This window comes from Phoenix dactylifera, chromosome 8 (genome assembly GCF_009389715.1).
Source record: "Phoenix dactylifera cultivar Barhee BC4 chromosome 8, palm_55x_up_171113_PBpolish2nd_filt_p, whole genome shotgun sequence".
Taxonomy (NCBI): domain Eukaryota; kingdom Viridiplantae; phylum Streptophyta; class Magnoliopsida; order Arecales; family Arecaceae; genus Phoenix; species Phoenix dactylifera.
This window is the reverse complement of record NC_052399.1, coordinates 1,204,660-1,310,852: the sequence shown is the minus strand read 5'-3', so window position 1 is coordinate 1,310,852 and position 106,193 is coordinate 1,204,660. Positions and strand designations below refer to the sequence as shown.

The window sequence follows — 106,193 nt, the reverse complement described above, 5'->3', positions numbered from 1 at the left end:
TTCATCCGGTGGATCAATTAATAATTGTGGGCCATGCATCTTGTGCTCCTTGACTGCAACAACAAATAATGACAAGATAGCCACAGACCATACACTGAAAGGCCTAGATCAGCTTTGGATCGATCGATGAACATCTGATACATCCGTCATTTAGAAGCCGGCATGCATGACTCTAATGGGGCACTATTTTGCTGCAGGAGGAGCAGGTCCAGACCAATCATTCTCCCATCATTTTCACCTGTCGCTACCTCCTTAGGCCATTCTCCATGCAAAGATTCCCATCCTATGGGATGCTCTAATATTTACTCCCAAGCCAACATAGATTTATCTTGTAACAACTCAGGATCTCATCCAAAATAGCTAGCCGGAAGTTATTATTTGAGTTTCTTGATCCTGTATAAATATCCAAGATCTACCCAATGAATAACCGATGTAGGATTAAACACAAGCCCGCACGGATCTTCACATAGTCTCCCTATTCAAGCTCTGACGTTCTCGTCAGGCTAAAGGTCCAAATTTATTCAAATCTAATCACAAACACCACGATCGGCCTGTGGTCAGCTCCAATGAATCCGTGCTGCAATGTCCCCTAATCCACATAGATTATAGGCCGGGTCCACTCTGATACTATTTGTAACAACTCATGGTCTCACCCAAAATGGCTAGCCGGAAGTTATTATTTGGCTTTCTTAATCCTGCGTAAGTATCCAAGATCTATCCAATGAATAATCGATGTGAGACTAAACACATGCCCGCACGGGTCCTCACACATCTTCTACAAATTTTATCACCTGTTGCACTAGATGGATAGCCATGAGATTTCTACTAAATAAAGCGTCATAAGTGCTAGATGTTTCATGCACCGTACTTGGTGTAACTCTCTAGCTCTATCCAACGTAAAAAGAAACCAATTTTTGCGGTTCTGACTCTGACCTAACTGGGCCTCAACTTATAAAATATGCCATAAACACAAGTTGGAGGAAATTTTTACGGTTTGTATTCGAAAGGATCCAATGCCCCTGGTGGGCATCACATATGTTATCATGGCATCCCAATGAATAATTGCTTCCTTCTCTCTCTCTCTTTCTCTCTCTCTCTCTCCCTCTCTCTCTCTCTCTCTTATATTTTGTGGTAGAGCATAGCAGTTTCTCCTATTTTAGGCTATAGGGGGAAATTAGGTTTTGTAGGTGGGTGTTATGGTTGCAATTGGTAACAAGTATTGCAATAAATTGGATATCAAATTTGTCGCAAAAACGTTGTAGGTTGAACTTTGAATAACAATGAATAACCCTAGAGGGTCGACAGAGGAGATGAAGGTTTTAAGTTTGCATTAATGGACTCGAGAAATTTTCTACATGCACCTAATAAACACTAGAAGATCGATAATCTATAAAAGATTCAAAAAAATTCTAAAAATAAAAAAAAAACAGAAAAAAGAAAATACCAGAAGAGTAAATAAGACTTCGACTGCATTTTAATTTGGAGGCCTTTTGTTTTCAAAAAGTTCTCTTTCTTCCTTGTAACTTCTTTCTTTATAGATCAATTTCATATAAGGACTCTTTTATATATATATATATATATATATATATATATATATATATATATATATATATATATATATATATATATATATATATATATATATATATATATATATATATTTGCCAATTAATACCTTCATTATTTCAAAAAATTCTGAATAGGTCCCCGGTTAACTTTTTGTTAGGCATGATTGAGTATATTACAGTGTTCTCTCCCATATCACTCCTCACTTCATCCTTTAAGCTTTCTAATTATAGGTTTCTCTATGGTACAATTGTCATTACTAGTTGAAACCTTGATTGTGAGAGAAAATGCAATACATATAATATTCTAGTCAATAAAAAGTTAACTTGGTATTTCTATCAAAGAACTTATGGAGTCATTAATTACAATATCAATCAAAACACCATCATCATTACCTAGTTATATTCCTAATAATCCAAGATCCTGAAAGGGAGAATTGGAATAGATCTAAACTTTGACATACAATTTTAAGGCTTGAACATGTGCCATTACACTTGTTAGCCCAAGCCTTTACTAATTGAGGGTATGGTTTTTTATCTACAGCAGCGTTGTGTGATCTTCTATAAACCAGATAAGGTTGTTTGTGAAGTTTATCCTGTTTCGTCTTATTACCTTTGCTTCCGTATACTTTTGCCGACACCGGTACCTCCTATCATTGGCACTTTAACTAGATAGTTTGAATCAACTTTAGTAGGAGCGATAATGAGACTAGAAACTTTTGCTTTGATTCAAGCATTCGTTAGATCTTGTTCATTCATCAACCAATCATCTTTTTTTGTTCAATAATCATTGATAATGGCATTTCCACAGCTTGTTACACATGGTTATTAAGCTGTGAAGACCCTGATCATTATATTTTATACAAAAATTTAAAGATTTACAAACCTATCATCCTAGCTTCAGAAAATGCCAAATCTCTCATGGACCTATATCTAAGCCCTCTATCTATGGTAGTTTGGCCGAAGTCGAGAGCAACATTCTATCCCTGAAAGCATACAAAAAAGATGGAGTTGGCAAATCATCGGATAGTTTTCCATAAGGTTTCTTTTTTTCATAGGGTGATACCAATACGTATATCAGCCGGAATGCTTGGGTTCGAATCCCAAACATCGACATCGGTTGGTTTGCACCAAACAATAACCTCTTAATTATGCTATTAATCTACATGCATATAAATGAATTTTGCAATGGTCCTTGTAAAATTCATTATTTCAAAATATATTTTTGCATGTAATTTCTTCCTTTTGTAGATTGCATATAGGGTCTCAAAAATGTGAGACACTATATGCAATAATTAGAACACAAAAGGAAGCAGTTACATGGGAAAAAAAAAACATTTTCAAATAATGATTTTACAGGGACCTACATATAGCTATCAACAAGTTCTAAAGACTATTATGCACTTAAGAAATCCTAGATATTACAATATTGGGAGAGTAATCTGCTTTACCCTAACCCTAAATCATGCCAGTAGAAAGCAAACTTCAAAGCCTCTGTTTATGCAAGGAATCATGCTGATTCACAAGGCATTCTTCCCTAATAGAAGGAATTGATCCTGGTTTGAGTTGGATGCCTATTTGACCTTTCCTAAGGCATCATCTAACTGTCCATGCATCGATCACTTGGCCTCTACTTCTAACCACAACCAACTGTGCTCCCTCTAGTGTGCATGATATGTGCTACCTTATTAGACTAGCTTTGGTTACGCTTGTCTTGATTATATTACAACCCCTTGGCATGGAAATTAGGAATTGAATCATCCTCGGCCAACCCTATAGGCCTGGTTTGGGGCAGCTTTGATAAGTTCTTGTGCTAAGTTTGGCCATTGAAGAAATTTATATTTATATAAGGCCTTGACTTGATATTCGTTATGAGGAGGTTGTCCCGGACTAGGCCTAGGCCCAAATCTGGTAGTTTGATCTTGAACTGGGCCCTTCTCTATTGTGGATGCCCACCTTGACATGATACCAATCTTCGTGTGTGATTGTAGAATCAATAAGCTAAAAGGCTGATCAATATGATTTGGAGTCGTTATTGGATATGTTGCAGGTTCTTATGAATAATCCGACTGCGAAAGAATCTGCCTAATGTTCTGTTTCTCTCTTGCAAAACAACTATGGTAATACACTACTGCAACACCAATCCTAAAGGTAGTCTCTCACATTTGGACCATTCTATAGGTTTAATCCTACGGAAGATCTTCCAGCTCAATTTTTGGATATTTTGTTTTTTGATTTTTAAAGATGTATTTATTCTGGCTGTTTTGTTTGTGAGGACCCGTGCGGGCGTGTGTTTACTCTCACATCGATTATTCGCTCGGTAGATCTTGAATACGCATACAGGATCAAGGAACCAAATAATACCTTCCGGCTAGCCATTTTGGGTAAGGTCATAGGTTGTTACAAATGGTATCAGAGCGGACTCGATCCATAACCTATATACACTAGGAAACACTGCAGTACAATCCATTGGGCCTGACCACGGGCCGATCGTAGTGTTTGTGATTAGATTTAAATAGATTTGAATTCTTAGCCTGATAAGGACGTTAGGGCTTGAATGGGTGGAGTATGTGAGAACTCGTGCAGGCGTGTATTTAGTCCCATATCGGTTATTCGCTGGGTAGATATTGGGTATTTATATAGGATCAAAGAACCCAAATAATACCTTTTGGCTAGCTATTTTGGGTAAAGTCCTCGGTTATTACATGATCAAAAAAAAAAAAAAAAGAAGGGGAGGCCTCTGTGTTGCAAGATAAAGCCTTTTTTGACCTTGCAACTAAGACACCTCTGGCTGACATCCATAACATGTAGGGCTTGATTGGTTTTCGGGAAGCATTTTTTCTCATAGGAATATGATTTCTGAGAAGCAGATTTTTGGAAAGAGGATGCCTGAAAAAGTACTTTTGGCATGTTTGGTTGACTATGGGAAAGTGCTAGATTTCCAGAGTGCTTATATTTAGTTGGCCATTCACTTTCTTGGAAAAGTTATATGTAATTTCTATTATACCCTTAATAAAAATTAGGTCTTTAATGCTTTGGATCAAATAAGGATAGCTAAATAGCCTTTTTGGAAAAAAAATAAAAATGTTTCGATTTCCGGCTCATGGAAAAGTATTTTTTCTATGTTTCTCATGAGAAAGAATTTTTCATGAAACATGGAAATCATATTCCCCATAGGAATACAACTTTTTCGTCTTTCTCCTTTGAAAACCTCAACCAAGCAGGAGGTATCTCTTTACTTTCCCGTTGACCACACTTTCTCCCTTTCTTTTCCCGCGAACCAAACGAGCTTGCAAATTGTATTGATGTATCCTGCATTAAAGCAAATAAAACAATGGCAATGACAAAAATGGAACCAAAGTTGATGTTCTTTATGCGTGTATTTGTTTTCAACTATTAAAATGCCATTCCTCTCTGCCGAGAAAATTAAGAAACAAACTCATCTATCATTGATAGAAGCACATCAACCTTCATCTTTGCGGTTATCTGCTCACATAAACCTACCATACATTCATCTTATCTCTGTTGCTAAAAGATGTAGATCTATCATCTAAAACTAGCAGCTATTCCACAGATTGCAGTGATTGAATTAGCTGGACCTTTAGCTCGAACAAAAGTTGGTAAAGATCCAAATGCAAACATCACACCCATCTTCACTAAAAAATTTAGATCCACCATCTCTCATGAATGAAGAATAATCTTCTGTAAAGATACTGTGACCTTGAAGCTTGTTCTGCTTTGATCTCATGCATCATCGCAAATTCCAAATGTACAATTGATATAATGACGGTGTAATTCAATCTATATTTCTCTCGTGCACTTCTTTCTCATATCTTTTTACATCACATCGTTTCGCATTATATTACGCTATATTACATTACATCGTATCATATGATATTTTATTATATTATGCTGTATTGTATTGTATTATTTGTTATTAATTTTCTTGGTTTATATCATGTCCATCTCATTGTAGTTGCTACGTTAGTCTCTTGACAAAGAGAGGGAGGCATGCGCAACTTTGGACCACTCTATGATAATTGACACAAGATTATATGAATTGAAACCTTGTCTTAACTCGGAATGGATATCTGGAAGAAGATGAGCGATCGCTTAGACTTGATGTATCATCAATCATGGACCTACCAAGTACCATTTAATTGCGAGTAGGAATCTAAAAATAGGCTATACACCAAATGATGAAGTGGTGGCTTATTAAGCTTCCTGTTTCTTAGCTAAAATGTTATCCGGAGTGGTTATAACTTGATCAAATGTTGGAGACACAGGCACAAAATTTGGACAACTCGAGATTTAGAGCTATAAAACTAGAGTGTTTAACTTTTAACCTCGAACTGGAACTATTGAGACCATAGTTTGGAAGCTTTCTTTGCACGAGGTTTGCAAGATAAGACTTTGATACCTGAATCTTATTTCTCAACTACGATCTTATCAACTCTTTTGATATGAAGGTATTAACAATGAGCAAAAAAATATATTTTGAGTCATTATTGGATGTGCTGCAAGTTATTATGAATAAGCCAAGTGTGAGATGGCTTGCCTAACTTCTATCTTAAATTATCATATGGCATTAGAATGAGTGGAGAATAATGTTATGGAAATGTTCAAACCTTCTAGGCCATAAGCTTTTGGGAGGCCGGATTAATTGGTGCTCTTTAACAACTTCCATAGCTCCATTGCACCTTCATTAACCAACCACCAAACCAAACCCAAGGAAAGAGTTTATTGGCTTTTTGAATATTACAAATGTACTTCCAAATCATCTCCTGAATTTGCTTCACACCCTACATGATGGAATGGTTGATCAATATTTGCACCTATCGACTGAACAAGCTTTTTGGCATCCTCCTTGCTGATAATTGGAAACTTTTTTTTTTTTTTTGGAGGGTAGATAATTGGGCAAGTATATGAGAACAAGAACCGAGGCAATCCATGAACTGATTAACATAACCCATTATGTGGATACCATTCGGAATCTGGTATGTTAGGTGCAACAAGAATAGCATGTTGATGTAACCATCATTCTATTTTTTTTCAATCAAGAAAAATTAATTTGCATGTATTTATTTACCATGGTTTATTTCTGCAAGCCACTTGTTTACTTGATGTTGGATGGAAAATGTGATGCTTCCAAAGGTATAGAATGTCTTCGAGCACTTAAAATTTTTCTTCTCAACCTAAACTACTGTGGCATTCTGTCACCGCCACTTCATAGAGGACAGAAACATATGGTCATACTAATTAAATTTGATGGACTATGTCAACCCTCCTCCCCCTTTTTTTTGTACAATGATGACTCATACCAATCTAGTATGAATACAACCAAAAAGGTCAAAAAAAGAAAAAAAATTGTCGAAGAGGAGGAAGAGCAGCTCCATGGTTCTTCCAGAAGATCCTACCCAAATGCTGTACAACAAAGGAGGCAATACAGTCCACAGCCTAGTTCGCCTTCCGAAACCGTTCCATTTCATTGTCTATATTTCACCCATAGGCAAAAACCAAGATCAAAAATCAGTGTTAGAGCATGCCAGACTTCACCAAAAATACTTAAGCTGATCAAGCAGATGCTGGAAAAACCTTGCATTTGGGAGAACACGCACAGAGAGACACAAACACAACAAACCACACGGCAAAAAATAATATAATGACAGTGTTTTTGGTTCTCCCCACTTACATTGGTTGGACCTTTTCTTTGGCATTTTATTTTCTCTTGAAAACAGGGAAGATGATTGGGCTATTAAATTAGAATATGACCTTAGCAATCTTTAAACTGATCAACACAGCCCATTATTGGGCACCATTAGCTTATCTTTCAACATCACCGGAAGCATGTTGATGTCTCCCACCATTCATTCTGGTTTCTCCATGAAGAAAAATTAGTTTGCTTGGATTTGTTTATCAGGCCTAATTAATTTAATGCCTTATTTTTCCCCAAAGCTACATGTTGGTTTGATGATGGATGGAATTTAATACGCTTCCAAACGTATGGAGTCTGTTGGATGATTTAAAAAATGGTCTCCATTTTACTATCATCTCCTCTTACCAGCAAGTGGGGGTTCTTTGCAGGACCAAAAGAAACTGCTGTCAGCTTGATGTCACCACCTTCTCAGCAAGAACAAACAAATTACTATAGGCTCGTAAGGATTAAATTTCTTGAATTCTACAATCTTAGTTCGACCGAGTAGAGGAATTGGTCACAACAACAAAGAGTCCCATTTCGTGGTTTGTATTTCGGAGGCAACATGTTAGCTAAGTATATGTTTGTTTGCAAAGAAAATTGATTAGAAAACTTATTTCTTTTGAAAAAAATTTAGTTCTCCGTTTGCTTATTTTATTAGAAAAGTAAAAAATTTGGAAAGTTTACGAACAACATTCTAAAAAATTTAGAAAGTTTACTCGAAGGATCGGTTGTGCTCATCATGAGTCTTTGTTAGATAATAATTCAGAATTTCTGATTTAGATCTTAAAAGCTTGTTGTCACGAATGTGCAATAGTGGCAATCCAATAGCTACCATGCGACGGTTGTGCCACATTCATCAAAGGACAAAAAAAAAGGCAGTTGTGTTGACTTGAAGGTGCAGTGGAAAATGCATTACAAAGTCAATATGTGCATGTATCGATAGTTCACTCCTATCTTACTTATAAAATAGCTAAGTATATCTTCATCATTTGTGTTATTCTTAAATGATTCTTTGGTCTTGCAGACATGTCTGCATACTTTCTCAATACTAATAATTGTTTTATTTTTTATTTTATATTTGATAAACAATGATATCGATTATAGTTACTCAATATTCTACTTCAAACTCAAAACATATTCTTTTTTTTTTTATTTTGACTTCTAGAATTTTATATCTAAAAAAAAGAAGATAATATACTAGTATAAAGTTATAGCTCTCTACATAAAAAAATATTTTATATACTCTTTTAATTTATTTTTTTTTTTGGATCGGCCACTAGAGGTAACTCTCATAAACTTATTCTCAAGGAGCAGATGGATGCCAACCAAGTCCTCCCAGTTGAACACATGAGATATAAGACTAGAATGGTTCTTTCTAGTGCATTGCATGCCATATTACAGGCTGACTGGATCAGCAAACCAGGTTCGTCAGCGTTCGGTAGAAAAAATCGACCGAGGATCGACTTGATTAAACTTTATTCGCCCACAAAATAAACGATGGAGGAGGCCGGCTCATGTCGTACTAAGAACCATCAATCAATCAGTGTCTCAATGTCCACTTGTAATGGGAATCTGGAAAGATACAGCACACCAAATGCTGCTGTGGCGGCTAATTAAGCTTCCTCTTTCTTAACTAAAAGCTAAGATTCTACTAAATTTGGTGGCTTGTCATATCCAACTTAACACAATTAAAAGCAAGATTGATGTGATGGTTTTCTCTTTTCTTTTAATTTTTTTATTTGGACGGCACTATTAATTACGTCCTTTGAAATAAATGCAAATCATTAACATCTTTTTTTTCGATGAAGCATGCAAATCATTGACATGTAGAATATAAAGCCCGCGGCTGCACTACAACAAATGCAACTGTTGCTGGAAATTGGACCCGGGGCTGCCGCGAACCGAGAGGGAAGAAGCTCTGCTGCCGGGATGGTGGGTGGCGGCGCGTCGACTGGTGGCGTCCTCCTGGAGAATCCTGCAAGAAAGCCGGTGGCCGGGCTTCCCGGCGCCGGCCCTCCGAAGCTTAAGTCAGAGGGGGCTAATACGTGGGAGGAGTCCAGAAGGAGAATGTTTGCTTCTGTATTCGTTTTTTATAGAAAGATATTATGTTACCTGGGAGGTGACAGGAGAATTTGTCTCCTTTTGTGATAATCGGGCACGATCATGCTCATTAATGGCGTCGTGGAGAATAAGGCCGGATCAGACCGGAGTCAGGGAGCTGTCACGGTTGATCGGACCCGTTGGGGTGGTTGAACCGCCGGCCGTGGTGGGCCTGGGGTTCGTAGATGGTAAGTGCATTGATTGCTGAGTGAACCGGTGGTCAGGGAGAGTCATACGCTTTGATGGCTCAGTGATCCGGAGATCATCTTGAGCCGTGTTCATTTAATGATTGAGTGCATCGGAGGCCTGAGGGGGTCACACGCATTAATGATAGGGCGTGCCGAAGGCCTGCGGAGATCACGTGCCTTGATGACTTAGGAATGGCGACAGATTGCGGTGGAGTCATGTATTTAGTTGTCAGATCCTTTAGAGGATTAAGCGGAGATTCTGGAGCCGATTGCTTAGCGAAGTATCCTGTTGTGGGGTCGAGTGTTTCCCTGGTCGGCGCTTCTTGGTTGAGTGTCTCTGGTTGGCGCTCTCTGGTCGAGCGCCTCTCTGGTCGGCACTCTTTGATCAAGCGCCTCCCTGGTCGGCGCTCTTCGGTTGAGCGCCTCCGAGGTGGCATGACTTGGGTTTTTCCCCCAACACTACCCCCGACTTCCGAGTGCCTCCAAGTACACTCCGATCCGGCCTACCGGAGGATTGGTTACCTGATCCCCCCGCCTGGCGGGCTCCAAACGGAACCCTCGTCGAGGAAAAAACCATTCCTCGGCCATTTCGACCTCCAGTTCACCCATGGTGGACTCAACATCATTCGGACCAGGACCCATTAGAAAGAAAGAGAGAAGGTTTGAGAGGAAAAGGGACCTGTAAAGGATGCCGGAGATAAGAAACTTCGGACTGAAAAGTTGGAGGAAGGAGACAATAAGAAAGTAATGGGAGACCAGGTGAGGGTTTATATAAATCCCTCCAACGGCCCAGATCAGCGAGAAAAACGCTGCACCCCGTTCGGATCACGACGCGTGTCGGCCCAAAAGACGGAGCGACACATTTAATTCGAGCTGACGCTTCGAACACAGAAGCGCCCCGTCGGATCGTGCGGCCCCATCATGAGCCCACGACGCGAGGACGCTTCGGAGGAGGCGTCCCAATAATGAGACATTTCGGAAAAGAAGAGACGCCGCCTATTGAAGGCACCTCGAAGCGCCCAATAATTCGAAACGCGCGATAATTTAAAATTTCCATAATTCATAATGACCCAACTAAAACTACTTCCCGCACTCAAGCTGGTAGCCAGCTGGAACTCGGAAGTCGGGGGTAGTGTTGGGGGAAAAACCCAAGTTATGCTACCTCGGAGGCGCTCAACCGAAGAGCGCCGACTAGGGAGGCGCTCGATCAAAGAGTGCCGACCAGAGAGGCGCTCGACCAGAGAGCGCCAACCAGAGACACTCAACCAAGAAGCGCCGACCAGGGAAACACTCGACCCCACAACAGGATACTTCGCTAAGCAATCGGCTCGGCTCGGCACCCGTGCCGAGCCCGTGCCTTTGCCAAATTTCCAGAATCTCTGCTTAATCCTCTAAAGGATCTGACAACTAAATACATGACTCCACCGCAATCTGTCGCCATTCCTAAGTCATCAAGGCACGTGATCTCCGCAGGCCTTCGGCACGCCCTATCATTAATACGTGTGACCCCCTCAGGCCTCCGATGCACTCAATCATTAAATGAACACGGCTCAAGATGATCTCCGGATCACTGAGCCATCAAAGCGTATGACTCTTCCTGACCACCGGTTCACTCAGCAATCAATGCACTTACCATCTACGAACCCCAGGCTCACCACGGCCGGCGGTTCAACCACCCCAACGGGTCCGATCAACCGTGACAGCTCCCTGACTCCGGTCTGATCCGGCCTTATTCTCCACGACGCCATTAATGAGCATGATCGTGCCCGATTATCACAAAAGGAGATAAATTCCCCTGTCACCTCCCAGGTAACATAATATCTTTTTATAAAAAACGAATACAGAAGCAAACATTCTCCTCCTGGACTCCTCCCACGTATTAGCCCCCTCTGACTTAAGCTTCGGAGGGCCGGCGCCGGAAAGCCCGGCCACCGGCTTTCTTGCAGGATTCTCCAGGAGGACGCCACCAGTCGACGCGCCGCCACCCACCGTCCCGACAGCAGAGCTCCTTCCCTCTCGGTTCGCGGCAGCCCCCGGGTCCAATTTCCAGCAATAGCAACCATCGATGTAACATATAACCATGGAGAACGTCACCATGGTCATTTGGTCACCATGCCCTTCTCGGTATGTATATACATACGTACGTACGAATGCATGTCTGCATGTATATGTGCTCTAGATTTGGTCTATGCACCCAACTAAAGTCGGTGGAAGCCTACGCATGAAGGGCGACCTTCTCCATGGAATATTTCATTCATAAATAGGGGGAAGCTTCCTGCTTCCTCCATTCTCCTTCAAAAAGAAAGGGACTTTCTCCATAGAATATTTTTCTGGAATGCCCTTCCATCTTGTAGTCGGATCTTGGATCTCACAAATAGAAAAAGAATCGTTTAAGCAAGATTTATGAGATGATGTTTGTTTGATTCTTGCGAAGACAGAGTGCACATGGTCATGTTACATTCCATCAAACAATGCGTTGGATTGCCTCGCATCTTCATTCGCTTAATAATGGTAGCCTTGTTTGTGGAGAAGAAATCGCTGGCTGTCAGCCGATTACAGGGACGAAGGAAAAAACTGGAAATAAACCTCTATGCATCTTGAGGACTGATAGGTTGCTACTTTTCTCAGCGAGAAATAGTGTTCTTCATAAAATCAGAATCAGAATGTTTAATCATGCGTTCTAGCTCTAATAGGCGATATTACGTGGAGTCAAGCTTATGTAGTTTCAATTGTTGTCTCCAGTTGGCTCGCTAGACATGGCTATAAGGCTGCTTTTGATAAACCAGTTAGGTCTCTAGACATCAACCCTGGTATGAGAAAAGACCCACGGAAAAAAAAAATGAATTAAAGATCCTCATCACTTGATACCTTTCTGCAAAGTTTGAGTTCACTCCTCTCATTATTCCCAAATTAAAAGACTAAATATGCTTAATGCAATCTGAGTGAAGCTCAAGTTCAATCCTATGTTAGGATGTATTAACATGATTCTATTGCATAATTTTGCTGTTAAAATGATAATCTGTGAAGGCATTGAAGCTGTCTCAACTTAACTAACAATTTTTTAATCTTTTTGATGTGGGGTCATACTGGTTGCATGTGTAGAATATAAATTTTGGCTCCTTCCAATGTTTCTAACTTTTTAAAATTAAGATGACATTGTGAAATGGCTCTTAATTAAAGTGAAAAAGGCCCTTATAAGTTTATTCTCAATATAATAGTATTTCCAAAAGGTTTTTTAATAATGATGCTTGTCAAGCTCCGAACCTACATTCGAGTCGGCTACGTGACACGCCCGCATACTCTCTAGAGCAAAATCATAGAGAATATGCAATGCCTGAAAATTTATTACAACCTCAATATCATTAAACAATAATTCTCAATTCATAACAAATAACAAAATTGGTATAAGTGCAAAATTTAATCATCCAACTGGTTTTAGTGATAGTTTATCTATTCATCCTTTCACCCGTGACTCTAACCACAGCTAAGTACCAAGCATCCTGTAACTCTGAAAGAAAAAAAAAAGAGATGATGTAAGGTATACAACCTAGTAAGATTCCACACACATCCACACCAACAAAATAATATAAGTTTGAAAATAGCAAAAAATCGTTACACATATCATGAAATCACAAACTATCTATCAATAATGCTCGAATAAATAGTATACATAATAGAAATCTAACCACTCAAGAGTGATAAATCATACGGTATCTCATAAATCTTCAATAGTATTTTTATACAGCTTTTCATTTTATTTCTTTTTAACTCGATCTGAATCTAAGATTAATTATCTTTTCGACTTGGACTAAATTCCGATCACATTTTCCACTCGTGATGGGGCAATCAATAGGTGTCACATTTTTTTCCCATGACAGAGCAATCAATAGTACCATATTTTTCGCCTATGATGGGGTAATCAATGATGACGAGATTAGCCCAAGCCCTCGTTCATTCAATCAAGTTTCCATCCACACATCAATTATTTTTATTTCTAGCTTTAGACTAACCACGATTATGTTTTCTGTCCATGACGGGACAATTGATAAGTGTCATATTTTCAGCTTGTGATGGAGCAATCGATAAGTGCCACATTTTTCGCCCGTGATGGAAAAATCAATACAACATAGTTAGTCCATAACACCATATCCTTTAGTCCGATTATGCAAATGTAGTTACACTCATATATGCATCTATCATACTATCAATCACAAGCATACATAATCAAAATATGGTTTAATACATAAACCATCATAAATTTTTTTTTGCATCTTACTTATCTTAATCACTATCATATATATATACACATATACACACATACAAAATATCTATAAACAAACATGTGGGTATATAAGAATTCTTACTTCTACATTGACAACTCGAACAGACCAGTCACTTATCCACACTGCAGTCTATGAATCAGGGTGTGCAGAATTCTGCTCGATGTCAATTGTCCTCCTACATGATTAAACTAATATAAAGAAATCATCCAAGGTAATCGACAACTCAGAACCTTCTGTTGGTTTGCTAAAGGGTTCACCATCGCGTGGTAATCTACGACTACCCACTAGTCCCTTCCACCCAATCCTTTCCTAAATCAACTAGAGAGAAAACACCAAGATAGAGAGAGAAAAGAGGAAGAATGAAGAGAGAGAAATAAGGAAAGAAAGAAACTAGAGAGAGAATAAAGAGAACAAGAGAAGAAGAGAGAACTGTGAAGTTCTCTATCCCCCCTTCTTGAAGCAGAGGAAGGCTACCTAAGGCAGCAATGACGTTGGTGAATGGCGATCCACCAATGGCCAACAACCCCCACGGCGACAATGACGATGATCGACTGAACGGGAAGAAAAAGAAGAGAGAAAAAAAAAGGAGAGACTGTGTTCAAAAAAATCCGGCCATTACCCGGCTCGAAATTGACCGACAATGGGGGCCTTAGAACCATGGAGGAGAGGGAAGAGGGTTTAGGGGCCATACCTCATCTTCGGCATCGGATCGACGGTGTCTCACCAAGAATGCACGACGGAATCCAAGCGAAGACTCAACAGATTTCGCTGAGGTTGATCAGACATCTAGTGCAATGCTTAGAGGAAAGAGGAGAGGCCTTTTTATAGATCGAGTCCTAGGATTTCGTCGGAGTCCGGTGTGCCCTTGGACTCCTCTTCCTCGCCAGAATCGAGGAGGAAAGATGACTCCCATCAAGAGTCTTCCTCCCTCCATCGCACGTGCTATGCATGCGGTTAGCCTAAAGGCCGGCCTAACTCAATCCAGACCGGTCTAGGCCCAAATAAAAAAAATGGGGTCTCATGTTCTCCCTCCTAAAATATTTTCGTCCACAAAATTAGCGTACCTAAGGCTTCAAAGAGTTGAAGATACGCAATTCTTATCTTATCCTCGAGCTCTTAGGCATTTTTTTAACTGGAAAAAACCATATCAAGCCCTCTAAAACATTCCCCAATTTGTTAATATTTTGGCCAAATTCGAAATAACTTAACCCGCTACACTTTCGCTACGCAACTATGATAAAAACCTATTAAAATTATCTGAGTTTACAAAATAATTTCTAAATTAATAAGACTTTAAAATTGGTCAAACCCCACAATTTATAAACCAAACACAAATTGTCCATTGAAAGCTAAATTTTATAGATCACTTTTGGTGCAACCCGTAGCAAAATTTTGATGCCACTTATACCACGGTCCCTAGTAATCTTAAACTTTAAGCTCTAATGTCATTTATGTCACGCCCCAAACCCAACACTTGGGCCGGCTATGTGATATAGCCGCATACTTACTAGGACAAAGCCCTAAAAAATATGCAAGGCTTGAAAATCTACTACAGCCTCAATATCATTGAACAATAATGATCTCAATTCATAACAAAAACAAAACTGGTATAATTACAAAATTTAATCATCCAGCTAGTTTCAGTGATAGTCTATCTATTCATCCTTTCACCCATGATTCTAACCACAACCAAGTAGCAAGTATCCTGCAACTGTTAAAAAAAAGAAAGAGGTGGTGTGAGCTTTACACCCCAGTACGATCTCCGTATATCTACATCAATACAATAATATAAGTTGAAAAATAGCAAAAAATCAATAGACATATCATGAAATCATAAACCGACTATTAATAATGCTCGAATAAATAGTATACATATTACATCAAATATCAATAGAAATCCAAGCACTCAAGAGTGATAAATCATATGGTATCTCATAAATTTTCAATAAGATTTTATGCAGCTTTTCATTCCATTCCTTTTTAACTCGATTCGGATCCAGGATTAATTATCTTTTCGACTTTAGACCAAATTTCGGTCACATTTTTTGCCCGTGATGGGGCAATCAATAAGTGTCATATTTTTCGCCTGAGGCAGGGCAATCGATAGTGCCACATTTTCAGCCTATGATGGGGTAATCGATGATAACGAGATCAGCCTAGAGTCCTTATTTATCCAATCAAATTCATATCCACACATCAATTCTTTTTATTTTCGACTTTAGAGTAACCATGGTCACATTTTTTGTCCATGATGGGACAATTGATAACTATTACATTTCAAGCCTATGACGAAACAATCATAAGTATCACATATTCCGTCTATGATGAGGCAATCAATATAACATAGTTAGTCCAGAGCACCATATCCATTAGTCCAATTATGCAAATATAAGTTATACTCATATATGCATCCGTCATAATATCAATCACAAAGAATGCATGAACAAAATATGGTTTAATACAAAAACCATCATAAAAGAATTCTTGCACTTTACTTATCTTAATCATTAGCATATCACACACACACATATATATGTACAAAATATCTATAAACATGTAGGTGGGTATACAAGGATTCTTGTTTCTACATTGACAACTCGGACAGACCAGTCATTTGTCCACACCGCAATTTATGAACCAAAGTGTGCAGTATTCTGCTCGACATTGATTGTCCTCCTATAAAACCAAATTAATATAAAGAAATTATCCGAGGTAACCGAGTCTTAGGGCTTCATCAGAGTTCATCGTACTCTTGGACTCCTTTTTCTCGCCGAAATTAGAGAAGAAAGATGACTCCCATCAAGAGTCTTCCTCCCCCATCCCTCATGCCATGCATGCTGTTAGCCTAAAGGCCGTCCCAACTCAATCTAGGCCAGTTAAGAAAAAAAGATGTGGTCTCACACTGCTAGCACTCTGTTCCTAGCTATGTTACGAAAGTCTTCATGGCTTGAAAATTTGTTAGCCAATCTACTACTTTTTCTCCACGTTTCCTTCTTCTTTTCTTTAATTCTTTTCTATTCTCGCCCCTCTGGGCCTCGGTCTATACTTGATCTCATCTTAACGAAACTTCATGATGACTTTCCGCCATGTTACAAAGAAAAGGTCGATGATTTGATTTCCTGGGGAAAGAAAGATATTAAAAATAGATAAATTAATGAACACCCCTGAATGCAAGCAATTCTATATAGACAAAGAGAACGCGGTTTTGATAACCCCGCTTCTCTTTTAGTATTTTTTCACTCATGTGTAACGTACATACAGTGCAAAGGTGGAGGAAGATTAATTTGCTGGGTATAATGACGTTTCTTTCTTTCTTCTTCTTGTTTTGATCGAAAATATAATGATGCAATATTGTTCCCAAACAAAGGGTTGAAGGTAGCAAATCCCAACATTGGAAGAGTAAATCCCATGAAGAAACCTCCAAAGTACTGGAAGATGTACCAACCGCAACAGCAAGAGAAAGAAGGCTTACTTGCCCCGACCCCATCCTTGTCTACCTGACCCAAGGGTAAACCTAAAACAGAAGTAAACGACACAAGGACCACTCTTAGTGGCTTCCCCCTTCTAATTCTTTTCTTTCTTTCTACACCCCAACCACCACGAAGCCAAGACTTATGGTTCACACATAAACAAACGCACATGATAAGAAGGAAGAGATTTAAAAAAGACAGAAGGCTTGGGACTTGGCATGCTATATAGAGTGGCCAGGGCCGAAGCCCACTTCAGAGGATGGCCTTGGGAGGGGACATGATGAAGGCCGCCATGTCGAAAGCTATAGTCATCAAGATCAACCTTGCCTTCCTTGCCTTCTTCCTTGTTGCCTACATCGCTCTCCTCTTTCAACCATCGATTCTTCGCAATGACGAGAATGCCGCCTCTATCGTCCGGTGCTCCTTACGCGGTTGCCACATGAAGAAGGTAAGGTGAGTACTGGTCCTGTAGTTGTTTCACTTTGCAAAAGTTAAGAGAGCTATTGCTCGTACCAAAGTGAAACCATCCTTTAGAATTATAAACCTTTTAGAATTTAAAGTGCGTTGCATGATTGGATTCATGAGCATGCAATCTTCAGAAAAAGATTGCAAATTAATGTTATTGCTTTACCGATGGAGCTGAGCATTATCTGCTGATTTGAAGTTAAAGATAAGAAATATAGAAATTCTTAACTATTAGTTTTGCTAGCCAAAGTGTCAAGAAAGTATAATTAATATCCATCCACTGAAAAAGCTACCAACTAAAACTTGAGTTTCAAAATTTGCAGGTGGAAAGGGAAGTCAGTAAGAAGACAGCCGGGGAGAAGCGAGCAGCATTGGAGAAGCCTCCAAGTTTTCTCCAAGGATTGCATGGGAACCAGACCATCGGTTTGGTGAACATGGAAGATGACGAGGTGAAAAATTGGGGTGCCCTGGGGAGAAGCATAAAGGTAGACTTCGAGCAAGTGTCTGAATTGTTTGAATGGAAGGACTTGTTCCCGGAATGGATCGACGAGGAGGAGGAGAATGAGGGGCCAACATGTCCCGAGATCCCGATGCCGGACTTCTCGGTATACGACGAGATGGACATCGTGGTGGCGAAGTTGCCGTGCCGGCGACCGGAGGATGGTTGGGCGCGGGATGTCCTCAGGCTACAGATACAGTTGATCGTCGCGAACTTGGCGGCGAGGAGGGGGAGGAGGAATGGGCAAGGGGTGGTGAAGGTGGTGTTTCATGGCGCATGCCGGCCGATGATGGAGCTGTTCCGGTGCGACGATTTGGTGGGGAGGGAGGGAGGGTGGTGGATGTATGAAGCTCAGGCGGCGAGAATGGAGGAGAAGGTGGCGATGCCGGTAGGCTCATGCAAGTTGGCCTTGCCATTGTGGGAAGAAGGTAACCTCTCTTTTTCCTTCACTATTTTAGTTTCCTTTTCTTCCTGTAGTTTTGGGTCCATCGGCCGGTTGATGGCTTGTGGCCAGTTGCTAGAGTTGGTGAATACCATGTGCCCGGGGGTACACGTTGTCTCTAGGAATCTCCCTGCCCATCAGTTCAAATGAAAGGGGAAGTTAATATTAATTAGACGTCCATTTGTTAAAGCACTGCAACTTGCAGTGCGTGGAGCTCAACACAATGTGGACTCCATGTTCAATGGTAAGGGGGCAGGAGATTTTTTTTTTTTTTTTGATAAATTCGGCATTTCATATAGCTCTCAATGGGTACAAGCAGCCAAATTAAAAAAAAAAAATGGTACAAGGGAGGAGAAATTTTTGTTTAATTAATACACTATACACCAGTAATATTAATTTATAGCGCTCAGTAGGAGGTCGTCCATCAGCAAAGACTGCTCTTTTGACGAATGGTAAGTGGGTTATTAGAATTCCAATATTTGGTAAAAGGTCATGCATCAAGAGGAATTTTTTGATGGCATCAATTATGGTTTGGCAACATAGTTTCTTTTGTATGGAGAATAAAAATCTTAGCAGCATTATTAAGTGGAGACATCCTAGCTAGCATCATTTGTCGTGGCAAAATGGGCATATGAGACACATGCATGTGAAGATGGTCCAATAGGTAGGGATTGTGATGGAGACTAGAGATGTGGAATGCATCACTGAAGGCTAGGTTAGTGATCACATACTTATGAGAGAAAAAAAAGTTCATCTTAGTTTCACTCTTGGGAGCTACATTAATACTTGGGTAGAAACCTATATATCAGTACTTCATGCACTGCCTTAAGAACTGGGTCGAGACTAAATACAAAACAAAACTGATAATGAAACGAGTGAATACTTGGGTGCTGAAATTGGTGGGCGTCTCAATTCTGTGTCTCTCACTTGTATGATTCTTGACATAAAGGTGAAACACTGGCCTACTGGGGACCGAACCAATAAATCCATCTATATAGAACCACTTTTCAGTACAATTCCACTTTCTCACCAGAAGGATTCTCCTTTTAGGGCTGACACAACCTTTTGGAGAACACTGAGTCTCTAGAAACTCGGTGATGGAAGCTGTATAAAGGCCATATGTTAGCTGAGAACGTATTAGAATGTTTAATGGCCATCATGTCGACTTCTCTGGCATTGTCCAAAAATTGAAGGCCATAATGTCCCTAATGAAGGCATTAAAAATTTAATTTGCATTTCATGAAAAAATTTCTATAGATGATCTTATATATATATATATATATTCTAAATCTCAATTTTGAGCATGGACGCCTACGGTTCCTTAACTTTTGCACTGTTTCGTTTTAACAATAACTGATTCAACACCACACTTCTTTCAAAACATTAAAAAAAAGAAAACATGGATCACACTTTTCTTTATAATTTATTGGAAGCCACCGCTGTCGTCCAAAGGTTAGTTGAACAGAGTCGGGCTGCCACATGCTTCTGTGGCTTTAAAATTCTTTGGCTAAGCACATGTACCGTGACTCTATATAGCCGACAGCACTTACAGCTATGATATCACTATCCAATTAAATCTTTTGTGCTGAATAATTTTAAAAGATTATTTTTTTTAACTCAGCAAATGAGTTTTTCTTCCCCCTCCATAGAATCAGTTGGTAAAATGTTACCATACACAACAAGAGTAGATGCTGAGCTGCTCTTTTATTAGATTTAAAACCCCATGAAAGACTGAATTTCCGAGATGTATGCGCCCACTCTCTCGTGTTATGGAGTTGGTAAGATGAGCTTAAAAGCAAAGACATCACAAGCTGGTTAGGTGCAGAAAATTTGGCTACTCTTTGAAATCAAAAGATGTCTCCTCTATTCAAGTAAAAGTGTTGCTATGTAGCTTCCGATGACTACCATCAAAAGATGGTCGGTCACCAAATGGAACGGTTCATGAATATGCATCTTAGAGAATTCTGATTGTAGTTGAACAACTAGTACTAGATGCACTGCATGGCACCAAGTCTTCGTTGGATATTTTAAAAAACTGATACAGTATGTGCAATAACGTCACTCATTTTATTATGTGTGAAAGCTGGTCCATGAAAGATTGAATTTTCAAGAAGTAGGCACCCATTCTCTTTTGTTATGGAGTTGGTAAGACAAGATTAAAAGCACAAGACATCGCACGTTGGTTAGGTGTAGAAAATTTGGCCATTTCGTTCAAGTCAAAAGATTTCTCCTCTCCTCCATTAAAGTATTCATTATCTTAACCTACCCCCTTTAATAAATCAGAACTACCTTGTACAAGACCTCTTATTTTTCAACAACTAGTACTGTTATGGATATCCATTAGTAATCAACTGTTACATTTATTACATTTTATTTTGCTGATCAAAACAGCATAGCGGTAGAAATTTTTAACCTCATGGCGTTGCAAAATTTGTGCAGGAAGGAACGAAGAGTATGACGTGTCCAAGTTTGCGGTGCCGGTGAACCCCCGCCGGCGGGGGGCGTACGCGACGGTCCTCCACTCCTCCGACAACTACCTCTGCGGCGCGATCGCGCTCGCGCAGAGCATCCTGAAGACGGGCTCCACCCGCGACCTCGTCCTCCTCCACGACAAGTCCATCCCCCAGCCCAAGCTCCAGGCGCTGGTCGCCGCCGGGTGGACACTCCGGGAGATCGAGCGCATCCGCAACCCCCACGCCCAGAAGCATTCGTACAACGAGTACAACTACAGCAAGCTCAGGCTGTGGCAGCTCACCGACTACCACAAGGTCGTCTTCATCGACGCCGACATCATCGTCCTCCGCAACCTCGACCTCCTGTTCCACTTCCCCCAGATTTCGGCCACCGGCAACGACGGCGTCATGTTCAATTCCGGCATCATGGTCATCGAGCCGTCCAACTGCACCTTCAGAGCGCTCATGGGACGCCGGAAGGACGTCGTCTCGTACAACGGCGGTGACCAGGGGTTCCTCAACGAGGTGTTCGTCTGGTGGCACCGGCTGCCGAGGAGGGTGAACTTCCTGAAGAACTTCTGGTCCAACACCACGCTGGAGGCCAGCATGAAGAACCACCTCTTCGCCGCCGAGCCGCCGAAGCTGTACTCGATACATTACCTCGGGCTGAAGCCATGGCTGTGCTATCGGGACTACGACTGCAATTGGATCATCGACGACCAGCGAGTCTACGCCAGCGACGCGGCGCACAGCCGGTGGTGGAGGCTGCACGACGAGATGGACGAGGGGCTGCAGGCGTTCTGTGGCCTGTCACCGAAGAGAAGGATCGAGCTGGACTGGGACCGGAAGAAGGCGGCGGAGAGGGGGTTCCCGGACGGCCACTGGAAGCTCAACATTTCTGACTGGAGGCGGAATGTTTGAAGAGAGGGAGTGGGAGTGAGCCTCTGTTACTGTTAGCTGACCTCAGTTGGGAGTTCGTCTTGTTGGATTCCTAATTAGATACATACCTAGAACACTTTGTATTCTTTGATAGATTTATTTATGTCTGAGGGACTGGGGCTTGAGAGGATTTCCATTTGTATTGGGTTGCATGTATAGCATCAAACTGATAGAGGAAATCAAGAAATAACAGCTGAAAGTTCAGAATATATAGTTTCATCATTGGATTGGATTGCTAGATCAATCTGGCTTCTCATTGATCTTGGCTGAGAACTACACTAACCATTAAAAAAAAAAAAAAACTAATCCAAACTAACTGTGAACACCATGTTTGGTTTCGTATAATTTTAAACAGTTTAATTATTTGAATAGATATGCTTATTCCTCATTAATCTGCTAAACAGTATTGTTTCATCCCATTAATATTGACTAAGTACCAAAAACGTGTCTTAGGTTTTCTGAAATCCCACAAGTGTTCCTTTATGGGGATCTTATTCAAGAGTCGAAATAGACGTTTGCTTGAATAAACTTGGATAAAGCTGAAAAGTGAAGTTTACTCAGGTTCATTCCTGTTTCAAAGTTGAAATCGGCTGGATCAATTAATTTTTACTCCACCAGAACATTTTGTTCATGAATATTAATATTTTTTCAAATCATCTATATTTTAAAAACAAATCCTTCTTATGACTTGAGCTTAGTATTTTTCATCTTCTTGAGTTCTAAATATTTGAAAGTGTTCAATTGTATATTTCCCTTTCAAATCTAGCAAGCTATTCACACCTTAGTAGGAAGCGGAGACCTAAGGTCCTTTCTTATTAAAAGTTTTATATCCCAGATTTTAGATGATTGACATGATGATAGAAAGAAGCTAATCAATCAGCAGGCCGATTGAATAAAGTGATAGGTACTTAAAAGTATGCTTTCCAAAGACAAATAATTTGTGATTGGAAGTGACCTGCCGACCATTTTCACTTGTCTCGATTGCACCTCTTGATAGCTAGGTACTGAGCTTGGCACTTTACCAACAGTCATTTTACTGTGAGAAACAAAATAGTAGAAAGTTTGAGTACAGCATCAATCTCTCCCCAGATATAATACTTGTAGAGGCGTGCCAACCAAAAAACCTTTAGTCCTAACCTCTTCGCCATCATTACCACTGCATTATTATGCAATGGTTTGGTATCCAAATCCACCCACCAATTGATTCTGAAATTTTTTTTATCCCCTGGCCTATGCTTGTCTCAGCTTTCCTTGATGACCATGGAGTCGGAATATTAGGTGCACCAACTCTTGGGATCTTACGTACGTTGGATCATGTCCATGACCCAGCACGTTGATGTCCTCCTCTAATTTAAAGTAATCTTCTCGACCAAATAAATTAGATTTGGCTTGACACAGACGCGATAACGTGGCAAGCCGACATTGTGCTCTCTAAAACCAAATCATGTGATGCTTCTCCTTTCCATTTAGAAAACTAACAATGTGAGAGTTTAGTTGAACAGTCTCCCATCTGATGCTAAGCTTGTCGTAGCTACAATGTACTGCACTCGATGATATTTACTTTTTGATTTTGTTGCATGTATTCATATCAGAGATGTACAATTCTTCTACTTTGTGTTATATTATTTTTTTTGATTCCACCTTTTACATTATATTACATATGTACATATGGAAAAGTAATGCCGTCCTCTTAAGATCATTATTTTGCAAGACACAGCATTGGTTGTGTAAACATAATTAAAATATATGTGCAATAATTAAGAGAAAGTAGGAAGATCAGTACTAAAAAAATAACAAACATGAGTTTTCGTATACTTAGAAAAGGCTATTGTTTAAAAAAACTATGCTTGTAATGTGCTCCTTTCTCTTTTATGCACATCAGAGATGCAAGGGAACTTTTCACTAAACAGCGTGATTACTGCAGCCAATGGTGTGCTCCTTCCTTTTCATCAGTCGTCAACAGTTAGCTGTTTATCGAACACTCTCCTTATCGATGGGTTGTGAATTGGGCATACCAAGCAGCATTTCATGGTCCACGAGATCACACCCATCTATCAGTTATATACCTGTTCCTCTTAAGATCATGTGATCACAGCCATGCATTGCATACCTTCAATCACTCACGTGTGACATCCACGTGCCAAGCAAAAGATGGTGGCCATCCATTTTCTTCTTCTTTTTTTTTAAAAAAAATATATTCGACCGGTATGTTCCATCACTGCTTTATTTAGACACCAGCAGCACCAAAATCTCTCTTGTCAAAACCAAAGGCAGAACATGAAGAAATCCTGTTCCTTGGGCTCCTTCCAGAGCCCCTCTCCTTTTGGCCGATATGACGTTTGTTTGCCTCGTGGGGCCAACGGTTTTGGCCCCTCGTTCCAACTTTGTTCAATAAATTTAAAAAAAAAAAAAACATAATTCGAGAATTTAAAATGATGGGTACCAGCTTGATGGCTCAATTTTTGAGTATTGAGGTAGTACAAATAAAAGATGAAATTTTTATCTCTCAAAGAGGTTATGCAAAGAAGATTCTTAAGAGATTTAGAATGCAATCTTGCAATCCAGTTAATATTCCATTTGAATGTGGCTTCGAGTTGAGAAAAAGCATTGGAGGTGGCAATGTTGATTCTACTTATTTCAAAAACTTAGTTGGAAGCCTCTAATATCTCACTTGCACAAAATCAGATTTTTTTTATAGTGTTAAGTTGATTAGTAGATATATAGAAACACCAGATCATTCACATCTCAATGCTGCTAAGAGGATCCTATGCTATAAGAAAGGTACGCTCAATGATGGCTTATTCTACTCTCATTACATAATTTTAGACTTGTGGGTTATTCTGATAGTGATTGGGGTAGAGATTTGGATGAAAGAAAGAGCACCTCCAGCTATGTCTTCTTTATGGAAAATGATGCATTCACTTGGTCCTCCAAGAACAGCCAATTATGACTTTGTCAACTTGTAAGGCAGAGTATGTAGCGGCAAATTCTACCATTTGTCATGCTATTTAGTTGAGAAATTTGTTAAACTATTTGGGTTTTTCTCAAGAAAATGCCACGAAACTTTTTGTTGATAATCGATCGGCAATTGCTTTATCTAAAAATCCGGCATTTCATGAGAGAAGCAAGCATATTGACACTCGCTATTATTTTATTCAGAAGCATGTGAAGGAGAAAAGAGTGAAATCGGTGCATTGCAAGTCTCAAGACCAAGTAGAGGATATCTTCATTAAGCCATTAAAGCATGATGTGTTTAGAAGATTGAAGAACATATTGGGCATGAAAACTTTTAGAAATTGGGTTTAAGAAGAGATGTTGGAAATGTAGACCCAATTTAATGGGTTTCTTTTGTCTTTTTGCTTTATGACATCCTATGTAATTTTCTTAGTGTACTTAATAGTCTCTTAGTTTAAAACCCGTTTTATAATTTAAAAAAAAAAAAACAGTCCAAGGATTTTATGATATGAGGGTGTGTTTTTTATATTTTTCTTTAAAAAAGAAGAAGAGAATGGTGAGAGCTTGATAGGAGAAATTTCTTAAGCAGATTTTTATATTAAAAGAAAGAAGATTACAAGAAAAAAAAAGCAACTTCTTAGTTGCTGATTTTATGCATATTTGTAAGTTATATTTTCAGTTTTTCATGGTTGAAATGAAGAGTTTTTTAAAGTGGATTTAAGCCTATCTTGTATTCCATTGTTTGGCTCTATTTTTCATTATTATTTGATGTCATTTGCATGATATTAGCATCTATTTTGCTCCAACAATTTGAAGTGCCAGTGAATGGCAAGGACTTCTATAAAGGTCACAATGTTTCTCAATAATCTCTGGATTTTATTAAATGTACGCATGTATGTACGTATGTCACAATGTTTCTCAATAATCTCTGGATTTTATTAAATGTACGCATGTATGTACGTATGTTTAGTTGGCAGAGTGTCGACATTTCCAACGATGGATAAAACTAGAGTCCAAGCATTTTCTTAAGAACCCATATGATGCTCCAGAGTCCTCAATCTCTAACAATTATATGTCCAAGAGACATTAAAACAACTGTTCCATTTGCCGTAATCTCTTCATCTGTGACTCCTTCAGATCTTCTATAACATGAGTTTGAAAGTGAAAAAAGAGCAAATTTTACACTCAAGAAAGATTGCATTCAATAAAGACAGCTAGACAAAGACCTTAAGCAAACTCGCCCCCCACTATGATGTGCTCCAAGTCGCAATTCTTCTGACTAAAGCTATTATGAATCTCATCCCCTCCTTTTCTTCCATGAGCAAACGCGCTTGTACGGTTGTACTTTATATGATTCTATTGCTCCTCGATGACCAACGCCGGGCCCATATCAGTTCCTTTCAGACTGGGGCACCAGATTTGGAGGCCACCTGTCCAAAGATTACATAGATTCGGCACTTAAATGTTGCAAGTGTTAGGTCTTTCAATGATTTAAGCTTAAGACTCAGATTAAATGTATACTTCTGAATTGCAACCTAAGCAAGCATCCAGTATCTCAGTGAAAATAATAATAGATGCTCTCTTTTCTTAAAGGCCATCTACCAAAAGGAGCGGATGTAAGGAGTTAGGCATGAAAATCATTCCTCCATAGACTTGACTATAAAAACACAGGGCAGTGAAATGATGTCTCAATTTCCCCATGCTTTGCATGCTTTTGATTCCAATGTGTTACATGATCCAATCACTTTGCGACACTTACTGAACTGATATTTCGTGTAGTCGAGAAACTCGATCGAATCCACCGATTAGAAAAGTAAAATAATCTTATTAATTTAGGCAAAAAAAAGCACAGACCTATACTTTACAGATGACAAAAGAATGCTTTATAAGGATCATGCATGAGGAAGTACTTATAAATAATCCAGATTTGATGCTCGTCAGTTGTATAATCTCATTCCAGATTGCAGCTATTGTTGTGGAGGGGGAGGGGGCCTTGAATTTAGTCCTACATCGGCTAGTAGCGGAAAGGTTCTGTGCCTTAAATGGGAGGTAGAAATCCTTTCCTCTCGAGGGCTCTTTTGTGGGACAAAACCGTGAGGACACCAGTCTCCCCCCGTCTGCGCTGGACGCGCGGGCCGGAGCGCCCAAAGTGGACAATACTTCAGGAGGAACGCAATCCTCTTTCTCTGCTAGCTTAATATGGGCTATGCTGTTGCGCGAGGCTCCGGCCAAAGCGCCGTCCCCGCAACAGATGGCGCGCCAGGTGGGGGGCGCCTCCTCTCTCCATTCACTACCCCTCAGGTTGCCTGGGGGGCTGGTAACACCGGGTTAAACCGGCACAGGACCTTTCTGCTGGGGGGGCTATGTTGTGGAGGGGGAGGGGGCCTTGAATTTAGTCCCACATCGGCTAGTAGCGAAAAGGTTCTGTGCCTTAAATAGGGGGTAGAAATCCTTTCCTCTCGAGGGCTCTTTTGTGGGACAAAACCGTGAGAGCACCAGTCTCCCCCCGTCTGCGCTGGACGCGCGGCCCGGAGCGCCCAAAGTGGACAATACCTCAGGAGGAACGCAATCCTCTTTCTCTGCTAGCTTAATGTGGGCTATGCTGTTGCGCGAGGCTCCGACCAAAGCGCCGTCCCCGCAACAGCTATCAAGCATACACATTCCTCCGATGGGGAAATGACTGTGGAAGACTTCATGGAATGGCTAAAGAGTTTTGACAAAGATAAGGATGGACGCATTAGTCGAGCTGAGCTGAGATGAGTTTTGATAAAGATGTTTTAGCTGCTTGCTAGTTTTGTGATAATATGTTTTTCACTTCAAGTGTAATGTCGCATCTTTATATGAATTGTGTGATATGGTATGCAAAAGGTCGTGAATTATTGCATGATATCTGTAAATGATTGTTTTCTTTTTTAACCCATATATAAGGGTGCAGATAGTCTGTGGGAAGATATATTAACTGTGTTATGTAATTTGCTTTTATTTGTTTCCTTGGTTGTGTAATTGCAGTAATGTTGTGCTGAAGAATTGCTTGATGCTGCTCTTCAGTTTTTGATCCTAGAGTTGGTAGCTACAAGAGGGACAGAATTAACAGGTTAATTCAAGGGGAGAAAAGGCAATGCGCATAAAAGGGGCAGAAAAACAAGCCATCATGAACTATAGATCTTAACAAGGCAGAAAATAAGAAGATTGTTTTGTATTATCTTTCCTCTGATACCATCTTTTTCAGTTCTTTCTATCCAGTAGTACCTTGAATGATGCTTAGCTGCTAATAACGGCGGCATTATTGATTTAAAAAACTCACTGGAAGGGCCTAAAACTAATCTTAACTTAAACTAGTGGTGGGATCTCTCCCTGCCTATCAATTGCAAACCCCCCTCCCCAACCTTCCTCCATCCTCAGAAGTAGGAAGAAAAAGAAATTCCCTAAATTTTCTTTCAATTACATAAAGGAGGGTCCTCTAACTCCATTAATTATATGTGCCTTCACCTCATGAAACTTTGTGCACCAGCATGTGGGATATTATTATTATTATATGCTGGACCTACAGGCATATATGGCATGCAGACAACCTTAACAAGATTCAGAATCTTCCTTCTAAAACACAAACTTCAGATCAAAAGGAACATTTTCGAAGCTGGAGCATACACAACATCATCTACATGTTCAAGCTGCATTTTAATGTAATATTTTCTAGTTTTGTGTGAGGTCATTGAAGTGTATAGGTCCCCCTACGTAGCAGCAGTGTTTCAGCCCTTGAAGTTCACCAAGAGCATCTATAGAGCCAAGCGGTATGCTAAAGACCAAAATCTTGTCTAGGTTGGATCTTTTCCAACTCTCCAGGTAGCAACCTGTCAGTTATTAATCTCCTCCCTGGTGGGACATATAGAATCCCAATTCTAAACTTTGTAATAATTCTTTAAGTAACTTTAACCCTGATGTTGCACTGTTTATTTATAACTAAGGTCTAAAAATATTCTGAGAAAAATTCTTTAAGCCAGCAGTAATAGCACACCAGAGAAATCTCACACCAGAAAGTTACACAGCTGACGGGACTCGCAGCTTCATTCACTGACAGATGACATCAAGAAGAGCAACAGAGCCCCAATTGAACTTCAGTATTTAACTCTTTTGTGAGATTTCTACGTTGCAGCTCTCTTTGAAATATCATAGAAATAGTAGAGAGTATTTTACATTGCCTGCTGCTCTTTGGACCTTATTTTGAGTCTTGTAATCAAAGCTTACAACAGGAAAAGGAAGAAGGAAGAGGAACAGTCTCAATGAAGTTTTAGTCATCTCAATTTGCCAAACTTTGAACCCCGACTTTATTCATGTATTCATAAACTTGCTTTCTGATTCTTAGTAAGCCAAATAACAGCCACTAAGACAATATCATAAAACTTAAAGATGACATCATCGTGTATACTTCTTTACTAATTCTGAAGCACATTAATGTTTGACGTAGTAAAAAGTTACACCTAAATGATGGCTAATAAGAATGGAATTGATGTTACATATGTTTGCAGCTATTCTGTTTCTTTCCACTACAGTAGCAAATGAATGAAAAGGAATAATTACATTGCTTGTGGAATCTCACGGAGCAGGTGTACAAATTCATCGCACAATAGATCTGCCTCTGCAACTCATTGATGTGTATGTTCCATGTCCAGCTGACAATCAATCATGCTTTTGCCATTCCCAACCAGTGATTGGCCTGCAAAAGTCTTAACAGCATTTCAAGGAATCTTACATCATATATGCTACTCAACCAGGTAGAGGAATGAGGTTTAAAACCAACATTACATACAAAATCAGTGAAGGAATAAAAGTATAAAACAATGTTCAAGCATCACACTTATACATTGTTGAACAGCCTAGGTCCTGGCTCCAAGTGGAGCATTTAAACAGTATATGGGTTCATTAACTCCACAAAAGAATGTAAATGGGTTTGCTTATAAAGATCCAGTCCGTAAATTAGCTATTTATTTTTAACACTAAGGATGAGAGTTTCCATCTCATCAATCAAGATAGCACATATATTAACATACATAGACGCATCATGTATCTGTACTTTACAAACTCATGCATACATCCATAAACAGACGGATTGTTGATCTTTTGTTGCATTCTATAGGCAAGCTGCAAGCTGCAAGCTGCAAGCTTAGAGGATTGCTGAGCTAATAAATTACTATCATTACATCAGAATTACATAGTAGGCAAGGAAATAAATTTACCTGAAGGTTCTCGAGTGATGCTTGCAAGCATTCTCCAGCTTTGAACTCCACATGGTCAGTTCAATCCCTCATGCGAGGAAATAGTTAGGTTCAAACATCAACTTCAGGAAGAGGCAACTTCCAGTAATTCCAGGAATTATAGTCCTCCTAAAACCAAAAGTTCAAATAGAAGTTCCCAAAAATTAACTTAAACATACTAATGAAGAAATGAAAAGCCAACCACCCTTCACTAAATGCAAGATAGGATAGCTAGAAAGAAAAAACATTTTCCAATTCCAAGCACCAATGCACCCAAGATCAGGAATTCAAGTTCTTTCTAAATATGTTGATCTGGAAAGTGATTTTACCAAAACCGTGAGGTATAGGAACATAGCATTAACCTGCTCAGCTGAGGACATGGGAGGAAACATTCCATTGACCAATGCATGAAGGGATGTATATGACTTTGTATCAACTCGACGGTTCACTGTAACTTTACCCTACACATTTAGAAATTACAAAAACATAATGAATTTACATAATTGATGATTTTTGTAGTTTTTTTTAATACTATTATAATCTAAAAGATCTTACCTTGGGATTGATTATGAAGATCTTTCCTACAGGAATTCCAACTTTAAGGTAGCTAATTTCATCAGTGTCTCTGTTTCCAAAGCCAGCATAGAATGGGTTGCAATCAGGAGGAAATAATGCTCTGATTTCCTGAAAAATATCATAGAAGTAAGAGCATGGAATTGGTTGCAATCCGAAGGAAACATTATGCCTTGAAAACTGTCTTTTCCAAAGAAATTAAAACATTCCAAAATATACAGGTAAAATTTCCAAAGAGCAGTCTAGCATAACACAGAGAAGCAAAAGAAAAGAAGCTGGAGTATATTAAACATAACCAGGCTCATTTAGTAAATTGGTATGATAAAGTGAAGACATGCCTGAGCTGTAAAATAGCAAATGAAATTTTGACCATTTGGAGAACTACAACCAAATATTCACTATAAGCTCCATGGAAAGGTAAAATGCTTTATCCATGATTTTTTTGGCCTTCTTTTGTTACAAGCACTCCTTACCCCAATATTGTGAAGCAAGAAAACAAAAAAATTATCACAACGAAAAAAAGGTTGCAAGATCTATTCACCTTTCACTGTTGCATTTCTGCAGTGAAGGGACAAGATCCTGTAATTTTATATCCACGTCCAAAAATATAAAAGCTTAGCGCAATGTTCACGTGAAAAATGTGCACTCTTTATGACTTGGTAATGAATTGTACATCGACAGCCATAAGTGTGGTGCCTACTCATAATATGATCGATTCTTTTTGTTGCATATATTTAGATCAATAGCTTATAGGAGCATTGCCTTCACTTCGCACCTCAAGTCTCCGAATATTGAAGCTTGTATTGTTGTTCCAGAAGCTTCGGAGACCATAAGTGATTCACTCAGTGCCGATCACCACTGTAGGATTGATTCACACACCGGAACTGGATCACACCAAATAGTTTTATCTGATTACAAATGGAAATTGAAAAGACCATCCATGCTTATGGCCTGTTTGGTTTGTTTTTAAGTGGGCTAAGCAGGAATCCACGCTGTCAAAGTGACTTGGGCTACCTGCCAGCCTAAGTCACTTTCAAACACTCTTCAGCCCAATTTCTCTTAAAGTGAGAACTCACTTAGGGTCACCTTGGATCACTTTGGGGCAAGCAAATATCCGAAATGACTTCCGCTTACTTGAAGACTTCAAGTTCCCACATAGGGGTAACCAAACATGCCCTTACAAAACCATCCTTCACACACTGAGACCTGGAAAACAGAGACCTCCATGCAGAGGTCAGCAATTTTATTGTAGAGATGCTAATGTTATTTACCAACCTAAGGACTTTGAGGCTAGGATTGTGATAAGGTGCCATAGTGAAATTCATTCACTTGTTTATTTTCTACGATTGAATCTCCATATCAATATCTTGTAAGAAACATACCTCTAAATAAACTTAGACATGACTATACTATGTCTGATACTTAGGCTCTTTACCTACCTTACTTATCCTCACTTTGGCATATAAATTGATTCCTGCAGTTTTTGATCATGTAGCTAAGACCTCTTGGGAACAGTTTTGCTGCTAGATTTTATGGAAAAGGGTTACATAAAAATTAAACATAAATGAGTTTAACAAAGGTGCAGTCTGGCTGCCTCCCGCAAAACCTTTTATAAAAGTGATGGTGTATGAACTTGAAAAGTAACTTTTTTGACAAGTGACGGCATGTAAAATTTGAGAAGGTGAAACGATGGCCGCATGTTTTTCTGTAGAACTAAAATTTTATTTTTATCATTATATGTTTTTATAAACTTAGATGCAACCAAACAAAGTTTAGGTGTGCAAGGCTGTGATTTGGGTGTATGTGTTGGTGACATGAAAATAGGAAGCCAGAGCATCTAGAGGAGACAGCACAACATTTAACTTCTTTTTACATCTTTCAGTTGGAATTTTATATCCTTGGTTATTTGCATTCCACTGTAGAACTCTAAAGTGGATCAATAATACTATTTTTGGAACAAAGAGTTTGAGTGCCGGTGCCAGTTCTGGTGGGCTTGCAGGCCACAAGCTGGCATGGTATGTCCTGTGCTAGTACCAAGAATCGCCGAACCAGTACCCGTAGGTGTACCAGTCAGCCGCCGGGCCGGTTCGAACCGGTACCACTGATTTGGCCTCCAAAAGCCCAAAAAAATTTGGACTAGCCGATACGGGCTAGTACCAGCCCGTATGAACCAGACCGGTCAGAGATCGGACCAGTTCAGTACGGGTTGAACCGGCTGATACGGACCGGTTCAGCATTCCTTGGCTAGTACACATGCCAATCCATACCCATTTTTTTTAAAAAAAATCCTGATACTTTTTTTAATTAAAAATATTCTAAGAAAATAGTTAATAGAGTGTTGTGCTAGGTGTTGGTAGTGGCCTGATACAGGCAGACCCCCGATATGGGTTGATGGTTAAAACCTTGAGCAGAACCATGAACATTACAGCTTAATATAAAGTTTCAGATGCTTAGGTTGTTATTCTTATCCTTAGTAACATTAGCATGCTATGGCACAAATAACGGTCATGTGGATGTGAGTGACAGGTGCTGGGAATAAGTATCCTTTGGGAGTTGAGGGCTTGGATGAAGAAATCCAAATCAAAGGCCTAGGAGAATCAAAACTCTCTCAACAAACCCCCTTCTTTGAAGTGCATTCTTTTCATTGATTTCAGGGGGGTAAGCAGATCAACTAGGTGCCTAAGGGTTTGTCTGGATGCCTGGACAGACTATTCCATGATAACTACCCCACACAAGGAGAGTTTTAAAGAAAAGAGACAACATTGATATAGAAATAGAGATGCGATGACTCGTGATAGATCATAAAATGCTAAAAAATCAGGATAAGCAGTTCATTCTCAAAGGTGATTTATAGTATCCTAAACATTTTAGGATTGAGCCAAAGTTTCCTTATCAAAATGTTAATCTTTTTGGTCCCTGCTAACTTCTTCCCACCAGAAACCATATACGGTATATTCCTGGAACAACTTAAACATGCATCCTGAACAGGCCCTAAAGGTTGCCTCACGCCTAGTACCCATATTTCCATTTTCACTATGGTCCACTGCAAAATGGTTTTGGTAATTCCTTTTCTTTTAAAATGATGAAAAAGAGATCCTCGTCTGTCACTCTCTTGATTTAATTCAAATAGTGTTTAAGAGAAAAAGAGGATATAAACTAACAGTGGAGTATATTAACCCACAAATAATTAAGGGTTAAGACTATGACCATATATAAGATACTCCATCACCACCTTTTCCTCCTTTTGTGAAATCTATTCATGGAATGGTCAATCACAATTTGTTTTATACAAGTTTGGAATGCATTTTCCATTATTTCAACTTTAAGCACCTGCTCGGCTAGGCCTTTATTGCTGTCACTGTCTTGGAATGGTTGATTTTTTGCTTTAACTCATTCTAGAGCGTGGTCCTTCTCCGAAATTTTGTTTTATACGCATTAGTTCCACTTTTTTCTCATTGTAAAGCATAGTTCCAGGCTTCTAGTGTTAAATTTTGAGGAACACATTGGAAGGATTATGAATCTCACCAGGGATAAAGCCAGCTATGCATCATTTATGAAGGTTTCCACGCTACATGTAAAATGCCATTCTAATGGGAGCATATGCAGACCTCATCTACAACGTAAAATCTATACAATTCTATGCCAATCACTAGACTGAAATAGTATTAATCAGGGACACATTGACATAGACACTTCTTGTACTAGTCTATACACAAGACTATAATCAACAAATTTATCCTCGAAATAAAGGTGAATCTTCCAGCAAATGTGCCAGTTAAGAACAGGATTGACCATCATCTGGTATACTGCAGGCTAAAAAAAGGGCCTCAAGAGAGATATTATAACAGCATGAACAATTAAGGGTAGTCGAGTGGTTGAGGTGTTGAATCCAAAGGATGAGAAAGCATGATGCTTGAGGAGAGAGATGGTATAGGAAGGGAATATGTAGAAATTGGAGCGTGAAAGGTACCAAATAGTTGACACATAATGCAATTAAAGTAGATGAAATTTGATCTATGGGTGACACAAGTAAAAATTTTAAAAACGTGGTAACATAGAAACATAGGAAGTAAATAGTGAAGGACACTGAAAGTGGGAGCAAGATATCAGAAAGTTGAAGTAATGGTGCAGGCCCAGTAACAGATCAACAAAGTACTTTGCAGGCTATCATTCTTAGACAATGGCAGAAATATTTCTTCTGGAAAAAAAAACTTGTTTTGACTTCAAGGATGGGCTTAGCATCATTTGGAAGCTCATAAGAAAGCTATCCAATGCACCAAAGTCTTCCAAAATCAGAGTCCAAAGAAGAATATGAATAAATAGCTGGAAAATGTGCTGATTAAAAAAAAAAAAAAAAGCAAATGTTGCTGGCAAAATTCTCAGTTTGGTTATCAAGACTGACCTCAGGTCTAAAAAAAATATCTACTCCTAGGAGAATCAATGGGCTCCAAAATTGGTTTAAGGTGGCAATAGATAATTTTGCACGCCAGCAGAATCAGATGGTTTTCAGTCCAACTATCATGTAGTTCATCGTTCTTCATGTAATATCTACAAAAAGGATATGATGTTGTTGCAGAGGAAAATCAGTTTTAAGATAAGGGTCAAACCATGAGTCATCAATGAGTGACAAGACTAGGGGAAAACAAGAGATCCGCAGAATAGAACAAAAAGAAAAAGTTTGTAACATTAGAGGTCAACATCATTGACCAAGTTTACAACCTACAAGAGTACACTCACCAATAAGTAAATATAGGAAGAAAAGCGAGTGGTTAAGGAAAAAATGAATATATCTATTGTCCTCAGTGACATCAAAAGCTCTGGATACCATGTTTAATTAAACATTAATAGGAAAACTGCTTCATAGGAAGCTGGTCATTTTTACTGTCACGCAAAGAAGACACCAAAAACTACAATGTTTTGTATGAAATTCCCACAATAATGATAATATACAACCAACAAATTAGTAAAAGATGCATAATAGTCGTTTTTTCTTGTTAAGTGCATTTAGATATTCATGTTAATCACCCAAGAAGGCAGAAGTTTTCAGAAATATCCACTCTCATACATTAGATGACTAAATTAGGATAACAAGTAATAAGATTCAAGAAGCAAGCACATCTGAGAAAATCCAACATGCAAGAGCAGAACTCACCTCTAGGCATGAGATCTTGAATTCATGAGGAGCTCTTCTGATAACTACAATTAATAAGGTTAAGAAGTCAATTTCATATCAATTTAAACATAGAATAAATGCATGGCAGGTACAAAATATTTTCTTCAAAACAAAGGAATCAAGTTTTGTAGAACATATACAATAAAATGTTAAACCAGACAATAATGTAAATAAAAAAGAAAAATGAACACATATCTGGTTCAAAACGTCTCACAAGGAACTTTGAAGGTCTACAAACTGAACTTAAACTTCAAACAGCATGGTCTAAAATTTCATTCAAAACTCTCAAACTGAAACCCAAATGCCCATGTCTCAAATAGCATGGTCTTGAAGTTTTGGCTAAAACTAGTTTATGGGATCAAATCTGAAATCCATAGCTATGCTTGGCTGTTCTCTTCACAAGCTTTGAGAAAATTTTAAAGCATTACATATATTACAAAATTTTAAAACATAAATAATAAAAGAAATTGCATTCTTTGACAGATTTTTGTTAGGTCCCAAAACACAAAACTCATAATGCACCCTGAATAATCATATCTTAGATTTCCATCAAACAGTAAAAAGATGTATTACACTCTAAGCAGAATTTTTAACAATCTATATGTATATATATTTTTGAATATCTCATTGGAACAGCACCAAGGTGATACATCCAAGGGTCCCTCCACCACAATATCACATACTTTAAAAGATGTGTAACATATTTTCTTGACCTTTTTTTACAATTTACCTAATTTTATATGACATTTTTCTGTATAATTTTCAATCAGGATGTCAAGAACAAAGCCAAAACCACCAAAGCCATTGAAATTGTCAAAATCAAAATTCACTTGGTCCAGTCAGAACTATAAACTGAAACCTAAGCTGTATTGTTAAACCTTGTCTAATAGAATATAAAAATCCAAATAAGCAAGGGACAACTGCATCCAAAAAATTAGCAAAAAGCAAAGACTACAACCAACCATCTAAAAGATGATTTCAAGATCAACTAAATTTAAATGATTTTCAGTCTCATCTGAATTAGAACATTGAGAATTGCTTAGATCATCGACTGACATAGCACATAGCCACATAGGCTAATATGATTTCATAAGACAGAAAAGTTAGGTTTTTTTCATATAATTTCATATCCCCTATAGGAAAACAAATTGTTATATTTTCTTTCCTTCCTTGGCCCACATCGCTTTAGCCTTCTGTATCTCTCTTTCCCCTCCTTCCACTTATTTTGCCCTCTTTTTCTTTGATCTGGAATTTCAGACTTTCCTTGACTTGTGTAGTCCCGTTCTTTCTTTGGCAGCCACATAGCAACCTCTAATAATTTTCTTGGTGGCTTCAATAAAGCAATGAATAACATCGCATTATTAGCTTCTCTGATGGTACATGTTGTGAGCCAATATTTGCAGTTTTATTTTCGACACTCTTCTTATGGCAATCATAATGCCACTAGCATTCATTAAGTGCATGGATTCTCTAAGAATCTCATGGCATAAACCTCAATTGCAAACTTTTTATTTATCATTAACAATTCTATAAAATTTTACTTGTGTTTTCCTTCTGGGCTCTCATGAGTTCAATTACATCCTTTAAGATACATGATGAAGATAGCAGAAATCTGTTAACGCACATGTGTGCCTTCAACTAAACATATACATCATGTTTCAAGCATGCATGCAGGTAAAAATTTCCTCCCTATTGGTTACTGGCATGATATAAATAAAGCCCAGTAATTCATGAGAAAGAGCATGGATACACAACAAAGAGTCTAATTTAAAACAACTATAATCATGCCATGCAGCAAAAATAACCAGTCATAGCTTATGCAAGGGTCTGAAGTACAAGGGTACATCAGTAGTACCAATCAAAACAGTAAACACTGATGCCCCTAATTCAAAATATGGGTAATCTCTGGGAATGAAAATAACAAAATGAATTGTACATGCAACTCTTCCCATGCAGATAGAAAAATGAAAAGCGAAGAAGTTTCTATAACCACCTTCTCGGTAAAGTGAAGGGAAGAGTCCATCTGGAGATATAACAACTGGACCATCAGGGAGCACTTTCCCGTCCTGTAAAGCCAAACATATTTACATCCTTAGGAAATGTGATTACTTTTCTTCGCTTCCTTCATGATTATATTTATACATGAAGAGAACATAGAAAAAAACTTTATAATGCTGATAACACAGTTGAGAATCGGTTTTCGATATATGACCTGTTTAAGGTTGAAAAGGAACTGTCTTGTTAGATGGGCCTGTGAAATTGCACGTGCACTTAGAAAGAGCAGTTGATATCCATTCTCCTGCAGCAAACTGAAATTTGCTTACAAAGACGCCAGGTGTAATATACTAGATCTCATTGGGCATCAGCAAGACAAAAAAGGATGCAATTATAAAGAGAATGCACTATGATACAAGAGATTCAATGTTTGACTACATATCAAATGGAAACAAAATATCACCTAGCATCTTTCCTCAAATGCCTAGTTCAAAATTAGTTAAAGCTTGTAGATCAGGTGTCAGAGCAAGCAGGTATGAAGTCCAAGAGTTGAAGCAATGACAAGATACAAAAGAAACTAATTGTAAACCTGCTGAAAATGTCAGAAAATATGCAACTCTTTTCAATAATATATTCACCAAGACTCCAGGGTTATTCATAATTTTTGGCTTCATTCTCTTCAAACTTAGACCATGAAGGTAGTCATCACCTATTTCATTGACCTTGTTGAACAAATATGATTCAATAATTAATGATTCAACTTGACAAACATTAAGTCAAAGCAATTAGCATTGTCTGCTTTACTTCAAATTAATACCACATGATTAACCTACTGACAACCATGAACCACCTGTCTCGATCACTTTGTGGTTGGTTCCTCTGATCCCAACCTGTCCTTATCAAAGATCTTGAAATAACAAAAGACCCTCTCTTCCAACTGTACAATATAAATTACAATTAATCATATCATATTCGCTACTGAAAGAAGCATATACTAACACGATGGGTTTTCATATAAAGTAAAATGTATATTTTCTTGTTAATTATGTGGTTAATGCACACCTTTGCGACTTAAGGATAATTCTGTAAATGGCAACAGGGATCAGATTATTATATGGTTCAAAAGATGGGCAATTAAGAAGGTCTGAGCTTGTAAAATGACTAAGACAGACTAGAATGTTCAGGTGGACTTGCGGCAACGCTAGGAAGGATAAAGTAAAGAGTGAGCACATTAGATGAAGTGCAAAACTTTTAGAAATTGGATGGGTACATGCATATTCAACAAAGATCTTATGAAGCTCTGTTTAACGAGATGCTTTGGATTTCTTTAATGGGATAGAAAGACAACAACTAGATAAAAGTCATGTAGTGCAAAAGATTTTTACAAATATTTTAGGGCAATAAACCAAGGGTGGACTGTAGGAAATATATTGCAGTTCTAGTGTTACCAGGTTATTATAAATTGTTTAACAGAAAAGGTTATTTTAAATTTTGCCAAGGCAATTTTCACTGAGGAGATTAATAATCTCATTCAGTCCATGCTTTATGATTTTCTTATAAAGGTTAAACATCTCTAGTACAGGTTATATGAGTTTTAGTGGTTTGCATCAAACAGAGTCATGAAATTATTATCAGGTAAGCTCAACTGTATGAGGGTAGTGGTTTAGGTATGGGTTTCCATTTATATTATATAAGATATTTAATTGGGAAGCAAGATTTGAGAAAACAATCATACCATCGTACATAACGTCCTGTACTTCGATAAGCACCAGTACATCCTATGTTTCCTATCATCCTATATCAGCAAATCATGAGTAGATATGAGGGTATACCACAGTCTGCACCAAGGTTAGCAAAACCAGTACTGGAAACTGTATCGGTTTTCCGGCAGGACGAGTCGGTATGGGCTCACGCCGTGCCAGGTCGGGCCTGTACCGACATACTAGAAGAGGTAGGGGAGAGAGAGAACGAGAGAGAAAAAGAGAGAGAAGGGGAAGGCCGAGGAAGGCCGGTGGAGGGCTGGAGAGCCGCCGCACGGAAAAGGCGGAGGCCAGAAAGCCGCAGAAGAAGGGCTCCCTCCGGTCCCTATTTCGTTCGAAACAGGGGCCAGAGGGGGCTCTTTTATTTTTGACATTTTTAAGTGAAAGTGGCAAACCAATTGTCTGCTTCACTTAATTTTTTTTTTATTTAAAAAAATTAAGTGAAGCTGACAATGGGTTTGCCGACTTTTACTTAAAATCTCCAAAAATAAAAGGGCCCCTCCGACCCCTGTTTCGAACAAAAAAGAGGATCGGAAAATAAAAAAATTAAGTGAAGCCGACAATGGGTTTGTCGACTTTTACTTAAAATCTCCAAAAATAAAAGGGCCCCTTCAACCCCTGTTTCGAACAAAACAGAGGATCGGAGCGAGCCCCTCTTCCGTGGCTCCCTCCTCCACGCGGCGGCTCTCCAATTTCCGCCTGCTGGCCTCGACCTTCCTCTCTCTTCCTTCTTCTCCCTCCCTCCCCCGCTCTCTCTCTCTTTTCCTTTTTTTTCCTTCGTCTTCTCCTCCTCTGACGCCGGTCTCATTTTCATCGCCGGAACTATCCCGGTCCGTAGCTGTTACAGTTCGAGACGCCCCAAACCAAGCGGTTCGACATGGTCCACCGACCTTGGTCTGCACTGTGCCGGTATGTGATCAATATGCCCCCATACCTAAACCACTACAAGGAGAGAGAATATATGAAGCATCTAGGTCCCTTAGCCATTTTAAAGTATTTTGTGCTTCTTTATCCATCTCGACAGCTATAGAAAGGACTGAGAAAAGCAAATAGTGACACCAGATGTAAAACTTTATAGGATGATTAGCAAAGAAAACTCACACTGCCAAATAAAAATAAATGGGACAAGGCTTGACAAATAAAATATGGCTATGGTCTGCATTTTAATATATAAAGTTTTATTGACAATGCATTGTTGCACCTACCAAGTGCAATTGATAACATTATAATCTCCATTAAACCTAGTCCAAAGCTTAATACAGTACAGATAAAAGAAGTGGCTATTTGCTTAAGTTTTATTAATAAATGCTTAATGTTAAGCGGTCATTATCATGCGTGAGGAACTTGTAGATACCTTAATTGCAGAAAAGAGATGTGCAACACCAGTCTGGGACCAATCTACACCAACTAGAGGCATGAACTGTCCAAGAACATCTGATCTGTAAAATCAGTAAAAGGATATAGCAAAATCAGGAAAACCAATGTACTTACAACATAAACAAATTCCATCATAAGGAACTGCCACACAAACACAGAACCAAGAAAAATTCCATGCAAACGAAGTTCTCCTCTCCCTATTAATAGCATAAGATTCTTGGTCTATGATCTACAAAGTGACAAAATTAAGAGCTTACTGCACATCTACAACAGTAGAGCTCAGATCATCTGTCTGCAATCAAAAAAGTCCGAGTACAGGGTTTGCAGGTAAAGGCTAACGAAGTCAAGCTGTACAAGTGGCCTACTTAGAGAAAATCTAATAGATAGGCATTTGTCTCATATTGAAGTTTGCAAGCAACCAGATATAATGATGTTGAACAATTTGGAATTTGCAATTACATTTAAAAGTCCTAAGTAGCGAGCTTTTCACTAATTAAATCCAGAATCTCAAAAGTGCACAAGAGAGATTACTTGGAATGATCAGCAGGCTGAAGTGATATAATGAGACACCAAAAGGATATGCAGCAGACAAGGGGAACATCATTTTTGGTGTGCTTTGCTTGCTCGCAAAAAAGGAAATACAAGAAGAGGTATAATAGTATAAGAAATATAAAACAACAACCTCAACTCATATGCCCACAGGGACATGTCATGTTTTATGCTTTTCTGCTTCTATGAATTGCACATCTCGAGATTCCCAAATTCCATTTGGATTACATCCATATGGACTTATTACAAAATTATATTTAAACCTATGCCCTTACGAGACTTCCCTTAGTGATGCAGGAGCTTTTTTTTCAGTCCATATCCATGTCATAGGACTACTGGACATGATTTTGAGGTCTAATAGAAGTCCACTATTTTGAGTCCTTTGGTGTTTAAACAATTCATGATGTCTTAGTACATGTTTTTTTCCTTACAAAGGAGATCTACTATTCAACACTGTTTCCACTACGGTAACCAACAATGACAACCGTCCAGAAAATTTCCTCAGGAGTTTTAGCCGGATCCATTAAGTATCCTATTAGCATATCTTACATCAAGATTAGATCTTCCATTGTAGATATTTTAATTGGAGTTAAATAAGTAATAAAAAAGATGGATGGTTGTTGATTTGTTTAGGAGATCCAGTTTCCAATTTTAGAGGGGTTTTTTTTGCCAAACTAGATGGAAAGTGTCTTACAGTTATAATTTGTCAGTTAAGAGGCTTTTCTTGAGTAACAAGTAATATTTTCTAGTCATTCTAGTCCATATTAATAAGAGTCTGTGTGAAAAGATGAATTTAGATATTAATTAAAGTAAGTTTGCTTGAAGAATAAGTTTTGTCCAGGTTTGACTCTCTCTCTCTCACACACACACACAGTCTCTCCTCTCTTTTATGTACTCATTTGCAATCTCTTTTATTATTTCCGTTATAAAATCTCTACTTTTAATATTTTGCTACTAGAACTTATTGTGTGCCTATCTTACGTTCAGTTTAATATGAAAACTGATCTATCCTTTGCATCATAACAATTAGAACTTTTCTCCTCTTCCCTATTCCTGCAAATTGGACAGCAAGCTGGATACTATTTATAGAAGCTTCCATGCATACATAAGTGATACCTAATTGGACGGACCTACGTCAACATGTATCAAAGTTTGATGTCAAAACATTGCTTGACTCTGTGAGTCAAATGAGTAAAAGCCATCAAAGATTCAAAAGTTTATGAAACTCCATGATGTATAAAGCCCAAAAGTGAAAATCAAGGTTCTGATCATTGAACGCACAATAAAGCTGAGAGCAGCTGCTGAAACTTTTGATGATTAATTTAAAAGCTAAAATCCAAGACATGAGATTTCGCTGCCATTGAACTGCTATTAGTGCTAAGATATAGGTGATGTGATCTAAGAGGCTGTTAGGCTTTCTGCAAGCAGAGCCTCATGCAGCTTAAGTTGTAGGTGCAAGCCAACCCACTTGTTTGGATTCCTAAAACATAAATTGCACAGTAAATGACCACAGGACAAGTTGCAGTTGCTCAAGTAGGTACCTTGATTTCTCAAAAAACAACTCTCTACCCTTCCTCTCTCCACTCCGCCTCCTCCGCTGCCACCCACCCCCTCCACCTCTACGCCGGTATGCACCACCACTAGCCCTCCATCTCATCTCTCTCTTTCACATCTCTGCCCTCCTCAAGGTCTGCACTGCAGCCCACTCACTCCCTATGGTACCCAACTCCACGCCCAGGTCCTCTTCACTGGTGGCTTCAATGCCAACCACATTGTCTATAATACATTATCTCCATGCACGTCAAGTGCTCCGACCTGACATCCGCTCGCAGAATATTTGACAAAATATCTATTAAAAACGCCCTTCTTTTCCCCAAACTCTTCCAAACATAAGAAGTGAGCTTTCTTGTAAATCAACTACTGAAATTTAAGTTGCAGTGCGACTTGAGCTGCTCTGCAACTTCAACTATAGGGCTCCAAACAGCCCCTGAATTCACCACCATTCACAAGTTGGCAATTACGTCATTGAGGTTCCTTTTATTTTTTTTCTCCCTAGTTCTAGCTTGCTTTACACACTATTGGTGCCCAATTTGACCCTTCATCAGTAGAATCAGTTAGAAATCTTACAAAAAAAGTTATAGCTTTGACCAGCCTGCAACATTTTCTAGTGACCTGAGTTTCTACTGCATATGCAGGTGGGGTTGGCTAGCAAAGGGTCAAAAACCACTTTTTCTTAAGATTTTGTACAGAAGACCAATCCAACTGCCTATGGCTTTGAAATGCTTTGTGCTTTGTGCAGACTACCACATTAATACAAAATATTAAGGTTTTGCATATCATTGTTCGTGCCTGTATCAGCCAATTACAGTATGCATATCTTTTTTCATATAAATGACACTTAGGATGCATCAGGAATGAAGAAATAGGAAGACCTGTCTATACATCTGTAATGACACATGAAGATGCACTACAAAAACTCATATCTACCTAACATAGATTATTGTTAGATAGCTGTTTGGTGATATTATTACATGTTCCAGATCTTCAAAAATACATACTTGATTCTTAGAAACATAATTGGCCTAAAAACTTTTACTTTATGCAAGTCATTTTCATTAAACACAGCTGCAAACTCACATGCTACTAAGTATAGATAACAATATTAAATAAAAATCACATCATTCAAAAATAGAAAAACAAGCATTACATAAATAAATTCAATTAAACGAGTTTAACAAATGTCAGAAAAATGCCTATATTACATAAACTGAATCAGCACTTTTCAGAAAAAGCATGCAAAGGCATAGGTGAAATATGGGATAGCTGTAATGAAAAGAGCAGACAAAGCTTACTTTCTGGGGCAAAGATCCATAAAGTAAGAATACCATAAACTCAAGGAAGAGACAATATTTGCATTGTCATTTGGATATTATTGGAATAACAAGATAATATTAAGCTAAAAAACTTGAGAAAAGTTATTGGCAACAATGGATATGAAGGTCAATCAAATTGCCTGTCTCATCCCAGAAAGCAACCAGGCCTTTGTGCACGCTTATTAGGAAGTGTTTGGTAAAGAAGGCAGACCCCTCAAGTTTTGTCAGTGTGCCAGGACACACAAGGAATTGTAGTTGTATGACCAGGTCTGACAAACCATGGGCTTCCTGTTTCTTTCAATTATTACTTGCCGCATCAGAAAAGGCTGGCCAATGTTCTGAGATGAAACAGCTGCACCTATCGGCCAACCTAAAATAAACAAAGTCATCTTAAATATGTGTCTTGAAATAGCAAGTAGAGAACTCACCTGGTAATTGTCCCATCAACATCTGAGATAACTATGCGAGTATTCCATTTCCATAGATATATGCTAGCATCCACCTGTTAAATGTCGAAATGTATTAGGTAATAGACATACACCTTAAAATGTCTATCATGGGGTAAAACTATGAAAGGAATAACCTGCTGGCGCCCAAGCATCGCAGTGGAGAAACTAAATGTTATGACATTTCGACCCTCCTTAAGATTCAAGGAAGCAAGCTGTTCGGATGTTGGAGTAAGTGATTGCACCTTCTTCTTCATACTCCTGACTTTCAGCATGTCATTTTCTCCAGTCAGGCTTTTTGTCTTGACAGAAGCAGAATCTCTGCCCAATTCATTAAAACCTTCATGGGCTGCATGCACAGTGCTTATGGTTCTTGATCTTTTGAAATTGAATGGCCAAAGCCTCCAGCTAACCCCAGTTGGTACTATGGCTCTTGAGTTATCCCCTTTAATATTTTTGTCATCCCAGTCCACAGGTATCATACCTTGGGTTTTAAATATTTGTTCCTGACCAAAAGAAACCATTCCCAAAATGATTGGTGCAGCTGCATCCCATGGATAATAATGATCACCAATTCTGATGACTAGCTTATCATTCTTCACAAGTGATGGGCCCAATGCACAAAACTTCTCTAAATTCACCTTTTCAGAATTAAATACCTGACGAGCTGCATCAGCCCCCATCCCTTCAAACAACAAGTGTTTGCAGAGGGATAACTCTGCATAGAAGTACATAATATAAAAAAACCATTCCAAATTTAATTCAAACATATGCATGCATCCAATACAATTTTCATGTATAACCAAGATCTGCAGGGGCATAATAATTTGCAAAGCCTTTGCTGATATACAACTTAAGATGATTCTATTCAGCAGAAAATTTTGGTGCAATCTTTAAAAATATAATTTATCAGAAAACCCAACGGGCAAAGTAATATATACCTATACATACATATAGAAGCAGCAGGAAATAAGATTCACTCACCAACAGCAGGGTTGATTAGAGTGCCTCTCTGCTCCCCCTTATTGTCAACATCAATGTCTGTAGCAACAAGTTCAGGGGTAACCTGACCTTGCTCTCCACCGTGTTGAGAATCTGCCTTCGAAGAGTTAGGACATTTCTTCTCGAGTACATCTAGCACAGCATTTGTAGATTTTGAATTCAGTGAGCAACTTAGTGGGTGAGGTATATTGGACCCTTCAAGATCATGAATGCCAGAACGCATATTGGGTAAAGATCTTGCTAACTGTTCATTTCCTGACTCATTTGCCCGGCTTCCAGGAATAGTTATTGGACTGGTATGAGGCCTTGACACGTCAGAAAAGCCTTCAAAAGATTGCTCGTTTTCTATGTCCTTCAATTCATGCTCCTTGACACCAGCTTCTGCAGAGACCATTTGGTGATCTTCTGTTTCAACTGTTGTGTCATCGAGTGATAACTCAGGGCCAATTTCTTTAGCAGCAAAACTGTCAGTATCGCTGAATGGGAATTGATCATCCTCTGAGCCCTCAGCGGACAGGGCACTTGCTATTGTTACTTCCACGGACCTAGATGCAACACCATATTCCTGAGCATTATTAACACCATTTGAATTACAGGATTCATTCACACTAACTCCCTTCCCAACATTTTCTAACTTTTCGACTTGATCAGTAGAGTCAAGTCGCTGGATCTGAATGCAGTCTGTTGTCTCTCCTTCCTCCATCTGAGTTTCATTCCCAAAGTAATCAATTTGGTTATTACCTGCTTCTTCCACTTTGATTACTCCACCAGGTGAAGAATGAAGGCCATTCAAAGTTCGTACAGAAGCCACAACGGGAGGAGAGTCGGCATTATCTGGACAGTCAGACTGATTGTTTTGAGGGACAGAAGAAACCTCTACTCTGGAAATCTCCAAATTCTGGTCATGACATCCACTCAAATTTTGTTTACTTGTGCAAGCACCTGATTCTTGTTCTAACCTTACTGCAGGGATCAGTTCACTTGTGCCGCACTGGACTTCAGAAGTTTTCTCTCCTTGTCCAACCCCACCTGAAAAGAGGCCCACAGCATCAAGAGCTCGGCCGTTAGAAACATTGAACTTTAGGGTTGAGTTTTCTAGAGTTTCACAGTAGCTGAAAGAAGTAGTTTTCTTCTCTTCGTTGTCAAGAACAGAAGAAAAATCATTGGTTGAACCTTTGCATATTTCATTCAATGGCATTACTGTATCGTGAGAAAGAGCAACAGAGCCAGAACTTTGAACATCAGTTTGATTCGATTCTATTCTTACTAATTCAGATATTACCTTACTCTTGTCAGCTGTATTACCAGTCTCTAAAGTGTAAATTTCAACAACCTTCTCACAGGAATTTATCTCTTCAAAATGCTTCATATCATTTCCAAAACTATCACCCAGTATCTCACTACAAGAATCAGTTGAATCTTTGAAAGTACCATGACTTTGGCTATTAGCATCAGGATCTTTAGATTCTGGAGCAACTTCATCGAAGACCAACTCACTCCTCTCAGCTACGTTGCTATTCTCTGATGTGTAAATCTCTATAACCTCCTCATCAACTCTTATACATGGAGAATCATGCTTAATTATCTCATCCAAATGATTTTCACTCACAGTACTGCTCCAAAAATTATCATCAAGGTTCTTGCAATGAGAATTAATCATTTCATCATGATCTGAGACTTTGTTAGAAGGTATATGTGGACATTGTTCTTTGTCAATGGCATTTGCATCTTTATTGTCACCTTCAGATTGTTTTCCAGGAGAATTTTTTGGCCTCCGATCATTGGTTGGGAGATTGGTCGACCACTTCGCTTCCAAGAGGTCAGCTGCAATCTCTGCACGCTCCAGCGAATTTACCCTCTCCACAATACTCCCCTGGTCATTATCTTTCATTGGCTTCCGTCCAAACATAAGCCCAAAAATTGTTGAGCGCCTTGAACTTGTTCGCTTGACAATCTTCCCATTCCCCACATCCATCTGGCTAATTGGCTGTCTCCGAGCAGCATCAAAATCACAGCTCTGGATATTCTTGAACCGTCCATTTAGCATCTTCTCATCGGTCTCATCTCCGGAGGATGTGGGAGACACAATCAAGTCTCCTTCTTCAGCATCGGACTCCCTGAGAAAATAGGCTTCACCTTTATGATCCAAGTACATGTGGAACCCAGCTTCCACTCCATTAACAGATATGCTGACAACTTTCTCCTTCGCCTTCAACACACCTTGAAATTTCCCGAATCGAACATACCACGGCGAGGTCTTGAAGCTCCCATCCTGCTGCTGAACCACAATTATGTCCACAGCTCCTCCGAAAGGGTGGAAAGGCCCCGAGACGGTGTACACCCCCCGCGTGATGTAGCTGCTCAGCTTCTCCACTGCATACATCTTCCTCAAAATCCCACCTTTCCGGAGTCCCAGATGATAAAACCACGACCCAATTGCTAGAAGCCCTCCAGCATCACAAGACACCGCCCAGGAAGCAACCCTCAATAAAAATTAGAGCGCCCGGGGAAATAACCAAATCTACCCCAAATAAAACGACAACACCACCTCAAAAACCTACCAAGATCGCTGCTTTCCTGGAAATTATCAGACAACCAGATCGGAAAACCTCAATTTTCTCCAAAAAAATTCCGTATCAAGAAAATGAAAGGAAAGGAGAAACCGAAGCCGGCGATCGAAGCACCAGATTTCGCCAAAATGCGATATTTATTCTTTACAAGCACCCAAATCAGATAAATCTTCCCGGATGTCGAACTCCGTATCAAAAAAATGAAAGGAAACGAGAAACCGAAGCCGGGGATCCAAGCACCATCAAAATTTCGCCAAAATGCGATATTTACTCTTTACAAGCACCCAGCAGATCAGATAAATCATCCCGGATGTCGAACCGCGACGAAAATTACATCAAGAACCGCAGAAAGGAAAGAACCTATGCCGAATTTCCGATCCAAATCTCAAACTCCCAATCCCTCCTCGATCGACCGCTTGAAATCCGCGAGAGCTCTCTCCCGACGAACAACTGGGCCGATTGCGACGTCGAGGGAGGAGGGAGGGGGGAGAAGAAGCAGAAGGCCTATGGCGAAGGCGGATAACAACCGAATCGAAGCATATTCCAATCAAAATTCGGGGAATAAGCCGGAGCGCCAGCCAGCAGAGAAAATCAATATTTTTCGGTCGAGAGAGACGTTGGTGCGAAGCAGAGACAGAAAGAGAGGGGTCTCGTCCTCCGCCCTTTCACGCCTTTACTTCGCCTTCGCTATCCGCCGTGAACGGTCATATGAGATATTTTCTGCTGCTTGGGGCATTGTTGGTGCCTATTTAACCAATCATATTTAATTGGACAAGAATGGCAGAATTTTTAAAAGTAGAAGGCCTCTCTAAAAATTATGATGGATAGAGCTACTGGTCAAACTAGTAAGATATTCGAAGCTATTATAACTACTTCATCTGAATTAGCAAGAGACATTTGGAATTTTTCTTCTACTACTATAGTGCCTAGGTATGTTCTCACATCTTAGAAGCCCCCACCTTCTGGCTGCCTTAAGGTGAACTTTAATAGCAGTCTGTCCACTGGTAAAAAAGGCACGGATATTGCCTTTGTGATTAGGGATCATGAGTGTAGGGTGATTGGGGCCGGTAGGCGATGCACCTTCGAGTCATCTATTCTAAAGGTAAAAAAAGCTCAGGGCAGCATGAAAGGGTGTCTCCTATGTGAGGCGTATTCTGAAAGCCTAGTGCGTCATCCTGGAGGGAAACTTAGTGGAAGTGGTAGAGTAGATTCTACAGAAAGAGCCAGAGATCTTCGACCATCCACTTCTAGAGGACGTCAGACGGTTGCTACAGAAATGTACTATTTTTCAGATTGGTTACATGTTTCGAACGAACAGAGCCGTTGACTGGATCGCCTCTTCTGCTGCTCATCATTCTTGAAAGATTTTTTAGACCCACCGTGTACCTTTCTTTCCACCGCTGTAAAATATTTTGTCTTTTGACTCTACAATAAAATATTCACGTGAGATCAGTGTGGGCGGCCGGTTTACCAAAAAAAAAAAAAAAAAAAAATCCGTGCGTCACTGTTGAGCCATTGGGGTGGGGGTGAAAGGAGGCTTACAATGACCGAAGTGAAGGTAACGGATTTGAGTGTTGATCTGGGGCAGCGACATCGGGGGACGAATAATAGGGTTAGGTGGCGGGTGAGAAGGGCCCGAGCGGGGTTTCTTAACGCCCGCTTTTTAGTTGGGAATGGCAGCTGGCGGACGGTCCGCCCCCATGCTCGATGATGACTGATGAGATATGAATGGGATGCTAATTGCAGGTCGGTTCGCGGCCTTTTCTCTACTTTTTCTCTTTTTTATTTGTTTCTTGGAGGAGTGTGGGGCCTGCATGTTTTGGAACTTTTGCGTTTTAATTACGTAGGTTGTTTGTTTGTGAGAGGAAACATTTGATGGTCGGATTTGATCTCTTTAATCATGGATGTTGGAAGAAGGTAACAAATATTTTATTTAAGAAGATGACTTGTACACCAACCAAAGATAAAAAGAAAGGCTTAGTTACCAACTTTAATTGATAAATATAATCTTTATTTTAAATTATATTATTCTCTTTATTAGCGGAGAGATTAGAAGAGAAAGGACTTTCATGATGAATCTTTTGCTATTGTACATGGGACCAAAGACGAGTACTTGCAATGCACTTGAGAGAGAATATGGATAGCTAATGAGATCCAAGCTAATAAAGAGAGATCAGAAAAGGAAATAATAATGATAAATTCGATTAAGAGGGGCCAACAACAATCTTAGATTTGATTATGAATCTTTACAGCTATATCATCCGAAGTAAAAGCTGATATTAGACATCAAATTGTCATAGTATCAAGATGTGGTAGCATTCAAAGTAGAATAGGTGAAAAAGAGGAGAAGGTTTGCCTCAAAAGAACGAGGAGAAGGTGGGAAGTATGGAGGAGAAGGGAGGACGCTTCAAATGTGAGAGAAGAGTGACAACATGGGTATTTTAAATTCAAAGGGCTATAGGAGGGGGACAATTGCCTATAAAACCCGGGTGTTAGAGTATTAACAAGATAATTCATGTTTAAATATTATGATGACACGTGCTAAATTATTGTCTACTCCCAGTTGTTTAAAGCATAAAAGAGATGTCTCGAAGGGTCACAACCCTCTAGTTAGCAATCAAAAGTTCTAAGTTGCATAGTTTATTTCTAGAAAAATAAAAAAAAGAGTGTAGATAGATTTTTTCCGCACCCTCTCCCTTAAAAAAATAAAAAACATAAAAAGACTAACCAAATTTATTAATTTTGTCCAAAAAAAATATAAAAATAATTTTGCAGGAAAAAGTCATATTATTTGATTTTGCATTTTTGTCCAAATTTTCGCTCCTGCGTATCGCATTGATCCTTGGTCATATCTACCTGGATATGAATGAGACATCGTCATCCTATAATCCAAGGAATGGATAGAGAAAATCATGATTTATTCGGTGGAAATGTTATAATGTTCAAACTCTCTCTCTCTCTCTCTCTCACTCTAATTTTTCCGTCATCTCTTTTAGAGATTTCTTATGTCCTTAATCTTCTCTTTTTGGCCCAAGTAAATCATGCTTACTTATCTTAATCATGACGGAGAAGGATAGTGCAAGAAAAGATCCCACAACCATGGTCACACTTGGCATCATTGACCATCTACAGGCAACGAGGTGGGATAGAAATATCGCAGCGGCTGGAGATTTGCACACCATATTTTTTGTCCATCTGAAATTGTTGAAAAGTGTATATCGTTAAATAAACTCTATCCTTAGGATTTGTTTCCTCTAGATTTGTTAGTCAATTGTCCCTATTTTCCTGCCTCCTCTTTTTCCCGGCATGTCCTCTACTCCATCAGCATTGGCTAAGAAAACCACAATTTTTGAATCGGACTTGTTACTGGAAATTGGACCCGGAGGCGACCGTCGGCTGAGAGGGAGGAGCTCCGGTGCTGGAACGGCAGGAGGAGGCGGTCCGTCGGCGGGCGGCGTCCTCCGGAGGACCTGCGAGAAGCCGGTGGCCGGGGTTTCCGGCACCGGTCCTCCGATGCTTAAGTCAGAGGGGGCTAATGTGTAAGGGGAGAAAGGAGATATGCTTTTCTGAGTTTTTTGAGTCCAACCCCCTCTAAGGTGGAGGGATTCTCCTTTTATAGAGGGGTATTGTATTACCTGTGAAGTGATGGGGCGAATGATTCTTTTTTGGTCATAATTGAACACGATCGTGTACATTAATACAGTATCGTGGGAGATCAGACCGGAGCCAGTGAGTCGTCGTGGCAGATCGGACGTGGCGGAGTAGTTCAACTGCCTGCCGTGGAGGGCTTGAGATATGTAGATAACACGCGCATTAATTGTTGAGTAAACCGGAGATCAGCAGAGGCCATACGCTTTAATGGTTGAGTGAATCGGAGATCAGCAGAGGCCATACGCTTTAATGGTTGATTGAACCGGAGATCAGCAGAGGCCATACGCTTTAATGGTTGAGTGAACCGGAGATCAGAACAGGTCATGCGCATTAATTGTTGACGGCAAAGCAGGGTATGGTCTCCGATTGAGCTGCGGAAGGGCGTGACATTAGTAGGTGAGCGGTGAGGTTGGACTTTTGAAACTAGGCTCCCAAAGGAGATTAGACCGAGGTCTTATACTATGACGGGGCATCTCGGAGTCCAGCATCTGGCCGGGCGTCGAGCTAAGCTAGTCGCCTTTAGGTTGGGCGCCTCCGAGTCGGGCGTCTTCTGGTCGGTCGCCCGAAGGTCGGGTGCTTTCCGGTCGGGCGCCTCCTCATCGGGCGCCCGCAGGTTGTTTTGGAATAATTTAGTTTTTCTCACTAATCAACGATCATGGAGTGGAACTCATGCCTTTCCACCAAATTAAGCATTACTTCTCTCTCTGATTGATTGTACAGTATAGAAAAAGTGATATGCATTCTCAAAGTGCAGGACACACAGATCACACGGTGTATGCAAATATCTTTATGGTCTGATATGCACATAGATTCCCGCATCTTTGTCCCTTGACAAGCTTCATGCAAGTTTAGTACACGTGTGCATTCGTAACTTATCGCTACACATATTCTTAATATCTGATACATAATGACAAATTTGTGGTTGCACTTTCAACACAGGATGATACATGCATCTTAAGTAGGCAATACATGCCTTTTTGTCTCACATGGTGTGCAGCTTCTGGTCAGTTTGATATACACATTCCTCCATCGACCAACAATTGTACACTTACGAATAGGTACAGAGAGCATGCATATATCTTGAAGGAGATTCTGCTATAGTAATTAAATGGATTCAAGGCTAGCATAGATATGACGACGAGCACTTGCTGCTTCGGAGCATACACTGGCTTTTAAGAAAATGTAGCTTCGTTCAGGCCATTCATATCTGTTGGGGGAAAAGCAAGTCATCTCGGAATACATGGGCGCATGACCATCACATGCCTGAAGACGCTCGACCTGAAAACGCCCGACCTTAAGACAAGCAGCCGGGCCCGGCGTCCGACCAGGCGCTCGACTCCGAGACGCCCCATCCAAGCACTCAACCTCGGCCAGATCTTCCTCGGAAGCTTGACTTCGGAAGCCCGACCTTACCGTCCACCTACTACAGTCACATCGTTCTGCAGCTCGACCCGGGGCTATGCCCAGCCACCGCCATCAACAATTAATGCGCATGGCCCCTGCTGATCTCTGGTTCACTCAACAATTAATGCGCATGGCCTCTGCTGATCTCCGGTTCACTCAACAATTAATACCATCTACGGATCTCAAGCCCTTCACGGCAAACAGCTGACTCACTCGGCTACGTCCGATCAGCCACGACGATTCACTGGCTCCGGCCTGATCTCCTACGGCAACACAATAATTCGCACGATCGTGCATTAATTCGGACGACGTGCTCAATCATGGTGGTAATCCGTTCGCCTCGCTACATCACCGGTATACCTGTATCCCTCTATAAAAGGAAAACCCCTCCTCCTTAGAGGAGGTTGGACTCTGAAACTCAGGAGATATATTTCCTTCCTCCTTTTACACATTAGCCCCCTCTGACTTAAGCATCGGAGGGCCGGCGCCGGAAACCCCGACCACCGGCTTTTTGCAGGTCTTCCAGAGGACGCCGCTCGCCAACAGACCGCCACCCGCTATTTCTGCACCGAAGCTCCTTCTTCTCAGCCGACGGTCGCCCCCAGGTCTAATTTCCAGCAACAATATCTATCAGGAGACAAATAGCGATTGTCTTCTTTGTTGCACAACACCTGGAATGAATTTTTTAGAAAAAAATCATAAATCTATTCTATTTTCTTCATCATTTTTTTTGTTGACTTTACTTATGCACAGTCAATATGAGTCGTGGTTGTATAAAAAGAATATAAACTTGGTTATACGTGAATACGTCGTTCAGGATACGAAATCCAAGAGCCACCGCTCCCCTTAGAATACATGCGGAGGTAAGAGTAGAACTAGCTCTATGTTCGTCGAGTCTCCTTCGCCTAGGATAAGATAACGGAGGAGTAAGGATAGCGAGGTTCTAACATAACGCCTTTTATGACGTTATAACGGTTTCAAAGGCTGAGGTGTTAGCTCCCTGATATTAAGGCGCCCTGGCTCCCAAGATATTTCGGCTAGATATGCCCTAGTGCTATATATGTGTATGTGTGTGTGTGTGTGTCTTCGTTATCCGTTGGAAGACACCCCGCTCTGCGGCTGCGAACCCCTGACGAGAAGTCGAACAGCAATGGCTCTCCTCTTCTTTCCTCTCCCCTCCTCCACTTTCTCAATCCCTCTCAAAAGAAGCCCTGAAGCCTCCTCTCTCCGCTCCATCTCCATCTCTAGAAACCCTAGTGCCGCCTCTTCTCGAAAGCCGCTCCTTTCCGCTCGCGCGGCGATGCGCCTCGCCGAGGAGGCGAGGACGGCCGATGCCTCCGCCAACCTCGATATCTCGAAGCTCGGCATCTCTGAACAGATCGTCTCCGCGCTCTCTCGTCGGGGAATCACCGAGCTCTTTCCCATTCAGGTAAACGCTATCCGTTTCTCATGGCAAAAAGTTATCTTTTTGATGGAATTTAATGCGTTTGGATTTTAGGTTTTAGTCAGAAGTTTTTTGTCTTAAGCTTCAAAATAGTGTCTACTATATGAAGAGAAAGAAGGGGATATGTGAATTAGAAAGCGAAGACCATTAGAAGTTAAATGGAGATTTCTTCTTTTTTATTTCCTAATTATTACATGTGAAATTTCTTCTCGTTTTTTTCCATCAGAATTATCTATAATTGAAAGGAAGTTTAGACCGCTATACTATTTGAACTTTAGGTATCAATTTCGGGGCGAAAGACCTTCTGACCGTACCGTTGGTGAGCACTGTATTAAATAGTTTAACTCAGTCCTGCATATGATAGGATCATCTTAGAAATTGTTGCATGTAATGCCCTTCAATCCATCAGGAACTAGTATTTAAATGAAACAGGATTATAGTTCAGTGAAAATGAATTTTAGTACGTTCTGGGAAGTTTTTAAATTTCCATTCTTCAAGAGACATTTTTCTTCCACAGTATAATGAAAACCTAGTTCAGCAATGGACTCAGAATGCCTCAAAGATCGTGTTATATCAACATTGGAGCATGGATGATGATTACAAATATGTATCACATCACTAGTTTGCTAATAATATGGGTTCTAGGGCCCAGATTTGGGAGTTTCTGGGATCTGGTTGTTTAAAAAAGTTTTTGGGTGCATTGGAGATGGAGAATAGTTTGGACCTGGAATGGTTGCTTTTGGAGGTTATTTTTTGTTGCCATCTTTCTCTTTAGCTAATGTACTTATGCTGGACTGTATATAGTGGTGTTGCCGGTGGTTGTTCAGTGGCTGGATGCAACGAGTAGAGGTCCAATATTTGGTGTTTGAGTTTGATAAAAATCTTAGGATGTTGACTTATAAAAGTACATTAGGTCATTACACTGCTTCAATTTTCCCAATAAATTAGAGAGCTTGTGAATTGTGGTGATAGGACTTGTCCGCTCTCTCGAGGGTTTCTTCATCGTGTTGTTTTTCTTGCTTGTTCTTATATGACCAGACTCCTATGTTAAGTCCAAGCTGTGGGATCTTATTGGATTGTCTAAGGTCATGGGTAGTAGGATAATAATACACAAAAATATATTGCGCAAGTCATAATTTTGCATGTTCGGATATTTGATGAAAAGCATGTGGCTTTCTTTTAGCTTTCTAGATATTTGAAACAATCTTCTCTCTGTTAAATGGATTTATTGATATAAGTAAAATACTGCTACTGAGTGTAGAGAGCTGTCTTGGAGCCAGCTATGGAAGGTCGAGATATGATTGGAAGAGCTATTACTGGTTCAGGGAAAACCCTAGCCTTTGGCATTCCCATCTTGGATAATATTATTCGACATCAGAATCACCACAGGTTCATTTCTGTCCTAATTATTACTTTGCTTTTGCTCGAAGATATCAAATTATATATGCATGTGTTTTTGCTTGTAAGTAAGTGAGCAAATGGTATGAGCAATTTGATTTTGAGTTCCCTTCTTCAAAATTCTGAAATAGAACCATGAGATTTGTTGCGTAGGTGTATGTGATTTAGCACACTAAAGGGGCATTTTTAATTTAATCGTGAGATATGTTGGAATATGATCCCAACAATATGGTGTAGTATTGAAGTACAAAATATATGATATCCTTAATAAATGAAATCATCTAAGGCATGAAATTGAATATTGAAAACTGCACAAAAATATGATGCAGAATCAAATGGAATTTTTCTTAAAAAGATTTGTTTAGAGAATTTCTTGGAAAATTTAAAGGTTGGAGACAAGCATGTCAAAAAACTCAGTGTACATTAAAGAATGAGTTTCTTCTTTTCAAGGGATCCCTGTCTTCTTATACTCCTACATCAATTTGGGTTTAGAGTTTCATCTCTTAGATTATCCTCCATTATTTCCCATATGTTCCTCACAAAATTTCTCTGCCCAGGAATTCGTATGCGTTAAAAACTGTTACAATCTTTGTAGCTGTCTATAGTTTCACTGCTGAAAAATTAAAGACTCAGAAAGTTCAGAGGCAGATTGTGTGTCTTTATGATACCCTTTTGGTACTTAGAAAGGCAATATGCAGTACCAAAAATAGACTTAAACTCCTAATAGAAAATTAGGAAGTAAGCTTTAGGTTTGATATTATTTCTCTTTTCTAACTATCCAACAATAATTATTTGTTATAAATGAGTTGTTAATCTTTTGTCATAGATACGTCTAAGGTTTTAAATCTGGTGGGACGGGGGTGTCCTGGTTTCTCCATGGAACAGAACGCCACTGCCCCATCCTGTCCCGGCAACAGTTCCGGTCATGCATCCCAATAGATATTCTCCGTCTCTCTCCCCTTGTTTCCTTTCTTTCCTTCTTTCTTTCTTTTTCATCTTTCTTTCTTTGTTTCTTTTTGTTCTTTCTTTCCTTCCTCTCTTTCTTTCTTTTTCTTCTACCTTCCTTTCTTTCCTATCCTTTTTCTTTCTTTTCTTAACCCTTTCTTTATTTCTTTATTTTTTCTTCTCTTTCTCTTTCCTTGCTTCCTTCTTTACTTTCTTTTTCTTCATCTTTTCTTCTTTTTTTTCTTTTCTCTTTCTTTGTCTCTCCCCACATGGATGGGTTTCGGAGTCCTGACCCCATGCCGGTCCCTTTTTCTCATAGGAATGGGACGGGATGACCGGGACGCCGCCTGTTCCACCAGGACTTAAAAACCTTGCCTCCAAGTATCACCTGTGCTATTTGCAATTCTTAAGGTTAGTGACACATATTTGTATTGTGCTGCAAGTAACAATTAGTAATCACTATTGTTCAAAATTTTGTTTCCTAGAGCGGTTTATGCATGAATTAATCATGCAGATCTGCTTCTACCTAGCCCTCCCCTCAGTGTGCTTGCTTGCAAGACTCCTCAAGAGCAACATTGGTACAATACTTCCACACCAATTCCGAAATCACATATTTTCAAATCATCAATGCTGATGCAAGTAACTTCAGGAAAACCAGAGTAAGTGTGGAAAACTTAAACAAAGCATGTTCAGATTTGAAGCCTAGCCTTAAGCAAGGGTATGTAGTAATAAAGTGATTGGCATATTCATACCTGCATGAAACTTAAGCCTGGTTTCTGGCAGGCTTCGGTCCAACCAATGTCCAAGGCTAGCATATTATTAAAATTACCCTGCACTAGGGTATGATCCAAGCCAATATCTGCCAAGTGATGGATTTTAAAAATAAACATTTGGCAGTTCTCCTTAGGGAAACAAGGGTTTCAAGAGAGAGCTCTCTCTAAAGTGTGGGGCCAGTCAAACAATGGTTTAGAAAAAACAACTCAATGATAATATCACATGGATATTGTGATGCATGAAGTTCATCTTTTGGCCTGTGGCTCATGTGAATGTGCACGTGCATGAAACTGATTTTCTGAAGATTTTTTTTTTGGCAAAAATTCCCATGGAGGGGAGTCAAACTCATAACCCAAAGTTTCCAAATTAGCAACTAACGAGGAGTTAATGCCCCTATTGGTGAAAGCCATGCGTAACAAATTACATATATATATATATATATATATATATATATATATATATATATATATATATATATATATATATATATATATATATATATATATATACATCTCTTACAACCAATGTCTGTGTGTTTCAGTCATCATACTTTCAGTATGCAATGCATAATGAAGATACAATTGCATTTCAGCAGATGATGTGGGTACTTCATTTAAGCGGGTGGTCATAATATATCCTGAAACATATGAACAAATTGCTCTTTGCTTGTATATTTTGTCTATATTTTGGAGCAAAAGGTCATTTATCTCTATTCTTCAAAGCCTGTAGTGATTAGGAGGCACTTGTCTATCTTATGTTTTCCCTTATTCTTCTATGGGATATTAATAAATTGTTGATATCTAGCCTGTAATTTCTGTGAGTTCTTATGGTTCTGCAATTGATTTATGTCATAAACATTTGGAAAATTCACTATGCTTGCTTGTGGCTGTCTTTAAAAAAAAAATTCTTACTGTTTTGTGCCTTTGAATTATAGGAGAAAACAAGTCCCTTCTGCTCTAATATTAGCACCTACACGGGAACTTGCACGCCAGGTGCAACGGGAGTTTAAAGCGTCTGCTCCAAGCTTGAGCAGCACATGTCTCTATGGAGGAATACCAATCATGAATCAGGTGCGAGCTCTGGGATTTGGTATGGATGTTGTTGTTGGGACACCTGGAAGAATTATCGACTTAGTTCAAAGGGGTGCCTTAGATCTCTCTGAAGTCAAGTTTGTTGTGTTGGATGAGGCTGATCAGATGTTGGCTATTGGATTTCAAGAGGATGTTGAATGCATTTTAAGTTATTTACCTTCAAGGAAGCAATGTATGCTGTTCTCTGCAACAATGCCTTCATGGGTCAATGGTCTCTCAAGAAAGTACCTGAAAGATCCTTTTGTAATTGATCTGGTGTGTTACCCTTTGTGCCTCATTTCTTTCTCTGTCCTTTAACACATAATATGCTTGTTTTATTTATCATGCCAATCAATTATCTCTACACTCCATAAAACAACTTTACACTTTTAAAGTTTTCTTTGACGTGCAGGTTGGTGACTCTGATCAGAAGTTAGCTGAGGGTATCTCTCTCTATTCTATTGCAACAACAACTCCTAATAAGCATAATCTTCTGCCAACTTTGATCTCTGTAAGTAAAGCTATCTTAAGGAGAGGTACTTGTAAGCGTAGAAAGCAGTGCTCTTACAATTCTCAAAGACTTGCTAAAGGTTGGAGAAAGTACAAAATTAAGAATTATCTGAAGAATTATATTATAAGCCTTTTGTTAAAAGAAAGTAAGAAAGCTTGGGTGTTTGTATGCCATGAAGAAAGGAAAATATTTCAAGGAGATAAAATACAAATAGGTTGGTTGCCCTGTCCATTTCATTTGTCTTACTATTTTCGACTTCACTGTTTGGACTCTACCTATTTTATATTTTTCGGATATCGGAGCCCTCTGCAGGCCTTCTTTTCCCGATATCAGAGACCCTCAACTATATTTTATTCTATATATGTATTGTTTACTTTTCCATGGGGTATTCTCTTTCTCTAAAGAAAATTCCCGATTAGTTGATTAATTGTAGTTCCCCTTTCACAGGGACTTGCTCTCTTTTAAAAAAGAAAAAGCTCCTTGATTTATTTGCTCCAACTCCCAGGCTTCCTCTTTATCATGACCCTTGGTCTTCACAATCACTGTGTAGCACGTGCAAAAGTATAGTTATCTTGTAATTGGGGAAGGCGAAAAGGAGGGGGGAGCTATGGGCTTAAATTAAGGTGGGAACATTAAGCTTAGTTTATATAAAGCCTTTTCCCATCATATTTGGGGTTGGCTACAGGAGTATCTTTAAGTTGAAAAGGCTCCATGGAAGGATTGAGTAGATTTTAGGACTGCTTGTTAGCCTTATTTCAACCTTTTGGACAAACTAGAGACAACTTGCTAGGCTTGGCAAATAAAGGTAAGCGAGGCCCTGCCATAAAACCTATATTCCAGTTGGGTGGTAGAGAGGTCTACCTTATTGGTCGCAATAAGCTCAAGAACGAAAATCCATTAGGATGCCCCTAGACTTGCAAGCAGTCTATACAAAGGATTAAAATAACTTTTGATACAGGGAGCTGTGAGTTCATCTAAAAAGACTTGAGCTAGTCAAATGAAATGAAGTCCCAACACGTTGTTGCTAAGTATGTTTACTGATTCTCATTATGAATAACGAGATCTACTTGCTGCCTTTGAGTTGTAAATTAGTTGTTTTGTATCATTAAGATATATTATATGTTCTCATTTAGTTATATTATTTGACATATATAAACTAGTACTTTCTTTCAACTTTTTTCCTGACTTTATAATTCCTTCTATTTGACGATTCTCCTTCATATACCTTGATCAGTGACTTTGTTGTACCTTCTTTCTGTGATTAGTGCCAAAATGGTTCCATTAACCTGATTCTACTTTAGTTTTTATTTTTCTATTGCTACCATTTGAATCTATTATTTAATGTTATAGAGGTATGCACAACGAGGTAAAAGTATAATTTTTACAAAGACAAAAAAGGATGCTGAATCACTTTCAAGGTCCATGGCAAGAATCATTGGAAGCAGACCATTGCATGGGAACATGCAGCAATTTCAAAGGGATAAAACTCTTGCTGCTTTCCGTGATGGACAGTTTAATGTGCTGGTTGCTACTGATGTTGCTGCACGTGGTCTTGATATTCCAAATGTTGACCTGGTACTGCAGCCTGTGATTTTCAAGCAAATGATTTTGTTTAAATCTGGTTGTGTTGTCTAGAATGCTAATCCTCAGTCATATTGTCAGGTTATTCATTTTGAAATGCCAAATACTTCAGAGATTTTCCTTCATAGATCTGGTCGGACTGGTCGTGCTGGGAAAAAGGGGACTGCTGTTCTTATTTTCACTCGAAGCCAGCAGCGTGCAGTCAGAACTATTGAGCAGGATCTATGCTGCAAATTTGAAGAGGTCTCTTATTATCCTAAGAATCTAGATTATTTAATTTCATCATTATTGTCTACAACATGATATATAAGTTTACCTGTTTTATGCTTAAGATTTTCAGTTCGGTAGTTCTATGCTTTTTAAGATTACCTGTTTCTGTTCCACAATCATTCTTCACAGGAAAATCAGCAACCCAGTTGTATAGGTACACTGGGTACTTGTTTTCCAGGGCATTACTGGGTCCCTAGTTCCTTGTAAGCCATCTCAGTGCTGACTGCTTATCATTTTTTTTTGAACAGTTGCATGGAATCACCGGTGGTGTTGGTAGCAGAATAGAATATTCAGATGGGGAAGGGAGCCTTTATGATGAGCATGATTCAGTACAAAAGAAATATCAGCGTCAAGACAATTTTTCCGGCCGCCGATATGGAAATTATGGAAGATATCAAGTATCTAATCCATCATTTAGAGGCTATGAAAGCTCTAGAAAGAACTATTTTTCTGGTCGTTCTAATTCCCAGCATGCTCGTCAAGCTCGGACCAGAAGAAAGCAGTTTCTCGAGTATGATGACTTTCAAGATGACCATCGGAATGAAAGGATCACAGGTCTAGAAAGCTTGCAGTGGCCCTCAAAGACTACACTTCCAAATGGTTATGGTGAGGCAAAATCAAATTCCTCAGACAGGACCTATAATAAGCGTAAGAGCAGAAGTAAACGATCATTCAATTCTGGAAGCACTAATGAAAATTTTGATCAGATAGTTGATTTGTTCAAGGATCTCTATTAAATGGGATCCAGACTCGTCTCATTTTCTGACAGCTTATGTGCCAGGTACATGATGAACTGTAACAAGTACACTACATTTCAAAGCATCAATATGCATATGAAAATCTGTCATTCCACGTCCTTTCAATTCTATTCATCTTTTGTGAGCTGGCTGATTGATTCTCAGGCAGATTTTTTGTTATTTTCTTTGAGAAATGGGTTCTTAGTATTTTCTTTACTATGAAGATCTTACAGTTGTGCTGTTAAGTTTCTAGATATCTACAGATTTCCTCTGACTTGTTTCATATATTTTGAATTTGGCAGTCATTGGGTTCCAAATCTTTTCCATGAACCCATAGGCATACAAGATTAAGGACATTTAAACCATCCTAAAGAAGCTGGCTGCACTGGTGCTTCTGCCTTATAATATTCTTCCACTTTCAGGGATTCAAGTGCCATTCGGTAGTCTTTTTGATGTCATTACAAGGTCAAGCAGAAGAGTGATAGCATTGCTGTTCATGTCCGCTGGGATCCATCTGGTGGTCCTCTTGAAGTCATAGGATTTTCATGCCATCAACCGTTGCTACTGCTAGAAGGATATTTAACAAAAAAAAAAAAAAACATTGTATTGAAGCTGTTCGTGTATATCGAGCAATCTGGAATGATGTTAATGTTACAAAGTGCTTCACATTACACATTGCAAATTGGCTTTTTTTTTAATCTGTCTTGGTTTTCTTCCAATTTCCCTTTCTTTCATGATTAATCCAGTGGCTTTTCTAGAGGCAAGGAATCCTATCAGCAAATATCAGTTTGAGTTACTGATGATTAAGAGGGATGCCAGTCAACTGCCTTTCAACACCTGAAATGTCTGTCAATTGCTAATTGCATCGACTTCAATAAATTTCAGGTTGCTGTCCTGCAATGCATCACTCTGACGCTGTTTATTGTACTAGAATTTTTGTATTGGGTATGGAAATGTCTGACCTGTCCTTTTCGGAATATATCCTAGTCTTCCGAACATATCCTATAGGCTGCACGTACTGCCTGGTATAATCTTTTCTGGTGAAGTTGGATAACAGGATGCTGCTTGTTTTAATCAAAAGTTCTTCCTATTTACCTTGATACTATCATGAGCCCACTCGCTATAAATTATCAGACCACTATAATGGTTGCTGCTGCTGTTCGAGCTGTGGGATTGCTTGTTCCTTATGGGACATGCAACGCTGCTGCAAGCACCATCCGGAAGCTTATCAGACTGGGTTTTGTTCCATTAGTGTCGTCCTTAACGTATAAGAAGGGAAACAAAATATAATTCCCACATGCAAGCTCTGAAGAAATGTTAGAAATAAACCACTTTTAATTCGTCAACCGATGGTAAGAATTTGCAAGTCTTGTTAGCTGATTGCTTTGAGCTAACTGCAGGATTCTAGATCCCGGCATCAACTCAAGCTTGTGATGGCCATGGACTTACTGAACTGGAAGGGCTAACGGCGATGTATTTACTAGATTATGGCTCGTGAAATCGGTGACGGACTCCCGGTGGCGGGGCGGGGCGGGGCGGGGCGCGGGGCGCTTGGGAGCTAACCCTCCCCCTACAATGTGAAGCAAGCTTAGTTGAGGTAGTAGCAGACTAGTTAAAAGCAATCCTTAATGCAAATGGCAAATGTGAATTTTGACATCAGCCACCAGACAAGCATAACTTTCTCAAGTCATTAAGAATAAGATCTGAGAGGGGGTTTTTTCGATAGATAATCCTCAGTAACTGGAGACTACAATAAAGGCCTATGTACCACAAACAAGCATGCACAAGTAACATATGAATGTAAAATTAATTCAACATGCTGCAGAAAATCTAAGATAAATAGTTAAAAATTTGAACCCACAGATATCTACGCACGCAAGGATGAAAATACCATACTCGAGACCGATATTTAAGATGATTTCCTACCATGTGTAGTGGTAACAATAAAACAAGACATGGCACAAATCAATTAACAGGTTGGTTTGCCGCAAACAGCAGTAGGCCTATGTTTCAAATTTAACTGAAATATCAATAAAAATCACAAAATACTAATGTAACAGTGCACCCAAAAAAATGTAATCGACCTCAGCCCTATCTCATGAGATGTATCCATGTCAAAGAACCTAAAAAAAAAAGTGTCATATCAAGGGCTTCTTTACGCAGGAATGGTGTTAGTATAAAAGTTCTCCCAACAAAAGATCCACATATTGCTTCTCTCAATTTGGATGCAGCTTTACAGTTAAGGGAGCAAGAATTCTGATCACTTGTCTCAGCAGATTGAAGCAGTAGCATGCGGATAAAATGCCCTTTACATGCTACTCAGGAACTGAATATAAGACACCTCAAGCTCATCAAGATATTAAAGAATATATTAGCATATGAGGCCTTAGGTGTCCACTCCATCAGCTCTAACTTTGTTGTTAGGTGTTGTGATGGGATCAGGATCCCATTGACACCAACAATGACAACAATTATTCACTTCCAATAGTCTCAACATGCAGAATCTGAAATGCAGGTAGAAAAAAATAAATGTTTTATATTATAGATAAGTCTGGTAATAACCCTGTGAGTGTCATACCTCTTGAAGGTCGTTTTCCCTCCATAGCTTCCCTTTTTGCTTGGCAAGTCCGGCAAAGAAAAGGACCATGCCATGGATGCACTCTTCCAGTTTGTGATGAACCAGCATGCAAAGAAATGCCCTCACCTGGTTTCATCTCTAGCTGGCAAACTGCACACATGAATAACTTGAACATGTTGCAGATTGGATATTCCATATTTAACCTGCAACAAAATAACTGGAAGTCACTTGGCCCAATATTGGCTGCAATATGATTGAATTTACATGAAAAAACAAATGGTAAATCTCAGACAAACATCGATAACCCATGATAGGAATCTAGCTACTACTCGGTAGAGGTGTTTGGATCCCCGACTATGATATCCATGCTATATAACAGTGACAGGAGATACACCTGGCATGGCATACTGAGATGGCATAGTTACCAAGTTGGAGTCTCCATTCACATTGATATTCTGGATACCACAATCCACTTAAAAGGGGGCTTATGTTGTAACCTGAAGATCTTGAAACTCCAAGATCTATGGCCTCCCATATCCTACATACTCCCTTACGCATCCTCTTTTTAGCTAAAAGAATATGCGTAGCTTGTAACTTCCATCCATACATATCACATGGATAGCACAGCAAGCAAGTGAGCAGCCCTCATAATTTGTTCTGTGAGATGATAGCATACTATGTTTCATAATTAATAGCTTAATATAAATAAAGCATCCGTTTGCATAGACTTGTGTCTGATTCTTCCAAGTCAGAAGAATATTACTCGGAACCAGAAATACATGCATTCATTATAGACTGGAATCAAGGGTAAGCTTTTAATTGCTAAAATACCAAGTTATCTAAGGTCCCTAACTATTAAATTTGTTGTCCAGATATCACTTGATAAGCAGCTATCAGCACATAATTTGCCCTTATTCACTAATAGTGAATTGCATCCTATACAACTCACCTAGATGCATCCAAATCTTAGGTAAAACCTAAAATGATGGCAACGAACAAGTATGAACAGCATTGCAGGAACAAGTAAAAACTAGATTGACAAAACGAAGGTCCTCCTAAAACATACAGACCTTTGAGCAAGCACTGCAGATCCATCTTCAAACATTTCCTCAAGCACATCTGGTTCAAAATGTCCTGTACCTGAATGAGATGATGACTCACATGATTGTTTGCAGAACATAAATTTGAACATCCCTTTGCCTGACTTCTTTGGAGGTGGAACAGGAGGAGCCAGTTTCTCTGGTGGTAATATATCAACCACAATGCATGTGGTATCATCTCGTAGTCCCTTAATCTGTACTGCTTCCTGTAAAAAGAAGTCCAATAACATGAAAAAACCAGCAATTATGAGGTAATTCTTGCATAGGAAAACCATTAGAATGAAGTACCTTAACAATTCTAGCGGCTGCAGCTTCTGCCGACAAGCCACGGCTGCAACTTAGAGCCTTTTCAGAAGTCAAAGCATCCCACACACCATCACTTGAGATGATAAGCCGCCCTCCAGCTTTGGGCAACTATAGCAATTATATAAACAGTTCACTAAGTATGATACTATTTATGTAGATAATGTTAACTAGTATCACATCTAACAACACAATGGAGAAGCCAGATAGTGAAGATATTGGTCTTAATCCTATGTAACTCATTCCAAGGCAAGGAACCTTTTCCATCACGAAATTGATTCCTTATCAATCAGCTAAAATAATGTGAAAATGCAGGAGAAATCTCTTTATATAATTCTTACTTCAAAAGCACAAATAAGTCCAGCCAGAACAGTTGGGAACCAATCAGTATTTTCAACTTGAACAGGTTCACACTAACTACTTAAGCACTGGAAATTTCTGAAATGTAAGCACGTACCTATTTGATAAAGAAATAATACAGGGGTTTCTACTTGCTATTTAATGCATAATGAATATTGGATAATAACCATGCCAAATCTTTTTTATCAATTAGTGTTATTTGAACCTTTTGTTGAGCAAGCAATAGCACAGGAGAGCAAAAGCTACATATCCACCATGAAATATTTCAAGTATTTCTGTATGTTTTGATGCAATCTAGAACGACATTATGAACATAAAATATTGTAAACATCACCAGTCAAACATGAGCGGCATGCAGTAGAAAGGTCACTATAGCTGGATCATCTGCTTGATTTTTTTCTTATAAAAATGATTGTTTTTTTCAGAAAGAAAATACAAACCTTCACTTGTTTCACATGTGGAATAGGAACAATAAATTCACCGACATCCATATCTCCAATTGATCTTGACAAACACAAGCCACCTGGCCAGCACCTAAGAGGGCCAAGCTGAAAAATACACTTTATATTAAGATATAGCAAAAATTTGAAACTAAATTGGTTTAATGAACTTTGAATAAGTATAAAAATCCTATCTTCTAATAATTATCTGTAAGCTACATCTACAGAATGTAAACAACAAATGCCAAGCACTCTTTCTTGTTCTATATCAGTATATGCTATTAATTGTATGGTTTCATGCTGGAAGTTACAGCCCCAACTTTTTAATTTCTTTGTAATACATCACCATCTCAACTTTTCTAGATATCAAGACATCATTATGACTTGCCAAAAAAATATTGACATGACATCCACCATTCATTTAGGGAAAAAAGAACGGCCACTTTATTTTCCCCTATCATGACCCATTGATTAAAATTTTTGATTAAATAATCTCTAAATGTTCCACAATGTTGGGGTCAAGCAAACCAGTTGAATGTAGCATAATGAGAATGTTGAGATGTATATATGGTAAAACTAGGAAGAACATGAACAAGAATGGGTATATAAGAGGAGGCATATGGGTTGCACCACCTGAAGAAAATGCTAATGCAATGCAAGCATGTTCTATGAAGCTTTGACAAAAGCTTGGTAAGAGGATGTTCTTAGAGGACGAGAACTGGCGCAGTGGTAAGATTGCTTATTGTGACCTAGAGGTCATGAATTTGAAATATGAAAACAACCTCTCTGCACACGGGGTATGGTTGTGCACATCTGACACCGTCCGGATCCTGCAATAGCGAGAACCTCATGCACTAGGCCACCTTTTTGATAAGAGGATGTTCTTAAATCTATGTCAAAAGGTACAGGAGGGAAGACCTATGAAATGATGAAAGGAAGTTGAGAGAGGAAATGAAAAAGCTTTCGCTAAATTTGGGTAATCTTTAACGAGAGATATTGGCAAAAGGAATTTCATGATATTATATTGAAATAGTTTCTAGCAGTAAAGATAGTTCTGGTTACACTTCTTATGGATAGATTATCTTCAAGAGGAGAAAGTTGATGATGCAAAACAATCATTTCACTTATCAATGCTTATATAATTAACATAACTCAAAATTCTGAGCAGTAAGCTGGATGATTAATGCCACTGGACAACCCTACAAATACTAAAGTGTCGAAGAACTTGTTCCACTAATTCAAACAAAACACTAAAAAATTAACTGGATATGCATGAAAGCATACCTCAGTAACCCCACCAGTATTTATTCTCCCAACTTCTCCACCACTTGCTCTTATGCGCTTCACCCTGTGACAAAATTAACCATAAGAGCTAGAAAAATCAAAATATTTTAATAAGTTCAGGGAGAATAAATATACTCCTCCTCATTAGCTTCCAGCCGGTGATCCGCTGACAAAAAATAACTTGAGCCTTCAGCAGATTCAAATAGGCAGAGCGAATCACCAACTGATGCAACAGTAACAACCCACCCATCTATAATCACAAATGTCACAGTTGTTCCTGAAGTATGTGCTGAAAAAAATAATCAAGTAAACTAGTTATTGTTGCAAATTAATAGGATAATAGAGAATATCATGTCCCTATTTGAATTCTGTTAAATACCAGTATGTTTTGGGCTGTACACTAATGATAAGTTCCATTTTCGGAGCTACAATACTATTGATGGGTCATCCAAGGTGAAAACCCGAAATTACAATCTTAAATGCACAAAAACCAAAGTTCAAATGTTTTAAAAGGTTTCTTGCCTATGCCTGGTCACACAAAGTCTAGTTTTTGCAACAGGATAAATGGCTAAACTTATTCACTGTCTAAAAGTATCCTAGTCCATTAAATTTTGGTCCATGTGATATTTTACTATGTTCAGATCATCATTGATGGGACGGATTCTCGGTTTGTATGGGTTTCTGTGCAGCTAATGAATTAGTTACACGTTAATGAAGTGTTAAAGTAGAGTTTTGGCAGCCTCCAAGGAAAGATTAATAGTCTTTCTAACTTCACAAGCAAAGAATTAGGCGAAATACAAAATAATGGAACATAAAGTTTCAGTTGTATTCTTTGTTAGACATCTCGCACAGTTTCATTCGCATTTTATTCCCCAGCTGGATACTGTTTGACTGTTTCTGATTAAGCAGCTAACTGAACATGATTCCACAAGCACTTTGCATGTCTATTTTAAATTAGTGACAATGTAATATTATTAGCTATAACAAAGTTCGCGACCACTTCTATGCATGTTGAGTCACTCAGCATGTCTATATAGGAGCTGGCAAAGAGATACTTGATACATAATGATTACTCTATGTGACCAATCAATTTAGCAAGAAAAAGAAAGTTAATTGATGGTCAATGAAGATGCAATCTGTGTTGCTGCTAGCCATATCAAGGTTTAGAAAGTCAAATTCAAAGAACAAATTCCTTATCAGTGCTCATACCTTTATCTTGAAACTCTTTATCTGTTTTAACAAATCCTGCAACCAAAGCTCTTGGTAATGCTGCTATCCACTCATCCCTGCTAAGAATTGAAGGAATGGCACTTAAAACGTTCTCTAAGAGATTGTCCTTGGTGTAAATTGCAGCTGCAGTCCCATTGTGTCCGTCAAAAAGCTGCAAAAAGCAGAAACAGCAGTGTTTACTCTGACCGGTGACAATTACTAGCAAGGTCTGTGGTTGACCTATGGAAACTAACCTAATGTTTGATTTTAATTTATTATCATAGGAACCGCATCATGCAATTAGCATCATATTAAAATTGACATACAAGTGCAAATTCCATTCATAAGTCAGTCTTGCCCTTGTCTTTCCACACCCACCTCCCTCCCTCCCTCCCTCGAGAGGTCACTTTGGCCATTCACATAATTTTAGTTTAGTTTATTCACAATTTCCAAAGAGCTGAAGTCTGAGGCCCTTTTGAGATTCTATGTTCCTATTGTTGAAAATTGCTTGAGGTGAAAGGAAGGTCAAGAATCAACAGCAAATGTATAACTTCGATCTAACTCCTCAGGCATGTCATGGACAGCACGGAGGATGATAAAGCAAAGCTTCTAACAAATTAAGCGGGAAATAAATATGATGGGGATAGTATTATTGCTAAAATATATGCTAACAAAACAACTTACGATAGTGAATTAGCACATATTATTGAGCCAAGCACCCCAGTTTGCTATTGCCTTTTTCCTTAAGACGTGTTTCTTTTTTCAGTTAATTATACTTTAACGTTCAAAAAGATTGTAGATAATTTCTTAGAACCAGGTTGATTTCTCATATGTTATAAGAAAGCAAGAGCATCAAGATTCGCATGTTATCAAGTCATGCAAATAAGAGAAAGTGTTAGCGAGACTCCACAAAGTAGAATTGAATCACCCTACTAAAGCACAACCACAACAGGCAACACCTTTACATGCTTATGACAGTAAATTTCATTACTCTTACAATACCATATTTTCCTACAGTAATTCATTCCTACTAACAAAGTCCATTTAGCACATAACAATAGCAAAGTTAGGTAATTTTTAAGAAATCATGCCCTGATATACTTTTAAAAAGGGGGGAAAACATGTTTTAAAATTTTATAGAATCAAAGAATCTATTCTTTAGGATGCATATAGAAAATGATATCACAAGAAAAGGCAGAAAAAGCCAATAGATCCAAATTAGCAGTATTCACCTCTATGGCTACAATAAATGACCCACCATGTCAACCCTCTATGACTCCCTAAACTTTTTTCCAAGCAAGCCAAAGCCTCCAAACACATTTAGCGTCCACTAGAATCTCCCAACTTTAAACAAAAATCAATGCCATATCACTCATCATACATCAAAAACAACTAATTAGACCATCTCCGCCACAGAAGCTCACGCCTTTTTGACAAAACTCCAAAATATTATTTTTTTTTTCTCATTCAAATGCCCATCAACACATTAAAAAGCAAAAAACAAAAAAAATCAAAACAAGTGCTCCCAATTTTCAACACTACATCGAGGAAAGAATCGAAATCTAGGAAACCAAGGAAAGAATTCCAAAGAAAAGTTGGCAGGACTCCAGAGGAATTACCGCGAAGACAGAGAAGGTGGCGACGTCGTCCCCGGGCACGCGCCGGCATTCGGTCATGGAAAGGGTGAAATCCTCCCCCTTCTTCCTCTGGCTCGCCTGCCCGTGAAGGATGTCCGGCTTCTCCTCCCTCCTCTCGCTCGACAGCTCCCGCTTCAGCAGCAACGCCAGCGGCACCCTGGACCTGGCCGCCATCTGCCCCTTCTCTCCAACGGCACCTCTTTGCCTTCCAAAACTCCAACTTTCTGACATAAGAAAAAGAAAAGATACGAGAATTCACGTTGATTTGTATGGAGATCGACACATTCTATCTTTGAACGGAAGATTTGAGGAGGAAAAGAGGGAGAATCGGCACTCCAAGCTGGGGATTATATTGAGGAAATCAAAAGAATTTCCATTCAGCACAGATTGGATTGGAGAGTGTTGAAAGTTGGCAATATAGCGGAAAAAATGAGAGAGAAAAAGGAATGAATTTTCCTTTAATTTTTTTCCTTTTTTCGCTTTTTTTTCGCTCTCTTGGGAGGAGGGAGAGGAGAGCAACGCGCGCGCCGGTTTCTATCTTGGATGAAAATGATGGACAGCGTTGTAATTCGAAGAGATAAACATATTATATACTACGTATTTTAATCCGTCTAAGTTTATCAGCTAATCTTATATGGTATGAAGCAGTGATTTGAATAGATAAGATCATATCTATTCAAGTCATTTCATATTTGAATCTGCTGTTATCCATTGTAACTGTTTTGAATCCATCAGATAGAAATGGATAAGGATAAAAGAAATATTTGATTTGTATTCCGTTTATCTTTAGCCATATTTATTGTTCTCATAAATTCCAAAGTGGATTTATTGAAGTAATGGCATATTTCTTAGTTTCATTCATGCCATGATATTTTCATCTAAGCATTTTTTTGTGGGCGTGAAAAATTTTATCTCAGCACATGGTACGAGAGAATTCATATGATTTAAATGAGTTTTTAAAAATATTGTATGTTTTATCTATCACTAGGACGACTTTTCTTTTTTAGAAAATACCGTCTAGATAAAAGATGTGAAAAAAAATTATCTTGTCTTCAGCCTCATTAGGGTTGACGAAGCAAATTGTTCATAAAGAATTAAAGCTTGGCTCAAGGGCTAGCTCCCTCAAGCTCATTTGATTTAGAAAAAAAGAGTCTAAATTGGTGCCACATTTGAAGGCTCAGCTCACACATTATCCAAGCTTAAAAACACATGCAGTCATCTTATGAAAACAAATGGAAACCTTATTTTGGTTCAAAACTTATCCTGTTCTAGTAGTTCCTAAGTCACAGCTGGAACTGCCCAAGTTGAGGCGGCTTGATTGAGCTAGTCTTCTGGACCTTTTACCGTACCCAACTCAAGCACAAATAAATTCAGTACTAATATTTACTTTGGACTCGTTTGTTCTGCGAAAAGACTTTTTCCTTACCAGAATATTTATATCTTTAATAAAAAAAAAATTATTTATGAATTTTTATGGCCTAAAAATAGTTTTAATTTTGAATGCTACTTCTTTATCTTTTCTTTAAAAACAACAACCAAATATATTTTTTTTTATTTTTTCGTTGACCACACTTTCTTCTCTCTTTCTCACAAGACAAATTGAGTCTTTTGTTCATACTATCTAAGGGTACATGTATGGCTTTTGTGGTTTGCTTGCTGATTTTCTTTAACTATTATATAACATGAATTGTTGTAAATGTGCCTACCAGCAGATTCTTAGCTGTAATCTCCACCAAGCAATTTGGTGGAGAATCATGGCCCTCCATCAACCGCCGCTTCTCTTGAACAGGCACGTGGAATTCACGTGCGACCAACTCTTGTCAACGGAGACGTAGACGGGAATTGGCTTCCGCTTGTTCCTCCCGTTAAATCGCACCGTCTGTCCGCCGGAGAGAGAGAGAAAGAGTCAAAGAGAGAGCTGATTTCCAATGGATAAGTTGATCTCCCAATTCTCATCCAGTGCACAGCGCTTTTATTAAGCACGTAGAGAGAGATGAGAATCTAGGCAATAGCTGGCTCATTAGAGAATGTAGCATTAGTTTGCTGTTGATATGATTGATCAGTTCTTGCTTGCACATGCTTCGCATTACTTTTTAGGACCACCGTCGCCCTTATAATATTACTTCATATAAAACAACGCAGTTTAGGTGTTCGACATACTCACTCATGGATGCATACGCATATATATGGTTACGAATTAATCATTCAAACGTTGGTTTCGATCTACACTGGCAGCTTGAATCAAATTGAAGAAGCATAAAGATTGACATGGTTTCTCTAAAAGATCTTGTTCTCAGAGCTGAAAAGTATTCCGAGTGGGATAATAGAACCAGCAGTCATAGTGTAAAGTGATCTCGGAAGAGCTTAAGCCACCTCTAAGAGGCCAAGCAAAAATCAAATAGAGCGGACACTACAGAATTATATAGGGTGGCGGGACTCTTTTTTTTGTCACGTTCTCTCTTGCGAACATCAAGAGAATTCAACTCATCACATGTATTATATCTAATTGGAAGGAGTATTTGATGAATGCTAGGATGTCGTGATTCTCATAGACGAGCTTGATGCATCAATTATTGCTTGGTTTGAGCCAATTAGAGATGAGAAGCTAGAGGCGGAGGAGCTAGCTTGGACATGTCGATGGTTGGCAACGGTAACATTAGCCGAGTAGGTTTCTTTGATGCTTTTAAAGGTTATGAGAACTGCGAATAATGGAAGGCATGTCCTACCTAGCTCCAATAGTCTAGGAACTGGGTTTTTCTTGCCCTACGAATAACACGATATGATGATTAAGGTACAATTTCTCCCCTGCGAAATGAACTGAGATCGCTGATTGATGGCTTTTTCCTGCGAAGCAAGCTGCCAGGCGACTTGACTCAAGTGGATGTGCCATGCTAGACCTCTCTCAACGCACGGTTAGGAGATCTCTAGTCAAGTATTTCCTGTTGCATTGCTTTATACAGTGAATAAACACCACCAGAACGAAAAAAAAAAAACTAGCGCAAGATCATATGAACATGTGCACTTGAATTAAGGGCGAGTTTATGAGACTCCACGCACCTAACAGTTCCTCTCAACTCATAAGTTAATTATTTACTCGCAAATCAGATATGTTAAGAAGAAAACAAGGATATGTGCATCCATTAGAATCCACTGCAGAAAAAGAAGTGAACGGGAAAAGAATGAAGAACAAAAGATAAAGTTAGATTAAGAACGGAAGATAAAGTCAGATTACAAAATGAGTCTCCCACAGAAGAGTTGGAGAGCCATGACGCGACGTGCAGCTCCTTTTATACAGCAGTACAGATAAACCAGATGAACAGTTGCTCTCACTTCCTTTCTACCAGACCGGCATGCATGCATTACGAGGACGTCCCGTATTTTCTATCACAGGCTATGAGGTAACGATTTCTCACAACAAAAACTACTAAGGCTGCAGATTACTCTGTACATATTTTAATTTTTTTTAAAAAAGCATAAATAAAGTACAATTATTATTTTCGCTTATCCGTTATTCCAGGCTTCAGAACATATTCACAGCCATCAAAGCCCCACTCAGCAACCTTGTATCATTAAAATCAAGAGCCGCGTTCTACAATCTGGAGCGCCTTATGCATTTGATTGGATTAAACAGACCATGCCGACGAGCAGAAGCAAACGACTGCCTTCCATTCAAGGACGTGACAGGCTTTATATCCCACCCTTCTACATTCTTAGGAACACACACATCAAAAAGGATCTGGCCCAGAACACCATGAGCATTGATGCTCGGTACATTCTGCATGTGGAAAGATTCATCTTTTTTCTCATCTTCTCTAGCTTCATACTCCATGGAGCTTGGTAAGAAGAAATGATCTGTTGGATCAGTCGCGACTCTTCTTAGACTCTCATTTGAGGTTACCGCAGCCTTATGGAGACTGCAAACAGACTCGGATATTTTGTTGGAAGAACCTCCCGCGTGTGCTGTTACCCCATTCGATTGTTGCCTTCTCTCGGAATGGACTAGAGCAGCCCTGCACAGCAGTTCACTCACAGCAGCCTTGTATTCAACTGGATGATGTTTGTAATGACCTGCTGACGGAACCATGTCAGCCAAAATTATATCCAGATAACGAGTACAATAGAGCCCCGGAGAACTTAATAATCATGTACATGATTTTCTTTAATGTGCTTGTATCTAAGCAGAACAAAAGCTTGCCACTGTAAAAGTTGCCTATTGCTTCTCTATTTAATTTCCCATAAAAAGCTATTCCTGTTTTAAGAAGTTCTAGTGAAAATAGATTCCCAAATCATGGGATCAAACAATGCTCTTTCCTTGTGATAAGCATAGGAAGCAGATCTGACTGAGACAGCTACACAGGCTTACAAATTGAAAGGGCATATTTTCATAGGATATGAAGCCAAAATTATTTTTCAAACCAAATAAACAAGGACATAAAGATATCAAATTAAAATTTATTGTTGAAAATGTCTAAACATATCTAAGTCAGCAATATAATTTTCAAGTTGCCATGACTTATTGTGTCATCATGCAGTTCCAAGCAACAATATGACTTCTAAGACTTCTAAAATATTAAATTATGTTGATGACTGATTTGATGAGTTCTCCTTTGGATGAAGTTCACAGAAGATTTTGAATGGCTTGGAAAGTTTTATTTTCATTAAGAACAAACTGAAATTATCTTTAGAGTCTTGGTAATATATACCTTGAAGAAGGCAATATTAGGTTGTGTGTTGTAGTATAATGAACCTTCTTCTCTGTTATTTTCATGTCATATCAAAACCTAGATGGTGCTAAAGACTTCCATGAGATTTCATGAACTCCTAAAGGACTTCATGACCAAGGCTGCATTGAGATGTCATCATAATCTTGTTTAGCAATAACTTTTGAACTTAAGATCCTCGTGTTTATTCTTGGACACATAATATACACTAGTAAACTACCCATGACCATCTAACAACTTCTTAAGCTTTAACATGCTGAATTAATTTTTTTTCATGCACAAAATGACCTTAAGATCATTCTTTGCTTAGCTCAACATGGTAGGTTTCAAGCCCAAATACCGTTCCCCATAGCAACGTAAAGATGCATTGTCACACAGGAAAAAACAGGATGACAACTGTCAACTCTAGACATCAGAATGAAAATAAACTCTTTTGAACCCAACATTTGTTTTACACGTTCAAAAGTTATGTTTAGTACCCTCCATCCACAAGATCAGCCCCGGGAGCATAAGCTCCGTTGCAGACTACCGTATAGGACTCAACTTGAAGATTTTAAGAGGCTATGAGCAAGTTGAAGTAGCTATTTCAGACACACATCAATGAGAGATTTTAGAGATAACAAGATCATCAATGGAGATTGACTCTTTCTCTCTCTCTCTCTCTCTCTCTCTCTCTGCTGATCATTAAGAACTTTTACAAGTTAGTCTAACTGTTGCTACAAGCACAACTTGACATCCAATTAAACTGGGGCAAAGTATATATATAATGAAAAAGGTGTGTAACCAGTGTTGGAAGAGAGAAACATTAAGGCTCATATTAGATAATGCAGTCTGGAGAGGAGTTATTTGATAAATCTATGTTATAGAAATTTGTAACCTTGAAACATCATGGGTTGAGACAGTGTACTTCAGCAAATTTAAATTTAGTTTGACATATTGAAGAATCTGCATATGCCTATAAAATCAGTAGAAATTTGCTTCATTATAGTATTCCGCTTGCTTACTAGCATGATATCAAGCCATTAATCATTTGGTACATGCAAATGTTGATCAAATAAAATTTGTTTGTACGGAAACTTCCAATTCTATGCAACTTGCTTTCGATAATAGTAAGTCTAACATACACATTGATCAGTACTTCACTTTAAAAATATTTCTAATATCAGTAAAATACCTAGAAATGTTCATGATTTGATAGCAACTTGTAATGCACAAATAAAGTTGAAATGAGCTAAGAACATACCTACGTGAGGGGAGCCATTCCATTTTATCAGTTTAACATCACCTCCAAGTTCTTGTAGGCGTTGAGCAAAAGTACACACAACTGGGTAGGGTGCCAATTCATCATCTTCTGAACAGAGTATGAGAAATGGGCCCATGTTCTGCATGCACAAAACACTAAATAAATTGTATTGTAAAGAAACAAAAAGCTCACATGAACACAAAAAAACATACTATGGAAGGTGTAAATGAGTTCAGAGCCTTACAGCTGAAGAGTACAGGGTCTGCCAATACTCAGCACGCTGTGCTTCAAATCTGTTTATGAAGAGAGTATCTAGACCAGATGCAAGGGCTTTGGCCATCCATGATACAACTCTAGGCGGGTGGGACCTCTTGAGGACGGATGGATGAAGAACAAACCGAGTGCCCAAATCACTGGTAAAATCTACAGGACTAGAATCATATATTTGACCACATACACAGTCTCTTACCAGCTGATATTCATCCTTCAGGGAGGAAAAAAAATTCTTTCAGAAAAAGTAAAATATTTTGGCAAAGAGTGGACATTAAGAGGGCTGCTGTAAGGTGCACGGTATTAATAAAATCCGATAAGAACTTCCACACTAAAGAAGGCTTGTTGCTTTTAAGATTGAATAAGTTGGGTGGGCAATTGTCAGATAATCTTCAAAAAAAAAAGGTTAAGAAAAGAACCACATAGAAATATGTCTTGCAAAAATAAGATATACCACGTAAAATAGAACTAGAACTCAAGGAATATTAGCATACCAGACTAAGTTGTCCCTCACTTTTTCCGTCAATCAACTGGCACAAAGAAGATATATATTAATCTATATTATCAAGTAATGCCTCGAAAGTGAAAAAAGGAAAAGAAAGGAAATTGGTAAGCTATATATAAAGCATATCGATACATCATACTAAAAAAACACACCTGAAGAACCTTGTACATGCAACCTTTTGGTCCGCCAGAAAACGCTGCAAATGTAATAGGTAACGGTCTAATCTTTACTTCCTGTCACTCAACAATGTAAAAAAGGATGCTGATTATAGTTTAGTCCACAATAACGACGTAAATGAATGCGCAATACAACCTAATAATCACAGTATTATTACATGCACATATGGTACAAAAAGTTAATCTTTTCCTACTGTGAATGCATATATAGACCAGCCACCAATCCTACCAATAACCCACAAAAAGATGGAAACTAACCTAACATCGTTGTTCATTCACACTATATGTGGAAACTTGTTAAATGTCTATTACTTCCAGAATCCACACACATATACCCAAAAAAAGGAGAAAAGAAGCAGGAGATAACCAGATCATCCACAAGGGGAACTGTCTGAGCAGATTGCCACTTATTGTGTATATAAGGAAAACCCAAGTCTCTCACTTCAGTAATGCTTAACTAACCAAAGTAGGATTACCACTCATTGCACAAATTATATGGCAAAAACAGTAGACACATTAGTTCCATAAGTTAACAGGATGATAACTGCTCACTGACCTTAACAAGCTCTTTAAGAACACCATCAGCTAGTAAAGAAGCCTTCTCAGGGAAGAATCTGCATAAATTATTTCTTATGAGCTACAACAAGCTTTGGGTTACAAGAAATATATGATAAAAAATGTTTAAATAAGAAAGTGTAGCTATTCAAATGAAATGATGCAATGAAGAAGGGCCAGATATTAATAAAATTTTGATGGAGGTAATTGTTGGTATCTCAATTCTTAATATTCATTCTACAAATCTTGTCTTTCACTCTCGAATATCAATCAGTATAAAAAAGTCCTCAGGCTCGGTACCGTAACATTAGAACCTTACAGCTGACCTTCCATCATTACCATCCTCACATGTGAGTCATCATCTCCAAAACATGTTTCCTTGGTCTAAGACAATTGGTCCGTTATGCAGTTGAACTAAATTTCTGTAAGCATGGACCAATCGGAAAACAAAAAATCTATATAAGGCTATGTTGCAGTGTGTTATAAGCAAGCTGCCCAAAAAGCATGTCACTTCAAAATGTTTAACTTATAAGAAGAGTTTTCATTACATACGGTTAGCCCCTATATTTTTCTCAGGATAATAATAATCAACTGTCGAATAAGTTATCTTATAGAGCAGACAGTCAAGCTTGAGAGTTTCGAAACCTCTTGTGAAAGTTCATGTTTATTAAAAATCATCCATGTCATTTTTTCATTGTCATATTACATATTTTTTTTGGTACAAATTGTCATATTATATAAAATCAGCATTTTTTCCATGCATATAGTTCCAAAACAGAGAACTCTAAATTGATAAATCTGGGACACTACAATTTTTTCAATTTCCTCAAAATATAGGTAAGGGAATATTAGAAACATAATTAATCACTTAGACCTTGCAAAACAATGGCTCATATGGTATCGATGAAGAAAGGTCAGCACCAAAGTTATCTTTTTGAAACTTTTGTACCATCACACTGAGCCCTGATCAATTCATTTCAACAAACAGCACTCTGGAAATAGCTGTTGTCAAGTAAACGATTGCAACTTTTCCACACAACAATCCATACAGAATCAGAAATCCACATGAAACTCAATCTATCTAAAGATTGATTCTCCCAAAAGTCTTGTGCAGGCATGAATCTTCTAGGAAACACAAATCCATCAATTTTTCTTCTTGTTTTTCTCACGGTTTCAGTAATAAAAGCTACCATTTCCACATAAAGCTTATTCTTTCAAAATCTCTGCTTCCTCATGACATCATGCAAACAATCAGCAATTAAAAAAAAAGATTATACATACATACATACATATAGAGAGAGGAGCATATCCCCTAGATCATGTACTGTTACCTCATCATAATTCCCAATACACTGAAATCATAATAATTAGACATAGGAAGATAAAAGGATGGAAGAATTGATGCTTACAGGGTGAGGAAATCGGCATGGCAGATAAGCGAGCTCCACCCAAGGGACGAATAGAGCTCGACGAAGGGCTTGAGGTGCCTCTCCTGGCTCGACAGCCACGCGAACACCACGACGATCCCCTCCCTTCCGTCCTTCCTCCCCCAGTAGAAGCGCCCTCCCTCCCCCCACATCTGCGAACCAAAATTGATGCCGCCGGACCTAGGGTTTCGTCCTCCGATCCAAAGGAAAGCAGAAATAACCCTACCACGACCGAGTCTGCTCCATTACTCTCATCCGAAAGAGGCGATTCCGAGCTCCGATCCGATCCAGAAAGCCTAATTCTCGTAGACAAAGTCTTGGACTCCTGTCCTCTAAAATTTGCAAAGGGGAGAGGGGGTTGGGGGGGAAGGGAATGGAGCTCGCTCTCCCTCTCTCTCGCTCTCCCTCTCTCTCTCTCGGCTTTATTTCGCTGGAAGAAGCGGTGGGTACTAGCGTGCGCCAGGAATGAGATTAGAGAGATGGTCTAAGCCGCTACGGGCAGATGAAAGGCTATCATCCGGAAACCCGCATAGAGATACCTATAAGAACGCCTGGAATAGTGGAACCCTGTTTTTTAAAAATACACATAGATTAATATATATTTACACATGACTTAGTATACAGATGAAACTCAGCATACTTGCATCTTTGCACTAGGATGTCGCTTGGGCCTGCTATAGCGTAGAATCACATAAGAAAAAAACAAAATACTATTTATAATTGAGCCTTTCTATCTTTCCTGAAAAATATGAGAGTAACGTACATGATACATATCTTGTAAGAAATACTAAGAGAAATAATGTTATATTGAATCTCAAAGTTTATTATGTATGACAAATAGATCTAAAATAAAAGTTTAGTGAATCTAAATTATAATCTTTTGTTTTATGATTTTTATAAGATAATATCCAAGAGGAATAAAAAGCATCCATAGTTGTAGTAATTCAATACTATCAAAAATATACTAATGAAGTTAGATTTGTTACTCGTTCAGGCAGGATGGGATTGAGAAATAATAGAAAATAAATAAATACAGAAAGAAAGAAAGAAAATAAAAATGGTAGGAAAGGAAAAAAGATAGAGAGAGTCGATATGGATGCTCAATTAGAACTGCCGCAAGATAAACAATTTTAGTGACATTTAAGTATCATTTTAATAGACAATTTGCTAATTCTGTATGTTTAACTTCTTTCAACACATAATGTTCAGAGATTGCTTTATGAAATACAGATAAATTATATTTATTTGTTAGTCGGCATAAATTTATATCTTTGGCTTTCAATCAAAATATGATTGTAATGGATAATCAAAAGATTTTTTCTTTTCTTTTGTCAAGAGGAGGTTGTGGGCATCACGCAAAAAGATTAAACCTTTTAAACTTTGAGCTCCTTACAAGCATTGCGTGCGATGGTTCGTTCAGCATACATATCCAACAACGGAAGCTCCAAAGTCAAAATGAGGCATGAAATTAGAGTAGCGCAAATCCTTATCTCGCACTTCCATAAATATTACTATACGACGATGGACGTTGCGCAGGATAGAGTGAATGCAGTACGCGCGTAGGATAGCATTCGGATCACGTTTCCTGGCTTTTTCCATAGGGACCAATCGCATCAGAGTACGGAGGACCAGAAAAAAAGATTAATATACATGGAAGGCGCCCGCGTGGGCCCCCCGGGCTATATTGTCCGTGTTCGAATCAAGCGTGGTTATAGCCTCCGTGGTCTATCCAAGAGAGCTGTTTCAAGGTAAAATCTCCAGGTCATCACTCCTCTTGACCTCTCATTTTTCACTTCACCGAGTTAATTAAGGCCTCATGTGACAGTAGGGCTTTTATAAAAAATTATTTATTATTTAATAATTATATTTTTAAAATAAATATTTTATTTTTTTTTTTACTTTACCGAGTTAATTAAATCATTTGGAGTGGGAGGTTGGTGACAAGGAATATTCTAGTGGACAAGTTGGATAGAAAAATAGGGTGTTTGTTGTAGTTGTACAATGGCACAATGGTCAGGGAGTTAGAGACAGGAAGTAGACCATTGGTTTATCAGACTCAAATAATTAAGAATTTCAATGTCGTGAATCATGATAGCTAGCTAGCCGGCCACTATTGGCTACGTTCTATGTATGTCTAATCTTTGTAATATCTAAAAACACAAGGATGGTGCTCATGAAGGCTCTGTTTAGATGGTAGGTAAGCAAGTGAAAGGAAATGAAGAATAAGAAAATGGAGCTCAATCATGCCAGGTTCGAAGAGATGATCAGATTGCCAAGATTTAGGAAGCACCACCATTTCCTTTCAATCGTCGTAAGCATCCAAGCAGAGCAAAGCCTAGAAATCGGTTTGTAGGGCCTTTATTTGTTGGAATGAGGAGGCTCCAACTTTTTATGCGAGGAGACATGCAGCAACCGCACGTAAAGTGCGAAAAAGGTCTGAGTTGGATCAGAACTCTGACGAGATGACGCATATTGTTACTCATGTCTCACGTCATGTCTTCTGTGGACAATTTAGGAACTCATTGATAAGATTCTTGCGACAGATAGTTGTTGAGTGTTTGTCTGTTTGAGGCTAGGCCACACAAATAAATCCATCAAGAGTTAGCATGTTTCCGTTCGTCTTCTGGTCTTGTCTAAATCTGGTAGTTGAGTACACTGTAGGACCCATGCATCAAAGTCATGCTTTGCGTGAGGGAAGATAGATAAGCATGTGTGAAAGAAAAATAATTCATTGTCGACATCGCCTCCACATCCATCTAGATTTATATTTATGGTGTCAAGTTTATGTCAGCATCTGCAGGATAGCCTTGTTTATAGCTTAATACTAGCAAAATGTATTGATAGCTAATGTTTGAATAAACAATCAAATCTTGTGGTTCAATGCTTCAAGTCCACCGTCATGTTACAAATAAATTTCTAAATAATAAGATATGCAAAGTTGAAGATTTGAGGAAGCATGCACTGTCACAATTCAAGATCTTATACAAAAAAAGCAATCTGCAAAACATTATTTAAGTTCTTTGGTCCTATATAAGTACTCAAAATCTATCCAGCGAATAATTGATATGAGACTAAACACACACCCGCACGGATCATTACATAAATTCCTCGTTTAAGCCTTAGCATCCTCGGCAGGCCAAAAGTTCAAATCCATTCAAATCTAATTATAAGCATCACGATTGACATGTGGTTAGCCTTCATGAACCTGTGCTGCAATTTTTTCTAGTCTACATAGGCCATGGGCCAGATCCGCTTTGATACCATTTGTCACAACCTAGGATCTCACCCAAAAAGGCTAGTCGGAATGTTTTATTTAAGTTTCTTACTTCTATATAAGTATCTAGAATCTATCCAGTGAATAATTGATGTGTGGCTCAACTGTGTAGAAACCCCTCAACAGAATGGGGTGGTAGAGCGAAAACACCAACATATTCTCAATGTAGCAAGGGCACTAATGTTTCAAGGAAACCTGCTTTTGAATTTCTGGGAAGAATGCATCCTAACAGCAGTGTACCTCATCAATAGGTTGCCGACTCCAAAACTCCCTGATCTATCACCCTATGAGGTCCTATTTGGTTCAAAACCTTCATATAATTATTTAAGGGTGTTTGGATGTTTATGTTATGCCTCAACCCTAAAAAGATTTAGGTCCAAGTTTGATCAAAGGGCCACACAATGTGTCTTCATTGGTTATCCTCATGGCATAAAAGGCTACAAACTTTATGATACTCACTCCAAAAAGGTCTTCATTTCAAGGGATGTTGTATTTTATGAGTTTATATTTCCTTTTCAACATGATGCTTCTCATCACATTACCCCTGCTTTAGACTCTGCTTCTGAATCTTGTGACTTAATATTTTCCCCATCTGTCATCACCTATGATCAGTTACATCAAACTAAGCCACAAGATACCTTTTCTATACCCAATGTTGAACTCATTACTTCAACCGGCACGACCCATGGCACGCCCACTGGTACGCTTGATAATCAAGTCCATTTCACTCTTCCTTGTTCACCTACTTTCACATCAAAGCTGCCAATTGTTTCTTCTCAAAATCATCATCTTAGGAGGTTTTTTAGGCTCAATCCCGGCCTCATTTCAGAAACAACACCATTACCTCTTCCTTCATCTACCCAACAACTAAGACGATCTCTTAGAGTCAAGCAACCTCCTGCATATTTGAAGGAATATCACTGTGGTTTGGCATCTGCAAACCACAGTAAACAAGACTCCCATGCACTGTCAGGACAGCCACATGATATTTCAGCCTTTCTGGACTACAACAGATTTTCTTCATCACATCGAGTCTTCAGCCTGTCTATTTCTTCTGCAACTGATCCGAAGAACCATTTTGAAGCTTTTAAATCTCCTGCATGGTGTGATGCGATGGAAGCCGAGCTACAGGCACATCATGATAATCACACTTGGACTATAACTCCATTGCCTGAAGGGAAGAAAGCAGTGGATTGCAAATGGGTCTACAAAACAAAGTTTAAGGCAGATGGAACTGAGGAAAGGAAGAAAGCGAGGCTAGTTGCAAAGGGTTACACTCAACAAGCCGGTCTAGATTATCATGACACATTCTCCCCAGTTGCCAAAATGGTCACAGTCAAAACATTACTAGCAATTGCTGCAATTAGAAATTGGCATTTATCTCAACTTGATGTAAATAATGCATTCTTACATGGAGATTTGATCGAAGAGGTATACATGAATTTGCCTCCAGGATATGAACTTCAGGGGGAGGAAGGGAAGAAGATGGTCTGTCATCTACACAAATCTCTGTACGGGCTAAAACAAGCTTCAAGACAGTGGTTCGCCAAGCTATCTTCTTTCATTATCTCCCAAGGCTTCATTCAGTCGAAGGCTGATTATTCTTTATTCACACGAAAGAATGAAAGTTCTTACCCTGCAATTCTTGTATATGTTGATGATATAATCGTTGTAGGGAATGACATTCTATATATAGATACTCTCAAGAAAAACCTTGATGCACAATTCAAACTCAAGGATCTAGGAATCTTAAAGTTCTTTCTTGGCCTTGAGATAGCAAGAAGCTCTAAAGGGATTTCAATATGTCAACGAAAGTGTGCCTTGGAAATTCTACAGGATGTTGGTTATCTCGGTTCTAAACCAGTGAAAAGTCCTATGATCCAAAACTTAAAACTCAGCAGCCTTGAAGGAACATTGCTTGAAGATCCCACAGTCTATAGGCGATTAGTAGGAAGATTGTTATATCTCACTATAACGAGGCCCGATTTGAACTTCTCTGTGCAGGTTTTGAGTCAGTTTCTCGGAACACCACGACAACCGCACTTGGATGCTGCATATCGAGTCTTGAGATACTTGAAGGCTACACCAGGGCAAGGTTTATATTTTCCATCAGCTTTCGAGCTTCATTTAAAAGCTTTTTGCGACGCAGATTGGGCATCTTGCTTAGATACATGTCGATCAGTCACCGGTTTCTGTATATTTCTTGGGCAATCTCTCATTTCGTGGAAATCAAAGAAGCAACACACCATTTTTCGATCTTCTGCAGAAGCAGAATACCGTTCCATGGCCTCCACATGCTGTGAACTACAATGGTTAATTAATCTCCTCAAGGATTTTGATGTACAACATACCAAACCGGCATTAGTATTCTGTGATAATCAAGCAGCGTTGCACATTGCTGCTAATCCAGTATTCCATGAGAGAACAAAACATATTGAGATTGATTGCCATATTGTGAGAGAAAAGCTTCAACTGGGCATCATCCGAACCCTTCATGTATCCAGAAACTTACAGCTTGCTGATTTGTTGACCAAAGCACTCGGAACAAACCGGTTTCATACTCTATTATGCAAGATGGGTATACACAATCTATACACTCCATCTTGAGGGAGAGTATTGAGGAACAGCACTTTCAACTCTATTTAACTCCTGTATTCTGGATATACTTCACTTCATGAAGAAGAACTTCAAGAACTGGGACTAACTACTTTAACGTCTCTACCTGTTTTTAGTTAATCTGTTATCATGTTAGTTATTCTGTTACTCTGTCAATATAATATTATAAATAGGACGTATCATGTAAGAAGAAAAAATTAACAAAGTCTTGAGTTCTTCATTCAAGCTTCCCCTGTTTTTCAACAGCCTTCTTGCCTGTTTCTTTACACGGCTAAACACATGTCCGCACAAATCCTCACATGTAGATATGTATCTACTCCTATATTGATTATACGTGGGGAAGGTCTTGAATATTTATATAGTGAATAATTTTTGACTAGTCCTTTTTAGATAAGATTTTGGATTGCTACAACTAATATCAAAGCTAACTTAGGCTACAATCCCCATTAACTTGTGAATATTCTAACAAGGAGCCAGTCATGGACACTGGTGCTTAAATAGGGGACGTGCCCCAGCGTGCACCAATTCCTCCTTCAAATAACACACGATTGTTTTATGTTAACTTCATTCTAGTTTCCAAATTCGAGCCGCTCACCATATATCAAGCGGGCTGTTTTAATTAGCAACATTTGCTCACATTTATGGTTCATTTCTGTGCGGAGAACGGGAGAATACACATAATTAGTTGTCAAATAGCAATGAAAAACAAAAAAGTTGATGAGAATTACTATCATGATGTTTTGCTAATAATTAAATTTGCTGCACGGATCTACTTGATTTGTAGAAAGCGGACTTTTTTCTAGCATGTTTGATGTTTCGCGAGGATATGAAAGACGAAGATGATGGTGGTGATGCAAAGAAGTAGAACAAGAATAATAAGAAGGAGAAGAGCTGCAATACTGCCAGTTCAGGGAGGCCAACGTTTTTGAATTGGTTGAGCTTGGGCCCTGAGGGCACTAAATTGCTGCATGATTTGATGCTTTAAGAAGTGAGCTTCACTTGCACTTTTGCTAAATCTTTTAAGCAAGGCAAATCAAACGTACATTACAAGAAAAAATTAGATATAGAAAATGTACATTATTTTTAAGGGACAAAAAAATGAGAACAAAATAACGAAACAGGAGTCTACGTCCCAGGGAGAAGGCGATCTCTGTAAGCCACAATGTCATCGGAAGATTTCTGACACAAATTATTATATCGTGAGTGAGTCCAACTCCAACCCGGAGGTACATAGATTGGAGTCCCTCTGTGCTTTTTTTTTTTCTTTCCTTTTTGGAGAACTGTGCCTCCACAGCAAAAAAAATAACAAAATGCCAATCATTTGTGTTCGTCTCAGCATCACTCAATCGATGGTCGCGGACAGAATCAACTAAAATTAGCCCCTTGTGCTCTTGACTGCTAAAATTATTCCTTCGCCCTTTGCTCTGCTATATTCAGGCCAGCGATATTACCTTCCAAGCCGAGCATATTTATAGAGAAACTAATAGAGTCGTGAATTGGATAACCTCATATGTGGCCGATCACTCGGAGGACCATGTGGGTTAGGAAGAGAAAATTGCCTAAAGCACTTCGAGATTTGCTGTTTTTTTACTCTTTTTTTTATGTATTCATACTAAAAATGTATGAATCATCTATTGTAGCAAAAAAAAAAAAAATTATCTTCATTACTTCTCAAAATATCTATAGGAAATGATGGCATTATCCATAATCTCATGGTCAATAGCAGTCAAAAGCTATAATGCTGCATCGAGTGATTTATATTTTTTTTTTGGGGGGGGTGGGGTTGGATTGACTGTTTTGAGGCAATGGGTATCAAGTTTTTCATTAATTATTTTAAAAATATTTTAAGAAAAAAATATTTTCTTCATGTAATATAACAGCCGTTAGTATCATTATAATGGTATGCAATGGCTTATAAGAACATCATCATGACATCATAGATCTTCTACATTTATACAAAGTATATCTAGATATGTCCAAATTAAGTATAAAGAATAAGTTATAAATACTATAAACAAAAAAAAAAGTCAACTATAAACAAAAAGTCAACTCTGGACAAGTCTACATGCCCACCTTAAGATTGGGCCCTCGCACACGCAAGGCCATTGTAGGTGCTGCCCCATCCTTGTAACGACCATTGTTTAAACCGTGCTCCTTTATTTCAAAGAATAATAATGATGGTGGTGATGATTCTTTCTAGCTAAAAAAGCGCGTCTCTACGGTGATGATTAGATGTACCTTCAGTTTTGTGCACCCATTTCTTGAGCTAATGGTCAGGCAAGATATGATAGAGAGATTTACTTATGTGTTGGCTAGATGGATACAAGAGACAATTAAGATCAGCTTAGCAGACTTTCATTAATAAAATGCTAAGGTTTGTTCTTTCTTTAGAGTAACATATTTAGTAACCAACGAATTAGTACATGGCAGCCTTAAACTTTAGAATATTTCAGGCACACCTCTGATGTAGACTCAGAGGAAAACACCTCCTAACATGCTACGACTGCCATGTAAATCGTTAAAGAATAAGCAGTCTTCGGATCCTCCCTAAAGTATTTACTTATTCTCCAACATGTCCTCAAATAATTCATTTTTTTTTAATATTTCCTGCTCAGAAGACCATGATGTGCTCAAGCCACAACAATATGCTTCAACTAGACCAATTGTCAAGAAGACTTGATTAAAAAAAAAGGAAAGAAGAGAAACACTTGACACAAATATCGAATTCCACTTGGTAGTTTATACCAGCTCAAAGTCACACATTTCCCATTGATCAAATACATGCAGCATAATGCTGATAAAAATAGATCTGACTAAACTTCAGATCTACATTGAACATGTCCATGACATTGTACAGTAAATTAGAGTTAAATGAAGAAACTTAAATGGTGACTCGATTTCACAGACCCCACGGATCAATATATTAGGCCACCACAAGATCATAAATCAAATAAATAAACCAATGCAACACCAATTAATTCTAAGAGAAACCAAAATAAACTGCATGCTGTCGGCACAAAGGCAATTGCTCAAACCAATTCCTGCAACAGCTTCTCGAGTGCTTCAGAGGCAAGAGGAATATAGAGACAATCTTGGCCATCAGAATGCCTTCTTGTTTTCACTAGTTCATGATCTTTGAACTCAGTGAGATGGGAATTCAATGTAACTTGGCTGCTGACAAGAAAACGCTCGCGACACTTGGTATATAGAGTGTTAACAGGCATACCTGAAAATGGAAGCTCATCTAAGAAGCTGGCAGCTAAAAGTGAGGCATGGTGTAAAAATTACCATACTTGCCTTCCTCTTTTTCATTGGCCAACTGATACTCTGCAAGAATTTTGAACACACTTTGGGCATTTGGTGTCAAACTCTGCAGGATGACTAATGCCGTTTTTGTTGTCTGGGCATTGCCTCCACTAGCAAGAATCAAAGGAAGAAAGACACCTTCTGCCTTGTAAGGTGCAAAGGTTGGGACATGATACCAGCACCAGTTGAACTGTGTGTGGACCATCTTCTTGTCCCACACTGCGAACATACGACAAAAAGATTGCCCGATAAGAAAATGTAATCTGAAGTATTTGCTGGCGAACAATTTCCAATAATTGTCAATATCAATGACAAATTAATCAACTATAAAACAAGAACAAGCTGGTCTACGTGTTCACTTGTTAAATCTCATGTCAATGTTAATAGCGACATGGTGGTGTGAGCTCCAAAGCAGACAACGAACATCTCTTTCAATGAACTCATGAAGAACTTGCCAGAAATGAATTTAAAAGATATTTTATGGGTAATTGAGTTCTGTATAGAAGAATAGTGGTCCATAAGTATATAGCAAAACCACAAGGAGCCTTCGCAGCAATAAGAAAGCTTATGTTACCAAATAGACTCCAAAGGCTCAAACTGGTGATGAGCCAAGGAAGTTACAAGAAACTTAAGATGGTTTAGTGCTTTAATCATCTATGAGTTGTCATGTGAATGACATTTTTTTGCTTGCAAATTCTGGAACAAAATTATATCTGCATCATTGCTTATTTGCTTGATGACTTGTGTCTTACTCCACATAGTTGATTCCTTGTTAAGATTAAACAAACCATCATCAAAAAATGACAATAATAAGAACTCCACATAGTTAGTCCATGGATAATTAATGGTTTTGCTCATCATATTGACTAATTAAACATCCAAATCAAGGTTCCTAATTAAAGATAGCCATGCTAATACAATACTAATTGAAGCATCTTAAGGTTACTTGTCCTTGAGATACATCATGAAAAAAAGACTTGCTGTTGCAAAATCTGAAATGCATGGCAAAAGAAAATAGCAGCCCATTATCATGGGTCAAGCATGGCGTACATGTCGCCGTCAAACACAGGTTTATTTGACCAACTTATAAATGTAAGCAAATTTGAATTGATTATCACAGTTAAAATTCTGGTGAGAACGAAAACATTGCACTTAGTTTCAAGCCAGCCTCACATAATTAATAGAATTTCAGCCTTTGTACCATCTCATATATGAAAATTCTAAAAGAATATGCATAGAAGCTTTAACTCCAAGTAATTCCAATAATACATAGAAACCAAACAAATTCAGATAATTAGAAGATTATTAATTATCACAAAATTAAAATCTAGAAAAGTATAACATAGGTTGAAATGCAAGTTCAATTACTCGAGACAATGAAGGCATTATTAGTCATGTTAAGAAATTAGCTGCTGAAAAGATGGAAACTAACAGATACAACATAAAATACTTAAACAACAAAATACTTACATAAAGCCGCATTGACATGGTCAATAGATGCAATCATACGGACATGGGAACAGCATGCAATTCGAGCAAGATATTGTTGTGATTCAGAGTCTCGCAAAGCAGGTCCATCGATATTGTGAATGACAACGCAAACAAAGCAGTCATTCTCATTTGGAAGTTGCCCACCAAGAAATGACAGAAGATCTTCTGTGGACTGGGAAATAGAAGGATGTTGAATTTTGGGCTTGCTCCCTGTAAAACCTTTACATTTGGCTTTTAATTGGTCCCATAGAACTTCAGCTACAGTAATCACAACCTACAAGAAGAAAATGGTCGAAAGAGTATTATAATTTCTATCTATTTCAATTCATTATTTCTAGCCATAAGGCATATCAAAATTTTTATTATCAACGAATTATAAAGTAAAATCTCTAAGCAATGACATTGCACATAGAGTAGCTTAATTTTAAGGTACTGAGCTGAACTAAAACTATTGGGTTTAGCATGCAGGTCATGAGTAGGCAGCCAATGGCGCTCTCAGAGCTTATTTTCAAGGAGAGAACCTTTTCATACAACAATAAAATATAACAGATCTCATTTCACTCACTCCAACCCCTCCCCATACACCACCACATTCCCCGGGAGCTTCCCATGTAATAAAATTCATTTGTATTCTGTCAAGATATGATCCATGGCGATAATGAAGTATATTTCTGCTCTTAAAGAATGAGAATATTCATAATATTGCAGCAAAGATGCATCACTAAGTAAGCCATGATAACTAAGGCAAAAGTGAGACTGAATCCATACTTATCAACTTATCTATAATGCTTAATGCTTTTGAATTTCCATTGTAATCCAAGTGAAATAAGCATTTCCACAGACTAAAGTCCAAATTACTGAAGCAAGACGTAAACGCACAATGGATAAGTAACCAATAAATACAAAATTTAAGTCCATAAATCTGCTGAACATGAAAGTGCGTAAAATGCTCAGACTTACCTAAGTAAAGAAAAATGGTTATGTTGTCTAACTAAGCATTTCTATTCAAGAGTACCAATAACAATTGCTCTGTACCACTCTGTCAAATCTAATTAAATAGTTAACTGTTTTTTTAAGATGAATTACATAGTTCATTATGTGAAACAATTGCATCATCGAAACATATTCCATGGATGCTTATCACATGGACATATCAATAACGGAACATTTGTGAAACAACGCACAGTGAGAATACAGAGAAAATTACGAAGGAGGAACTTGTATATGAGGGAGAACCATCTTTATTTACTATATTGAAAATCTGAATGGAACCTTCGACAACTCATATATGAAAACCCATGCTTATTAGACACTTGAATGAGTAACTAGCTTTAGGGTTATGCCTTCCAAACAAAATCTCCAAAAATATCACATGGTTTGCATCAGAGAAGTTCCAATATGTTTACTGATGGAGGTGGTTGCAGAACATAAGACAATCCAAACCAAATCAGCTGCAGGAATAAAAGTAACCATCATCCCAAGTCATATAAAGTTGTCCTCTTAAGTTAGGTCCTGCACCAATACCACTTCATAGATTGATAAATATTAATTCTTTTAGGAAAAGGAGTAAAGATTTCACAATCATAACCATGAATCCTTGGAGAAATCTAAGGGTTTGAGGGGAGGGATTGAGTTAGAGGTTTATGAGAAGAAAAATTATGTCTTCCATCTAATTCACCAGAGAAAAAAAAACATATAAATTATAAGATATTGGATCGCAAAAATACATGAATTATTAGCATATGTACTGGTAGAGGACAATACTTGTTTTATGTTGACCGATGGAAGATAGCCATTGATTACAACTACTCCAAAATCTGTTAATGCTGATGAAGCAAAATCTTCAAGCAAAATCTTCTTAGAACCAAAACCATACATTAAGAGGCCAAAGCCGCACCTGTGATAAGGGAAAAAAAAAGTACTCTCACATGATATTTTACAAATTGACAAGGGAAATTATAATATGGAACCAAAGCCATATGTTAAGACGCCAACACCACCCAAAAATCGACAGCTCAACCGACGCAAGAAAGTCCAAGTAACATAGATGCATAGTGCTCCTTATTTAACGTCTTGCAAATGTTTAACAATGCATCATAGAAGGTTGCAAGCTAATTTATGCCTAGAATGTTGCTTCGACCTCAATACTTATCAAGCCAACATTTGCTTCATGGGCATAATAGCATTCAGGACTACACCCCCCCCCCCTCCTCAAAAAATTAAAAAAAAATAATAAAAAACCTAACCTCTTTGTCTCCCACTTCCTCTAAAATAAATGATAATTCTTCCCACTTTAAATAAAATCCCAAGCACACTCATAAGAATTGTGATAAGATAGGGAAGCCTATCAGACTAGTTACTTCACCTTGAAGGTCAAACAATTATGTAATCCCCACACTGAATGGATATGGAAGCAAACAATTCGTTTACACAGCAAGAGAAAGTGAAATGTCGGAAGGGGAATTATACCTTATGAATGCAGAAATGACTACTAGATTTCTGCATTCATGGTGATTGAAAAACATATAAACACTCCTATGTAGGCTCAAATGTGTTGTGGCATAAAGGATTACTCTGGATATTCCTTTGAAAAACTATTGTTTAGCAATATCATACACACTCTGCACCCATAGAATACATATTATATTACATGCAGACAACCTTCAATATCTAATTATTGGTAAAGAAATAATGAGTAATGGTGAGAAAACAGGTTACTGATGCTAGTGAAACAAACCATTTTAAATATCATTTACTTTACAAATAGAAGTGCACATACCTCAGCTCAAATAGCCACTTAGAATACAAGTCTTTGTAACTTTTTACCAAAGATGCTATCTCTTTCTCATGTTTCGGTACAATTTCAGGCACTGCTGCTCTCAAAACCTGGCATAAAACATTGATACAATTATAACATAAAAGAAACGAGAGGTCACAATGATCACATCCAAAACAAGGAAAAGAGCAAGTATTTATATAATAGCCAAGAATTTTACACCAAAACTTCAAACACTGAGGTGGCTATGGCACCATTGCAAAAATTGTGGCATATTAATTTCAGCTGCTTAGGAAAGGACAAGTTTGATTCACCTAAAAAAAAAATGACTTGCAAATCATCCAGCAGACCAGCATGTCGAGATAATATAGCAGCAATTAAATTCAACATTTTTAACCTCTAGAAAAGCAGTTTTACATGTCACACCACACAAAATTGAAATTCCATATATGTTGGACAATAACTGTTGTAAGTTAGAGCATCCTTTGTGAAGAAATTTTCTGTGAAAAATGAACAAAGAAAAATTATATACAAGATGTATTGGCTAAGGGTAAGCAATTGGGGACTACTTAATGTTGGAAAATATGTTGCTGAACTCCTCTACAAATAGGCTACCATAAGCTTTGGGGCTAGGCAATTCCAAATGCTTCAATTCCTCCTCCTCCTCCCCTGCCTCATTTTTTTTCAATACAACCAAATGCTACAATTCCACCGACCCTATATCCCCACCCTAAACTAATAGAAAGGCATCTATGAGACATCAATGAATTCAACTTTTAAACCATGATTCAGTTCAAAACAGGAAGTCTTATCTAATAGACCAACAATGGTGTAACACATATGTGACGAGTGCAACTGATGCTAAAATCATAACATTAGCAGAAGGTATTCATTTCCAACCAAAAGATCACATCTTTCATGAAATTGATGAAACATGATTTAGTTCAGCAAAAAAATGGCGCTGTTCCTAATTTTTTTCCCTTTTTTTTAGTGAAGTGGGATACCATCCCTAATATTAAAACACCAATGAAATGCATTCCACTGTGATTCCAGAAAGGTTTGAACAAATAACTCCATCAGTCTTATCATATTTACCCATCACGAGATCAACATCAACACCGCTCCAGTTCAAATTGAGGTCCTTTTCGAATTAAAAATCAAGAAACTATGGCACATCGTTCCAAACCCTCTGGATTAAATCCCGTCCGTCAAAAGCCACTCCTACCCATTTCAAGACTTATCTCAACTGATGCACGACAAGAAATCAAATTCTAATCACTAAACGGTAGAACTAATAACGTACATATCTCAAAAGAAACAAGAAACAAAGATTAAATACAAAGAGAGCTTTATCGTGGGGATTTTTTCCCATTACCTGTTCGTCGACAAGAGCAATGTCGGAGAGCTTGCGGGCGGACTTCCTCCCGGAGCCGGAGCCGGTCTCTTTGGCGAGGAAATAGTTTCGAGAGAGCCCGAACTCCTCCTCATCATCATCGCCGTCGTTGGGATCCATGATCTGTCCGTCGTTCCACCTTTCTCTGGGAAAGGAGGCCTCTTCGTAGCCCTAGCGGAGAAACATCTTTTCCCGCGCTTCTTGACAGATTCTAGCGTGCGCCTACGGTTGGTAACGGGTCGGACTCGGGTCAATCGGTATCAAGGAGCTCCCTGTTAACAAGGAAAATGCTATTCTATTAAAAAAAACCAGGGTAATACTGCCTACGGGGCACGTGTGGCGTGGGAAGAGACATGCCCTTCTTTTTATTATTATTATTTTTTTGGTGGTTAATAGGAAGACGGGGAGGGACCAGCCCATCCGCATAGCTCCCACTGGACGCTCCTTCCACAAGGACATGTTCGATACGGGTCGTAGATTTTCGTGTGCCTTTCCCGACCTGTGGACTCGTCTTACTAGGCTCACTGCCTCGTACGCCATCCCAGCACCATCTTGATACAAGTGGAAGGAAAGCATATCCATCATCGAATCGTCCGGACGTGGGACATTCGATCTCCTGATATAATCGACGTCCGTGCGTTTCGAATCTGGACAACTCAGGTAGAGTTATTGGCCCTTACCATCCTGCTACCATCTTAGTGGCAGAGACACGCCTTTTCATGGCTTTGACGCACATAGGGAGAAAAAGAAAAAAGAAAAGAAGAAGAAGAAGAAGAAAGGAATTTGCACTCGAGCAATCAATTTGCCGGGGGATCGTTAAAACAATAGAAGCTGCGATGGAATTGAAACGAAAATACTAAAAATAAAAGTAACAAAGAAGCAAGAACCTCCCATGGTTCAAGGTACCGTGGCTGAGACCAGCGCATCAAGATCCTCTCCTCCTTTCACTGTGAGGTGGATCTTGAAATCCTAGGGAGGACGCCCTCGCCGTCGCGGGTCGTCCCTGGGAGAGACCCCGTTCGTCCGTGGGAAGAAGCCGTCGCTGGCTGGGAGGAGAGAAGAGGGGAGGGGGAGAGAGAGGATGGGGAGAGGAAGTGGCTTGGAGAGACGGCGATTCAGAGGAAGCTTCGAAGGCGGTGGTGCTGAAAACCCTTCGATGAGAGCCTCCGGATATGGAGCCTGGGAAGCGTGCGGCGAAGGGAAGAAGAGAGAACGAAAGGGAGAGATGGGGTGTTACTTACTTCTCGGAGAAGCGGTGGTATGATGCGTCCCTGTTCCGTTAGATAGCCCCATCCAAATTTGCATCTTTTCATCAAAGCTTGCATGCATTATGTCATAAAGTGTGCACTGCATCATATGACTACCGACGGCAAGATATCATAATTGCAAATCCTTGAAATGTAATGTAATTTTGGAGGAAGTATGATTTATTTTATTGTAATGTGAGCCGGCGAAATAAGTCTACATTCTTTTAAACCTGTGTTTTTTAAATCTCATAATTTTTTTTTTTCTAGAACAGTGGACTCATATCTGATGATTACGAATGTGCCCAACAAAATTAGAAAACAAAATATCTCGAAGTGCTTGGAGCAGCTCTCCATTCCCAGCCCATAAGGTACTATCCGCATAACTGGCCATATAGGCAACTATCCAATCTACAGCCTCATTGGCTTCACGGAATACATGCTTAGTCTGAAAGGTCCTTCCATTCCTCGTCATTATCCAGATGTCTCGAAGAAGAGGATGGTTGCCGCCGGCACTCCTCGAACCTCCTTTGATCCACAAAAAATATTTCTTTAATGTAAACCATCCGAGAACATTGGCATACTATAAGTGACATATTTTTTCACCATAAATAAGTGAAATATTGAATCCATTGTGGGCCAAGAAGATATATTACACTTTTTTGCTAATTATAAGTTTAGGACTGGATAAGGTTTCATCAAAGATGTGTCAATCAAGTGCATGGTTTTCTAAGGCCATATTGCATTTCGTTTTGATAAGATGTCCCGGGCGGCTAAACCCCACATCCCATGCACTTCTCCTTTTATTTTTTCAGAAAAGAGAAAGGTGCAGCACCACCAACCTTAGCATTGACATCGACCTCAATGAATCATCCCTACCATGTTCATGCACTACAACAATCCTTACTGCAACCACCTAGCCACCTTATTGTCCCCAAGCATGCCCGGCTCTATTAGATCAAACCCACTCTGATCCAGTCCCGAATTCCCCCCTTTCACTCTGTCATCACTTGAAACATTCTTTGCATTCATGACTCTGCCACTCATTTCGTCCAGTTTCTAATTTTTATTCGACGATTGCAACCAACAACAGTCGTGAGATGTCTTGGAGGCACCATAAATTCTATCTACTTCGGTGACGAGCAACCTTAATCTTTATAGCATTATTAGATTTTATTATTGATAAATACTTGTTAAAATTATATTTTTTTAATAAATCTTTCTCTTATGATGATGTCTTTATTGCAAGTTTTATCATGAAATTTTGCTCAAATTTGATTAATATCTGAAAAATATCCAATTTATATTTGTATTCGGATAACAAAATTTGGATATGTTTAATATTTATTTCGTATCCGTATCCATTTAGAACAAGTATGGATATTAATTTTGATATCTATTTAATATCCATATTCATTAAAAAAAATATGGATACAAATATGGATATATCAATATCCAATTCATATCCGATCTGTTTTCGGCCCTAGGGTTATACCTTAGTATATCGATACCCTATAAGTGAGGACTATACGTTGGCACTTTGATTATTACTAAGCTCATATTTTGGTCTAGCCACGTGGTATAAATGTAGTTGTAGTTAATGGCTATTGAGATAAACTTTATATTTTTGAAAGAAATTGATTTATAAATGAAATTTAAAATTTGAAATGACTAGATAATATTTAGTTTTGGATTTATATTGATATACTTTGCATGCTTATTTTTAGTTTATTATTATTATTATTATTATTTTATTACTTAATTTATCTAGCTAAAACGTTCATTGCTTACTGAGTTGTCTAGCTCATTATTCTATATTCTACTGTTTTTATAGATCCGGAGAACTAGTTTGACTTAGAGATTTATCAAGGCTGAGTAATTAGACTAGATTTTTTTGGTGTAATTAATGCAAGAATTTAGAATATTATTGATTTTGTGAGACTTGAAATTTTAAATTAGTTATTTAATTTGAAATTTGAACGTTATTATTTAAATTTATTCTACTGCTTATATATGGTATTATGTTAAAGTGCCTTACATGCATGTGGAGAAGAGTTTTCTATGAGTATGTAACGGTTGCTGCGACTCGTGACTCACGATCTCAGGTTGGAGGCATGGTAATTGCTCCATTTCCTTGTTCCCATACGTTTTATCACATATTAAATAATAGTAATGGTGATAATAGTTATCACAGTGACAACAACGATAAGAATAATAATTATTATTATCGTTATCTTCATCATTTCTCTAATTTATATAGCATACTCATTATTGTCTCCCCTCCTTGCTGGACTCGTGGAGGACCAACTGCTAAAATTCGACACAACTCCGCATTTCGCACCACAGCCCACACACCACAACTCATTGGGAAGCGATAAACGTGAAGCATCGGATATCATCGAATGTTCCCTATCTACTTTGTAGAAAATAATACTGCATATAATATATTATCATTCAAACTATTTCTATAGGATTGAACCAACACATGTACAACTAATGGCTTATAATTGCATCTTTTATGATATATCGTTGATTTGATGGTAGCATTGTCATTTTTACCTATTTTCTCCTCTTTTATCCTTTAATAGCTAATGACATTAGGGATGCAATAGCTCCAGACTAATTTGAGAATATGTAAAATATTCAAAGGTGTGCTAGAGAATGTCTAAGGAGCAAAGCAAAATGGAATTTCATCTCATAAAAATGGTCTTGTGAGGTAGGGCCACAAGTTCTACATTTTAGAACGTATGGCTAGAGATAAATATATTTTTTTGGTGCATGAGATAAAGATTCAAAATTCAAAACATGTCCAGAAAGCCAACCAAAATCCTGAAAAGGATTTAAAAAACTGGAATATAAGTTAAAAGATTATTGTATTATCTTTATTTATTTATTAACATATAAACATGTATGGAAAAGAAAGAAAAAGAATGAAAATAGCAACACTGCCATCTAACATCGACAATACATAGAAACAATAGGTTAAAGGGCTTATTTATTTATTTATTTAGTGAGGAGATGCGTGAAGAAGAAATAGGATCTATGCCCAAAGCTTTTCAAATATATATATATATATATAAATAAATAATTTTTTGGCATGAATATCCTTCTAAATATTGAATTTTGTATGAATACTCTTCCAAAATTAATTTTTACATGTATATCCTCGTAAAATATTTATTTTATTTTTTACTCTTTTTTATTCTTATTTTTGCATATGTACCCGTAGCATCTAACGTTGTTAAAAAAAAATTAACGATTTCAAATTAAAACGACTAAAATACTCTCAATGAATATGTGTGCAAAAAAAAAAATATTTATAAGACGATTGTAATGGAGAATAACAAAGTAAATTTTAAAATTTTATTTTATTTTCATATCCTCACAAAATATTTTTTTTTGAGGATATGAAAATAAATATAATTTTAAGAGAACATTTTTGTAAATTTAAATTTTAGAAGAATATTCATGAAAAGAAAAATCTAATAAAATAAATTTAAAAAGCTAGTTATTTAAGTTTCTGGAGAGGGCTAGAGGTGGAGGACCACCGCATCTCTCACCACGTGCAGTCTTCTTCCACGCCACTTCCCCGTTCCCCTAAGGCCCGGCCCTGGGTCAGCTCACCATCCCGGCGTCGCGTCACCGCCACCCCCCTTCCTCCTCCTCCTGGGTCCTGGCCGGCCTCGAGCCATATCCCATTCCCATCATCAACCACGCCGACTGGTTTCCTCCACAAAAGGTCGATGCATCCAAAAAATAATAATAATAACAGCAACAATAAATGGCAAAAAGAAAAATTAAACAACCGTCCGATGAAAATCTAACAGTGTTCAGAATAAAAATCTTATTTAAAGAGAAATATAAAGAAAAAAGGACACTGAAACGCTGAAGAGAGAGAGGAGAGAGGAAATGGACGAAATTTTTAGAGCGAAGCATTTTTAGCAAAGAAGAAAACAAGTAAGGAGGGAGAGGGGGCGGCAGCTACGAGAACTGTACATTAATTTTGAAAATTAGACAAAAAAGGAAACGAAATTTACGATTTCGTTTTTTCCTTTTTCTTTTTCCTTCTGAAATTCTTTTTTCTTTTTTCTTCATGGGATTAATGGGAGCCACTCGTACCGACCCTCCAGCGGCACGTCGATGACGACGTCGTAGTTATACCTGCGACGGCGAGAAAGAAGAGAAAGGGAAGCTCAGGCTAGAATCTCCGGCCAGTGGTATGCTAGAGCGAGCCGCGAGGAAGGCGTTAGGGAAGACTTACTTGGCCGCGAACCGCTGCCGCTCGTCTCTCTCCGCCGTCGCGAAAAACTCCTCGATCTCCGCCTCCAACGGCATCATCTCCGCCCTCGGTCGCCTCGTCGACTTCCCCTCCACCGTCGATTCCAGATCGCTCCATTCGTCTACTCCGCTACTCGACGGCGTCGTCCGCCTCCTAAACAATAGAAAAATAAAAAATTTTATTTTTACAGCAAAAAGGAAACTAGAGAGAGAGAGGGTGGGAGAGGAAGAGGGAGAGAGCGAGGAAAACCTCTCACTGCTGCAGTTGGAGTGACGCGCGGCGGTGTCCAGAACCTCGCCGACCTAAGAAGAAGAGAGAACGTAAAATTCGAGCGAATAAAGATGCGAAAGAGCTCGAATTCGAGCAGAATTTCGTGTCTCGCTTACCTCCGGGTCGGCAGACCGCGAGAAGCGCTCCTCCGGGGCGGTCTCGCATGAGGCGTTGCTGGAGCAGCGGGAGATCCGGCTGAGGTCGGGGTTGGGGCACCGCCGGCCGCCGGAATTCATCGTGGATCTTGTGATCCGAGGCTTCATGACAAGGCTCCGGTTCCGGAGCCGGAGATACGAGATCTGGATCTCCCCCGAACGCACCACCGCCTTCCTCCTCTTCGAGCTCCCGCTCCCCTCCGCCGCCCCCGCAGCCGCGAGGGCCAGCGTCCGCGCCCTTGTCCTCACCCCCACCACCTGCGTCACCTCCATCACCGCCACTTCTCCGATCCCTCTGCACTTCCTCTTGTCTCTCTGTGTCTATTTCTCTTGGCGGAATTGGGAACTGGAGAAAGTAAGGGTGGAGTGGGGTGATCAGATCCGGCTTGACGGCGGGGTTTTGTTTTTTTAAGGGAACGGTTTCCGCTTTCCCGTTAACAGGGACGACAATCCGAGACGGCGCCGTTAAGCTGGTATGGCCGTTTGCGAACCGGGGAAGGGGCTAGCGAAAGCACTCGAACCATAACGCGACGCGTGGGAGCGCGCCGGCTGTTCGCTTCACCGGCTCGCCCGGTGGGAGGTCCCGTAGCCGGTTACGGCTCCGCCACCAGCCGAGCGCGCATGGTAAGTTATGTCCGGTCTCCCCGTGGTGGGAAGCTGGTCTGGCACGTAATCATTGTGCTCCACGCGAATTTACCAAACCACCACTACTAGCTTTCCCAAATTACAATACTACCACCATGGGATCAACGGTGGACCAAACGAAATACCACCATCCGATCTTGATCGATCGGTAGGAATGTTCTTCAATCATGTATAACGTCCGTTATAATGGGATTGAGACAGCAGTAATTCTGCCACCACGAAACGCCGTGATAACTCCCAACTCTATGGACCAGCCGTTTGGACGCCCTTAAACATGACGGACATTACAACGCAGTAATTCTGTATTAACAAAGAGTTTTAAACAATTATAACGTCCTTGCGGCGGGATTAATTGACACGAAAAGATTTTTTTTTTACATCCACAGCTCGCCCATCCCTCATATGAATACAGTCCCAAGAGTCGCACAATAAAAGGGAATACAAGAAAGACAAAATAAAGTTATAGATCTTCCAAATAAAATTTCCGAAATTATGAGCCACATAGAATGCCACTTGCAGCGCTATTGGTCTTTTTGAAAACATGGATAGCCTGAAATATAATACATTCGTCTAACAAACGGCGAATATTATGAAGCAACAGTGTTCTTCTAACGGCACTTATGGTCTCCAAAATCTCCTCGATCATTATAGTATAGTTTTTCTTAATCATGATGTGGTCTGTTTCTAGCATCTATCCATCGCAAAAGAGGGCCTTTCAAGCAGCACGAACATCCGCATCTACGACAGAAAAATATTGCCCGCTGCCATTGCTTGACATGGCTTTGTTTGGGGGAACTTTTGAAGGGCTAAAAGCACTTCCTGGCCCTCCAAAAATACTTTTAGATGAAAAAAAGATGTTTGGTAAAAATTTCGGAAAGCTATTTTAGCTTTTTCAAAAAGCTGAAAATAGCTTTCTGGAAAAAGCTCCATTTTGGAGCTTTCCGAAAACGTTGTTTTCAGCTTTGTCGGGAAGCTCTCTCTCTCACCCTTCCCTCTCTCTCTCCCTCTCTATCTTCTTCTTCTTCTCAACATCGCCGCCCGTTTCCTTTTTCTTTTGGTGAACTCATGGCTGCCCAGGGTGGCAGCCACCACGCCGGCCGCCACCTATGGCTGACGACCCTTCCTCAGGTCGTCGCGACGCCACCCATGGCGCTCGAAGTTTGAAGTTCCTCCCGGACCTCTTGTAACAACCTTTCTGTCTCCCGCAGCTCTGAAGAAGAGGCAGGCTCCGGCTTAGCAATTGGGGGGAGGTTGAGATCGAGAAGCAGTCGGTTCGAAGGGTTGACACTGCTTCCACTGCCTCCAATAGAAAGAGGAGTTCCGTCCATTGCAGAAAGTATCCAATCCACCCATTCAAATAATGGAAGAAAGAGGGTAAAGGCTCGTGGAGCGGCCGGGCTCGGCCGTGGGGTGGTCAGGCCTCTGCTAGCCATGGGACAACGACGTCCCAGCCGTGGAACCATGGCGTCCCAACCGCGGGACCAGGGAGGCGAGCCGCAGCGAAACCCCCATGGCGACCGGCCGTGGGGTGCTCTTTTGGGCGGCAGTGTCTGCTCGCGGCAACGTGCGCCGCGGTGGTGGTAGGCGAGCCGCCTCGGCTCCCTTCCGAGGGAAAAAGAAAAGAAAAAAAAAAGAAGAAAAGGGAAGAAAAAGAAGAAAAGGGAAGAAAAAGAAGGAAAGGAAAGAAAAAAAAGAGAAGAAAAGAAAAAAAAGAAAATGAAAAGAAAAGAAATAAATAAATAAATAATGCATAAATAAGGAGAAGAAGAGAAGAAAAAAGAAGAGAAAAAGAAAAGAAAAAAAAAGAAAAGGAAAGAAAAAGAAGATAAGGAAAGAAAAAAAGAAGAAAAGGAAAGAAAAAGAAAAGAACATAAATAAATAAGATAATAAATAATTGCATAAATAAATATGTATATAAATGAACAAATAAATAAATAAATAAGATATTAAATAAATATATTTCAATGAAATAAAATAATAAATAAATAAATAAAAAATATTAGTAATTATTTAACTAATTTTATCACCTAGCTAGAAAATTTGTTAGAGAGATAAATGATCATCAGAAGGATGAAAATGAATTTATACTAATAATTATAATATTTTATATATTTATTATTGTATTATACTATAAATATAATATTATATTATATTATATCATAATACATTGATATGTTATGTTAAATAATTTAATATTATATTAAATTATTATTTTATAGTATATAATATTATAGTACCATATTATCATAATAATATATTACATTACATTAAGATTATACTATATCATATATTTATGCATTAATATATATTATATTTTATTATGCTCTATTGTCTAATACTAGTAATATCCTTTATGATCATTTTGCCACACAAAAATATTTTTTCAGTTTGTTTACCAAACACAAATTAAAATGGTAGTTATCAAATAAAAAATAATTTTTTATAAAAGTTCTATAGCTTTACTGTTAATAGCTTTCCTAAACAGTTGCGTCGCCGGAGCACCATTAACGCCGATGGCCGTTATAACAACTTGTTGTATCGTGGGTCTCGGATGACGACGAAAAGCGTTCGGTGATCAAACCAATGTTTGAGATCAGAGCGGTAGCACGAAGAAGATCAGAGCGCAAACGTGTACCGACAGGGTCCAAGGTTGCCAAACCAGTGGGATCGTACGCATAAAAATTATGCTGTACCCGTTGGTGGGACACTGAAACCAGGGAAGGAGAATAAGTAGGGCAGGTGCATGGAGGGTGACGTAGTAATCATGGTGGAGAATCTTCTTTATTTTTCTTGGGAAATTATTATTTGATGAAAAAAAAGGGCTTGATGCGACGGTGGTAGTTGGGTGCACCCCGTGGGCTATCGCACGGAGGGGACCAGGGATCAGAGGGCTGGAGCCCACGGATCTCAGCCAGTGGACGGTCCAGTGGTGCCCCCGTTTGTTTCCATCTTAATTTACGGAGGGTTGGAGGCTAGCCACTGTGACCGTCCAGACTGACTGCGTCGGGATCGTCGAGGGCCGTACGATGAGGGACGTTGGGGACTGATGAGGAAGCGGCCAGGGCAGGGAAGATTCGTATTGAATGCGTTTACACGTACGATTTGGCACGTTACGAGGCCATGAATGACACGCTGCCCCACGCAAAGCTGCTAAGCTGAGGCGGCTTTTTATTTTAAGTTCTTTTCATGGATGAATTGAATGATTAAACTCGTTGTCTTGGGAAGAGAGAGAGAGATTACAAGTTGCCTTTTTGCCAAAATAGGGGCATCTCATGTAGACGGTGACTTAATGTTGCTAGTAGACTCCTGAAGTTTGAATGGTTGAAGATAAAATTATAGATTCAAAAATATACAATATTTTATACACTTCCTACATCAATTTTTATTAGAATATGCAGAGGAAAGTGATCATTGGTGACTACCAACCAACTAGTTAACTCAATGTTACTACTGAGTTTGTTGTACATTGGAGCATAGATGAAGCATATTTCTTTTGTTTGATCAATTAATCATATAAGCTATATTACTCTGATAATCAACAAGCATGACATGCTACCGATTTAAGAGGAAGGAGTGTTTCATTTGATGGGCATGATTTCGTTGATGGATTGAACTTTATTGTTGTGAGATACTTTCCTTTAAATTTGAATCCAAATACTATTGATATTTCACCTTCCACTCCAAAAGATACAAATATTCCAAATACTCTTGATGGCATCTTATTTTCATCTTTAAAACTTCATCAATGGATATAATCAATTAGGACAAATTCATGAAAAATGAGAATGCCTGCTGTTGCTAAGGAGCCTAGATAGGCTTGCGACCTCATTTGCACATCTAGCCATGCTAGATTACATGGGGGGTAATGAGTTAGGTCAAATCAAGTTAAGCAAGGATAACAACATACAGAATCGTGACCCATATCCAACTCGACCTGAAATTGGGTCAAGACATCTTAACCCATACTCATGGATCATTTCAGATCACCCATTTGGCCATAGCCAAGTCTTTTTTGTAAGACTCAATTCTCTATGCTAACCTGTCAAATCTAAGAAAAAACTAATTACTCAAAAGTTTTTATCTACAATCATGACTCGATCAAAGCTAAATAATTTTAACCCAAATAGAACTCCATCCTCATGATCCAAGCAGGTCAAATTTTTGAGCTTCACTCGGTCAATTTAGAGTTTGAGTTAGATAATTTGACCCATACCCGATCCTAAGCAAGCAAACCCTTGATGCATACTCAACCCAAATAGAAAAAGGTCGAGTCAGATCAACAGTTGCCACCCTTTTACTCAATTATTTAAAAAAAAAAACTCAATCGCCCTCAATACACAAAAGGATAAAATAATAAGTGCTCATATAAAAAAGGTGTTTTTATCCTTTCTAATAATATTATATTAATAAAACAAATTATGGTGTTTTTTAAGTTCCCTTTTGCTCGTGCCATGCGAAAGCTTTCAGATCGAAATTCTATTATACCAATCTTGTTTGATGAGCATCCAAAATCTTATCATGGTT

General features: G+C 38.8%; 7 protein-coding genes across 17 annotated transcripts; 2 read left to right on the top strand and 5 right to left on the bottom strand.

Moving 5' to 3' along the window:
- The first annotated feature begins 17,410 nt into the window (after positions 1 to 17,410).
- LOC103718294 (UDP-glucuronate:xylan alpha-glucuronosyltransferase 2-like) lies at positions 17,411 to 22,311 on the top strand. Its single transcript, XM_008807041.4, has 3 exons — positions 17,411 to 17,752; positions 18,093 to 18,696; positions 21,150 to 22,311. Exons 1-3 carry the CDS (start codon positions 17,564 to 17,566, stop codon positions 22,082 to 22,084), a joined length of 1,728 nt encoding a protein of 575 aa, XP_008805263.2. The 5' UTR covers positions 17,411 to 17,563; the 3' UTR covers positions 22,085 to 22,311.
- Positions 22,312 to 29,365: 7,054 nt separating this feature from the next.
- LOC103718293 (phosphatidate phosphatase PAH2-like) lies at positions 29,366 to 49,321 on the bottom strand. Of its 6 annotated transcripts, XM_026808937.2 has the most exons (12): positions 46,040 to 49,314; positions 45,715 to 45,773; positions 45,193 to 45,561; positions 45,038 to 45,111; positions 41,165 to 41,249; positions 38,268 to 38,354; positions 38,049 to 38,121; positions 36,035 to 36,078; positions 30,865 to 30,993; positions 30,672 to 30,770; positions 30,292 to 30,438; positions 29,366 to 29,781 (listed from the first exon to the last, which is right to left on the bottom strand). In XM_026808937.2, exons 1-11 carry the CDS (start codon positions 48,438 to 48,440, stop codon positions 30,382 to 30,384), a joined length of 3,477 nt encoding a protein of 1,158 aa, XP_026664738.2. In that variant the 5' UTR covers positions 48,441 to 49,314; the 3' UTR covers positions 29,366 to 29,781; positions 30,292 to 30,381. The 6 variants fall into 6 exon arrangements, with proteins under 6 accessions (XP_026664738.2, XP_008805259.2, XP_008805260.2 ...); XM_008807037.4 differs by having other exon boundaries at positions 45,193 to 45,773; positions 46,040 to 49,313; XM_008807038.4 differs by having other exon boundaries at positions 29,366 to 29,771; positions 45,193 to 45,773; positions 46,040 to 49,313.
- A 5,429-nt stretch (positions 49,322 to 54,750) lies between these two features.
- Positions 54,751 to 63,112, top strand: LOC103718292 (DEAD-box ATP-dependent RNA helicase 53-like). 2 transcript variants are annotated; one of them, XM_008807035.4, is made up of 8 exons: positions 54,751 to 55,111; positions 56,388 to 56,515; positions 59,178 to 59,589; positions 59,726 to 59,824; positions 61,175 to 61,399; positions 61,487 to 61,648; positions 61,924 to 62,456; positions 62,835 to 63,112. In XM_008807035.4, exons 1-7 carry the CDS (start codon positions 54,833 to 54,835, stop codon positions 62,410 to 62,412), a joined length of 1,794 nt encoding a protein of 597 aa, XP_008805257.2. In that variant the 5' UTR covers positions 54,751 to 54,832; the 3' UTR covers positions 62,413 to 62,456; positions 62,835 to 63,112. The 2 variants fall into 2 exon arrangements, with proteins under 2 accessions (XP_008805257.2, XP_008805258.2); XM_008807036.4 differs by having other exon boundaries at positions 62,715 to 63,112.
- A 1,281-nt stretch (positions 63,113 to 64,393) lies between these two features.
- On the bottom strand, positions 64,394 to 71,895 carry LOC103718290 (probable protein phosphatase 2C 12). The gene is made up of 9 exons (XM_008807033.4): positions 71,306 to 71,895; positions 69,687 to 69,858; positions 68,613 to 68,766; positions 68,478 to 68,541; positions 67,194 to 67,301; positions 66,379 to 66,504; positions 66,061 to 66,296; positions 64,991 to 65,193; positions 64,394 to 64,916 (listed from the first exon to the last, which is right to left on the bottom strand). The coding sequence occupies exons 1-9, from the start codon at positions 71,552 to 71,554 to the stop codon at positions 64,903 to 64,905; spliced, it is 1,326 nt and encodes a 441-aa protein (XP_008805255.2). The 5' UTR covers positions 71,555 to 71,895; the 3' UTR covers positions 64,394 to 64,902.
- A 2,608-nt stretch (positions 71,896 to 74,503) lies between these two features.
- On the bottom strand, positions 74,504 to 80,691 carry LOC103718291. The gene is made up of 7 exons (XM_008807034.3): positions 80,203 to 80,691; positions 78,795 to 78,852; positions 78,215 to 78,295; positions 78,052 to 78,087; positions 77,532 to 77,771; positions 77,288 to 77,426; positions 74,504 to 75,391 (listed from the first exon to the last, which is right to left on the bottom strand). The coding sequence occupies exons 1-7, from the start codon at positions 80,370 to 80,372 to the stop codon at positions 74,913 to 74,915; spliced, it is 1,203 nt and encodes a 400-aa protein (XP_008805256.1). The 5' UTR covers positions 80,373 to 80,691; the 3' UTR covers positions 74,504 to 74,912.
- Positions 80,692 to 88,826: 8,135 nt separating this feature from the next.
- LOC103718289 (origin of replication complex subunit 2) lies at positions 88,827 to 101,584 on the bottom strand. 5 transcript variants are annotated; one of them, XM_039128584.1, is made up of 10 exons: positions 100,986 to 101,584; positions 100,849 to 100,901; positions 100,582 to 100,752; positions 99,881 to 100,481; positions 95,059 to 95,348; positions 93,687 to 93,793; positions 92,672 to 92,804; positions 90,887 to 91,181; positions 89,408 to 89,635; positions 88,827 to 89,336 (listed from the first exon to the last, which is right to left on the bottom strand). In XM_039128584.1, the coding sequence occupies exons 5-10, from the start codon at positions 95,194 to 95,196 to the stop codon at positions 89,140 to 89,142; spliced, it is 1,098 nt and encodes a 365-aa protein (XP_038984512.1). In that variant the 5' UTR covers positions 95,197 to 95,348; positions 99,881 to 100,481; positions 100,582 to 100,752; positions 100,849 to 100,901; positions 100,986 to 101,584; the 3' UTR covers positions 88,827 to 89,139. The 5 variants fall into 5 exon arrangements, with proteins under 5 accessions (XP_038984512.1, XP_026664735.1, XP_008805253.1 ...); XM_026808934.2 differs by lacking the exons at positions 99,881 to 100,481; positions 100,582 to 100,752; positions 100,849 to 100,901; positions 100,986 to 101,584 and adding an exon at positions 95,964 to 97,646; XM_008807031.4 differs by lacking the exons at positions 99,881 to 100,481; positions 100,582 to 100,752; positions 100,849 to 100,901; positions 100,986 to 101,584 and adding an exon at positions 95,964 to 97,646 and having other exon boundaries at positions 95,059 to 95,344.
- On the bottom strand, positions 100,412 to 101,297 carry LOC103718288 (cyclin-dependent kinase inhibitor 1-like). Its single transcript, XM_008807028.4, has 4 exons — positions 100,986 to 101,297; positions 100,849 to 100,901; positions 100,582 to 100,752; positions 100,412 to 100,481 (listed from the first exon to the last, which is right to left on the bottom strand). Exons 1-4 carry the CDS (start codon positions 101,295 to 101,297, stop codon positions 100,412 to 100,414), a joined length of 606 nt encoding a protein of 201 aa, XP_008805250.2.
- Positions 101,585 to 106,193: the final 4,609 nt, after the last annotated feature.

What these genes read in the sequence shown, in the direction of transcription:
- LOC103718294 (XM_008807041.4), top strand. Translation starts at nt 17,564, where the DNA reads ATGGCCTTGGGAGGGGACATGATGAAGGCCGCCATGTCGAAAGCTATA. An exon ending in GCGGTTGCCACATGAAGAAG is followed by an intron (nt 17,753 to 18,092) that starts GTAAGGTGAGTA and finishes CAAAATTTGCAG; the next exon opens with GTGGAAAGGGAAGTCAGTAA. An exon ending in CTTGCCATTGTGGGAAGAAG is followed by an intron (nt 18,697 to 21,149) that starts GTAACCTCTCTT and finishes AAATTTGTGCAG; the next exon opens with GAAGGAACGAAGAGTATGAC.
- LOC103718293 (XM_008807037.4), bottom strand. Translation starts at nt 48,440, where the DNA reads ATGTATGCAGTGGAGAAGCTGAGCAGCTACATCACGCGGGGGGTGTAC. An exon ending in ATCTCTTTTCTGCAATTAAG is followed by an intron (nt 38,355 to 41,164) that starts GTATCTACAAGT and finishes AGTTTGCTGCAG; the next exon opens with GAGAATGGATATCAACTGCT. An exon ending in CCCTTCACTTTACCGAGAAG is followed by an intron (nt 36,079 to 38,048) that starts GTGGTTATAGAA and finishes TATTAATTGTAG; the next exon opens with TTATCAGAAGAGCTCCTCAT.
- LOC103718292 (XM_008807035.4), top strand. Translation starts at nt 54,833, where the DNA reads ATGGCTCTCCTCTTCTTTCCTCTCCCCTCCTCCACTTTCTCAATCCCT. An exon ending in CCGAGCTCTTTCCCATTCAG is followed by an intron (nt 55,112 to 56,387) that starts GTAAACGCTATC and finishes TACTGAGTGTAG; the next exon opens with AGAGCTGTCTTGGAGCCAGC. An exon ending in TATGCTGCAAATTTGAAGAG is followed by an intron (nt 61,649 to 61,923) that starts GTCTCTTATTAT and finishes TTTTTTGAACAG; the next exon opens with TTGCATGGAATCACCGGTGG.
- LOC103718290 (XM_008807033.4), bottom strand. Translation starts at nt 71,554, where the DNA reads ATGTCAGAAAGTTGGAGTTTTGGAAGGCAAAGAGGTGCCGTTGGAGAG. An exon ending in CCACCTTCTCTGTCTTCGCG is followed by an intron (nt 69,859 to 71,305) that starts GTAATTCCTCTG and finishes TGCTTTTTGCAG; the next exon opens with CTTTTTGACGGACACAATGG. An exon ending in CACATGTGAAACAAGTGAAG is followed by an intron (nt 66,505 to 67,193) that starts GTTTGTATTTTC and finishes TAATTGCTATAG; the next exon opens with TTGCCCAAAGCTGGAGGGCG.
- LOC103718291 (XM_008807034.3), bottom strand. Translation starts at nt 80,372, where the DNA reads ATGTGGGGGGAGGGAGGGCGCTTCTACTGGGGGAGGAAGGACGGAAGG. An exon ending in AGACCCTGTACTCTTCAGCT is followed by an intron (nt 77,427 to 77,531) that starts GTAAGGCTCTGA and finishes TTGTGCATGCAG; the next exon opens with AACATGGGCCCATTTCTCAT. An exon ending in GAATGGCTCCCCTCACGTAG is followed by an intron (nt 75,392 to 77,287) that starts GTATGTTCTTAG and finishes TTCCGTCAGCAG; the next exon opens with GTCATTACAAACATCATCCA.
- LOC103718289 (XM_039128584.1), bottom strand. Translation starts at nt 95,196, where the DNA reads ATGGATCCCAACGACGGCGATGATGATGAGGAGGAGTTCGGGCTCTCT. An exon ending in TTGCTCTTGTCGACGAACAG is followed by an intron (nt 93,794 to 95,058) that starts GTAATGGGAAAA and finishes GTTTTATGCCAG; the next exon opens with GTTTTGAGAGCAGCAGTGCC. An exon ending in AAGTGGCTATTTGAGCTGAG is followed by an intron (nt 92,805 to 93,686) that starts GTATGTGCACTT and finishes CCCTTATCACAG; the next exon opens with GTGCGGCTTTGGCCTCTTAA.
- LOC103718288 (XM_008807028.4), bottom strand. Translation starts at nt 101,297, where the DNA reads ATGGAGGTGACGCAGGTGGTGGGGGTGAGGACAAGGGCGCGGACGCTG. An exon ending in CGCGGTCTGCCGACCCGGAG is followed by an intron (nt 100,902 to 100,985) that starts GTAAGCGAGACA and finishes TCTTCTTCTTAG; the next exon opens with GTCGGCGAGGTTCTGGACAC. An exon ending in CGGCAGCGGTTCGCGGCCAA is followed by an intron (nt 100,482 to 100,581) that starts GTAAGTCTTCCC and finishes TCGCCGTCGCAG; the next exon opens with GTATAACTACGACGTCGTCA.